The sequence below is a fragment of the Vipera ursinii genome (assembly GCF_947247035.1).
Source record: "Vipera ursinii genome assembly, chromosome: Z".
NCBI lineage: Eukaryota > Metazoa > Chordata > Lepidosauria > Squamata > Viperidae > Vipera > Vipera ursinii.
In genome coordinates this window covers 30,067,651-30,189,834 of record NC_139517.1, presented here as the reverse complement: position 1 = coordinate 30,189,834, position 122,184 = coordinate 30,067,651, and the positions used below count along the sequence as shown (strand labels likewise).

Here is a 122,184-nt window from a genome sequence, read left to right as displayed (position 1 = left end):
TGGAGGCGGAGTTTAATTGAAAGCTGGAAGCAGTTTAGCTGAGAGACTGAAGCAGGAAAAAGACATAAGCGCGGTGTTGCTTTTCTAAGATCCTTGAAGCTTTTGGCTAGGGCAGCCTAGCCTGCCTGCCTGCCTTCTCTACTTCCCAGGAGGCCTGGGTCTGATCTGATGGTATCAGACATTCCTCCAGGCAGCCGGAAAGGATAATGAGCAAACAGATCGGTATGGATGGGGCGGGGAGGAGGAGGAGGAGGAGGGATAACTGGCAGAAGGACGCTGCAAAAACTGCAATTATTGACCGATCCCAGAGGTTTCCCCCCCCCCAGTCCCCGTAATCTAAAGTCTTGATAGGAGAAACACAAGTGGCATGGAAATTTTTGCCAGCTTTCAAGTTCTGCAGGATTATTTGTCATGTGAGATTTTTGCAGAGAAGCAGGATTTGCTTGATTTATCAATTTATTTTCTTCTTCACAGAATCTCAGCGCCACTGTTTTTATATATCATAAACAGATTCAGGCTAGTTTACATCAGTGCTTTTCATCACTTGACGATTGCATCACCATGTGACGATCTTCCCTTGTGGATGATCATCAGATATTGAATATCACAGAGTCTCTGCATAAACACATCATTCAGAGCCAGTTCCCATGTTCAGATACTGTTAAATGCCCAGTAGTTGCAGGTAGAGAATAAATGCCAAGTGTGTGCACAAATTTCCAGATCTGTTGTTCAAATTGTAAGGAGAGGATAAGCATTTGAAATATGCCTTCTCTCCTAACATTCTACTGAATATTTTTTACCAATTCACATTTAATGAATGACCTGGAGCTGCTATTTAATGAAGTCCTCAAGCTATTATCACTTATAATTTCCAAAATGTGTACTGGGAACTTGAGGCCCTCTGTCTGTTGCTAAAATAAACCTTCCAAAATTCCTCACCTTTTTATGGCCAATGTTTTGGAAATTCAGGGACATCTGTAGTGTCATAGTTTCTTCTCCCTATTATAGTTGATACCCACTAGCTTGATAGCCTCTTGATATTCAGTTGATATGCACTAGCTCAGGAAAGCAACCCCATAATAAATCCATGGCCCAGTCTCTACAATGGCCTTCTCCAACTTGGTGCTTCCAGAATTATGAGAACTATATGCTCCAAAATTCCAGGCATCATAACTATTAGGAATTCTAGACATTTCAAAATTAATTCTGGAGGGAATTAGGTTAGGTAATACTACCATAACAACTTTGGACCATAGCAGCCATTATATACTTTTCATATGAGATTAAAGTGGGATTGGCTATATGTTGCAAAATTTATACAATTCCTTCTCATTTCTCATTCTTATAAAAATGGAGCAAAGATCTATTCAGTCTCTCATCCTGGGAAGAGAGGAAGGATTTTAGTTTAATATACAATAGATCATGTTACCAAGTATTAAAAAGTATGTAAGTTTCATTGAAGAAATCATGATTTTATATTCTAAGAGTCTATTGTCATCAGTAAAGCCAACATTTTGATTATTAAGGGTAGTTTTAATTCCAGATGTGTGTAGTCCATGTGTGTCAAATTAGTGGCCTTTAGAAAAGGTACCAAGACCCAGCTTTTTCCTCAGCAATCTGGGTCTAGTTGAGTGGAGTCCCCTTTAATTGTTTAATTATCCTATTTGGGTTACCATTTTATATATAAGGGAAATGTCGTTTTTTAAAATGATGGTGTTCTTTTAGTTGAAGTTGTATGCTGCATTGTATGTTGCATGAGTCATACTATTTAACTGGCTGGGTCTTAGGCAGCATATAAATTTAAAGAACAATGATTGCCATCACTCAATTAAAAAAGGGCACACTGCTTGGATCCACATACTCTCTGCCTTTACACTATGACTCCTATGTTCTTGGGAAGAACTCAGTGTATATAAAGGCCAATGTCAGCTAAAGAATTAGCTGTGATTACACATTTTGTGGAATGATAATAATAAGAATAGAATTTGGGCACCCTTATAAATGTGTGGAATAAATAAATACATCACAAATATACTTCAACTTCTCAGTATAACACTGGTTTGACATGAAAAAAATTGCTCGTTTTGTTTTGCATTAAGTTTGGTTCAACCTCTGTTTGGCATCTCTGAACCATGAGGTATAAATCTAAGCAACTCAGAAATAAAACTGCATACCATACTAATACTCTAGATTAATAGATCTCTTAAAACTCCTTCTCCTTAGGATAATTATTCCCTCAGTTTATCCTCTCCTGGGATGATTTCCTCACATTCCCACCTCAGTCGAAAGAAATAGTGATATAAACTTCTCCTGACTGATGTTTAACCCATCTTTCCAAATCCGTGTTATAAGAATTGGCTCATAGGAATTTTTTAAAAAAGGTTTATTTTGAGGTGACAGCAGGATTTGTTGAAGAGAGCTTGGTGCTGAATGGACAGCTCCAGAAATTTTGTTGTTAACTTGGGTTGAATTTATAAAATAGGATTAAAAAGAGAGAAAGCATTCTTAGATGCTAAGTCTTAAGAATACAGATTAAAGTTTCTCCAATAGGTGGTTGCCCAGCCAATCTGAGTTAATGTATGTAATTTAAAAACAATTCATTATTTTTGTTTAACAGAATTCTCTTTTAATACAGTTGGGTCATAGCTTATGGCATAAACAGTGCAGCTGGGTGATAGAAGTGATGGGGGCAGGAACTACGTAGCCAACATATGTTTTGTTCTTTCCCCCTGGAATGGATGCTTAAAAGCTTGGACCTTTTTGTGTACTTTTACATTTGAGAAGATTAGTTAACCAAAGGCTGCTTTAACATTTACAGATATTGCCTATTTCAGCCCTTATGAACCCTGTTCCCAAAATGAATTGTAGCCCTGATTGCTTTTACAATAGATGCAGACCTCACACCAATAGAAGTTGAACTTCTTAGTAATATATAGCCATTTTATTACATAGTAGAATACAGCTATTTCGTTTTTTAAAAATTGTACGTGAGTGTTAATGGATCAAAAGTATTCATTTTTTAAGTCATACTGTATATCAGTTTTATAGTTTTATGAATTCTACCTCTTAACAAAGATTTTTTTTAATAACACTGAAATATAGAGATAATTAATATTAGAAAGACATTGCACACATTACAGATATGGTCATAACAGGATTCAAATTGGATATCAATAACAGGGTATTTCCTATGTATATTCAAATCTGTATCCACTCCATTGTAACTGGTTATCCAAATAGATAAGATCATTTTATAATGTAATATACCTTCTAGGATATTGCTAATCATCATACAGGGAAGCACTGTTGCTCACAGATAAATAGCTCTAGATAAATAAACAATAGCATTGAAGTAATAAAATCCAACACCTTGCTCATTTAGAAAATCATTTTAAAACACTGCTGATAAATGTCTATCCAAACAGATATGTGTGTATCATAAATCAAGATTTCCCAGCTTTTTTGTGGCAATCTGCATATTTGGAGTTTTGAAGACATGTTGTGATTAATTTCATTAAATAAGTATTTCTCAACCTTGGTAGTTTTAAGATGGGTGGACTTCAGCTTCCAGAATTCCGCTGCCCATATTAAATGGTTGCCACTAAATGGTTGCCATGTTGCATTTGGTCAATTATAAAATACTTTTATGTACTAGAAGGGGAATAAAGCACAGGGCTAAACTTAAGTTTTTAAGATAGCCTGTATGGTCTACTTGAGGCCCAAGGTTATTGTAATTACAGACTATGCTTGAGGCTAATGCTTTGCTGTATAGTAAGTTATCACCTATTCATTTAAGAAATAGCAATCTTTTTTCAGAAATGAATGCTGGCTGGTGAGGACCAGAAGACACATCTTTTCTGCTATAGCACAGGTTCTTCCATTACCTTCCCTCCTAAAGACCTGTGCTATGCGCCCTGGCCGGGGATCCCGAGTATGTGAGGTCTCAGTCAGTTTCTTGATTATGTATAGTTTATAATATCTCATCTGTTATTTGCTTTTCTTTTTTGTGCTGTATTTTAATTGTTTTTGTGATCATTCATCACCCGTAGTCACTTCTTTGATCAACTATATAAATTGAATGAATGAGTGAATATTTAATAAATTTCCCTTTGAATCACACTAAAGATTTTGTTTTAGCAGAAACTCTGGGCTGCCCTGAAGGATTTGAGGATCACGTGGCTTGCAGTATCAAGCTGGGCACCATGATTCTAGTTATTTAAATCAGTTTGATTTTGATGTAATTCTTCCATATCTGTTCAGAACCCATGTTTTTTTCTCAGATGTACCTTTACTTTTAGAGGTGGGTAATTTCCCAAAATAGCTATTGGGATTAGGAGTTGTTTGAGAAGATGGGCTCTCCCTTGATGGAGATCTTTCAACGAGATAGGACATCCTAGCCATTTGTTGGGAATGCAATAACTGTAAATGCCTACTATAATCAGGGAGGCTAGCTCAAATGACCACCCAACTCCTTCCCTAATCGCACAGTAGTGGTTGTAGTCCCCTTATTCCTTTTACCTTAGGTGTGGCTTCCCTTATTGCCAGGAATAGCAGTTAAATTGGAATGTTCCAAAGATGCTTTTTCAAAACGCAACTGGACTTTGATTTTTCCTCGAAGACATTTCGTTCTCACCCAAGAAGCTTCTTCAGTTCTGACTGAAGACATTTAAAATGGAATGGGAAGTTGAATTCTCCTGTTTCTTTGTAACCATGCTTCGGAAAGCATCCATAGTGCATCAATAGCAAAGTTGTTTTAACAGTATTGCATGTAGGCAAATTCTAAATATATGCCTGCAGCTGATCAAACTTTCTGAGAATTGTATTTGTGCAGGGTGTGAAATAAAGAACTTTTTCATTAGCTCCTGGATTTCTCGGGATTAGTTAGCCCATATCTGAAACTCTCATCTTCCTCAGCCAATATGGATGTGCTGTTAGAGAGGATGGGGAGGGTAGTTTACATAGATACTAGATCTATTTATGTACTGATTTTCCACTTCAAGAAAAGGTATTTCAAATTATGTCAAATTTATATCTTTGGAAAAGAAATGCAGAGAGTAGTGGAAACTTGGAACCAACTTTCAATGGAGGTCGTGGGTCAGTTATCAGTAACTGAGTAAAATGTGCTTAGGATAAACACATGCCCATCACCTGACAAATTATAAAATAAGGTAGAACATAAAGATAATAAATACTTTAAAAAGAAAAAAACTCAAAATGGCAGAGTTGATGGACTACTAGGTCTTTTTATGTCAGTTTTCTGTTTCTAAGAAATAGATTCTTCTAGTTTCTCTAGCATGATATAATGGGGGAAAAAGGGGGATTGGCTTACAAGAATTTCATCAGCTGAACCTGTTGAGCTTCAGAAAGGTTCTCCACACTGGAGAGACAAGCCAGTCAGGAATTGTATTTATTAAAAGGGTCCTATATTGTGATTCACTATAAAGCAGGGCTGCTTGTCCCTAATACAAATACTGTAATATCTATTTCTCTATATTGAAAGAAAAAGAAGAGATTGGGGAACTATCATTCTGCAATTGGTTTTTAAAGAAGAGGTTCTGGAAATCCTTTTGAGTTCTGCAGTACCTTACCCCCAATGTCCTAGCTTTCCAAATGTATCAATGAGATGAAATTTGACTGGCAAATGCATTTCTAAAGATCAGGACTCATTAATACAAGATGCATTCTTTCCCCAAACTAATGTAATTAGTTAAGCCACCAAAACTGCACTTTTGAAGTGGGAACACATTCTAAGGTGTTTTATTTTTTAGAATACATGCTTGGATTCAAAGAGGTGGTGCTATTAATTAACCGCCTGGTAGAGCAAGTCTGTGGTACTAAATTACTGAATAAATCACAATTGATTTGACCCTGTAGTATTCCCAATGACTAGTATGACTAAGGGCAAGGAATTATGGGAGCTGTAGTCAAGACTTCAATGGGCATCACACTATTTTAGCAAGTTGCTTGCTTACATACTGTATTATTTATTTACTTTAAGAAGAAATAAGCATGCATCCATACACACACACACACACACACACACATGAATTTATGTAGAATTCTGTGTAGGTCAACAGACTTGTCATCTATTTGTCTTCATATGATGGATCTTCCTTTATTTTTAGCGACTCATCTCCAACAATCATCTAAACAGTTCATTTACAGGTAGTTCTTGATTTGCAGCTGCAATTGGCACCAGAATTTTTGTTACTAAGCAGAGACTGATAAACGAGTTGCATATCATTTTTTTTTGCCATGGCAAATTAAGTGAGTAACACAAACACTAAATGAGTCCAGCTTCTCCCGTTGACTTTGCTTGTTGGAGCTTGTTGTGAAGGTCACAAATGGTGACCATATAACCCCTGGACATTGGAGCCATAGTACATACATGCTTTTTGCCAAAAAACTGAATTTTGAACATATGACTGTGAGGATGCTACAACAATATGTGCAAGGATTGGTTTTAAGTCACTTTTTTCAGTGCTATTTTAACTTCTAAGAGTTGCTAAATGAATGGTTGTAAGACAAGGACTACCTGTATCATTTATCTCAGGAGAATGAATCATATATAGCTGTAGTTTAAATATTATATCACTACAAGAAAAGCTGCAAGTGAATGTTGCAATTTGGCAACAATTCCTGCCAGGTAACCATGTCCATTCCATTCTCACTCATATTTTTTGTAGCCAATGAGCACCTCCCCATCCTTATTGGGCTGTTTCCTCACACCCATCTCATAACATGCTTCTTCTAAAATGACTGGTTTCCTCATCTTGTTTGTCAACCGCCATTTCGCTACACAGTCATCAGCACCAGTACCAGAGTTTGCTATTAGAAGTGCAGATCAATTAGCTTTTATTAATATACACATTAGACTAAGTGCTTCAGGTCTTCCAATATCAAGCCAAACTCTTGTTTTTAATAGTGAATCAGCCAAGTCTTGGAAATATACATTTGCAATATTACTTTAAGGGAGAATACTTGCAGCTCAGGGTTGAAGTGAGGGATCTTTGATGCTCTCTGAGCTTCATCGTTTTCTAGCAGATGTTTCATTACCCAAACTAGGTAATATCAATGCTTGTGACTAGCAAGGAAACAACCAAGCACGGAGAGCACCAAGGACCCCTTGCAATACTATTTTGCATGGCAACAGCCTAAAAACCACATATGGCAAACCACATTTTCACATAGTTTAAAAAACCCAAATTAATTTTTTAAAATTTTTTGGTGTAGTGGTGAAGATACTGGCCTAGAATTCAGGAGATTGTAAGTTCTCATTCTGCTTTAGGCATGAATGACTGGCTCAAGGATGACCTTGGGCCAGTCATTCTCTCAGCCCAACCCACCTCACAGAACTACTTTTGTGGGGGGAAAGAGAAAAAGTATTATATACATTTGCCACTTTGAGTTATTTATAAAGTAATGAAGGCAGGGTAAAAATCTAATACATTTCATGCTTGTTTCCACTTTTTACCTCCAATTTTTATAACCTTGTTCTTTTGTGACTTTCTGATGTAGACTTTTGTTCTATTTGAAGGCATGCTTTCTGAGCCCCAAACATGTTTAATCCCAGTGATGTTGAGTGGCCTCTCCATGAATATATCAAGGCAAAATACAAGATAGTTAAGTGAATCACACAGTTCTACTCTGAATCAAATATACCCTCCCTTTTTTTGAGGACTTCACTTGTTCTTAGATTGTCCTTGTGCACAGGATGGGCAATTTCTGGCCCATAAAATCACATGTAGCCTTGCACCTTATTTGCACTTTTTGACATTTCTGTAGCAAATTGTTGAATTACAATGGAATGTTGCTGGGGTTTTTTCCATTTAAAAAACTAAATAGCCATTTGTGAAATCTGATAGGCTTAAAGAAGCTGCTCTGCTTTAAAAGCAACAACAAACTTACACCCAATTTCCCTACAGGGGGTGAACATTACAATGCCACCTCATTCAGAAACATAGCTGTATCACTGCTGTGTCCCAACAGTGACTCTCAGATGCAAAACAATTTTTAAAGAAAGTGCAACTCTCCTCCCTAAGCTGCTTTCATTTGACTTTTATAACATTAATCTGCCTTGATATTTTCATATCTCATTTCTTCTGCAATCTGAAAGTGAGGTCTATAAAAGGCATTAATGGACTTTAATGGAAGTTATACAATCCCATCTTCAAATCATGTTAATATCTCTCAGTGTATGAATTTCTGGAGCAGTCATCCATTTGTATGCATACATTGCATACATAAAAGTGCATTCCATGCCAGCTTTCTATACTTGGCTATCTTGTTGGGTGATGAATTAAATAGTTTTTGTTCAAGAAACAGAGAGAAGAAAAAAGGCCAACATCACAATGAAAAGAGGATCTTATATTTGAATCCTCATTGATGGGTTACATCCTATCCACCTATCTATACAAAAATTTCCTCTTGCTCTTCTATAAGGATTCTCTTGAAGAACATTTTTAGCTACATCAGCCAAGTGCATTCATGCAAGTTCCTCCCCTGCAATGTTTGAAAAACTGAACAGGGTTGGAAACAAAAACTTGCTATTTATATGACCAGATGGTAGGACAATTGGAATACAAAACCAGAAACAATACGTACGTACGTACATACATACATACATACATACATACATACATATATATATATTATATACATATACATTTATATTTGTGAGATTAAATTTAAGATGTTTTCTTTTAAATCTGATCTGCTTTTCAGAAGATTACAATTCCCTGTTCACCTTTCATCCAGTTAGAACATTTTGTGTATCTTTTATACTATCTTGCTGGATGCAGATCTACTTAATCTGCTGTAATCCAGTATGGAGATGAAGGAGAGTCTTTTCGAGCTATTTCCCATGGTTTTCATTTTGTATGTATGGGAATTCCCATGTTATTAGGAGAAGGGCACAATTTCTCCTGTTGTGGCTATTTCTGCAACTTCTTCCATCTGTATGCATAAAGAGAACATAGTATATGACGTGTTATTTTGAATGACATCATTGAATCATACACATGTAAGTTCCTACCGAACCTGGATCCTTCAAGTATCAGACAAATTATCACCCCAGCAGTTGATGGAAAATGTGCTGTAACAAATATAACACGTAAAGGGGACTGAGGCTGTAAATTGGCTGAACTAGACTTGCAATAAACTTTTGAGCAATTTAAGAGCACTAAAATGCATACTCTCGTTATATGTGCCTGAACATACAGTATGATGCCTTCAGCTTCAAGAGCAATGAGCTTTAGGTTATGTAAATGTGAGAACATTTACAATGTGACCCTTTCTATGTAGAGGACCAAGGAAAGTGCCCTTCCCAAATACTTTAATTCCTCACCTCTAGGATAGTCTTGGATTTTCACTTTTTAATTTTTGATTAATGAATCCAAAATATTTGTCACACTGAAGTTCCTTATTCATAAACCATGGCATGTGGCTAGAATATCAAATTCCAGGTATAAATTAAACTTGGAAAATGACCCACCAAATTGTCACCGTTTGACCAACGTGAGTATATAAATGGATCACGGAAATATGCAAAGTTCCTAATTCTGGGAAGTGATCTTCTTGAATCCTCATATGTGAACAGTTTTCACCCATCAAACCTTTGAACTGCAAATCATGAAGGATAAATGAATGATTTTTATCACAAATAAACTACACACTCATTATGGGATCTGGAAATTTCTAGGTGGGCCCTGGAGAAATAAGTGAAATAAGTTATCATCCTTCAAAATAAACCAACCTCTATAATGCTGACCCTGATATTCAGTCACTATCTAAGTGCTATCTTTTTTCCATAACAGTATTAATCCAAGAACAGCTCTCTCAAATTATAGGAAAGAAATATCCTGGGATCTTCTTCCCCACAATGAAAAAAGTACATGAGCACATGTGGACCAGAACATAACAATTCTAAAGGAAACCATCCAGACTCTTCCTGACAAAATACTATTTTAAAATGATTAATTCCAACCTTTTGAAGTGGCATAGCTCTGTTCTTTTTGACAAAAAAGTTACTTTTCCAGCAACAACTTTACAAAATATACTATTGCTACTTCTCATAGAAGATATTAAATAATTCTGAGTGCACGTTAACAATGCCATTGTAAATACTGTCAAAAGACTTAATATCCCCAGGAGCCTGGTATCATGCAATAGGTGGTGCTATGATTGGATGAAATTGATTTGAACCCCCTTTTTTACATTATATATTTTAAAACAAGAAGATAAAACAATCTAAAACAGTTGTTTCTGTAAGTTTTGCCAACCTGGTATCTTCTGGGTGTGCAGAACTACAATGCTCATCTGCTGGCTTGGAACCATGCGTATTATAACTCCACAGAAGGCGAACACCAGCAAGAGAAGGAACTTCCATTTTTTTCATGAGCTTACTTTATATGCAAAATCTTATATGGGGACTTAATTATTGGTGCATATTTAAAAACTATTAGAATAATACAACATTCAGCTAAAATCAAGCAAAGAATGGGTCTAAATAACTAACAAGAAAAATTCTAAGAAAGTAACAAGGATAGACACATCTGGTTTCTCACATCATGTACACTGTGGTAGGTTTACTGTAATTGATTGACTAAGCTTCAATTGTGCTGGATTTGCACATGGTAAATGTCTAACAAACTATGGCTTGGCATGTTGTGTGAACCAAGACCATTAACAGAGAAAACATTTTTGGAGATCCTTCTTGTGTTTTTGCATGCTATACTTCACAACATATCTTGTTTTTTTCCTTACTCCCTTTTAAGGAGTAATTGGCCATTACTCTCAGTTACATAGATCCTTCACACTAACATTGCGTAGCTTATAAACTGACCATGAAACTGATGGAATGCAGATTTCAAGACTTGTGGCGCTTGTTAGGACTTGCTATTCCACGGAAATGCTCTTTTCTGTGGTGTAATATTTTGATTCTGAATGAATAGCTTTTGGGAATATTGCTTCCTAGCTCATGACTCATAAGCATGCAGGAACATGGAATAACAACTATAGCATTCCGCTTTGCTTCATTATATAGAGGGAACTGGGTAGGAGGCAAAAAATGTCGAAGTCCTGTTGCACCTTGGACACCTTTTGTAAACCACCACCAGCATCTGATGTAGCTCAAAACGTCTGTGGCATAAGATCTCCCAGGTAGCTAAAGTGTTATAGCATTTCAGACCTTTCTGTGGTTACTGTCTACACTAATCGTTTCTTCAGAAAAGAAATGTGTTGGAGTTAAGATACTGACAGGGTAACATGTGCAACACATGACATTGTGTCACTGCCAGGGAGTACAGTATGCCAACAAGAGAGGGGAACTCTAAATCCCAGCACTAAATGGATCTGTGCAGACCTGGGAATGATGTTATGAATGAAAACAAAAGGCAATAACCCTTACCATTAAATTAAAAAGACAAGATTCATTGTACAGTTTGCTTTTGACCACCAGGGCTTTGTTTTCACGTTTTGCTCCTAATTAGTTCCAGATTCCAATTTCCCCAGCAAACCCTGATGCTGACAGTGGTGAGATGGATCCAACACAAACTGGTGGCTTTTGGAGATGCAAATAGAGAATGGCAGTTCCACGTTTTCCTAAAGTTTCTGGCTTCATTTCCTGGCTACAGCTGCCTTGATATATTTGCTCTTAGCAATTAAGCCTGAACCCTCAAGTCCTTTGGGAGAGTCCAGTTTGTTAGTCTCCAGAATGTAGATTCCCAGGAATCTTCCAAAATATGAATAAAATGTAATGAGGAAAAGAAAAACTGGCTGATAATTCTTCCCTGATGTAAAAGTCAATCGTGATGTTTTTTCAGATGCCAGCAGGGATTCCCACAGATGGCCAACGAATGTTGGCTCACTCGTTAGAAAACTGATATAGTTCCCACCCACAAAACATAAGAGAACAATGGATTCCAAGTTGTCCAAACGATGGAAAATTAAAAATCTTTCCATCTCAAAGCTAGACAAGGGTCCCACCCTCCACCCCAACCATGTCGAAAGATTAAGATTCAGGAAGCAAAATGAAAACCGCTGGTCTTATTTGTCACCATCAGAGTTTTTCTATGTTCTAGTTTGTTGCCTGCAAAACTGAAGAGCCAACAAGTCAATGTATAGACATTGGGCATCAGTCCCAATCCATAAAGATTCTCATCAGGCAGATGGGACAGAAGACACAAATCACTGGACACAATGCCCACCTCCCCGCCCTTCATGGTCTGTTTCTCCAGTTGACACAAGACGCACACCGGACATAGAAACTGACAATGATTCATCACCATCAAGAGGAGGGTTGTGTCTCTGCAGTCCATCTAGAATTTCACCACCCCACCTGGTCTTTCACAGCCTCATACTCAACAGACGGCAAGATCATTTACTACTTTTGTTGTAGTAGTTCTTCTGACATGTTGGGCTTTATAGTACTTTCCCTGCAGTAAAATAAAGGGAACGAGGCATAGGATGAGGAAGAATAAAGACTGGGCATGGGTGGAAGAAAATTCTAAAGATGTCCCTTGCGAATAATAGTAATAATAGTTAATAATAAGATGAATTAATTTCTCTGTTGGTTTATATGTTTTTCTGCTCTCTCACTCTTTTTTTAAGTCGTGTTGGAATTTTTCAAAGTCTGCAGCTTCGCCTCCAGTTCAGAGATCTGAAAAACACACAACAGAAAGGGATAAAGAGAAATTCTCCAGGCAGAGTAAGGAGTGTTTGGGATGGGGAAGAGGTAGGAGGACTTAGGAAAGAAATGCAGATAATGTGGCTGGAGACACCAATAGTCTGGCTGGCTCAGAGTCACAGATAACAATAGGAAATGGCTAAAGAAAAGATGGTGAGAAAAAATAATTAAGGACAATGAAGGACAGTAAGGATAATGATAAAATGTATATAAATATAAATTAGGAGACCTCGTTTACTGCAGATTTCAAATGGCTTAGGTCTGTAATCTCTTTTCATATTATTTTCATTCCCTGTTGCACTGCTATACATCAAGTTCTTTATAGTTTGTTGAATTACCTTCCCAGTACTCCTCATTACTAAACATGCTGACTGAGGTTGAAGGCATGAATTAGAAAAAACTGCAGGACTGTACATTATACACATGACATAGATATTTCCAGATGACTCTGTTTCTTATTCAACAATAGAAAGAGAATAAATGAGCCCCTACTAAAATAAAATAAAAATAGACTTACCTCCCATAATAGTGCAATTATGCTTTCAGGTCATTCACTGTTATATGCGAGCGAATGTATGTAAATCCTTGACAATAATAATGGATTACTTGGATATGGGGGCCACACTTGGGGACAGGAATTCTATCTATTAAAAGAAGTGGCTGTATATCCACATCCACAAAAGATCTGTGGCTTGGCCATCTAGCTGATTCAGTGGTAACTGTAGATCTTTAGGCAGTAAAGATGACAATGAACACATTTACACAACTATGCTTTTGGCATTAGAAACAAACTTTCCTGAATTGGTATAATTGTTGTAATTTGGCAACATTTACCAGTGCTTCAATTATATTGTATTTAGATTACTACAATGCAGTAAGACTACTCTGAAGAATATGAAAAACTTCAATTGATAAAAAAATGGCGGTACCTTTATAGGCAATGGGCTCCCTAAGTTAGAGTTGAAAAAAAAAATATTTTTTTTTCTCATCTTAGAAAGAAAGAGGTCCTTTTTTTAAAAAAATACAGAATCTGGTTTAAAGATACTCCTAATTAACAAAGGGAAAAATGCAACCTTGCTGCCAAATATCACAGTCCTGGAGAAAAGCTCTGAAGAGCCTCAAAAATGGGGCTTAGGGTATGCATACATTTCATGAACCATGGTTTGCTTACTTCTGGAATAAATGAATAAACAAATATTTCAATTAAAGCTTAAATAGTAGGGAACCTCTGGATATCTAGATGTTGGACTACGCCTATAATCCTTGATTTTTGGCATGCCAATGAAAGACAACATCACAAAGACCCCACTTCTGTTTTCAATTTTGGACTTGACAATCACAAAGCTATTGTCTTAGAAACATTACTGCAGTGGGTAAATAGATTCAACATGTTTAGAAACTCAATTTTGGCTATCCTTCCTTACTAACACTTGTCCCAAAACTTCTACCATCGTGTCCTTTATTTATTTATAGCTGCCCAATTCCATCAGAACTGTCCATCAAGATACTTGTTTTAGAAACCTTGTGAACAATTAGATGTTGTGCCAAAACAGAGAAGGCAAGAAAAAAACATTGATCAGCAACATACATCGGGAGCAGGTCAAGGAGAAATCAATGTAGCGATGATGATGATGACGATGATGAAAGAACTGCTTGGGAGAAAAGAGAACATCATGGGAGCAATCCACTGGCAAAACAGAGCTAAACCCTTGACTTTGTGGCTTGAATAAAGGTTAAACTCCTTAAAAAGTAATGGAATTATAGTGCAATCTTGTGCTTTTCATAATAATGATCTGTAATGCTTAAATTTGTTAAATAAAGGTTAGACTGTTGAGATTTCAAAAGACCTAACATAACTGAGCATAACTAGTCCTCTGCTCATAAATCTATGATTTATCTAAGCCCTAAGTCTGAATATCGCAGCAGAAAACAGGAACTAAAAAAAGGATCTATCATCTACAATCTAGATTGAAGCAGCTCATTTCTATCATTTCTGTAATCAATCACTACCTCACACAAGTGCACTTCCAGACTAGATCATCATTTTGCGCACCATAAGCTCTCTCTGGGATATACCAGCTTGTATTCTTGCCTGGCCTATCCCAAGGTCATGCTCTTACTTTGTCCAGCCACCATAATCATAGCAAATGTTTCCCAATTCTGTTATTTTTCCATCTGGCAGAACAGGAATAAAAATGTTGCATGAAACTATGTAAAACTGCAGAGGGAGCTAGTGAATAAATAGCCATTAGAGTTTTCAAGATACTCACAAAAAAGGTTTTGACTTTGATTTTGATCCCATATCAGGCATTCCTATTACAGAAACTCAGAGCCAGTCACACACACAAATGTGCATGCATGTGCACCAACATTTAACATATAGAAGCATGAAAACACCCTGACAAACCTGACATGGTCATGCTGCCTGATGCAAGAACCAAGATGTGGCAGCTTCCCTATGGCCCAGTACGAAAATCATATATAGATTTGACCCCAAGATCTGTTGCAGAGTCACTGAGGCCTGGTATGTAATTCCCACTCAGAGCAAATGTATATGAAGAAGAGACAATTCCTAAATTAAGATTGAATCCTAGAGATCTATATGGAATCTGATAGGCTGGGGTAAAATCAGATAGGTTTCTCAGATTGCAGGACCTGGGGAACAACAATAGATTTAATAGCTGATGGAAATGTTCTCTGGTGGAAGCTTCAGAAAGATACAGTTAAAGGATTTCCACTATGCAAATATAGGATTCTGTGTGAAAAGGGCATGAGATACAATTATCAATCAGCTGGAAGGATTCAAGATCTTCCCCTCTCCTCCCAGCTGCAGGATCTATGGTTAACTAATGACTGCTTCAGATGAAATCCTGTAAGATCAAAACATTCATGCCCAGCAATAAAGGAGTTCAGAAAGGTTGGCGTGTCCCCCTCTTCCTCCCCCCCATTTGTCAACCTTTTGACAAGTACTCATATTTACAGCTATGTCCTTCCAACAGCAGCCATTCTCTCATGCGTCTCCATCCCTTTCTTTCTTTCTTTCTTTCTTTCTTTCTTTCTTTCTTTCTTTCTTTCTTTCTTTCTTTCTTTCTTTCTTTCTTTCTTTCTTTCTTTCTTTCTTCTCCTTCCTTTTGGGCTTACAGTAAGCCCACAGCACTGTCCTTGATGCCCACCTTCTCTTGCAGCTTGTCAACTTCCTCCTTGTGAGACAATTCAGACTCCTCTTGGATGCGACGCTGAGCTGTCTCTTTTTTGAGGAACTCAATTTCTCTGCAAGTGGAGAAAGGAGGTGGGGGTTAAAAACCCGTCAGAAATGCAGACAATACCCAATGGTGAAAAAGGAGGCATCATGCTAGCATAGGATCATAACTTCTTTTAGGCAGAAAAATGACATTTGCATTTGCATGACATGTTTTAAACTGAAAGAATGTACAAAAAGGTAAGTAGGCCCAATGGAAAAAGTAAATTTTATTTAGTATACAATTAAATTTTAAATTAATTAAATATTTGTCTCTATTTAAATAATAATTTTCCCTTTTGTTAAGTAAAATGGCAATTTAGTAGCAACTTCAGCAACAATTGTGCAAACTGCGCCCAAATATTTCAAGGAAGTATGTTTGATTCTGGAATCGTCTAGCTTAGAAGAATGTTCTACTTTAAAAGAAATCTAATCGGTATATTCAATATACGCCACAGAACAGACACTTTCATTTTAAATGCTTTCTCTGTGTCAAAAATCTTTACCATAAGTGAAACATGTTTCAAAATTCATATATTGGGCAAAAAACAGTAATATCTTTTTCTCTCTTGAAGTACTATTTGCAAGAAATTAGATAGATAGATAGATAGATGATAGATAGATAGATAGATAGATAGATAGATAGATAGATAGATAGATAGATAGATAGATATAATTCCTTCATACCTATTGAAATGGACCAGCCTTTTCATTCATCTCCAAATTCCATCCCACTTATATAAATCAGACTATAGTTTCTGCCTACAATGCACATATTTTGTCAAAAGCCATTCACTACCAATCCCCAAACTGTGAAATGGTTCATATATAACATATAAGTAAGTAAGTAAGTAAGTAAGTAAGTAAGTAAGAAAGGAAGGAAGGAAGGAAGGAAGGAATATTTTGCTTAGTTACTTTTCCTATCTGCCTCACTAGAGGGTCGTGGTGGCTCAGTGGGTTAGGACGCTGAGCTTGTCGATCAAAAGGTCGGCAGTTTGGCGGGTCGAATCCTGAGTGCCGCGTAACTGAGTGTTACTGTAACTGTTACTCGTCCCAGCTTCTGCCAACCTAGCAGTTTGAAAGCACGTAAAAATGCAAGTAGAAAAATAGGGACCACTCCGGTGGGAAGGTAACAGCGTTCCGTGCGCCTTTGGCGTCATCATGCCGGCCACATGACCACGGAGACGTCCTCGGACAAGTGCTGGCTCTTCGGCTTTGAAATGGAGATGAGCACCAGCCCCTAGAGTTGGAAACGACTAGCACGCATGTGCAGGGGAACCTTTACCTTTACCTTTTATCTGCCTCACATCCTTTATCAGCTTGATTTTTAAAAAAATTATATTACAACTACTAAAGATGTTTTAAGAAAACAATTGGAGTTATGTTTATTTTGATAAGATGGCTAGATCAGGCATGCTACCTATTCTCAGTAATTGTTCCATGTGCCTACCAATCCCACTGAACGATATAATGCTAATCCAAGGACTCTAGCTTTGGGAAATGGCTTTGTAAGCATGATAAAACATGAGCTGAAGAGATGGAGGTTGAGAATTATGAAGTGATTTGGCATTCCAGTTCTTACTTCTGTTGATACTCCTTAATAAGTCGCTTAGCTTTGCTGTATTTCCTTTCCAGAGTCTGGTACTGGGCCTGGGTCTCTTTTAAGTGCTCATCCACAGCCTGGCACAAGTTCTGAGCCTCCATCCAATATCCCTCCAGCTTCTCCATCCGCTCCTTGTTTTCTTCTACACTCTGTTCCAGCTGGGCTTTCTCAATGCGCCAACGAGCTTTCTCCTGTTCAATTGATTGTAGCTGAAGATAGAGAATATTAGAGGAAATAGTTATGTGCTAATGGATAAGTTAATTACACTTGCATTGCATGCATTTCACTTAGTGTTGGATAAAATAAACAACTAAACAAATAATTATCTTAATGAAATCAAGGCCAGACAAACAAAACCAACAAAAACAAAGAACATATCAAACAACTATTCATAAGCACCCATAGCTGCATATCTTTACACTGGAATGAAAGCTTGAGAAATTCATATTGTTTGCAAGGCCAGCAACTGTATCTGAAATCTAAACATTATCTTGATAGGTTAATATAATCCAGAGTGGCATAAATTTACAAATTTACAACCAATAGTAATGTACAGCAGGATAGAATTAGAATCTGATACTCTCCTTTTTTTCTAAATTCTGTCCATCTGCCATCATGGCAAATGGTAGGGGTTTGTAGAAATTGCAATTAAAAAAACCTGAAAAACATTAGGTTGAAATATGTTGTGCTATGCTTACTTTCCTTCATAAGCAACCTCATACAAAAGTTGCAACTTTTCTTTCAGACATGGATGATAATGGATAGGTGTTAATTGGAAAGGGGAAAGTTAGTACTCTAAGCATGACTTGAAATAGCTGTAGACAGTATGTTGCAGGCTGGATTATTCTTGCTTCAGCTCTTTTTAATATCAAACCAGCTGACTTAAGAACCTTACAGCTTAAAACAGTGTGAAGGAAGTTATAACTGGGCAGCTAGCAACTTACACAACAGAACTCTTGTTATGGAAAGAAAAAAATGCATTGATTTATTGCCATTGTAACTATATTTTAGAAACTATTTTTGTGTGTGGAATAGCTCATCTCAAAGATAGTAAGGGCAAAGGAAAAAGCATGTAACATATTCCAATTAAAGTTCTGATGGGCCAGAAGGAATGTTCAAGCAATAAAGTAGGAGATGCCCTCCAACTTTTGACAAAAGATGTAGACATGGGAAACAAGGAAGGGAGGCATAACAAGACAGCTACCCAACTGGTAGCATCCTAACAGTTCAGTTGGAAAGTCAAAACAACAAAGACAATAAAATTATCCATGAAAGAATTGTACTGAATTCAAACAATTGTCATGGTGGCATTTTACATACTTACATCCGAGTCATTCCATTTTAACTTTACAAAAACTCCCATACCCAGTGAGCAAAAGCTAAATATAGATCATGCCCATGTCCTCCCAGTTCACTGCTTTGAAAATTCAAAGAGAAGTCCTTCATTTGTTCTTCTGCCCACCCCATTTCAAATGCTTTGCACAGCACTATTAAAAATAGTCCAGCTATTACAAGGTACATCCATAGAGCCAGTTCTTGCAGCTTTTCTGGAAAACATTCTCAAGAATGGATTTTGGCAAGTCTCCAAGAGAAGCAAAGGATTTTATGGCTGTCCTCACAGCCTTGATTCTTACCTTTCTTTTCAGCTGCTGTATTTCAGCTTCAGTCACAGCATGCTTGATCTGGAGCTGCCAAAGGAAGACATAGGGAGTTTAACTCCTTCCCTGGTTTTCATACATAAAACAAGAAGCCCCACAGCTCATGACCGCATTTCAGTGAGAAAGGGCTTGCTTTAGGATTTATTTTATTAAAACAATAAAAATTAGGCAAAACATTTTCTAAAGATAAATAAAAAAATTAGGTCAACTTTAATTTCATTTGGATATTTCTGATGTGTTGTTAATAAAACTAAGTGCTATGAAAATGACCAGGAAGAGCAGAATTAGTTTGTAAGCATTGCCAGGATGTTTCTCTTCTTAAACATTTTAGTCATGTTCAGGCTGCAATACTTCAACCATCAAATTATGTCCTTTTCCATCTTGATCTACTTATTATTCCTTCTCTGCACAAGATACTTTTTATTTGACTTCTGTCAACATTTTATAGGGACTAAAATTAAATACAATAAAACAATGACTGCCTTCTGCAGAATTTCAGGTGTGTTTTATCCAAGTAACTTGCATCACAGCAATTTTTGCATGCCAAGATATTTTTCAACATAGACACAGGCGTACATGTTTGCATACTTTTATCAAGAATTAGAAGTGCCATCCCTGTGCCCTCTGCTAAAGTCATCAGCACCTCACAGTTAAAAAGAGAAAACTGAGCAAGCAAGATATGCAGTACTGCATTTTCTGGAATAGCCTTTCCTTAGGACAAACAGGTGGGCACCCCAGGGCAGGTGTTTACATGCACTCTCCTGTCTTTCACCATGTCAGTAAATCAACCCTGAACAGCCTTGATTGGATTGCTTAAACAAAAACTTGCTGACACAGATTCACACATTATTGGTGGGCCAGTGAAACATTAAACATTTAATGTTTTCCAACCATTTCCAAATCCTTCTCTTTTTTAATTACCATTCATAGACTGCAGATACTTGGACCTGAGAGTTAACCATCTGCAGCACTTCATAGTACCTTTCTATAGTTGAGGGAAAAGGAGGATAGATATGGATGCGCCAGATCTGCATACCAAAGCTAAGTATTCATAAAAAGGTACACAGCCATTTTGTGCACAAAGAATGCCAGGAAGAACAATGTGAGCTGTGCAAGTGTTGTTATGACTCATTCCCAATTTCTACTGTTTATCATTATCACTTGCAAGATGTATGACTGGAGTCATCTTGAATGGACTAATATAAAGTGCACGGTTCTTGGTCATTGCAGAGATGAAGAAAATATAGTTTTATTAGGACTGTAGCACTAATTCAGATGTCCCAGTACCAACTGTAAAGAATATTGTAGCTCAGAGTTGGACTCCTGGTTGCTCTCTGAACTTAGTTGCTTGCACTAAAGATGTTACAGGTTGGGCAATAAAGCATCTGCAAGAAAACAACCAAGGGCCCCAGATGTCTTGCTCTCTGAAGAGTGGAACTAAGAAAGGAGAAAGTAAAAGCCTTCAGAAGCATTTTATATACTATACTTCAAAACCATTCACTCCCAAAAGGTTACGACTACTACTATGACTCTACCATGTCACTAGTACTTCTGTTCTGACCTCTCCTCTCAGCTATTTGTTTTGCTGCCCCTTTGCATTTTACCAACTAGCAGAAAAAACAAAACTGTCTGCCAATCAGAATACTTCAGCAGAAATGGAGGTTGTCTACCTACAGGATTCTATCCTTCATCAGTAGGCTCTTTCTTTTGTTCTTCTTCTTCTGCCAACTTCTGCCATAATCTGGGTTAGAATTCAAACTGGATTTAACAACAACGGATCAGTCATGAAGAAAGCTGAATCACAAGGTAGCACTTTCTCTTTCTTTATAAAGGTAACAAATTTTCAGCTTCCAAATGCTGTCATGTTCTGTGGAAGCAGCAACAGAGGTGGCTGTTATGCTATTTCAGCATCACACTAAATCATTAGGGATCACAGAGTTAAACGACTAATGGCACTGCTGGTTGAGTTTTCTAGTGTTATTGTACAATTCTGATAGCTGTTTACATGATCCAGTTGCCAATTTCCATCTTTATACACTGGCGATATCTACAGGCCTGATTGTCTCACATAAGCAGATAGGTAATCATGATTGGAAACAATTTGCAGGTTGCAAGAGAAAGTGTGCCAGAGGCATGCAAAAGAAAATCACACACACAATTTCAGCTCTACTGCTCCTGCACAAATCTGAAGGACCAGAGGCACAGTGCTGCTTCCCCCAAGAAAGAAGAGAAGAATGGCAGAAGATGGGTTGATCAGGGTTGAGATATTATTGGGTATGCTGATACCAGCCTGATATGGAGTACAAATGCCTCGCTGATCCTATCCACTATTGATCCTGATATATTCAATGCAATAGGTAGCAAAATACAACAGGTTAAGAAGGAAAAATGCAACCAAATGAACCTGGAATTTTGATCGTGATTCATCGTGGTGTAAATCAAGTCAATGACTTCATTTGATTTTATGACTGTTTTTACAATTTTCATTAAGTGAATCACGTGTTCATAAATCCAGATCCAGCTTATCCAATGGATGTTTTTGCAGGGTTTTTTGTTGGAAAATGGGGGAAAATTGCACATTGCAATCAGGTCTGTTCCCAAGTGCTGAAATGCGATCATAAGATAGCAGAGATGGTGTGGCAGCCGTAAGAGAATGCATTGTAAGTAACTTTTACAAATTCTGTTGTAACTCTGAATGATTGTTAAACAACTGTTCATAATCTGAGTTCTACCTATATAGCTAAGAACAACTTAAGACTGCCCCATTGTGGACTGGAAACCAAATGAACAAAATTATAAGTTGCTGACAGTAATGTTCAGGCTGTGGGTGGGTACAAATGGGAACAGGGCCAAAGAGGAATATATTCCTTGAAATTCAACAAGGGCCAAATTAATTGCATCTTAAGCTAATGTAATAATTTCCTGATGAGCCACTTGATTAGTTATCTTAAAGAAATCCTGAAGAAATGGTAAAGTACTAGAAGATAGGAAAAGGGCAAATACTGTCCTTGTCTTCATAAAAAGGGAAAATAATGACGCAGGGAACTACAGCCAATCTGTCTAATACTGATACCTGGGAAGAGTTTATAGTACATCATAAATAAAGAGGTAGGTGTTTTAAATACAATGTGATGATTAGTAGAAATCAGCACAGATTTGTTAAGAACAGATATCTCATTACTAGTCTTCTCTCCTTTTTAATTGGGCAATTTCCTTAATAGGTTTTGAAAATGCTATAGACATAACCTATTTTAACTTCAGCAGAGACATGCTGATTAAGAAACAGATATAATAAGAAAGTGATATACTGTTGACTTGGAAATTATATTCAATGAAGGTCCTGCACTGAATTGGAGAGAAGTATTAGAGGATAATCCTGAAATTTCTAATACTTTTATTAATGACTTGAATGAAAAGATGGCAGGAATACTGAAAAGATACGATATACATCCAATGAATAAATAAAACATATAATAGGAAAATCCTCCTTTAGCAAAGAATCTCCATATTAGATGTACAAATGACAAAAACTGGGTGAGAAAAAATATACTGTGTAAGAAGAAACACAACTGAAAACAATTACTTAGAGTTTAGAGAAATTGGTTCAAAATAACAGAAATTTAATAGATTCAGATCTTAAGTGCAAGGCATATAAAGAGGGATACCTGGCTTGGTACTTGTGAAAAAGATATTGGAATATAATTGGTTATATAATTGAGTATGAATCTGCAGTGGCTGGAAAAAAATGGCTGAAAAAACCCCAATGCAATTCTAAGATGCAATGGAAATAGATTTTCCAACTCATAAGAAATATTTGGCCCACTATGCTTTGCAATGGTCATATCTGACCTTAAATATTAGTCCTGTTTGGACCATCATAGTTTAGGAAATACTCAGAGAAATCAGAAAACCACAAGGATGATTAGAGGATGAAAAACTACAAAGACAAATTCAACAAGCTAGAAACTTTGAAAAAGATGCTTGAGAGAGATATGCAACAGAATTGCTCAAATACCTGAAAGAATGTCACACATGAAACCATCATGTTATTTTTTGCTTCAGAATATGGAACTTAGAATTATGGAGTTAAGGTACAGAAGGTCAGATTAAGTTATAAAAAGTCAGATTCTGACTAAGTGCTAGCAGAATGTCTTAATAATAAAAACACATTTATGGGTATGCTTCATATGGAAGCAAGGCAGCAGCCTGTCAGAGACAATTTAGGCTCCTGCACTAAATCAGGTTATATGCCATGATTGCCTGAGCAGGGGGTTGGACTAGATGACCTCCAAGGTCCCTTCCAACATCATCATCATCATCATCATCATCATTATTATTATTATTATTATTATTATTATTATTATTATTATTATTATTTAAATTACCCTAATTCTATTAGATCTACTTACTTCTCTTTTCATGTCCCACTATCAACAATATTTACATTGTCTTTTCCTTCTTCACATGTTTGCTTCTGATATTACAGCTTGTTTGCTGTAATATGCTGTCATTCTTTTTGGAGTACTGAGAAATTCAAAACCTTAAGAAAACAACTCTTTCCTTTCCCTTGTGCCCTCCTGAGAATCAGGTAATCCTAACAGAAATATGCAGTTACCGTATTTTCCGGCGTATAAGACGACTGGGCGTATAAGACGACCCCCTACATTTCCTGTTAAATTATAGGGTTTGGGCTATACTCGCGGTATAAGACTACCCCTCTTCCAACGCACACTAAATAAAAATTAAAAAACATCAGATTTGATTTTAATATGGTAATTTTAATTCAAATGCTTATGACATGCAGGTGCTTAGTAGGAAAACTGTCACTTATAAACATAAGGCTGTTTGTCATCAAACATGTAAACATAAAACAGTGCAAGTGGATTAAACTATAATAATAATAATAATAATAATAATAATAATAATAATAATAATAATAATAAGAAGAAGAAGAAGAAGAAGAAGAAGTTGGAGGGGACCTTGGAGGTCATCTAGTCCAACCCCCTGCTAAGGCAGGAAACCCTATAAACCCTGTAAAAAATCACAGACTGCAGCTTCTTCTCCAATTGGTCCTGCTTTCCCTGCGCAGACTAAATGGGAGATCCGCTCCAGGTTTTCCAGCCAGCCCTGTCCCTAAATTTTCAGCACCCGGCGTATAAGACGACCCCTGACTTTTGAGAAGATTTTCATGGGTTAAAAAGTAGTCTTATACGCCAGAAAATACAGTACTTCAGAATCCAAATTTAAGGCTGACTTATAGAAGAAGTGAAAGACATTCAGAGGTTGTTTTTACAGGCTTTCCTAGCCTAGTGCATCCCAGGTGTGTTGGGCATTTATCCCCAACTTCACAATATAGCATTTTGGTGAGCACCAGATTGGAAAAGGTTGATTTATACAATTAGAAATAGCAGCTAAAAAGGCCAATGGTTACATTAGAACTGCTGGGCATAAAGGTTTTTAAGTCCCTTTTCTTAAGTAATGTTGTCTTTAAAAAGCTATTTTTTTTCTTCCATCCAATCCATTTTCCTTTTTTGTTTTGTCTTTCAGGAAGCCAACTTGGGGGCAGAGACTGTTTTATGAATGATACAGGATATCCCTTTATAAAACGAGCAACAATTAAATAATAAATATTAAAGAAAGTGTTTCATCTTTTATGAGGCATTCCTCTTACAGTATAAGAAGCAGTTTACAGAAATACTATAGACACTTATAGGTAAAATTAATTCCCCCTCCCACCAAGTAATAGTTTAACATTTAACTAGGAGGAGTGCCTTAATATAAGACTATGGAACTGTCTTTGTCCCATTACATGGGCCAATCCCACCAGGTCAGGCAGGTATATTGTGGACCCTGCCATTGAAGAATTACAACTGGTAGGTCCAGAAAGAAAGGCTTATCTGCCATTGTGGAATGTTCTCCCCACCCACCCCCAGAGGTGAGGCAGACCCCACTCTCCTGACCACCCAGACAGGGGTAGAAACATGTTCTGTGGCCTTGCTTGGAAAGCAGAGAGGAGCACGCAACTGTGGGCCTGATTAGCACCCTGAAAGCCCTCCCTTCAGCTTTTAATTAATTTTTAACATTGTTTTTATGTTCTGTCTTTTTAACTTTTATATATTGTTTCTGTGTTTTAATATTTTAATGTAGGCCATCCAGAATCCCTCTGTGAAGAAGCTGGGCAGTTCCAAAATATGATAAATAAAAAATAAAAACTTCCCTGAGAATATTATAATAGAGGCTAATTAATCTTAGTCGTAGTCTTGCTTTTAAGTGAATGGGTGATCATTTAAAAGTCAATATTGCTTTTTGGGGGGTAAGTTTTGTACTTACAAAAAAAAAAATTTGGGGAAAAAAAGTATTACTGGCTTAAGTCAAAATGTATTTTAGAGTCAATAAAATACTTTTCTGAACTAATTAACCTAACTGATCTAAGAATGAACAACTGTGGATTACCTTGTTTCTCTAATCATAGCAAGAAGGAAGGAAATGCAACTGGTTTCACTACTGTGTATTACCAAATTGCTGCTAATATTCATTGCAATGAAATCTAAGTCGCCCTCTTGTTTCACATTCAGCTACCCCTCAACGAGTTTTAATTTTAAATCCAGATTTAGTGGTAGTGCTGCTATGCACACATTTAACATAAATTGTAAGTTTCAGCTACCCATCCATCCTCCACTTTAGGAAGCCATATACCTCCTTAAATTTATGCACTAGCTTTTCAGGATCCATCTCCACTGGAGATAGCATGTCTTCATTTTCAGCCAATTCAAAAACCTCAATAGCCATCTCATTGTTGGGGAACATGGGGCTCATCTCTTCATCTTCATCTGTAGCATATTCCCCTGTCTGCAAATAACAAAAACAAGTTTTATCATTAGAGATTCTGATGTTCATCCGGACAGCACACTAAGTACAGAACTAAGACTATTTTAAATAATTCCTTAGAATTCAGGAACTAAGTAGTAAGTTAAAAAAATTACACTTCCTGATTTCAAGCAGGAGAAACTTTATCATTAACATGTTTAAATGTTTTGAATAGCCAGATTCATTGTGAGGTGCAAATATAGTAATAAGCAGCACAGAAAAGGATTCCGAGAAGAGACCAGACTTCCACCAGTTATATAAAAAAAATTGGGAGCTTAAGGAAATTCATGAGTACTCCAAATTTAGCCAAAGCATAGTTTCATTACAGTAGCTAAAATGGTCTTCACAAATGTTTTGTTGGGACGGATTGCAGCAGTGAAAATGAATGTCCTGCCCAAATTTTTATTCTTATTTCAAATGATACCGATTCTTAAGAAAGACTCTAACTTGGAGGAATGGCAGCGTGGTATCAATAAATTTGTGTGGGCAGGGAAAAAGCCACAAGTTAAACTTAAGATTATGCAGGATACTCGTGAGAGAGGTGGCCTTAAAATGCCTAATTTTAAATTATATTATGAAGCTGCTGCACTAGTAGGAATAAGTGATTGGATTAATTTGACACAATCGAGGTTATTAAATCTTGAGGGCCATGATCTGTTGTTTGGCTGGCATGCATATTTGTTGTATGATAAGAAGGTAGATACTGTGTTTAGGATGCATATTTTAAGACAGGCATTGCTGAGAGTTTGGAAGAAGTATAGACATAAGTTAAGCAGCAAGATACCATTGTGGGCAATCCCAAAACACGCAATAGAAAATATACATGCTGGTTTCAAACATGATGAGACTACTTACAAGGAAATTTTAAGTTTGGAAAGGAATATTTGGTGTTTGAAATCATATAGTTTCTTGCGAGAAGAGAAGGTTGTTCAGACTTGGTTTCAATATATTCAGTTACAGGCCAGGTGGAAAGAAGACCAAAAAAATGGATTTGCAACGACTGATGAAAATTTGATAAAGCAAATTAGAAATCAAGGACCAGCACATATTAAACGGATATATCTTGCATTGATAGAGATCGATTCAGAAACAGAGCTTGTTAAGGATTGTATGATAAAATGGGCCCAAAACATTCAGGAAGTTATTACAATGGACACGTGGGAAAAGATCTGGGTGAGGAATGTAAAATTCACTCAAGCTCAAAGTCTAAGAGAGAACTTTTACAAAATGTTTTATAGATGGCATCTAGATCCTAAAAAGCTTGCAAGTATGTATCCGAATTATCAGCCTAAATGTTGGAGGTGTGGTGATGAAGAGGCAACATATTTTCACATATGGTGGACATGTAAAAAGGTCAAGGCTTTTTGGATAAAAGTCTGGTGGAATATGCAGAAGATTTTTAAACGGAGGATAAAGTTTTGTCCGCAATTTTTTTTGTTGGGAATAATTGTTGACGCTACAGTTGTGGACTCTAAGTTGATGTTGAATTTAGTTACGGCAGCAAGACTTTTGATAGGTCAATATTGGAAGAAAGAGGAACTGCCGACTATACAAGAGTGGATTTTAAAGGTTTCCGACTTGGCAGAGATGGCGAAGATTTCGGCCTATTTGAAAGATTACTCGCAAGAACATTATATTATGGAATGGAGAAAATGGATTGAGTTTATCCAGAATAAGTATAGGGTCAAGAAGTTTTATCTAGCATTTGAATAAGTCTTCTTTCGTTTTCTTTTTTCTTTTTTTATTTTGTCTTCTATATATATTTAATAATGCTAAGTTTTGTTTGATCCTATATAAGTTAGAGAGTGATGGATTTTAGAATTTATAGTTGTTAGTATATGGTTGTTTATGATTGCTTTTTTATATATATATACCTTGTATTTAGCTCTGGGAAGTCCGGGGGGGGAGGGGGGGAGGGGGGAGGTGGGGGGGGGAGGAGGGAGGGGGGAGGAGGGAGGGGGGAGGGGGGGGAAGGGGGGAGGTAGGGAGGGGAGGAGGGAGGGGGAAGGGGGTTTTTTAAAGGAAAACTGTATTTTTAAAACTTTTCAACAAATGTTAATAGCGGTTTAGCTTCCCTGAATTTAAGGTTGGAGCTCTACTACTTTCCTCTCTCCCCAAAGGCAAAGAGAAATAGATTGTACTTACTTCTTCATCCTCCTCTGTATATTGGGTATATCTCTGTTCCATCATTTCTCGCTGCCATCGTTCCTGTTCCAGAGTCTGCTGGATCAGTTGCGCCACTTCACTCTGCTCTCCTGGCTTCTCCCTGCCAATAAGGAACCTAAAGGAAATTAAAGTGAATAGAATGAATGCATGGCATTAATATAATAAGGGAAATCTTGATATGGTTGAATATCTGGAGTTGGGTAGTCAGGTTATATCTCTATCTCTATATCTCTATCTACAACAGAGTGAAAAGTATTCTAGCTCTTGAATAAATATGCACAGATCTGTTTATTTCTACTCTTCAACCACAGCAAATGACAAGCAGTAAAGACTAACACACACCAACACTACTTTCTGCTACTAATTCAGGGGAAATTAACTTTTTAGTGACTTGAGTTGTATTTTTTTTCTTTGCAACAAAAGACCATAATAGATATAATCCCAAATGGCCTACAACGGTAGTACAGAACTGATGACCAGTTAAAATATTTCTTTGGAATACAGGAAGCAGTACATTCAAGAAAATTACATTTCCTGTTTTCACACTAAGGTAACGCTGAAACGGTTTACATCAAGAATTGGGCAAGCTAATTTCAGTTTGAAAAAAGTCTCTTTTCAAATATCAACTCATGTGAAAACAGGAAATTCACTGGAATGTGTGGGGTCAGGCTTGGACTTCCCTAACCCACAATCATTCAAGGAGGAGCTTGTTCTAGGTATGTTAAATTTATCTGAAACTTATGACATAAGTGTTCCTTTGCTTCTGGCTGAAAATAGGGCAACTGTGCTACCACGGTTCTGGTGGTTTGCCGTGGAAATTTGGGGGATATGATCACTGGTACTTAGCGAATGCAAACAAAACAAAAATTCTAAGTACAGACTGCTTATTACCAATAGACTACCTACAGTACTAAATGGACACATCAGAGGATTCTCGAGCCAAAATAAATTTTCTTAATGTTCAGGCATATGAGATCAGAATTTTCCTTAAATTCTTAAGGAACAACTACTAAGCTTTCATAATTAGATTAGCACCATATGCTGGATGAGGAATTGCTCATTCTTCTTTACTAGTAAGCCTCCTTAAATAGCCACTACCATTTCTATTAATTTTGGAGAAAAACAGAAATGCCTCTTTTTTCTAACCAACAGGGGAGAGGCAAGGGAGGTAGATTCCAACATAAATATGGTTCAAAGAAAGATTTAATTTGAGTTAGGTTTAGCACAACTATCTTTAATGCTGATTTTTAATATGGGCTGATATAGTTCCCATCTTCAAAAAAAGAAAAAAAATCAAACAGGAAACTGCAAACCTATCAGCCCGTCATCAATACCTGGGAAGATCCTGAAAAAGATAATCAAGCAATGAATCTGTGAACATTTAGAGGCAAAGTCAAAACAAAGCCAATATGGATTTGTCAAAAACAGATAGTGCCAGACAAATCTTGTTGCATTCTTTGACAATGTGACAAAACCAGTGGAGCAGAAAAATGCTGTGAATATAATTTACTTGGACTTCAGTAAGGCATTTGACAAAGTAGACCACAACCCACTTCTTGGTAAGTTAGAAAAATGTGGGTTAGACAGCATCACCACCAAATGGATTAATAACTAGCTGACCAACCACATTCAACGTGTAGTCCTTAATGGAACTACATCTACATGGAGAGAAATAAGCAGTGACATACCCCAAGATTCTGTTTTAGGCCCAGTGCCCTTCAATATATTCATCAATGATTTATCAAACTTATCAAATTTGCAGACAACACCAAGCTGACAGGAATAGCCAACACTCTAGAAGATAGGCTCAAGACCCAGAAGGATCGTGACAGATTTGAACACTGAGCCCTATTTAACAAAATGAAATTTAATGGAAAAAAAAATTAAGCAAAACAAACAAACAAAAAACCAAATGCACAGGTATAGAATAGGTGGTACCTGGCTTAATAGTAGTAACTGCAAGAGGGATCTTGGAGTCCTAGTGGACAATCACTTAAATATGACCCTGCAGTATGCTGCAGCTGCTAAAAAAGCCAACACAGTCCTACGTTGTATTAACAGAGGGATAGAATCAAGATGACATGAAGTGTTAGTACCACTTTATAATTGCTAGGTAAGACCATCCTTGGAATACTGCATCCAGTTTTGGTTGCCAAGGTATAAAAAAGATGTTGAGACTCTAGAAAGAATGCAGAGAAGAGTAACAAAACATATAAAGAACAGTTGTAGGGATTGAATGTTGTTTAATGAAAAGAAAGACTAGTAGTGACATGATAGCAGTGTTCCAATAGTTAAGAGGGGGTCAACGTATTCTCCAAGTACCTGAAGGGAGGGTAAGAATTAATGGGTGGAAACTAATTAAGGAAAAAACAAACTTAGAACTAAGGAGAAATTTTCTGACAATTAATTAGTGGAGTGACTTGCCTCCAGAAGGTGTGGGTGGCCTAACATTGGAGGTTTTAAGACGAAATTGGATAACCATTTGTCTGAAAGGGTATAGGGTTTCCTGCTTGAGCAGGGGGTTGGACTTGAAGACCTTCAAGGTCCCTTCCAACTGTGTTATTCTATTATTCAAGGTTCAGAATTGGGAGAATAAAGTTGAATGCCTCTGAACACATGGATGAAGTTCTGAACAATTCCATAAAGACACCAGCATAGCTGCATCAAGCTTCCAGATTACAGGAAATTACTATCAGATTTATAAAATGTTCCATCTTTCTGCTTTCACAAATTAACCTCTAGGCAGAAATTTCCAATTTTGTGAAACAACATAATTTTTTTAAAAAAACAGAGAAAATCGTGGCTAAATTGCGTCTGTTCAACAATTAAATTGGTCATCAAACACTTTATTGGTTACTAAAATCTCTTGCCTGCAAAGGCAGAATGAGCGCTATGAAATATGGAAGAAACTAGTTGCCTAGCAACACATTCTCATAGTTGAAGTTCCTGTCGCTTGGGAATAGAGCAGCACGTAAGTCTCAGAGTAATGGACTGAGTTCTAGATCTGAGTCGCTATATTGTACAGGTCTTCTGACAGAAAGTGTCTTCTGTAATCACTCATCATCTGTGTCTGCTTGTGCTAGATGGGTTTGGTGACAGACCATTTTCAAGCGGCTCATTCTTTTAAAACCAACATTACAAGGACGCTGGGCTAATGCCAAGCCTTGAATTCTTAATACTGCCAGGAAAAGGCAGGCCAAATGCCTCTGGTGAAATTTTAAAAAGGCCACAGAGGCAGCTGTATGGATAAAGAACAAATAGAAACACAGCTGACAGGAAAATGCAGTGAACCCAAAGCTCAATATCACTTCCCCCCTCCGAGTCCAAAACTTCTTGATTCATTTCTTAGAAAATGAAACGGCCCTGACATGGAACACTTCTCTATGATGCAAAGATACATATTCTGAGATAATGGGTGTTGTGCCTCAGTTTCTATAAAATGGTCCTAATCCTAACAGGGCAACGTTGCCAAGTAAGGGTTCTTGCCAATTTCATTAAACAAAATGTCTGTTTCATAAACCATTTTCTTTAAAAAGATACTTTTAAAAACAAAATCTAAAACTTCCACCTAATTTTCTCTTCCAGTTTTGATCACAATTCTTTGGATCCTTTGCATATCTATACCTATATATCTTATGCAGAGAATGTGTGTGTGTGCACACACACAAACACACAGAGACACAATACAAATCCACAAACTTTATCATCATTAATCTGGTGGGGATGAGATGATTTTTACTCTTTTGCCTATGCTCTAAAATCCAGCAATATCAGCACACTCCCATTTGCTTTTTTGCTTTTTCAAATGGACTGTAGGTTTTGAAGAAGAAAAGGGTAAGTAACCACAGTGGAGTGTGGGCAGAGGAGAATACAGATATTAAAAAGTTGCCATAACTCTGTAATGTTCTCTTATTCAACAAGAGTTATATTTTAAAAAGGACTGTACTTAAGTAATGCTATCAAATTCAAACACCCATTGAGAATTTATTGTAACATGTAATACTGTAATATAATATATGCAATGTAGTACTGTAATATAACTTGATGTATACAATGTTGGCCTTCAACTGGGAGTAACAGGCAGATATTCAGCACTTGATTTCCATGATGGAGAAGGATTCCACTTACTAACCTTCATCTGCATCTTCAGCATTAGTACTTTTGTTACTATTTCAAAGCACTGCAATTAAAATGCTTGTGTCTTTAAAAAGGGTGATACATCACTTAATTTAGTAAGTGAGCTTCTACCACTGCACATCCAATAGTTGAATTTGTGCCTGATAGAAAGTAGCTAAAAATCTTTATGTCCTGTCAGAATGAAAGATATAAACTCTGCCACAAACACATATAATCATCCAACTTCTTTTATCTCTTTTGTCTGATCAGTAAAAATACTGCATCAAAGGGAATCTTTATCCTCATCTGATTCATGCTGTTTGTCATGTGAATTCCTTTTTGTTTCCATTGTTCTTGATTTGCAAATAAAGGTTCTGTTGACAGCAAATGAAAACCAAATGTATTGTTTAAAACCATTAAGACTACAGTCTCTTGGCTGCCCCATGATGTAATAAATTTGCTAAGTCAATATTATCTATCTGCTTGACATATAATCTGAAGAAGCAAAACCACGGCTGGCAGGAAAACCTATCGGTGGCCCTCTTACCCCTACAATGGTTTCACAGGAAACAAAAATAACTGCTTATAGAATTTTTTCCTATGCTGCAGTACAAGTCTCAATAAGATCATATTTTTCCTTTTCTGTATTTTTACACAGATAAACTAGCTACATATTCTGGTCCCACCAGAAAACTAGGCTGCACATTGTTCCCCTACCGGACTCTACCCTTGGTATTCCTCAACACAGAGGCTGCAAAGCTTTGAGTCACGCCCACCAAACTGGTACCATCCACCTCAACGATAAGGTCATTCACCTGGATCCTAAGAAAGGAAAAAAAGAAAGTTAGAAATATTTATGATGGTCATACAATGAACCATCACAGTCATTAAATAAATCACATAGCTAAGTGGATCCATTCTCCCAAATGGGCTTTTTTATGGCTAGAAAATAGCAAAAAAGTGTAGCAAATTGTGATCACGTGACCATGGGATGCTGCAACCATAGTCATAAATGTGAACCAATTGTCAAATGCCCAAAATGTAATCACATGATCATAGAGATTGTGTGGGATAGTGGTATGTGGCAGTTCTAACTGGAAGGATGGGTCGTACCTTTTTCAAGTACATTGTAACTTTGAACAGTCATTAAGTGATCAGTCGTTATGTTGGGATTACCTATATTTAAAGAGTTGAATATTATCTTTAGCTTCATCTGGTTTAGACTGAAATTAGCTTTCTTACTTTCCTCAGGGCTACACAATAAGCTTTATGGATAATTGGGACATGAATTTTGGACTCTTTCATCCAAATTTCATCTACTAAAGTATGCACATATTTCTATACATGTTTTTGACAGTGAAACGGAGTACAACGTTATTTTTATTTGTATCACTCTGGGACCAGGCCAAAGGTAAAAATGCTACTGGAATAATCTTTGATAAATTTTGAAGAAAATTTGTAGCCTTTTTATAAAATTAAAAGGAACATCAGGTAGAGAAGGAAATGCACAAAGGATCTTCGGTGGGTGCAATGTGCAGAGCAATTTCTGAGATTCTACTGAGCTTTCACCCATGAAGGCCTCTGTTTATATTTTGCTGGTGTTCTGGTACTGGGCAAGAAGCCATGTTGGTTGCCATGACAGCATGCAGGAGCCCTGCTGGCATTTAGTACCAGGGCTGCTTTTCTCTCCCTTCGTTCAGTTGCATGAAAATACACAGGCAACAATGAAGCATTCCAGTTCAGCAAAAGATAGCAGTTCCTTCTTTATTTAAATTAATGGTCTGCCAAATCTCAGAGGTCAATTGCTTAGGAGACTAATAGGACCATTACAATATATTGAATCCAGCTTATATTCTACCCCTTCACAATGCTTCACCCTGGGTAAATAAAGTACATGAAGAATAATGGTACAATACTCGTAAAACTGAGGCACCTCAAACAATCCAAAACAATCCTTAAAGGTCAGCTCTAGAGCACCTGAATCATTGCCTCCCAAAGTCAACCTCAATTAGGTTAATATATAGCAACAGTTGCAACTACAGGATACACAAAAGAGTACTAGATGACTTTTTTATCACTGAAAATGTTTATACAATGATCAACTTGACCTTCCTTTAAAAGACTCATGGAAAGAAAAAGATTACTGATAATTTTTTATCATATTCTGCAACATTACATAAAAAACTAACAGTTATTTCTTTATTCCACTGTAACTTTGATGGTAGTGACATAATATTTTAATTCTTCCCCACATTGCACTCTGTGAAAAGGAAAACACAGGAATGGTGCTGGACTACTATATTAGGTTTAACTATCCTTTTTCTTACTGTACTGTACAATTACTTTTATTAGTTCTACTACTTTATATATCTTCATCATTTAACCCATTTTCATCTGCTATATTTTGTAGTACTTTTACTACCAGTTTTTCTCCTACAGTAAACACAGAACATGGAAACTTAAAAATATATTTGTTGTCCATCAGTATTTAGATTAGCTGATGAGCATTTTTTTAAAATATAAAACTTCTCACAAACCTGCAAATACTGAGGTTTGGGGGCTTATAGTCTTGTAAACATTGAATCTTTGATGTTTGTACAAGAATCTTGCATTTAATTGGCATTATTTATGAGATATGTAAGTTCATGACTTTGGGGGGGAAATGGATTGACGATGCCTCCACAAAAAGCAGAGCTGATGACTGCAGTGGAATGAAGAGATAGCAAGTAGATGATTTCTTTGATAATTTTTCTCCTTAACTATTAACTAAAATTAACTATTTTAATTTCAGATAGTCCTGTAGTCTGGAAAATGGCCTACATTCTGAAAAATGTATGTTCCATACTGTCCAGTCCAACCCACCACATGTGCAGAGTTTGTGTCTGTGTTAAAAAACCTGAAGATGGCAGCCAAGCAGCATAATTAAATCCAACTCCTTTTATACATAGATATCAATTAAATCCAACTCCTTTTATACATGGATATCACATCACAGACACACAGAAAAGAGATGAGGTTTCATTTGTGCTGCTGCTGGGATCATCACCCTGCTTTTTTCATCCCTTGCAGTGAATGCCCCTGGCTCACACATGTGTTATGCTCTTGATGTTCCCTAGTTGGGTAATGAAACAAATAAACCAACTCAGAGAATTCAAAGAACGCTATAGTTCAAACTTATACTACAAATATTCTCTTTTATTTTAATTCAAATAATTTACTACTCAGTTATCTATACCTGAAGTTAATACTGGTATTTTCCTTTTTTCCTTAAGCATTTTAGTTTCTATTTAAAATTGCCATCAGATAATAATGTTACATCAGATTATTTTAGATCAGGCATGTCAAACTGCCGGATGCATCACGACGAAACCGCGCCCACCCCATTGCTGGCAATGGGGAAAAAGTCGCGATACATTGTGCGATGTCATGTGACGTTGCGAGTTTGACATGCCTGTTTTAGATGAAAGAGGTCTACAATCTTCTGTTATGAGCTTAAAATATAGCAATTAAATAAAATGAGTACAGCAGTGGATACAAATTCAATAGCAATAGCATTTACTGTAGATTATATACTGTTTCACAGTGCTTTTTACAGCCCTCTCTAAGCGGTTTTACAAAGTCAGCTTATTGCCCCCAATAATTTGGGTCCTTATTTTACTGACCTGAGAAGGATGGAAGGCTGAGTCAACCTGAGTCAATAATTCGTGTAATGAGCATGGCAAGACCAGTTAAATTTCATAATCCAAAAATAGATAGTAGGAATGAATGACTGGTGGTCCTCAAAAAATTGAATTTAAACTTCAATCTCTCACTATTGACTGGTGGGAGTTCCTTTACACCTAGAACATCATAGGGTCCCCACCTGATTTATAGCACTGATAGTTAAGCCTTAGCAAATTAAGTATAAAAACACTCTTTTAACCTTTAGAGAATTAGCAAAATTAGAAATTTAAATTTCCACAAAGAAGTGTTTAATCCTTCTTCTGCCTGCTACTTCTTTGCTGAATATTCCCTTCTCAATTGTTCTTTCCATCCATGGAATTCCAAATGGTTTACGTGATTGGGACTAAAATACTGTAAACAGGAAGCATTTGGACAAGATTTTCAAGGGCAAATCAACTGCCAGGTGAAGGGTTAAAGCGTATTTTTTTTCCTAATGCAAACTGTATCCTCCAAGGACAATTTGAAGTGGAAAATGAGCTTTTGAAGCTACAGATAAGATGTAGCTAGCCTTCTTAATAATTCTTTAGGAACAAAGGCTGCATTTTGTTGCATAACACTGTTTCTATTTAATGTTTCCATTTATAATTTGTTTTTGACATGTTCATGATCTGTTATGAGAATGAAAACACAGATGCTTAAATACAGTTTCTCCTATAAAATATAACAAATAATAAATAAATGAGCTAGATAGTTTTGGAAGGCTACATCTGAAGGTATTTCTATGCAATCTGGGTTTCTAAATAAAATTCTAAGGGCTTCCCCATATGATCCGCATTGATCACATTCAGTTTATTAGTTACTATTATGTGCTTTTGTCCTTGGTAAATGAGAACCACATTTAAAAATGACTACATTTCCCTTGATTTTCCTACCAACGTGTGGAGAGAGATGAGAAACATCTTTTGGTTTGATATATGAAATATGGTCACCTTATAACTAAATTACTTTGATGTTGGAACCTGCCTGCTATTCTAAGTGGCAAATATAACCTTTGATTACATTTCATTGGGATATTTTGCTTCAGCTCTTTAATGCTTCAGCTCTTCTAATGAAGTACAGAGAGGTGAATATCTGCACATTCCAAAGCAGCTTTTCCAGATTTGAACCACAATCCTAATGTTTCATGTTCTGCAGTAATACAGTGCATTCAGAAAGTATTCAGACCCCCTTCACTTTTAAAAAAAAATATTTTATTAATTTTTTAGTTTTACAATTATAAGTACTTAATAAGCAACGTGCGTCTGGGTCTATCAGTAATTCAGTGGTACATATTAACTTTCTTAATCTAGATACAATACTACACCATCCAGTGCTTCCTTTCTTTTACATTTTTCTATACTAGGCAAATACAATTCTTATATACATATACAACTGAATATCAGCATCTTTGTTACATTTTTCTAATATTATATATAATATCAGTACTGTCAGTTTAAAATAACGTTTCTAACCAAAAGATATCCTAATTGCATTTGCACTTAATATCCACTTGTTCAATCAATATCCTGTTTTTCCCAAGGTTTCCGGTTTGCGCGTGCAGCACTTGCGGACATTCAGGAACAGTCCCCTCCCTGCCATTTGATCTTTCTTCCTTGGAGGACCCTGAAAAGGGTCGAAAGTCGCCCTGGAGGGGCGACCACCGCAAGGAGGCCCTCCTTGTGATCGCAGAAGGGCAGCAGCCCTCTGCTTGAATCCGGAGCAGCTCCTTTGGCCTGAAGAAGAGATCAGCCATTAAGATAGCCAATCATTAAGCCGCTCCCTGCTGAAAGCCCAAAGCACTGCCTAGCACTACCTAGCACTAAGAAGCAATCTGGAAGACCTGGGTGAGACTTTACCTTTCTTATTCCCCTAACCACCTTCCTGTAGGACTTTTCTGAAAATTTCCTCCCCCTCCTTTGAAAGAACAGCAATTGTATACTTGGGGAACAAATTTTTAAAGCCTTAAAGCCGTAACAGAAATCAAGTGACTAAGCAAAGAAATCAAGCAATCTTATTTGTACTTATTAAAAAGCTTCTATTTTTGTGGTGATCTACTACCCTATTTTCTGTTTAAGGTGTGAATTAAGGAGAAAAAGAAATGGACTAATTGTACAAAAGCTTTATATTAATTTTGGGGGGGGATTTACATCTTATTCTAGACGCTATTGATGACATCTTCTGGTGAAACATGGTACAACAAGTAAATGTTTTTCTATTGTGAGAGCTGACTGAATAACAGAGCTGTCCTTGACATTATTTTCAAGATAAGAGTGGGAACACCTGGCACTGAAAACAACCCTTAAGAATATTGGAGGTGGATAGTTACTGACCTTTATTAAAATAGCCTCCATGGAAGACTTAGCTGTAAACACCAACAAAATGGATGAATATATCCCTTCACTTGGTTATAAACTGATACTGGACACAATCTTGGCAATAACTGAATAAATTAAAGCCAAACTGCAAGATAAGTCTGGCAACTCAAAGCCACCAAATCAAATTTTGACCTTAAATGATGAACTGACAATCTAAGAACAAACAGAGGAAGTGGAAACTAACATTAAAATAGGAGACTTCAAAGAACAACAAATGCAACTTACAGACAACCTTGAAGTCCAAACTTCAACCTCAACTACAAAACTTACAACTCAAAAAATAATAGCACCCGAAGAAAACTACATTAAGAGTGAAGATATTAAAGGCCTTCAAATATAGTACGTTGAGGATTCAGCTAATCAAATGATAACCATAACACCAGCTACTACTTTCTACCTCAGCCAGATGGAACTTGAAGAAGAAAAAGACGAGAATGAATTAATGACAACTATACTACATCAAACATCAAAAACTGAGCTATTAAAGCAACACTTCAATGATTACAAAGGGGACACTTTCTTTGCAAAACTGATATTTGGATGGTCTCCCTGGATCCAAATAAGGGGTGTAGGAAGAAAGGGAGATGCATTTGAGAATGTAAAGGCACCAATATGGAAGATTGATTGGCACAAAAAGAAGGTGAGAGTTAGATTTAAAAAATTAAATTTGTCTCTTTTTTGGGATTTGTAAGGATAGAGCTTAAAAAACTTCTTTTAATGGATTAAGGGAAATCTCAAAAAAATATAACTTGATTTTAGATTTAGGTTTTAGATCTTTAAGGGGAAACAAAATTAAGCTTTTACAATATAACCCTGAACTGTATTATAGAATCTGGAATGATATGACAAAATATAGTATTTTAATAATTGATCTACTGTTAAGATGACATATAGCATATATTAGTTGTAATGATAATGATAGAAATTCATCTCATATTTAACCCTTAAAGGAAAGTTGGCTATTAGAATTGATGTATATTATAGAATTTGGAAAGGTATAACAAAATATATTTTTCTAATAATTGGTGAATTGTTAAGATGATAAATAGATTTTACTGGTAAAAAATAAAAATGTTTTGAAATGAACAATGTAAGTTTTGTTGACAGGATAATTACTCTTTATTGAAAAAGGGAAATGTGGGTTACCCAAAAATTAAGTTTTCTTTGACGTATCATAGGCTACTGTAGACTATTTTATTGCAATTAGGTAAAACTTAAAAACAGGATATTGATATGTATTAGTGAAAATATATTGAAAACTCTTTTAATTGACTAGGTTACAATTAGAAATGTATTATTTTAATTAATTTGACTATGTTATAACTAAGGGAATCAGAGAGGGAATTCTTGTTGATGCAACCTGAGTTATCTACAAATAACTTGTTATTTGCCATTGTTTATTTTTGATTACCCAACCACCGTGTTGCTTCACAAATATTTGAATGTAAATACTACAAAATTAATAAAACTTGTACAAAAAAAAATATCCTGTTTTTTCTGCTTTTTACAAATTCTGATTTCCCATCAGTATTCAAAGTATCTGTATCGCTTATAATTTTCTCATAATAAATTATATTTGGGCAACCAAATACTTCCCTTTTTCCAAACCCTCTTAGCATTTTCATATTTCCCTACTCATACAAAAATGTAAAATTCTAGTTATAAATTCTATCTTTCTAGTTCTAATAACACTTCTATTTCTAACAATTATCTATTCTTAGCCAGTGTTTTTTTTCTAAAAAAGGTGCCAGAACTCTCATCTTGTTAATCTTTTATTTATATAATTTTATTTATATTTATTTATATAATTAAAAAATTATATATTCAATTCTTAACATAAATTTATCGTATTTAAGGCAAATGTTCATAGTAAATTCCAGTTTTGTCCAATTCTCATCTGGCAAATCTTTGAAATTTGAGCCAAGTTTAATTCATAATTGCTTTTAGTTTTTTCATCTGTTTTTGGCTTAGATGAAGTAATGCATCTTTCAGGCATTCACCAAATAAACTAGAAGTTGTTGTGAGCCTCTCCTTAAATACAAACAGCTCATAAGCTGGATCTACCTATATTAGCAACCACATTATTTATTGCTTGTACATATCATTTTAAAGATATGATCACATTGGTTCAAGTGAATGTAGTATGCCTGGGTTTCCCTCTTGACTCCCTTCCATGATTTCTGCAAACAGCTCCCTGCCCCAATTCACTTACACGTATGACTTTCTTTCAGTGCTTATTCACTGATCTTTATCTGAAAGCAAGGGCAGCATATGAATAAACAAAAAACATTGGGGTGGCTAGTCCAGGGATCAGATAAATGGCCAATCACAAGCAAGGAGGGTAGAGAAGGAGGACACAGAGAACAAGGAAATACAAATATCAACAGCTATGACATTGGATGAGGAACAATAAAAGAAAACAAGATCAGTTAAGGTAGTCAAACCGAAACAAATAGGGAGGAGAAAGATTTAAAAAAGGGACAGTAAGACCGGATTGCAAGGGAAGCGATGTGAGACAGTCTGAACAATCACGATTGGCTAGAGCAAGGTCCATCACGTGGCCAATGAGCAGAGCACGGACCCAAACAGGCTTACCAATGGTTTTTCAATGCTTTCTCTGATGATGCTGGCAGAGGATCAGCAAAAGCTTAGATTAGGTAGATATGCTTTAAACGGTTACTTTTTATTGCTTATTATGATCTTTTAGCAATAAACGACTGTTTTTTATCCATCTCGGTGTTCGAAGATTTTATTTTTATACATATTGATTGCAAATTAATCTTGTAATTTTCTGTTTTCCTCCAAGCAATTAATTCTCTGCTTTTCTTTTCCTAAGGGAATGGGGTGGAAATTCCCCTTCCCTCTCTCCTCAGGTAGGATTCTTTGCTTTGGGAGGTTTTTTCCTGGAAAAAATCTTAGTCGTAAAGAGAGGATAGAGTCTCACCCACTTCCATCCACGTTGCTTGAAAGTTGCTCAGTGCGTTTTTTTTGGTGTCAGCAGCTTCTGACTGGCCACATGAATGTAGCCAGTCTTTCTCCTGCCGGTATGGAGGGCTTCCTTGGATCAAACGGAAGGGCCACCACCCTCCCGCGATCAATGAGGGTCCCCTCCTCCTTCATTGCCTCTCCGGGGCAACCTTTGACCCTTTTTAGGTTCCCCAGTGGGGCAAAATCAAATGCAGAAGATGAAGCCCAAGATGTTAAACTGGAAGTCCCTGACCCCGCCTCCAATTTTGTCAGTTCTGTTATGCTGCAGCCTGATTCTACAGTTGTTGAAATTCATTTTTTTTCTCATTAATCTACACTCAGTATCCCACAATGACAGTGAAAACAGAATTGTGGAAATGTCTGTAAATTTATTAAAAAGAAAAACTGAGATATCATATTGGCATAAGTATTCAGATGCTTCACTCATTACTTTGCTGAAGCACCTTTGGCAACAACTACAGCCTCAAGTCTTTTTGGGTATGATGCGACAAGCTTTGCATACTTGGATTGGGGGATTTTCTGCCAATTTTCCTTGCAATTCCTCTCAAGCTCAGTCAGGTTGGATGGCAACCATCTGTGGACAGCATTTTCAAACAGGGTTCTGGCTGGGCCACTTGTCCCTGTGAGGCCCTCTACAAAAAGGTGTGTGCCTTACCAAATCATGTCCAATTAATTTAATTTACCACAGGTAGACTTAATCAAGATGTAGAAGCATGTCAGCAATGATCAAAAGAACTGAGAGGCAGCTGAGATAAATTTCAAATGTTGTTGTAAACGGTCTGAATATTTATGCTAATGTTATATTTCAGTTTTTTTTCTTTTTAATAAATTTACAGACATTTCTAAAATTCTGTTTTCACTTTGTCATTATGGGGTACTGAGTGTTGATTAATGAGGAAAAACTGAATTCCAACGACTACAGAATCAGGCTGCAGCATGACAAAATTGACAAAAGTGAAGGGGGTCTGAATACTCTCTGAATGCACTGTATTTGCATGTGCATATATGGAGAGAAACAGCTATCACTGATATTTATTAAAAAAAATCAGTCCTATGCCTAATTAATACATTTATTTTTAGAGAAGAACTTGAATGAAATATCAAAAAGGCTGATATAAAACAAACACTGTCTTCATTTTGAGCTAGTTCTCCCACTGCTGTAATGTGCATATACAGATAGGCCTCGACTTACAACAGTTCATTTAATGACCTTTAGAAGTTACAATGGTGTTTAAAAAAATGACTTATGACCATTTTTCACACTTCTGACCACTGTAGCATCTCCATGGTCACATGATCAAAATTCGGACTCTTGGCAACTGGCTCATATTTATGCCAATTATAGCTTGTCCTTGAGTCATGTGATCATACTGTGCAACCTTCTGACACACAAAGTCAATGGGGAAGCCAGATTCATTTAACAACTGTGTTATTAAAATAACAACTGCAGTGATTCAACTTAACAACTTAATAACTAAAAAAGGTCATAAGGTAAAGGTAAAGGTTCCCCCGCACATGCGTGCTAATCGTTTCCAACTCTAGAGGCCGGTGCTCATCTCTGTTTCAAAGCTGGAGAGCCAGCGCTTGTCCGAGGACATCTCCATGGTCATGTGGCCGGCATGACTAGACGCCAAAGGAACACGGAACGCTGTTACCTTCCCACCGTAGTGGTCCCTATTTTTCTACTTGCATTTTTATGTGCTTTCGAACTGCTAGGTTGGCAGAAGCTGGGACGAGTAACAGGCGCTCACTCTGCTACGTGGCACTCGGGATTCGACCCGCCAAACTGCCGACCTTCTGATCGACAAGCTCAGTGTCCTAACCCACTGAGCCACCTCGTCCCTAAGAAAGGTCATAGAATGGAGCAAATAAAATTAACAACAGAAAGTTTGGGTTCCGTTGTGGTTGTAAGTTGAGGACTACTTGTAAAAGTAGAAGAAACTGACTAAAAGCTTTTTCTAATCCTAGAAGCAATTATTGCTTTTTATGCTTTGTATTTCATTAGGAAATATTACACATAAACTAAGATAGCAGTCTTAAACTGGCAATTTATTAAAACATAGAACAGAATTCTATATGCTTACTCAGACATAAGTCTTATTGACTGTTCCTATGCAAATGAGTGGAGAATTAAAGCCTAACTCCTGTCAAACATAATGAACCCTATTTCTGAATAAATCACTCTGTAAAATTCTTAGTGCTTACATTCACATTATAAGAATACGCCCAGCACCTGAAAAGTTTGACTGTGGAGTAGAATAAAAAAAAAGTAGACTCACATAGATATAGTAAAAAGGGAGCTTATTTTTATGTGTTCCCCCTTTCACCAAAATAAATCCTTCCAGCCAAAATAAATCCTGGTTGGAAAAAGAGAGCCTAATGTTCCTTAATCAGGGTTAGTACAATTTTTCACTATCTGTCAAAGAGAAAATTTTGAATTTTTCAGCAAAATTATTTCATTCTGGTATTATGTTAACAGAATGCTACACCGACAATGATGATACAAATATAATATATGGGAGGTGAGTTTTTAAAACTTATGTTGTGACATCTTATGATCCTGAACTTTTAGGAGGAAAAGATTTGTCAATTTTTTTACAGAAAACAAGGAAGAAATCTACAATTTTAACGATCTCTTCTACAGCAGAGTTTGATTATGATCAATAAAGCAAGAGGTCTTGTTTTGCTATATTCTTGTTCCAAGATAAGCTTCGTTCCCAATGTAATATCAGTCCTACTGACCTGCCATCTCGATGAGCTGCTCCTCCTTCTGTCACAGTCTTGACAAATATGCCAAGCTTTTCTAGACCCATATCAGCTCCAGCCCCCATTCCAATAATACTGATCCCAAGACCCTCAGAATCTGCATGAGACAAGGAAGAGGTGAATTGAATTAAAATATGAGGTGTCAAGTCTGAAGGTTACCAGAATCTGATAATATATTCAATGAAACCTGCTACTGCAAATTTCCGCCATCAGCTAGAGGGGAATTCTTCCTGGCTCTTTAAAGAGAAATTGACTGTGATCATTCAACCTGTTTAATCAGGTCAGTTAAAAAATCTAGTAGCTATATACGTACAACATGCTAAGCTTTATTGTAACTCTGATTGATTGATTTGGAGGGGGGGAAGAATGGACTTAGTGTCTTGTGCAATATCAGCTCATTTCTTTTGCTTATGGTTCAGTTCCCCCCCCCCCCCCCACACACACACCATTACTGCTGGGCTGGCTCATTATCATGGGAGGGGAAAGGGTGGAAGAGAAAAGGGGGAAATAGTTTTTAAATAATTAAAAGATAAATAATAAAGTGTATATAAAAAGAGTAGTAAATGAAAAAGTGCAGATAAAGAAAATAGTACAGATAAAGCAAAAGAAAAAAGAATGCTTCTTTTAATCTTCCTTCCCCTTTGGAATTACATTATAGTTGCTTTCTTCCTATATTTATCCCTTCTTAATCAACAAATTGACAAATCATTAGTTCATTTTTGTCCATTTTCACCATAGAATCCATAAACAGAATTTAGAATATATATTTCCAACAGCATCTCCCAGGGCATGTAGGTCACTACACGTGCCCAGCTAAAAAAAAGCAGTCACCTATATCAGAAAGCAGTTATATAGAAAGAAGCTAGAGACAGATGATCATTTCAGTGCAATGGCAAAGATATCGGGTCATACTATGGCAATTGTAAACCATCCCTATATTTTTATCAAGAAAACCACATGAATAAAAAAAAATATAAAATAATATAATGCCATATGATGTGCCACTCAGGTCAGATGACATTCAACACACTACTTAGGAATGGCCAAGGAACTTTCAGAATACTAATGGCCTTTATAATGTGGCTAGATTAAAGCCTTTGGGACATCAAGTTCTTGATTTTGCCATACAGGAAAAGAAAATCAGAAGCTGCAGTCAGAATTACTTTTGCAAACATGGAATATATGAAGCATGAATATTGGAAAGCACAACTCACTGAATATCAGCCCTCCCAGATAAACCAGACAGGAAACATGACCAGATGAGCTAATTCCACTTAATTGTAAGTCTACATTAACAACATCTACTTTATTGTAAGGTTATATCAACAGAATCATGTCTACTTGCAAGCCTGAAAGTAGAAATTTCCGCCACCATTTTTAAGTCCTTGGTCCATTAGGGTGGGTCCTTCCTAAGTTTTTTTCTCTGACCATTAAGTCCCTGGGGAATCCTGCCTCTCTTTTCTAATTGTTTCCTAGGCAGAATCTCTTTCCCTCATTCCCCAAGGTTATTCACACATTCCATTACAATGAAAGATGAAATAAAATTGATACTTTAGGCATCAACGAATAGAGTCTAGGATTGGACATTTTATTATTCAGAACATTAAAATCAAAGTGACATTGTTTTTATAGTTAGGAAAAGTATAGCAAGAACAGTACTTGGCTGCAATGCAATCAATGGCCACATATTATCAATCAGAATTTATGGACAGCCCTTTTAATATGATGACCCTTCAACTTTATGTTCCAAATGTTCATGAAGAACAAGAGGTGGCCAATGAATTTTATGATCAAGTTCAATTTGAAATGGACAGAATATCAAATCAAGAGGTGGAATGCCAAAGTTGGAAATATTAAAGAAAAAGGTATAGTTGGATTATTAGTGGGGCTATGTGGTTTAAGAAATTGAAAAGCACAACACTGACTTATCAATTTCAGATATTCCAATTACTTCTTCATAGCTAATACTGTCTTTAAACATCCAAAACAATTCCTCTGTATACAACCTCTCCAGATGGAGAATAAAAAGGTAAAGGTAAAGGTTCCCCCGCACATGCGTGCTAGTCATTTCCAACTCTAGGGGCCGGTGCTCATCTCCGTTTCAAAGCCGAAGAGCCAGCGCTTGTCCGAGGACGTCTCCGTGGTCATGTGGCCGGCATGACTAGATGCCAGAGGCGCATGGAATGCTGTTACCTTCCCACCGTAGTGGTCCCTATTTTTCTACTTGCATTTTTTACGTGCTTTCGAACTGCTAGGTTGGCAGAAGCTGGGACAAGTAACAGGCGCTCACTCTGTTACGCGGCACTCGGGATTCGACCTGCTAAACTGCCGACCATCTGATCGACAAGCTCAGCGTCCTAACCCACTGAGCCACCGCGTCCCAGATGGAGAATACAGAAGACAAATTGAATATATTATTGCTAAAAGAAGGTGAACAAGCTCACTTATAGCATTAAAGCCATGAACAGGAGCTGACTGTGGAACTGACCACAAAAACGCAAACGTAAGAAAGAAGAAAGCCAACCAGTTTCCACAATATGTGGTAAAAGTACACCAATCATTTTCAAGGAAAACAGTAGGAATTTCTTTTAAGTTCTGAACTTCATTAGAGAACCAAAGAAATGGGAAATGAACTGAAAGAAGAATAAATTTGAAAAGGGACTGCCAAAGATGGAGAAACAGAAGAAAGCAAACTAGATCCCAGAACAAGTTAGCAAGAGGAGAAGAGAAACTAAACCAAGAAAGATAAAAATCTCAGGAAGAAGTTTTACAAAGAGTTTCAAGGAGCTGTCAGAAGAGACAAGAAGCAGTATTACAACAACATCTGTAAAGACCCTAAAGATGAAAAGAAACATGGAAAAATAAGGAAGGTGTTTCTAAATATGTCTAAACCTAGAAAGAGATTCCAATCTCAATGTGGTATTTTAAAGAACGCCAATCGACAATAACAAAGGAGATCAAAGATAGGAGGTATATACTGAAATATTGTACAGCAAAGATGCCAATATCTGTGAGGGAATGTGCACCAGGAAAATTAGTGGACAGAAGTTTTGGCAACACAGAGCTTTTTCAGGGAGAAGACAGTAAATCTCATCAAAGAAAGGTTAAAATTAAGACACTGTGCAGTCCCAAAATGGATGGGGGAGAGGGCAAGAGGTTTAGGTTAGCCACATTCTAGAATATCTAAGAATACATCTAGTAGGTTCAGAAAGATTAGTTCAGAAAGATTCTGTCAAATAAGTGTAAGCAAATAAAGGATTGGACTAGATTGGATTTTGCTATGTCATTTTTTTGTTTGGGCCTTATAACATCCAATATAGCTTAGTAGTTATTTCCCAATTACAAGAAACTCTAGTACTAGAAGATGAAGTGGGAGCAGCACTTCAATCATTACTAAGTTATAAGGCTACAGGAATTGAAAAAATATCTACAGAAAGATGGCAGGCAACAGAAGAGGAATCAGTAAAGGTCCCAAGTAAAAGGTCTTGGAACATTGGAGAATGATATAGTAGTTATGAAATTGGAAGTGGTAAAATCTATATTACAATATGAAAAAGGGGACTTAAAAGAGTGTGCGCACTATTATACAATATTCTTTATTTCACAAGCTAGCAAAATAATGCTTAGAATATCCAACACAAATTAGAGCTCTATATGAAGAAAAAGAGATGCCAGATGTTCAAACTGGCTTTAGAGAAGGAAGAAGAACGTGCAACATTATTGCTGATGTATACTGTGTAATTGAGAAAGCTAAAGAGTATAAAAAAGAAGTCAGTATGTACTTCATTGCTTACAGAAAGGCCTTGATTGTGCCAACCATATCAAGCTGTGGAATATGCTCAGAGAATGGGATTCCCAGAACATTTCACTGTCCTCGTGAAAAACCAATGTACAGGTCAGAAACTCACAGTATGGACAGAACATGATGAAACAGACTGGCTCCAGGTTGGCAAAGAAATGAAACAAGGCTACAGACTCTTCCTTTATTTATTCAGTCAATATGCTGGAAAATACAGGTAGTCCTCAGTTTATGACTGCAACTGAGCCTATTAATTACGTTGGTAGGTTATGATAATCATAAAGCAGGTCACCAGGAGACCAGATCCAATTCTTACAACATTTTTTGCAGTGGTTGTTAAACAAATGTGAGCAAAACAAACATGGTGTACCCGTTGTTCAGAAAGTCTCCCTGTAAATAAAAACACAGCATCTCTTGTCAAATCCATTCTCCAAGGGGAAATGAGATGCAATTGTTGGGAAAGGCCCCAAACAAAATTTTAAGTTTTATTGTTAATAATCAAACAAGGATAACAACAATCAACCTAGATGGATCAAAGATAATGATTGCAATGCTTTCTGGTAAATAAAAAGCCCCTGTAGACTTTATATGAGTTAAATATAATAATAGATTGTTAACAGAGGGCTTTGAAGTTTAACTTTGCTGTTGGTTTACATGTTAATACCTTTCCTTATATATAGTAGATACATGACAGGTTAAATTGGCTGCAAATAGATATGTAGAAGTATATAAATTGTACACCTGCTTTGCAAGAAGCAGAAACTATTATTGCTGCAAAATACATCAGTATTCAACTACGGGGGCATAATAGATGTATATGTGTTTTTATATTTTGTCTTTTCCATTGCTCATTTTTAAGTATCTAATTTTGCTTTCTTTTTGTAAAATTTCTTTTTTTTCTTTTTTGGAACTTGTATTTTAACTTTTTGTATAAAATAAAATAAAATTATTGTGGAAGAAAGCAAACAGGGTGGTTGTTAAATGAATCACTGTTCACTATGTGTCAGCTTTTGCCATAAACCACAATGAAATACTGGTTTCTGGCAAAGATGTCATAAATCACAGTCATGTTGCTGTGGGGTGCTATAAATGCCTAAAATACATTCAAAAGACTGGATGGTGTGGGGAACATCAGAATTTCAAAAGTCCCCCTTTTGCGGGGGAGGGGGTGTCATTATAATTCTGAACAGTCTCTAAGCATCCAGTCATAAGTGTAGGACAACCTATATTAAGAGAAGCAGATTGGAAGAAGATCAGTGAAGTTTTAAAGCTGGAGGGAAAAAAACATCAATCTGTGGTATGCTATCACTACTATGATAGCTGGAAATGCAGTTGAACTGCAAATTCTAGTTATAAAAGTCAAGGAATATAGTGAAAAATGGGACTACAATTAAACATAAAGAAGACCGAGCTAATGGAGAAAAAAACAACCAATCTTAAATTGATAATGATCCTTAATACAAAGAGGAATAGCTTCTCTATCTAGGACTGTTCTGGGGTAATGTTGCAAGGCACATGGTGAGTCAGACGGAACCAAGCACTGGGTGAAACCATAGTCAAGCTTAAGTGGAGACTAGATAAAAATGCATAGTTTGTGATTTATCTTGTTGTGGAAAGCCAGTCTTCTCTTAGCATGGTATATAAACTAGGATTTCATGATATGCAACACTTCTGCTTATTTTTTCTGGGCATAGTATGTTACATGAACACAGAAAGAGAACTTTATTCACTTGGGTTTAGGGTTTAGCATGATTATGATTCAAATCACATTGCATTTTAAACCCAGTGTTTTCTTTATTTTGTTATTCTCTTCTTTTTCTCCTATGCAGCAGGCTGCAGGAAAAGACAGATATGTCTTATCAAAGATCTAAACTGATTTCTTGCTGAACATGTTTTTAAAAATTAGGCCGAGGGCCCTTACAGCCCTGTGAACAAAAGTAGCCTATATCTGCCATAACAGCTTATTTTTTTCTTGTGGCTTTTCCTATGCCATTCCTAAGGGGAAAATAACTGATAGGAGAAGGGCAAGAAGATAAAAGGAAATGATTGGGGGAAAGCAGTTGAAGGTGATGAGCGAAATATGCAGCAAGCTGAAAATAAGGCCCCTTTCAGAGACAAACTAGCTTATAGTGACCTATTCTTAAAATGTGTGTGGAAAATACAAAAGGGCTCATGCTGCAGAAATCTGATCAAAATGCCTTATGTTCTTTCTTGATTCCTCTAAACAGCATCCCATTTCTGCAAGTTCTGAAAAGGAAAATTCATCTCCAGACACATTTTCCTATTACCTTTTTCCAGTTCCACAGGAAAAAGATCCAGCCTTTCCACTCTTTTTTCAAGTTCATACTCTGCTGAGGCAGCCATAGGATCAACATCTTCATTTCGACGGTCATATTCCTCATTGGAATAAGTGCTGAAAACCTGGAAATGAATAATAAAGAAGTGAAAATGTTCTGATTTTGAGTAAATGATTAGTGTGGAATTCATTAAACCTGGCTCATCGGCCATGGAAATTAATGCTTCTGATAATGTTTATTTATATATTCAATCAATTTGTATGGCCGGCCATTTCACATTTGTGATTCTGGATATCTCACACAACTAAAAACAACCAACAAGCAAAATCCAAGAATTAGTAAAAATATAATAATCCTCTTTAACCAAGGTAAGGTAAAGGTAAAGGTTCCCCCACACATGCGTGCTAGTCGCTTCTGACTCTAGGGGCCAGTGCTCATCTCCGTTTCAAAGCCAAAGAGCCAGCGCTTGTCCAAGGACGTCTCCATGGTCATGTGGCTGGCATGACTAGACACCAAAGGCGCACGGAGCACTGTTACCTTCCCACCGTAGTGGTCCCTATTTTTCTACTTGCCTTTTTACATGCTTTCGAACTGCTAGGTTGGCAGAAGCTGGGACGAGTAACAGGCGCTCACTCTGCTACGCGGCACTTGGGATTCGACCCGCCAAACTGCCGACCTTCTGATCGACAAGCTCAGTGTCCTAACCCACCGAGCCACCAAAGGCCCCATTAAAAACCAAATTACAACTGAGAAACAGGAAAAAAAAGGCAAGTGCAAGTCATGGATCAATCAATGTAATCATCTGATAGGCTGTGAGCCATAATTAGATCTCCAAGTAATATGCAGTTTCCATCATTTCCCAAAGAGTACAGATAGTTTTCATTTAGTGACCATAACTAGGACCAGCAATTCGGTGATTAAGTGAAGTGGTCACTCACAAACTAATGTATTAACTGTACAAATGATAAAATTGAAAGAATTCCAGATGATTGGATGTCTAGGAATGAAAATATATGATATTCTTGAATACCGAAGTATTTAATTTCCTTCCTTGCATTTCTGTCCTAAAATGTGTGTCTAAATTACAGAAACGTGTTAACCATAGGGTTAAATTTCAGTGTCTCTCATTTTAGACACCAAACAATGGGAACAAAATTTATTTCAATAAATTTGGATAAGATTAGATAAAACCTCCTAGGGACAGCTAAAACAAAGTGCTTAAAATGTGTTACCAAATATTTTCTAGAATAGATGAGTCACCTTGATATCACATTGATGAGTTAAAATTCATTGTTACAGAAGGACTAAGTGAATATCTAGCTTTACTTTTTGTGCGATCAGTTTCGGTTCTCAGTTCTTACTCCAAATCAGAAGCCATATTTAGATATTTTCTCATGTTTATAGGAGACAGACTTTGTTGCCAGGAGGAATTTATCTGTGAAGTTTAAACTTTCATGCCAGGATCATCCTTTAAATATATTTTTTTCTAATATTTTCTTTCCCCAGTACACTACTTTGTGAGTCTGAAATATTAAAGGGGATGGAATAAATTATGTAATTTACTAAACTATAAAAGACCATCCATTTTTTGAGATGTAAATGGGGACAATCAGTTTTATGGGATAAACAAACAAAGCATTGTAAATTCATCTAGCAAAATGGCTGGTTTAATTTGTATTGGCAAAAATGATTTAAATCAACTCAATTTAAATCATGATTTAAGTCACTAGTAAAAAGGCTTGATTTAAATCAACTCGATTTAAATCATAATTTTTAAAGAGCAACTATCATCTCTGTCCTGCAGCGACTCATCCTCTGACCCGCTGTTGACTCACCGACAGTCCCACTCACTTTAATGGGGCGGCTGGTGATGCCGCAGTGACACAACACGGTGAGGGACATGGTGGGCAGCAGGTGAGTGGATGGCCCCTAACAGGCACTGCCATGATGGGTCTGAAATGACAGGTGCTCTTTAAATGTAAAGACTCATTCTTGCTGGTAGTTAGAATTTTTAATATTATTATTTGGAAACAAATTGAAGGTTTCCCTATTTAAAATAATAAGCTGTCAGGTTAGTAAAACAGCGATATCAGAACCGATTTTATGTTAATAGGTTAATCATACAGTTGGGAGAACTACTCAAATTCTTTTATTTAATTAAAATACTTAGAGCCTGGTACAGATGCATTTCTCTTCGAAAAATCATACAATTTGTTGTGTACATAGATTTGTAAAACAATGGGATAAAGGAATATTCCTGAACTTTGTTTTATGGTTACTGTGAAATTGTGTGAATGCATCAATGCAGTGCATATTATCTCAGCTTGCAGAGCTTGGATTCATTGAACAAGTTTACCAAAAATGTAAATATTGCAGAATATACAGCCTCATGCTACATTACTAAGCTCCATTTCATGCTGAATAAACTAAATTATTAATGTATCTTAAATAGAAAACTATATTTAGATAGATATTTACTCCAAAAGCATTTTATTAAAATAAATTTGATAAAAATAACAAAAATCCAATTTAAATAAAAAAATCCAATTTTATTTTATTTTTTTTAAAAAAATCTATTATTTCCACCCTGATAAATATACATAAATACACACACACACATATATATATATATATATTTGCCTTACATTAAAGGAGAGGCAAAGCTAAAATTCCTTCCTGTATTTCTATAACATTTTTAGTGAACAGCCCACATTTGGGCAGCATCAAAATAAATACATGATTAATCTGGTCAAAGACTTAGCAGTTGCAACTACCTAGAATGCTAAGCTTGATTTTTTTAAAAAAAAAAACAACAACACCAATTTTGTGTTGAGTGAGTCCAACCTCTTTGATTGAATTGAATTGAATCAAATATGTTATTTGGCCAAGTGTGATTAGACACATAAGGAATTTGCTATGATGCAGAAGCTCCCAATATACATGCAAAGCACAGTGAATAATGATAATCCATCATCATCATCATCATACCAATAAAAGGTGGGAGCAAAAAAGATAATAAGGGTAAATAATACTACAGCCATATTACAGTACATGGATAAATACACAGAAACATGAGGCAGCATTGTGAGAATTACTGTAGGTGTTTAGCATAGTGATGGAATGAAGGAAAAACTGTCCATGTGTCTAGTTGTTTTGGCATGCAATGCCCTGCGGCACCTTCCCGATAAGAACAAATATAGAAGAACAAATGACAGATTCAATACAGCTAATCCTTAAGTAACAAATGTAATGGTGCTTGCCAATTACATTCGTAACCCAAGGATTCGTAAGAGTAAATCACATAACTTGAATGTGATCACTCCCTACTTTCGCCTACTCCACTAATCGAATGTGGGGGTCATTGAATACACGAGCTATCTCAGGATGGGGAAGGCCATAGGGGAGCATAGTGCTTCCGACCACCCACGGCCTCCCCCGATCCACTGAGATACTTCATGTTTCCTCCTCCCCTTTCCATCCTGCCTGGCCAAGTCACTTATCTTACCTAGATCTCGATGATCAAGGGAGCTTTCCAGCCTCTCGCCTTCAGCAAAGATTTGCCAAGGCCTACAGGGTGGCTCAGTGGGTTAGGACGCTGAGCCTGTTGATCAGAAGGTCAGCAGTTTGGCGGGTCGAATCCCGAGTGCCGCGTAACAGAGTGAGCGCCTGTTACTCGTCCCAGCTTCTGCCAACCTAGCAGTTCGAAAGCACGTAAAAATGCAAGTAGAAAAATAGGGACCACTATGGTGGGAAGGTAACAGCGTTCCGTGCGCCTATGGTGTCTAGTCATGCCGGCCACATGACCACGGAGATGTCCTCGGACAAGCGCTGGCTCTTCGGCTTTGAAACGGAGATGAGCACCGGCCCCTAGAGTCGGAAATGACTAGCACGCATGTGCGGGGGAACCTTTACCTTTACCTTTACTTTACAGGGATGAGAGATTATGGCCCTATAGGCTCTGGTCATCTTTGCAAAAAGCCTTTGCTGCCAAGAACAGAAGTCCCTCCGGGGCTCTGTTCTCAGTGGCAAAGTCCTTGAGGAAATCCACAGATCTCATCCAGGCCTTTGTTTGCAGAGAACAGAAACCTAAAGTACTGTGAGATCTTGTGAGATCTCGTGTTACTAATATCACATGAACTTGCAGTACTTTAGGCCTTCGTTCTCTGTGAATGCACCAAAGGCCTGAAGCAGTGAAGCAGGTTAAGAAATCAAAGGCTGGCTAGATCTTTGCAAGGTGAGTATTCACAGGCCCAGTCCCTGTGGAGATCCGGCAGGGGTGGGGGAAAACAGGCAGGGAGAATGTTGTAGTGCCTCTGCTGTCGTTCATAAGGATGAATGACTGTTGTGCTGCAACATTTGTAACTTCGGGACTGTGTCATAAGTATTGTAGAGGTTATGCCATAACTTGAACAGTCCCTAAGTGAACTGTTGTAATTTAAGGATTACCTGTAATTCCTCTATAAAACTGTATCAATAGCTCAGGAAGTTTGACCTTCCTGAGTTGATGCAGGAAGAACATTCTTTGTTGTGCCTTTTTAATGATGGTTCTAATATTAAGTGTCCATTTCAAGAGAATTAGAGACTACTGGTGTATTGCAAAACCTCAGAAAATGAATCAATTCTAATAGGTCCTTGATGCTGTTTGCACATGGTAAAATGTTTAAGGTGCTAGATGAGAATGATAAGGACTTGGGTTTAAAACTACTTTTAGCAATTAAACAACTATTGAAGACAGATTTGGGCCTCTGAGACCAATCTATCTCAAGGTTGTTGTCAAGAATAATTGGAGGTGGTAAAAGATACTACCATCTTGAACATCTAATAAAAAAAACAATTGATGTACAGATAAGCACTTGATAGTATTTTTCTATATGACTGTAATCCTCAGTAGGATTAGACATACTGTACATCCTTTGGCAAACCAGTTTCTAGATTCATATAAGAAAAAGCTAGCATACAAATGATAAGAAGGAGTCCATCTCCAAAACTCTGAGTATCGATCAATGGTTTCTTTTTTTGCCATTGGAACAGACAGTTTTATATACCCTGAAAGCCTTGTGTCACCTGAATAAATGCTAAGACATTTTTTTCTGTCTTCGCCAGTAGCCCCCTACCCATAAATATAAAGCTGAAATTAACAGTACTTCACTATTTTCTCCATGGCACTTTGTCATCAGCTGCCAACATTGCCTAATGCTATAAGGAAAGTTGTAAAGTTGTAATGTTGCAAAGAAGGGCACGAAACAATTGGGCAAGATTATCCATGTTTTTCCCTACTATGTGGTTTCCCAGTGCTTGGTTAGATGATTTTATATTTAAAAGCAAATGGGATTCTTCCCAGATTTATACTTAAAGCTAATTATTGAAATTAATGGACTTGTTCAAAGGATCTGTTTACAGTTTGTAAATCTCTTTGATTTAAACAAGTCTATGTATAACTAAAAAGGGATGCGGTGGCTCAGTGGGTTAGGACGCTGAGCTTGTCGATCAGAAGGTCAGCAGTTTGGCGGGTCGAATCCCAAGTGCCGCATAACAGAGTGAGCGCCTGTTACTCGTCCCAGCTTCTGCCAACCTAGCAGTTCGAAAGCACGTAAAAATGCAAGTAGAAAAATAGGGACCACTCCGGTGGGAAGGTAACAGCGTTCCGTGCGCCTTTGACGTCTAGTCATGCCGGCCCCATGACCACAGAGACGTCCTCGGACAAGCGCTGGCTCTTCGGCTTTGAAACGGAGATGAGCACCGGCCCCTAGAGTTGGAAACGACTAGCACGCATGTGCGGGGGAACCTTTACCTTTACCTTTATGTATAACTAAATCTAGGACCAATGACCTCTCCAACATAGTATGGGAGAAGATTCTATGTAGATAATATTTAATATTGTAAGCCATCTAGAGTTACCCTGAGGTAAGATGGAGGGGGAGTCAATAAATTTAATAAAAAATAATAATAAAAAATAAATTTCTGCTGATTTGTATTCCCCCATTCTGCAATATGCAACAAGAAATATGTGATGGATAAGCATATAAAACACATACATACCTGCACAAAAACATATACACAGACCCTAGGAGAATTCATAGAGAAGCCTGTCCCACCTCAAAAGCAGTTCCCGAATTACTCCAAATACAGTGTGCCTAAAGCCCTTTGCTGCTTTTCTTTCTCTTCTTCTTCTCTGCTTTGTACTTTCTTGTTCCAGGAGACCAGTAATGACCCAGACTTGGTATCCACCTGCATATCCACACCTCTCTTATTTATCGATACAAGATATTCTTCCTTTTTGCTTTTCTCTTTCCTTCCTAAATAAAAAGGAAAATATTCCTTTCCCTGTCCGTTCTTGCTCTGATTCTTTATTCTTGCTTTTACTCTTCCCATTCTAAGCCAGGAGTGGGCAACTTGCCACTCTTAAAGAGTTGCTTGTAGTCTTTGGCCCAATTTCAGCTGTCTTTTGTAAGCCATTAGTTTGGACCTTTAGCAAGAGCAACATGTTCCTATTACAACACTCCCTAGCAAAGAAGAAGAAAGAGGGAGGACAGGAGAAAGAGAAAAAGTCAGAGAGAATGAGATGGCAGAAAAAGGAAAGAAAGAGGGGTTATCTCTAGCTTCATCCATTCATGTTTTCAACTCCACCCATTACTGGCATGTATTGTTGAAGACACATGTATTGTTTTTGTTTTTTTTTTAAATTTTTTTTACTAAATTTATTATTTAAAAACATTGGACACAGTACCAGCGAGCTGACAAACCTTTTTGTCTACAATGTTTAAATATATATATATATACATGTATATATGTACATCAAAAATACACTTAAATACACTTAGATTACAAATCGGTGAAATACCACAATATTTAAAACAGTGAGCTAGTCTGTAAAACCTAATAGAGACCTTTCTTTTTATCCATCCAAAGATACAATTTGTTCCAAATTCTATAATAGTCTGATTGATCTTTATTCTTTAATTCCAAAGTTAATCTGTCCATTTCAGCGCAATCCCAAATTTTCCTAATAACCTCTTTTTGTCCTGGGATCTCATTCTTTTTCCATTTTTGCGCAAATGATATTCTAGCTGCTGTGATAATATGGATCGTTAAGTATAGCACATCTTTAGGATATTTCTCTTTCGTGATTCCCAACAAGAAAAGTTCTGGACTAAACTCCAGATCTTGTTTCAATATTTCTTTCAGCCAAATCCAAATCATTCTCCAAAATTTTTTATGTCCTAAATTGTTAGCCCAGATCAACATGGGGTCTTTCACTTGCTCTTCAAACAGCTTATATCCCAAAAGTAATTTATAAAAATTCCTTATTTGTTTAGAGTCCGGTCCCAATAATATTTTGTCCAATGCTGTTTCAGAGGTATATATCCCCCATTCATTTTTATCCTTCCTAAATCTCGATTGGATTTGTAAGTAGGCCCACCAATCGAGTTTTATACCTTGTAATTCTAGTTCATTCCTAAGTTTCAATTCCCCCTCCTCATTCAGAATATCCTTGTATGAGATTATGTTACCCAAATCAAACAGATTTGGGTAAACTATCGCTTCAAGGGTGGATAGCCAGACCGGTATTTTGGTGTAATTGTGAGATCTAATTTTTTTCCAAGTATTGAGTAGCGCTTGCCTGATCCGGTGTCTTTGAAAATGCGAGAAAAGACCTTGTTTCTCCGTCCATAGGAAAGCATGCCAGCCATATTGCAAATCGTGACCCTCTAAAGTTAATAGTCTTCTATTTCTCAAGATTACCCATTCTCTAATCCAGCTCAGGGCCGCGGCGTGGTAATATAATTCCCAGTCTGGCAATCCAAAACCCCCATTTTCCTTCGTGTCTTGTAAATATTTCAATTTAATTCTTGGTTTTTTCCCCTGCCAAATAAAATTTAGTGATAATTTATCCAAATTTCGAAAAAATTTAGAGTCGAGTTGAATTGGGATATTCTGAAACAGAAACAGGATTTTAGGCAGAATATTCATCTTAATGACAGCGATTCTTCCCAATAATGAGAGTTTTAGGTTTCCCCATCTTTCCAGGTCACCTTTTATTTGATTCACTACACTATCATAATTATCCTTTTTGAGTGAAGTGCATCTAGCCGTAATGTTAATCCCTAAATATTTTATTTTCTTGACTATTTCTATATCCGTGATTTCGGCCAGATTACCTTTTTGTTTATTGGTCATATTTTTAACAATCATCTTGGTCTTATTTCTATTTATTCGCAGTCCGGCAACCTCACCATATTTAGATAATTCTTCCAATAGCTTTGGTCCCGTCTGACATGGATCCTCCATAATAAAAACTAGATCGTCCGCGAAAGCTTGCAATTTAAAGGTTTCCTTTTTAATGGTTAATCCTTTTATCTTTGGGTCGTTTCTTATAGTTCTCGTTAATACTTCAAGAGTCAATATAAACAGCAACGGTGATAAGGGGCAGCCTTGCCGTGTTCCCTTTTGAATTTGAAACTTGCTAGATGCTTCCCCATTAATAATTATTTTTGCTTCCTGATTGTCATAAATTGCCCTAATTATATTTATAAATTTTTCACCCATATTCATAAAGCTAAGCTGTTGGCACAAAAAAGACCATTTAACATTGTCAAATGCCTTTTGGGCGTCTAAGAAAAGTAATGCCATCTGTTGTTCGCTATGTAATTCATAGTACTCCAATGTATCTAATATTATTCTAATGTTGTGCTTAGTGTGTCTCTTAGCGAGAAAACCATTTTGATCTGCGTGTATGAAATCATTCAGAAATCGTTTCAATCGTTCCGCTATAATTGATGTAAATATCTTGTAGTCCGAGTTAAGAAGTGATATGGGTCTGTAATTTTGGATTAATGTATGGTCTGTGTTATCTTTCGGAATAAGGGTTATGTTTGCCTCTAGCCAAGATTTAGGCGTCCTTGCGCCTTCTAATACTGCGTTAAATACCTCCACTAGGGGTTGAGCTAGGATATTTTGTAATTCTTTATAAATCTCTGATGGAAGACCGTTGGGTCCCGATGCTTTATTATTCTTTTGTGCATTAATAGCTTTTATCACCTCAGATAGTCGAATTTCCTCGTTTAACATATTTCTGGTATCTTCTGTGACCTTAGGTAGTTTGGCTCTTTGAAAATATTCCTCCATTTTCTCCACACTTGCCTGGCTATCTTCTTTATATAAACGTTCATAAAATTCCTGGGCTATAATTTTTTTTTTTTTTCCTCCTGGTGGAATATTCTCCCTTCCTCATCTCGTAGTTCGTGAATCCAGTTTTTCCCCTTTTGTTTTCCCAATTTGTATGCGAGCCACCGGCCCGGTTTATTTGCATTTTCAAAAAAATTTTGTTTCGTGTTTCTCAATTGTTGTGCCAATTTCTCTTTGTCTAGAATGTTAAGTTTGTGTTTAATCAGATCCATAGATTGCTTGATATTCTCTTTTTGTGGATCTTGTTGGAGTGTAACTTCTAAGCTCTTATATTCCTCTTCTAATCTTTCCCGTTGTTGTCTTTTCCCCTTATTTTTATATACCATATATGCCCTCGCTACCCCTCTCATCACAGCCTTAGCTGTATCCCAATTGTTTTGTACTGAGGTGTCTATAGCTTTATTTTCCTTAAAGAAAAAACTTAGTTCTCTCTCCATCTTAGATTTGAATTCGTCTTCTTTTAAAATTGCTCTTTGAAGCGTCCATCTGGATATTTTTTTGGAACCTTTCCAGATAAGTTTAATAGGATTGTGATCTGCCCAAGTACCTGTCGCTATATGTACCTCATCTATTTCTGAACTAATTTCTTTCGTCATCCACACCATGTCTATTCTAGACCATGAGTTATGTCGGTTGGAGTAATATGTATATTGTCTAGCCTTACGATTTCTTTCCCTCCAGACATCTTGGATATTTAGTTCCTCAGCCAAGTTAAGAAAAGATCTCGGTAGAGTTCTTCTCTTCTTTTTCCTAAGCGTCTTTCCCATATAATCCAAATTTATATCTAGGATAGCATTAAAATCTCCTATTAAACAAATCTCCTCATAATCAATGCTACATATCTTATTGTGAAGTGTTTTGAAAAATTGTTCTTGGTTATGGTTTGGGGCATATATCTCTACCATCATGACCTTCCTGTGATTTATTATAACCTCGACTATCAGTATTCTACCCTCTTTATCGTTATAAATTAGTTTTGCAGTCAATTTTGGGTTTACATATAGTGCCACTCCTCTCTTTTTCTTGTGTCGGTCTAAGGAAACGAATAGGTTCCCTATTCTTGGTTGTACTAACAAATATTTTTGTTGTTCCTTTATATGGACTTCTTGTATTGCCACGATATCCAATTGTTGGTGAATAAGCCTATTAAAAAATTTCCGCCTTTTCACTGGCGAATTCAATCCATTAATATTCACAGACATAATACTACACTCACCTCCCTTCATCTTACTTATTTCTGGTTTTTGTGGATCTCGTGATTCGGGGCTCTCTCTCTTCCTTGTCTCTAGTTCCATGTTTCTCTGTTAACTCACCGGATTTGTTCCTTCTATCCTCTGTAGCTAAGATCTTCCCATCCATTGCCACACGTATTGTATCTCTTTCTCTTACCTCCCTTCCATCTTGATCTTCTAAATCTACTTCCTCTTGGCTATGGAAGTGGCGTTTGTAAAAATCTTCTGCCTTCTCTATCGTGTCCAGTCTATGCCTTCTATCCTGCCACGTAACAAGAATACCCTCTGGAGTTAGCCATCTAAAGTTTACATTTTCTCTTATTAGTTTGGATGTTAAGAATTGATAGCCGCGTCTCAGATCCCTCATCCTTTTAGGTATCTGTTTAAGGATGGTGATTGGTTGGCCCCGAAATTCTAATGGTTCCTCTCTAGATCTATGCAGAAGCTCATCCCGAATTGATTTTTTAACTAACCTTACATGTACTTCTTTTGGGAGGTTGTGCCTTCTCGCATAATTAGTTTGGACCCTGTATGTTTCATCAATTTCCGCCAGCATTTCCTCCTTCCCTACACCGAGTGCCTTTGCCATCAGTTCTGCCATCATGACCAACAGATCTTCCCCTCTTTTTTCTTGAACGTTCTGGAAGCGTAGATAATGAGCAGCCTTTTCTGCTTCCAGAAAAATGACTGTTGTTTCTAATTCCTTATTAGCCTGAAGGAGTGTTTCATTTAAATCATCTACTCTCTTTTCCTCTTTTTCCATTCTAGCTTCCATATCTTGAAGTCTTTGTTCATTTTTGACTAATTGCTGTTGAATCCCTTCAAATTTATCATCTATCGCTTGGATTTTCCCCTTTAATTCACCAGTGTCGTTTCTTATTTGGCCTATTTCTCTCTTCATCTCCTCGTGGTTTTTGGCCATTGCCTCGTGTAGGTTTTGCAAAAGGGCATGTAAATCTTTAAAGGAATTCGAGTTAGATCTTTCCCTTTGCAGCATATCCTCTATAGATTTCTGATTGGAGGGACTTGAGGACATCCCCTGTCCCTGTGCTGCTGCCTTTTTGCCAGCGCTAGGCTTAGTTGCTCCCGAGATACTTGTCATGTTTCCCCAATTTTAACAGCGTTTTATCAATGTATAATACCCTGAGTCTTATATAAACCTTTTAACTCTATGACAAAAGATATATAAAACAGTTACCACCAGATACTTATTACCAACTAAGCAATTTATATAATAAAATTCTATAGTATGAATATAATCAAAGTCACGTTCTTCTTCTTTTCCCCCCCCCCCCGTTTCCGGCGCAGAAATTGGCACCTTTTCCGTCTTCCTCTGCTGTCAAAGACCAGTAGGTGTCCCACTAAACAAACCTCCAGTTACTAAATTGCTATATCAAATGGCCGCCCGTGACAAGTAGAGTAGAATTTCAAAAGTTTCAAAAGTTCACAAATTCAAAATTTACCAGGATAGACCAGACTAGACCAAGCTGATCGCTTTCCACGCCCGACAATCCAGAGTTCAGTCTCTAAGGCTCCAAAGCTCAGACTTTGACCTGTTGTAGCTTTTCTCCAGCTAGAATACAGTCATATAGTCTTCGGCTTTCTTTCCCTTGCTGTTTTTGCCAAACGCCTCCCTCAAGACTTCTATCGCCGCTTATTCCCTCTCCGTGAGGCTCCCACTTCGAACCAGTACCTCTTTCACAAGCGCTTCCTATTTAATATTCGGATACACTCTCCGTCAGCTCCGCTCTACCGTTGTCCCGCTGCTTACGTGCTGGCTCCGTCCCTCTGTCAGATCTTCATGTCGGCCATTACTGGCCTCCTTCTCCCCGGTTCGCTCGCATCAGACTTTCTCCGGATCTTCAACACGAACTGCCGCTCATGAAGGTTCTCCGGGCTGCCTGCAACTTCGGATGTCCCTACAGGACCTCCTGAAGCTCCGAAAAGCCCCCGCGAACACTGGGTGAGAGGTTGTGCGAGGAGAGAGCTCCGTTCACACAGCCGCCCGCTCTGACAGTTGGCTCCGCCCCCGACACATGTATTGTTGAAGACACATCTTCAGACTATCAGTTCTCTGCTTATGTTTCAGATATAATGCACTTCTCTTGCCCCACTTCCAATTCTTCACAAAACCTTGACTTAACTGATTCCCCTATTTTATTTTTTCCTGCTGGAGAGAACCATTCCTAGCTCTTTCCACAGGCATTTACAGCAACAGGTTCAATTCTCTGACGCCCCCATCCTCAATCTCTCATGCTTTGCTCTATCCTGTAATTGAGCCACACAGGCTGTCACAGCTAGTGAAGAAAAGCAAGAGAACAGCACCCCCCCTCCTCCAAACTGCTACAGCATTAATTAAGTTGCCAGGGTAGCCACCTGCTTGCCTTCACCCTGCCTTTCCAATGCAACTTTGCACCACCTCCAAGGCCCTGACTTCTGTGTGGGAAGACACAGAAGTTTGGGGAAATGTTCATCTCTCCACCACAGCCACCCTAGAATAACAAAACCTTTTTCACATCTCTTGAATGCAAAAATACTATACCAAGTGGACCTGCCAAGAGAAAAGTCATCTGTGCTGAGAGAGAAATAATAAGAAAGGTCTTAGCAGCAGGGAGATAAATATATTTAGGTATGATTTCCACAATTCTTTTCTTTTCTTTTCTTTTCTTTTCTGTTGAAAATTATTATTTCTTAATTATTTCTTATTATTATTATTATTATTATTATTATTATTATTATTATTATTATTTATTGCTAAGCTTGTAAGCTGCCCTGAGTCTTCGGAGAAGGGCGGGATATAAATGGAATTAAAATTTAAAAAAAATATTATTGGCCTAACATGTGTGACCCTGACCAATGCGATTTGGCAGGTATTGAGAACCTGGAATCAGGAAGCCTCATGTAGACTCTGCCTGCTTTTCTACAGATACCCAAATTCAGGAATTCTATAAATTCTCATTTGATTTAATCTACTGATGTTGGCTGAGCAAAAGAAAATATTGTTTCCATATAACCCAGACAAGTCCTGAGAAGCCAACAGCAAAATTCCCTCTAAATGGAGTTCTTCTTATGTTGATAATCTTCTGGGGAATGTATCAAGCACCAGCAGCATGAGGACTTTTCATTGTGTTCTGACCAGCCTGAAGCCACCATTTAAATCATTCCCTGGAACCAAAAGCATTTAAAATAGCAATTTCCCAAAGCGACCTGCAGCAATGCTACACTGGGGCATTTTGAAGAATATTTAAGAGGTCACAAATGTGCAGTGATGCAGATGAGAGGAAGACCAGGCCGGGATTTAGTTGTAGCTGTGGACTCTGGCAATTGGTAACTGCTAAATGATGACATGTGGTAATGTCAGCTCCTTCTCTTTTCAACCATTAGAATGAATCCATATGACACCTAGACTGGTTTGCAAATAGTTGGGACCTCTCTTTTTTATATATTACTCATTAAATATATATATTTTACGTGCATTAATGATTTCATTGCAGACAACAAATATAAATGGAGCCTATTCAATATCAGTTCTTCTCTAAACAACATATGCTTCCTTGCTCTGTAATATTGCATAACGTGGCCTTCATCACACATTAAATTCCCTTTTACCTATAATTGTACACAATTCATATAAAAGAGATCCCAGATGTGAACACACTAAAGGAACAGAGGTACAGGCACAGAGGATAAACTGAATGACAGAGCAACAGGTCATTAAAGTTAAATAAATCCTCTAAGCCTGAGATAGGTGGATCTCAGCAGCCCAGAGGCTGAACAGAGAAATGGGCCAGATTTGGCTTGGTTGTGGAGAAAAAAAATCTCAACGCATTTCAACTTTCAGATGGGAATAGGAAGGAATGCAGAATGTCCAAGAACGAATAAGAACCATGTACTGAAGATAGTGAGAAACAATTATCAATAATAATAATAATAATAATAATAATAATAATAATAATAATAATAATAATAATAATAATCAACTGTGGTGATCCAAGAACCCATTGTTTTATTTTACTTCCTACCCTACTTAATGGACTACTTGTTCTGTATTTGATGGAATCTTGTTTGTCTTCATTTGCTCTGCCAGACTTGCTATCATGGTATTCTTCACAGATAATGACAGAATAATCTCAGTTCGAATCCAAGGTAAACCATTCAATATCACAGTAGTCCAAGTCGATGCCCCAACCACCAGTGCTGAAGAGGATGAAATTGACCACTTCTATGAAGCCGTACAGCACCTTATAAAACTAACACCAAAAATGATGTCCTTATCATCATGGGGGATTGGAATGCTAAAGTAGGAAGCCAAAAGATAACCGGAATAACAGGCAAGTTTGGCCTTGGAATACAAAATGAAGCAGGGCACAGGTTGATAGAATTTTGTCAAGAGAATACGATGCTCATAGCAAACACTCTTTTCCAACAACCCAAGAGACGGCTCTACACATGGACATCAAAAGACGGTCAACACAGAAATCAGATTGACTATGTGCCCTGCAGCCAAAGATGGAGAAGCTCTATACAGTCAGTAAAAACAAGACCAGGAGCTGACTGTGGCTCAGACCATGAGCTTCTCATTGCAAAGTTTAGGCTTAAACTGAAGAAAATAGGAAAAAGCACTAGGCCACTCAGGTATGAATTAAATCATATCCCTGTTGAACACACAGTAGAGGTGACAAATAGATTTAAGGAATTTGATCTGATAGACAGAGTGCCTGAAGAACTATGGACAGAGGTTCGCAACACTGTACAAGAGGTACCAACTAAAACCATACCAAAGAAAAAGAAATGCAAGAAAGCAAAATGGCTGTCTGAGGAAGCTTTGCAAATAGCTGAGGAAAGGAGGGAAACGAAAGGCAAGGGAGAAAAAGAAAGATACACCCAATTGAATGCAGAATTCCAGAGAATAGCTAGAAGAGATAAGAATGCTTTCTTAAATGAACAGTGCAAAGAAATAGAAGAAAACAATAGAATAGGGAGGACCAGAGATCTTTTCAAGAAAATTGGAGAGATGAAGGGAACGTTTAATGCAAAAATAGGCATGATAAAGGACCAAAATGGCAGGGACCTAACAGAGACAGAAGAGATTAAGAAGAGGTGGCAAAATTACACAGAAGAACTATACAAGAATGAGCTTAACGTCCCTGATAATCACAATGAGGTGGTCACTGACCTTGAGCCAGACATCCTAGAATGTGAAGTGAAGTGGGCCTTAGAAAATCTGAGCAACAACAAAGCTAGTGGAGATGACAGTATTCCAGCCGAGCTATTCAAAATCTTAAAAGACGATGCAGTAAAAGTGCTACACTCAATTTGCCAGCAAATTTGGAAAACTCAACAGTGGCCACAGGATTGGAAAAGATCAGTTTACATTCCAATTCCAAAGAAAGGCAGTGCCAAAGAATGTTCAAACTATCGCACCATTGCACTCATTTCTCATTCTAGTAAAGTTATGCTTAAAATCCTACAAGCTAGACTCCAGCAGTATGTGGATCGAGAACTACCAGAAGTACAGGCAGGATTTCGAAGAGGCAGAGAAACTAGAGATCAAATTGCCAACATACACTGGATCATGGAGAAAGCTACAGAGTTCCAGAAAAACATCTACTTCTGCTTCATTGACTATGCTAAAGCTTTTGATTGTGTGGATCACAACAAACCGTGGCAAGTTCTTAAAGAGATGGGAGTACCAGACCATCTTATTTGTCTCTTGAGAAATATATATGTGGGACAAGAAGCAACAGTGAGAACTGGACACGGAACCAATGATTGGTTCAAAATTGGGAAAGGAGTCTGGCAAGGCTGTATACTGTAGCCCTGCCTATTTAACTTATATGCAGAGCACATCATGAGAAAAGCAGGGCTAGATGAATCAAAAGTTGAATTAAGATTGCCGGGAGAAATATCAACAACCTAAGATATGCAGATGATACCACTCTAATGGCAGAAAGTGAAGAAGAACTAAAGAGCCTCTTGTTGTGGGTGAAGAAGGAGAGTGCAAAACTTGGGTTGAAACTTAACATTCAGAAAACCAAGATCATGGCATCCGGCCCTCTCAATTCCTGGCAAATAGATGGGGAAGAAATGGAGGTAGTAACAGATTTTATTTTCCTGGGCTCCAAGATCACTGCAGATGGGGACTGTAGCCAAGAAATTAAAAGACGCTTGCTCCTCAGGAGGAAACCCATGGCAAATCTAGACAGCACACTAAAAAGCAGAGACATCACCCTGTCAACAAAAGTGCGTATAGTCAAGGCTATGGTCTTTCCAGTTGCAACGTATGGTAGTGAAAGTTGGACCATAAGAAAGGCTGAGTGACAAAGAATTGAGGCCTTTGAACTATGGTATTGGAGAAGACTCCTGCGAATCCCTTGGACTGCAAGGTGATCAAACCGGTCAGTCCTAGAGGAAATCAACCCTGACTGCTCTTTAGAAAGCCAGATCCTGAAGCTAAAACTCAAATACTTTGGCCACCTAATGAGAAGGAAGGACTCACTGGAGAAGAGCCTAATGCTGGGAAAGATTGAGGGCAAGAGAAGAACGGGACGACAGAGAATGAGGTGGATGGATGGAGTCACTGAAGCAGTAGGTGTGAGCTTAAATGGACTCCAGAAGATGGTAGAGGATAGGAAGGCCTGGAGGAACATTGTCCATAGGGTCGCGATGGGTCGGACACGACTTTACAGCTAACAACAACATTCTTCACAGATAGGGTTTGATGCAGTGAACAAGGCACCGGCCTAGACACTGGGGGCACAGGAGTTCTAGTTCTGCTTTAGGCACAAGCTTGGCCAAGTCACTCACTTAGCCCTAGGAAAAACCGATAAGAGCAAACCATTTCTGAAATCTTGTCAAGAAATCTGCAGAGATTGATCAAGAGAGGGAGAGGAGGGAGAGAGAGAGAGAAGAGAGAGACAGAAGAGAAAGAGAGAGAAAAGAAAGAGAGGAGAGAGAAAGAGAGAGAACCATCACTACTCCTAGGGGACAAGCCATGCTCTCTGCATGCTTTCCCTTCTTTAATTTTTCTAACCTTGTCATGAGACTGTATTTTCTGGTATGTGTTTCTTTACCCATATACTAACCATGTTCAACTCTGTTTAGATTTTTGTGATATCAGCTCATATTTTAAACCTATCCTTCCCAACGTGGTGTCCAGTCTCTACAAGTGTTGGGACTATAATGGGAAATCTCAGAGCTAAACTTCCAACACACCTGGAAAGTTCCCCCCACTACTGAAGGAAGCCGGGCTATTTTTTCATGCAAATTAAATACTTAACTAGGATTTAGACTTAGTAGGTAATTAAGGAGATTTGCCAAAATGTAGGGATTTTAGCCAGAATAACGGGTTGCTTTGGGTGGATCCGGCCACTGTGGTTGAAAAATGTGATCCACTGAATCCAGCCAACATAGCTTGTTGAGAAAGATTAAACAAACTAGGGTTCTTATGCAATATATAAACTGATGTGATGTATAAACTTGATTAAATTTTTTAACAGCTAGATAAAACACTCTCTTAATTGGTGAAATCACATATTCTTTAAAAATTCCTTCCACATTTTACCTCCACCCCATTAATATATATGCACTAGCAACAGAGAAAAGCGGATAACTGTAGTGTTATAGCAGCCTTCTCCAACCAAGTGATCTCCAAATGGGCTCCAACACCCTCTAATCCCTAAACAGCCTGGCCACTAACTGTATTGCTCTAAAGATTATAGAGCTCAGAATCCAGCATTATCTACTTGGGACAGGACTGCCTACAATAAAAATACAGCCCCTTTTACTTCAATTCAGGTTGAAGCCAGGAATTTAAAGCACAAATTCCACCTCATCCTATTAAAAAATCTTAGAAATAATTTGGCGTTCCAGTGGAACTTGTCTAAGTAGTAGTTTCCAAAGCCCTGGAGTTAAAGACTTGAGATTCAGATGCATTTGGTCCAAATACTTGAGCCATCTGGTTGATGCTCAACCTTTACCTTCTGTCTTCCACCTCCACCCCAACAGTAGATTTATGTTGATTTACACAGATAAAGATAAGAATCAATCCAAGCTGTACCAAAAAAATAAATTCTGCCTACATACAAGCTGCCAAGTTCTACCAATGAACGTATCAACCTACTAAGCAGTATATGACTCAACTGGCATGCATATGGTAGAAGTCACGCATGCAAGCTAGCCAAGGCCAGGATATCTGTCATAATTCAATAGGATTTCCGTTACACATATGGGGCAAACAGTGTTCGGAGGAAATAACTACCACCTAGAAAGCATCCATCTCCTATAGTATGCTTTTCTAGAATGACTACTGGATTCAGGAACCAAAATCCAGAATACTTGGAGGAAAACTTGAGTCCTTCAATCTTTTCCAGTACAATACAGTACTGGGTTATCATCTGTGAAATAAGAAGAGAAAGATTTCCTTCACTACAGAATAATTACAACAAAGTTCTGTATCTTGTACAAACAACATTCCTATACTCCTTGGTGATCTCTGAGCTTGGTTGTTTTCTTGCAGATGTTTCATTATCCAAACTAGATAACATCATGAGTACTAGTGATTACTAGCACTGATGACGTTATGTAGTTTGGCTAATAAAATGTCTGCAAGTAAAACAACCAAGCTAAGAGACCACCAAAGACCCATCATTTCAACCCTGAGCTACAAATATTCTCCTTTATTCCTGCAGATCTGAGCTTTGCTAAAGTTTTTTCTTTGACTAATAATGTGCTGCTTGACAAATTCAGGAGTTCTAGTTTCCATTTCATTTGAAGAGGCACCAGGTTGGGAAAGTCTGGATTAATCTTTTACTTAAGAAACCTTACCTTTAGTTAATATTACTAGGAAACTGAGTTTTACTGCCACCTTAGACACAAAGCAACCTGGCCAACCTTGGCTCCAGGAAGAAGGCAACAGCAAATCACTTCCAAAAAATACAGGTACTTATCAGAACTGATTCAAAGAAAAAAAATAGTTCTTACATATAGCCTTGTACGACAAAGTATTCCTTTTTATCTCTCTTGAATTTACTACCAATCAAGTTCACATCTATGTATTATGGGAGAGGGATAAAGAATATTTTTTTCTATCTCATCTTTATTGCTATAATACATGGTTTCATCTTTAAGGTTCACATGTTTTTTCTTACTAACCATTTAGTTCACATTCACGCACTATATTTTGAAACATAGTTTTGGGCTTTCCATTTGTAAATGCTTTCTTTCCTTATTTATGCAGGAAATAAGATTTATTTATTTGTTTGCTTATTATTAATATATTGCCCCAACCTTGCTTTCCAGATGTGTTAGATTACAAATCCCATGAGCCCAATCATCACGTAAGCTAGGAGTGATAACACTGTGGTTTAGCACATCTGGAAGACTTCCAGGTGGGAGAAAGTGGGTTATTATATTGTTTTATCCTTTTGCCCTATATGTAGAATAAGTGACTCTTAGTTCAATCATAAACCCAAAATACTCTTCCCTGAAGAAAAGGCACGTTTCATATTCAAATCACAATGAAAAATTAAAGTGAAACTCTAAGCATGGTTACTTGGAACTTATTTCCATTAAAATCAATAATTTACTTGCATTTATAGTGGAGCTATTATAGTGAAATATGTCCTATCTTCTGCCATAAATCTCACAGATGGAATATTGCTCACCCCCTATACAAAATTATATGTTATGAAATAGACTAAGGAAAAGACAAAGTACTAAATGGTATCCAAAATGAAACCATATATTCCCTCTTGATCTCACTTTCCTTCAACAGCAAATATGAGAACTTACCTGAAATACATACAAGTGTAGAATTGGTGGTTTGAGCTTATTCATGTTTGTATTGAGAAATCTGGATTATTTATTTATTTATTTATTTAATGGCACTTATATGCCACCCTATCTCCCGAAGGACTCAGGGCGGCTAACAACAGTAAAATACAAGTAAAAATACAAATATTAAAAATTAAACTATATCTATAGCCCCAACTACAACCAATAAAACCATATTAAAAACCCCTTATCATCAGTCCAGGTCGGCCTGTTGGAAAAGAAATGTCTTAAGGTCACAATGAAAGGACCGGAGGTCTGGGGTCATCCGGAGCTCCAGGGGAAGCTGATTCCACAGGGAAGGTGCCCCCACAGAGAAGGCCCTCCCCCGGGGGTTGCCAGCCGACATTATGTTAAAACAATCATACATATACACAGGCACACATCAGTAACTTTTAAATGTGCTTGATGTTTAAATTTTAAACAAAAACCAGGTGCACTATTGTGCATCTCTAAAAGCAGCAATTGCAATTTGGAAAGTTACAGCTGTTGTGATGAGCTGTACAAAAAAGGGCTCTAATTCAGATCCTGTGTTAAATTTGGATGACAGGCCACAAAACTGATAAAAATATGGAACGTATCAGTTAGGGCACGTTCTTGGTTTTTTTCCCAGTGAAAGAGGCATATTTTGCTTTTGAATGTTTAGTTACTTAATAATTTCAGAATTCCTCTTTTTATGTTCAAGTGATTAAAATGTTTTTTGTACTATTCTTACACGTTCTGCATTGTGGTACATGAAAGTGTTCTAAATCTCACTAGATACATGCAATTGCCCATTATCTAATGCAGGGGTCCCCAACCTCCAGTCCATGGACCAGTACTGGACCGTGGCATGCCAGCAACTGGTCCACACAAATAAGCAAAGCCCCATCCTCAGGATGCAGGCAGCACACAGGACCACACACCCTCTGGTCTGTAGAAAAACCTCTCTCCATGGAACCGGTCCCTGGTGCCCAAAAGATTGGGGACCTCTGATCTAATGCACCATTTTATCTATTTGATAATTTCACTTAAATCTTATATATCAAAAATGGTGAACTTGTAACCCTCCATAAATTAGCTAAACTACTACTTTTTCATGTCTCACAGCTACATTTTGGTTGGGCTGCTGGAAATTGTAATTCAGTAATTATCAGATAGCAATAATTTATACATGCTTATATGTTAATATGTTTTACTTACCTTAACATAGGTTACTTTTTCAATAGACATGCATGGCCAACTGAGTAAATACCTGAAATAGTTCTACTAATTACCAGAACTATTAGCCTTGTCTATGCAGAATATCAAGTGACAAGATTTAACCACATAAAAAAATAAAAACAAACCCTTATACTGAATCTGATTTTTTTTAAAAAAAATAATTTGCTCAGCTTTAATAAGGAATTGCTTTTTCAAACTTCATCATCATTTTCCTGACAGAGAAGACTTCTGAAATGCTGCACAAAAACAAGATGGAAGGACACAAGAGCAGAACTTCGGCTGAACTGAAATTAGGAGCAGGATAGTAGCTACCGGTAGATCATCTTTTCTCCATTTGCTGCTTGATCAAAGAATATACCTAGCTCTGGTACAAATGCCAAGAGTTGCCTCTCCTCCATTTTGTTGTAACTTTCCCTCATCTTTTGAGATTATTTATTTTGAATGACAAACTTGAATGTATTCTGCTTTAAGTTTTTTTTTTAATTCCATTTATATCCCGCCCTTCTCCGAAGACTCAGGGCGGCTTACAATCTAAAGCACAATGTGCTTAGCAATAGGCTTCATTCTATGTATATACCTGCTTATTAGGGCTTTCGCCCCCCACCCCCCAGCAGCATTATTACAAAGTCATCTTATTGCCCCCAACAATCTGGGTCCTCATTTTACCTACCTCGGAAGGATGGAAGGCTGAGTCAACCTTGAGCCTGGTGGGATGCGAACCTGCACTAATTGCAGGCAGCTGGTGTTACTTAAGGAGGCATTAGCCCACTGCTCCACCAAGGCTCACTTGTTTTTTCCTATACAACAAAAAAGAATAGCTAGCTTAAAGTTACCAAGTGAGCTTTATAATCAACTGGAGATTTGAGCTTGAATCTGTCAAATCCAGTATATTATACTGACTGTTAGACAGATTATTGTACGCAGATGGCCTTGAAATATATATTCCAAAACAGTTACATTTACAAAAAGAACAGAAGCATTCCACAAATCTTGGTAAGTCTCCTGATCTGATCTATCTTATGGGACTGACAATTATGGATGCAGAAACATATTCTCCTTGAACTTTATACTACCTGGAAACTTTTCTAGGTTTCCAAGAGGTTTTCTAAAATTGGAATTATACACATCTGGAGGCATCCTAAGATCCTTAAGTGAAAGCAAGTCAGAGTTTTATTGATAAAAGAGAAAGAAAATTCCAAAGTTGGGGAAAAACATCCCAAACTGCTTCTGCAGACAGCCTCAGTGTTTGGACTATAAGCAGTTGGATGGGATGTTTGGAAGCAGGAAGTTCCCAGCCTATCTGCATCTACCGGTTATTTTTCAAGATAAGTTGTTAGTGGGAGTTGTCACATTTTGAACCAAGAGGTGCATACAAATTTTTCATCAATGATTTAGCATTTTGGGCAAGTGATTTAATTTGGGAAAATTACAAATAAAGGAATGGGTTTTAGAAACAGGCATTTGTGTGCATTGTTTTTCTAATTAGAATTTCCAATGGTTGCACGAAAAGCCAAAATATTAAGTACCGCAATCACGTTTTCCCACAAAACATGCAAGTTGGCTTGAAGTGTGAATGAAAGATTACAATCTGACTACACAGAAACACACATAGAAACACATATTTTGCAAAATTCTTCACTGCATCTGTTTTAGTTTTCCACAGCAGAGGTGCACATTTTCAGGCTCTGGGCAGCCTGTGTTCCATTTTTGTGGCTGCCAAGGTCCCCCTGATTATATTGTAGGAATTTGGTGGCATAATTTTAAGAGATAGGTTTGGGAGGGACATCTACATATAAATAAAACAGATTCTGTATGCTGAGCAACTTCGATTATAAAGATATAAAGACCATGAACCAATATTTCCATGAGTACAAACTTAATAATACGATAAAAGCACAAAGGTGCACATTGTATTATTTGGAACAGCTATTGGTTAGCTCAATCATGTATGGAAAAAACCCTGATAATTTCTGATTCTTCCATAATAGCTATATTCCTGCTGTTTACATTCAGATAGTATCACCACTATGTTACCTTGAGCAGTACTACTCACATCATCTTCAATTTAGTGCCTTTGAGATTCTGACTTCAAGCCCAATCAATCTAGCAAGTAGGGCTCATGTTCAAGGATATTGGAGTTATAGTACAAAGCAGCCAAATGCAGCACTTTCTGTATAGCTGATCTGTGCTGACTGGCAGTAGCTTCCTGAATTTTAAACAGTTCTTTTCCATCTATGCCTGAGAATGCCAGGAATTGAACTTGTGATTTTCTGCCTTGAAAGCATGAAATATTTCAAAGAGAAATATTGTGTACTAAACTAAGTCTCTATGAGACCTTCAAACCATACCTACCCAACAACAAAGCCTCACATTTGGCCTTCCCTCTTCCATGTGTTTGTGCTTGTTATGTGATGCCAACAATCCTATGGGTTTTCCCCCAGCAACTTGCAACACTGAGGTGCAACACCTTGATGGTCACCTGCTGAACAGCAAGAGGAAGATGATGCACCTTGCAAATTGTAGTTCATTTTTATCAAGAATCAATGAAGTACTAAAAAGAAGCAGCAGCCATCCTGCCTGCACAGCCTATGTCAATAGGATGACAGCTGGCCTTACGCTTTGATACTTCAAATATTCCATGTGTGTGACCTTTAGATGGCCTTCCTCATCCCCCCCCCCATTTTTTTCCTGTATACTTGCTTTTGTTCTTGAGCAGAGGCTTTCCCAACTGCACCAGCTGAGCTAGGACTGGATATATGTTATTACTGATAAAGTAAGATGGGGCTGCAGGGTTTTGTATTTGATAGATACACTGCACACAATCCAAACAAAAGGCTGAAAGAGGAGGGGGGTATTGATTTAATCCAGCTGTTAATGGGCATATGCTCCAATAATAGAACTATTCCACCCCATTTCCTTTATCACTGACACAAAACGCTGTAGGACCATCCTGCCTGAATATTACACCTACCTGTATGTTTTGTCAGTTCATGTAAATAACAATAGATTTGGGGGGGGGAAAAACCCAAAACAAACCACAACAAAACAGACATTAAATTCACTAGAGGATTTCCCCTTGCAATTGCTTTTCTACAGAAATTTTTTTACCCTTGTAGAATTGCCCAGAATATTCTAACACATGTGAGGACAGATTGTACAGAATATTTTTAAGGATGTTAATTAAGACTTCATTTGAATCAGAGATTCAGCTTTGGGATAAGGCCTGGTTTGGTGCACTATATATGTTTACTGAGAGATAGCGGAAGCCACTATCATGAATTATTCTTGTGTAATTCCTTTAATTGCTTTGAATAAATCAGTACAATCCTATGGTTCAGTGCTTCCTAAACTTTATTTGTTCCTCATAGTGACCCATTCTCACAATTAAAAATTATGGAGGACCCCACAAGAGGTTTTTTTTTGTATGAGTGATATCTATAGATATTTATTATATTAAAAATAAAATTCATTGTTGCTATTTTTCATAAATGTTTTATGGGATTTTAACATTGTGTTAATTTTTCAGCATGGGCTGGCAAATAATTTTCATTTCATGGACCTTTGAGAAAGTCTTGTGTTGGGGCAGGGTTCCTAGGATCACACTTTAAGAAACACTGCCTTAGATAGTCATAGACTTCTGTTATGAGGAAGAGCCTTTTTGAAAAAAAAAACTGTTTGGGGGGCTTTTTTGGTGGTGGTTGAGACCCAGGGCATATTGATTTGGAAATTCCATTTGTTTTGTTTTGTTTTAAAAAAAGAGGTTTGGAGGTTGTATCTTAACTTTCACTGGCATGATCTTCAGGTGCTCTAGGGATTGAAAACTTAGGCTGAGGAACTATGCAAAGTTAGAAGTAGTGGACAAGGTGAGGATACTGCACTCTAGCATATCTCTACAAAATAATTAGTCTCTTAATTGGACGCAGAAGCTGTTCTAAAATATGAAGTGGAAATCATGATCAAGAATACTTTTGGGAATGGGCAGATTTCCTACCCTCCTTTCTCCAGCTCTGTGTTCTACTCGGGGATTAAATGGAGATAATAATAATAATAAAGTTGGAAGGGACCTTGGAGGTCATCTAGTCCAACCCCCTGCTCAGGCAGGAAAACTTATACCATTTCAGGCAAATGGCTGTCCAGTCTCTTCTTAAAAACCTCCAGTGTTGGAGCATTCACCACCTCTGGAGGCAGGTCGTTCCACTGGTTAATTGTTCTAACTGTCAGGAAGTTTCTCCTTAGTTCTAGGTTGCTTCTCTCCTTGACTAGTTTCCATCCGTTGCTTCTTGTCCTGCTTTCAGGTGCTTTGGAGAATAGCTTGGCTCCCTCTCTTTGTGGCAGCCCCTGAGATATTGGAACACTGCTATCATGTCACCCCTCACCCTTCTCTTCATTAAACTACATGTACCCAATTATCTACATAGGTTGCAATTTCCATGGGTGTAGACTAAAGCTACAAAAAGGGGCTTGCAAACAATTCTTTGTGTGCCCCTCAGAGTTTCCTTCTTCAGACTTGGTGAAGTCTTTCCTTCTTCAGACTTTGGAGAGCACTGCAACGAGTAAAACAGATGACTTAAGCCTTACAAAAGCTGAATTCCTTTAAAAAACACTGATCTACCTGAAAAGTGGGCAACATGACGTTGTGGGGAACAGTTCTAAACATGCCACAGGAGCCACATAAAGCCCGCAAAACTAATCCTGCTAATGTAAACAAAGCCCTAGCTGTTTCTTTTAAATACACATATAAGCTGTCTTTTATGTAATTGCATATATGGTTCCAGGTGAACAGTAAGAAACAAACAAACGCATTTTACCTTAAGCATCTACTTGTGCCTGTAACAAAACCATAGCACATAGTGATAGATAGCTACTTCATCTCATAAAAGAAAATTCTTCTTTCCCCTTGGCCTGACTCCCACTTTCTTCCTTCCCCTTTTCTTCTTCCTTATTTTTCTTTCTTGAATATTTAAGTTGTCACAATTTTTCTTTGGACCAGTTTCAGCAGATGACCTTCACCATCTTATTCAGGCCCAGTACCAACTCCTTCCCCTCTTTTAATAAAAAAAGAAAGAAATGAGTTTAAACATGCTGAAAGCTTCTCAGTTCTTTTACCTCTGCAAATACAGGGGTAACCTCAACTTATGATCACAATTGAACGCAAAATTTTTGTTGGTAAATGAGAATTTGTTAAGTGAGCTTTGCCCCGTTTTATGACCATACTTGCCACAGTTGTTAAGTGAATCACTGCCGGTGTTAAGTTAGTAATCAGGTTGTTAAGTGAATCTGGCTTCCACATTGACTTTGCTTGTCAGGTCACAAAAGGTGACCCTGGGACCCAGCAACAGTCATAAATATGAACCAGCTGCCAAGCATCTGAATTCTGATCACGTGATCATGGGGATGATTCAAAAGTCATAACTGTGAAAAACAGTCATAAGTCACTTTTTTAGTGCCGTTGTAACTTTGAACGGTCACTAAATGAATTGTCGTAAGTTGAGGACTATCTATATTCATTTATCTTGAACAAATTCCTCCATGGAGGTGGCTCTAGTACAATGACGGCAAAACCTTTGGGCCTGACATGTCAAAAATTCAGAACATGCCTAATTTGGTTCTGTTGGTGTGTCTCATTTATTTATTTATTTATTTATTGATGGGATTTATATCCCGCCCTATCTCCTGAAGGACTCAGGGCGGCTCACAATAAAACATATAATAAGTACATAAATCAAGATAAAATGAAATTGAGAACATCAGTGCAATAAAAAATTAGAGAATTTAAAAATGAATTAAAAATACTAAATATAAATTAATTAAAATGCCTGTCAGTCTAGGTCAGCTTGGTGGAACAGGTGTGTTTTGAGGCCGCGGCGAAAGGATTGGAGGTTTTGGGCTATCCGAAGCTCAGGGGGGAGCTGATTCCATAGGGTTGGTGCTCCCACAGAGAAGGCCCTCCCCCTGGGGGTCGCCAGCCGACATTGCCTAGCTGACGGTACCCTGAGGAGGCCTTCTCTGTGTGAGCGTACTGGACGATGGGAATTTGTTCCCGGCAGCAGATGGTCCTGCAAGTATCCCGGACCTAAGCCATGTAGGGCTTTAAAGGTAAGTACCAGCACCTTAAATCTCACCCGGAGGGCAACTGGTAGCCAATGCAGCCCACGCAGGAGGGGTGTAATATGGGAGTATCGGGAAGCTCCCATCACAACCCGTGCAGCTGCATTCTGCACCAGCTGAAGCCTCCGGGTGGTCTTCAAGGGCAGCCCCATGTAGAGAGCATTACAGTAATCAATACGGGAGGTAACGAGTGCGTGGGTGACTGTACGTAGGGCATCTCGGTCCAAAAAGGGGCGCAATTGGTATATAAGACGAATCTGGGCAAATGCCTCCCTAGCCACGGTTCCAATGTGATCTTCAAAACTGAGTCGTGAATCTAGGAGGACGCCCAGATTGCGTGCTTTATCAATCGGAGGTAACATCTCTCCTCCTAAAGTCAGAGATGGAACCTCTTGGACTAAACGAGATGAGGGTATGTACAGCCACTCAGTCTTGGCCGGGTTGAGTCGAAGCCTGTTTTCTCCCATCCAAATCTGTACCGCTTCCAGACAACGGGACATCACATCAAGGGCATCACTGGGTTGGTTCGGGGTGGAGATGAATAGCTGGGTATCATCAGCATATTGATGATATTTCACCCCGAAGCTACGGATGATCTCTCCCAGCGGCTTCATATAGATGTTGAACAGGAGGGGCGAGAGCACCGAACCCTGAGGCACTCCACAATTAAGAGGCCTAGGGCTTGACCTCTGCCCTCCTGCCAACACCGTCTGCGAACGGTCCGAGAGGTAGGAGGAGAACCAACGCAGAACGGTGCCTCCCACTCCCAGCCCCTCAAGACGACGCAGTAAGATACCATGGTCGATGGTATCAAAAGCCGCTGATAGATCTAATAGGACCAGGACAGAAGAATAACCTCTATCTCGGGCCCGCCAGAGATCATTCACCAGCACGACCAATGCCGTCTCCGTGCTGTGCCCTGGTCTGAAACCCGATTGGTACGGATCTAGATATTCAGCTTCCTCCAGGTTCAAAGGGAGCTGTCGTGCCACCACGCTCTCAACGACCTTCGCAAGGAAGCGAAGGTTGGAGACAGGACGGAAGTTGTTTAAAACAGCTGGGTCCAGTGCCGGTTTCTTGAGGAGGGGCCTTACCACCGCCTCTTTCAAGGCAGCAGGGAAGTACCCTTCACTCAGTGAGGCATTGATAACTGCTAGGAGCCAGCCTCGTGTAACCTCCCGAGAAGCATAGACTAGCCAGGAGGGACACGGGTCCAACAAACATGTGGCGGCACTTAGTTTCCCCATGATCTTGTCCACTTCATCCGGAGTCACAGGATCGAACTCTTCCCAAATGTACTTGGCCAACTTCATCGTTTTCCTCTCGTTAGATACTGCCCAGTCAGAGTCCAGACCAGCCCGAATCTGAGCAATTTTGTCCACCAGATATTTACTAAATTCCTCAGCCCGTCCATGTAGGGGGTCCTCTCCCGTCTCTTGACTTAAAAGGGAGCGGACCACTCTAAATAGGGCGGCCGGGCGATTATCTGCGGACGCAATGAGGGTGGTGAAGTAGGCGCGCTTTGCCACCCTCATTGCCACAAGATAGGATCTAGAAAAGGATCTTAACTGTGTTCGGTCAGACTCAGACCGACTGGCTCTCCAAACGCTCTCTAGGCCCCTTCTCTGGCGCTTCATCTCCTGCAGGTCCTTGGAGAACCAAGGAGCGAGTCGGGACTTGCGCCGGGTCAGAGGCCGCAAAGGGACAACGCGGTCGAGCGCCTCCGAAGCAGCCTGTTGCCAGGCATTAACTAAGGACTCGACCGGGTTGTGGGAGAGGGAGGTGGGAATCGGTCCAAGCGCCATCTGGAATTTATCTGGGTCCATCAGGCGCCTGGGGCGGAACCACCTGGTCGGTTCCGCCTCCTGACATCGGGGGGTGACGTGACGGAGGCCCAACCGCAGGAGGTAGTGGTCTGTCCATGAAAGGGGTTGTGATGTTGGAGTAACCCCACCCAGCCCAATTAGCCACTGCCCAGAGACAAAAATTAGATCCGGCATGTTTCCTCCCTCGTGAGTTGGGTCCTGAGTAATTTGAGTAAGGTCCATGGCCGTCATGGAGGCCATGAACTCTCGGGCCACTTCTGATGCACTGCCCAGGGAAGGTAGATTAAAGTCTCCCAGTACCATAAGCTTTGGAAATTCGACCGCCAATCCTGAGATGGCGTCAGGTAGCTTGGGTAGAACCGTTGCTGTGCAGCTTGGAGAGAGGTATACCAGAAGTAGGCCCAACTGACCACCAGGACCCCACCTTAAGAGGAGGGATTCACATCCGTCTATCTGAGGGGCAGTGGCCTCCCGCGGATGGAGGGTCTCTCTGATAACGATCGCCACGCCACCTCCCCTACCCTGAGCTCGAGGTTGATGTAGCACACGGAAACCTGGAGGGGATAAATCAGTCAGAGGGACCCCTCCCTCTGGGCCCAGCCAGGTTTCCGTGATGCATGCCAGGTCTGCGCCTTCCTCCTCGATCAAGTCATGGATGAGGGGAGCTTTATTCACAACAGACCTGGCATTAAAATAGATCAGCCTGAGCTCAGGAGTCAGACCTCCCTCTTCCCCAGGGCAGCAAGCGGGAGCCAGAGGGTCAGAGCGCGCCACAGCAAGAAGATAGTGTGGGCGTGATCTCAGAATACGATATGACCCTCTGCTCCTCCATCTGCTGCCATTCCCAATTACTGTGGGGATCGGTATCCCTGTCCCATCCCCCTGGTTTACAAGACTCTCCTTGGCCCTCATATTGCCGCGACCATTGGCCAACTTAGGCTGAGACAGGTCCGGTGGGATCTTCCCCTCGATTTGCTGGGCCTGACCCTCCCCCCTCCCTAACCCTTCAAAAAATTTTAAAAGAAAACCCAAGAGCCTCTTCTTGGCGCCATGCCACCTCTCGGGGTCCCAGGACCCGTCATTAAGGAAACGGCGGCGTAGGTCTGATGGCCATCTCTGAGAGAGTGGGGAAGCTCTCAGGGCAAGTAGCTCACTTCTGGTGTAAGCCATCAGAGGTGGAAATAGGAGTAAAGGATGAGCTGGTAGGAACAACTGCATATCAAGACCACAGAGCTGAAGTAGTGGCTCCTGAGAACATGGTCACCCTCTCACAGTGATCAGGATCTCAGGGGGTCACCATCCAGCTCCGGGTAGGTCGCAGGAGGAGAGAGAGTCCGGTGAATGCTAGCATAGTCTGTTGGTGGATAACTTCGTAGCTCCGGTGATGAGCGGTGGTAGTTCATCTATCTCCATGCCTAAGATGTCATCGCGACCGAGGGGCTGTAGTCAGTCTCCGGTGAAAAAATGAAGGAGGGATTATCTGGACTTAAAGTATGAACCCGAGCGGATAACTGCTATCTCGGGGGCCTTTCGGCACATCCCACCTCCAAATAAAGCTTCAGGTGGTCCCTGGTGAATTCCGCCCTCCAGACCAGATATAGGAGGGTTTTAAATGGCGCTCTAGCCTACAGACGGTGGCCATCATCCCACAGACCTCTGTTGTGGGGGGGGAGCGCGATGATCTTATAGATGGGCAGATGGGGGGCAGCAGCCACCAATTCTGGAGCCTCGCCGTCCGGGCTACCTTTGTAGGCAGCCCCAGGTCGTTACAGCTCCTCCGCAGGTGGCTGCAGGGCCGGACCGTTTGTCTATCGAAGGGAGATCGATCAGGTCGTTGTATGTCCATTGCAGGCTTCCACATGCCGCGCATCCAAGCAGGCCGCTTAACAGCTGATTTGGAGGCCGCCGCAAGATCCCACCGGCAGCTGCCGGCTAGTATATGCTCTCTGCCGGTCTGAACGAGCCAGAAAAGGCTGCAAACTGCGCGTTGCAGCCCGCCCATCATCGGCCGCTTTACAGGCTGCCGCGGGGTGCCGCCGGTTACTCACATCCAAGCTGGCCGCTTAACAGCTGATTTGGGGGCCGCCGCAAGATCCCATCGGCAGCTGCCGGCTGGTATATGCTCTTTGCTGGTTTGAGCGAGCCAGAAAAGGCTGCAAACTGCACGTTGCAGCCCGACCATCCTCGGACGCTTTACAGGTTGCCGTAGGGTGCCGCCGGTTGCTTTCGGCTGTTGTAATTCGACCGTCAGCCTCATACACATACTTAATAAAGAACAAACAATTCTCGATCTTCCCCCTATCTAGTCAAGGGGCACTTGGCAGCAGCGCTGAGTCTGAGCCTAAAGCAGAGGCAAGGACCTCTTTTCAGCCCTATCTATCTATCTATCTATCTATCTATCTATCTATCTATCTCTATCTATCTATCTCTATCTATCTATCTATCTATCTATCTATCTATCTATCTATCTATCTATCTATCTCTATCTATCTATCTATCTATCTATCTATCTATCTATCTATCTATCTATCTATCTATTTATTTATGGGACTTATATCCCGCCCTATCTCCCGAGGGACTCAGGGCGGCTAACAACAACAAAAATTGAAGGTCTCTGTACAGTAAATTAAAATTTAAAATTGAAATAGATTAAAGATTAGAGTTAAAATTGTAAACATAATTAAAATCCCTGTCAGTCCAGGTCAGCCAGGTGGAAAAGGAGTGTTTTGAGGCCGCGGCGAAAGGACTGGAGATCTTGGGTCATCCGAAGCTCATGGGGGAGCCGGTTCCACAGGGCTGGCGCTCCCACAGAGAAGGCTCTTCCCCTGGGGGTCGCAAGCCGACATTGTCTAACCGACGGTACCCTGAGGAGGCCTTCTCTGTGTGAGCGTATATACAGAGATTATACAGGGATGCGAGCCTTGGAGAACAATGCAATTGACCCAGTGGTCCACAGAAACTTGTGTGAGAACAGGGCACTGCTTTCTAGAACAGTTGTTGTTGGATGTTGCTGAATGCTGGTGTGTCACCCCAAACATTGTGGTATGTCACCTTTGACACCCATGTCATAGGCTCACCATCACTGTTCTAGAAAGTAATGTGAATAACTTAAGTCTTAGAGCGTCATTGCAGGTTTTTTTTCTGGGTTATCCTATTTCTTTTATTTCTTTGAAACAAACTGTTCCACTGTTGGAAATCAGGGAGAAGGAAATGAGGCTGAAAGCTCAGCTGGCAAATTCATGACAAAGGTGAAATCAGAACCTTCACTATCAGATTCATAGATCAGTCTCACAATTGATATGTTATACCAGCTTTTTAAAATTACTTCTATAGTCCACAAATTTAAAGGTAGTAACATAGTAATGTTTACAAAATGAAGCATCACAGCAGCTTGAAACTTGGGAACTATCAGAAACAGAGGCACATTTGTAATAAATGACACACAGCAACAACCCTCTAACTGAATTTTTAATCCTGCTCTGTTCTCTAGAGTTATACAAAATAAGATATTTTGTGGAAAATAAAAATGAAGATTCCCCCACTGACTGCCATTATTAAACTTCCAGCACATCAGAGTGCCAGGTTTTTTTTTAAGAAAAACTCATCAAAGATTGTAAGAAATTAGACTGATATAAGGCCTGGGTTCATAAAACCCACTAACTAGATAAAAGTACTGTTGGGTAATTAGTGGTTGCTGAAAACCAGTTATTATCTCAGCATCTTGTGTGAACCAGGTGACTGTCACTTAAAGCCATTATGTAGTTTACTGTTTGCTAATCGAAGAAAAATTGATGCCTTTGAACTGTGGTGCTGGTATAAATTACTTATGTACCATGGAAAGCTAGAGTAACTAACAGAAAGGTGTTAAATCGTACAAAACCAGACACGTCACTGGAAACTAAAATCGTAAGACTACATCTGATTTACTTTGGCAAGTTATAGATGCAAATTCATCAGAGAAGGCAATGATGCTAGGAATGGTTAGTGGACAAAGAAGGAGGAGTAAGCAAAGAACGCACTGGCTGGATAACATCAAATCTGATGCAAAATTGAACATAGAACAATTAAGAAAAGCTGGGCTTGACAGGGAAGCATGGAGGGTGCTTGCCTATAAAGTCACCAAGAATCCGACAAGACTAAATAATTAAAAACAAAAACAAGAGTTTACTGCTTGGGCACAACAATTTATGTGAGCACAGCAACTGTGTTATGAACACCCAAGTTTCAGGTTAATCATCAATCAAAGAGATGAAATATCAATCATAGAACTCTGCAATCTCTTTTAATAGAGCTATGAGAATGTGAATTATGATTCAGCTTTGTGCTTTCAACTTGAATATCAAAACTACAATGAAATGGTGGGTTACAGTTACTGCATCAAAAGAAAGAAAGAAAGAGTTAACCCAGAATTTCATTATTCGAAAGGCAGAAAACTTAGAGATTTTAATGTTAGGATAAGAAGGGTGGATGACAGAATAAAATGGGGAAAAGAAATAACTTGTTTTTTATAAAAAAAAACAAGAGAAAAACATAGCCTCTTTTGATAATCATTTTATAATTAAACACGCAGGAAGAGTTTCTAAGTATTCTAAGCAAAAACAATTTATATCCTACATGAACATACACAATTATAATTAAATAACATTTTTATTGTTCAAAGTCAACTGGTCCTTTCAGTAACCATCCGACAAACCTATAATACAAAACCAGCAACCAACAAGAGAAGTTCACCATAAAAACTCTTACATTTATCATTTTGAGATGGGGACACTGAGATTTTTTAAAGTATATTTGTTTCCAAAATAAAGACAACCAGTTTGGTCTAGTGGTTAAGATATCAATCTAGAAACTAACTAGAAATATGATACCAGAACCAAACCCCAGGAGATTCTGACTTCTTTCTTAGCTAAAAACCAACTGTGTGACCTGAAGCCACTCACTTTTTCTCAGCACTGCAAAAGAGGTAAGGGCAAACCTGTTCTGAAAAATGCTGCCAAGAAAACTATAGGGGTTAATCACCCGAAGTCAAAACTGATTTCAAGGCATAATTTTTTAAAGATCCCCAAAATAAAGTTGAAATAAATTATGATACTGTTGACCAAATAAATCTATATTGGCTACACTTTCTACTTTGTTTTAATTTAGACCTGCATGGGCTCTTCCTATTTCACATACCCAAATCCACTTGCGTAACAAAAAACATTACAAAAATGCCCCTGAACCTGAGAAAAGTTTATTATTGATATATAAGCACTAGTAAATAAATAAAGCATCCTACACATACTTAGCCTTCTCTTCCCAAATGGTACTTATAGCAAACATAAAACGAGGGATGGAATAGCTGTGTTTTTATATTGAACAGAATGGAGATATTTTCAAATTATACTACAGCTCTTAATATTGCATTTGTATTCACTCTTCCACTGTTGAATATATAATTCAGTCAAGCTCAGAAACTCCCTTCTGTTTAATATACGGAATGGGATAAAATATGAGTAATTGGCAATTATTTGTAATTAGCTATCCTTTGGTATATACCTGGAACCTACTTAGACATTTCTATGTTAGCAAACGTAGTTCACATCACTGATGGCATTCTTCTGGTCTAACTGTGGAAAACCATTTGAGTTTAGATACAACTGTAGGGAATCCCAAATATGAGGGGGCTAAGCTAATTCAGTATTGCTTAGTTACAAGCTGAAGTGAATGACTGCTAGTGGACTCAAAACAGCCATATTTCTATGTCTTAATAAGGTAGAAGGTCAGCATTATAGACATACACATTTCACTCTTTCTGTATAAGAGTATTGGAAATACAAATACCGTGTTCTCATTTTGGTAAACAAAATTTCTTAATATGGCAAATAATGTTACTTGTTTGGAAATAGTGAAAAAAATGTATGACTTTTTTCTTTGGTATGAGCTAAACTGGTAAATATATTTTCAACTACAATTTAACATTTCTAGTGCTGATAACTGTAATTTATCAGTTTTGATAAAAGGGAACCTTTGTATTGTTTTATTATCTGATCATACAAACTGGGGGAATCATTGAGTATTCTAGAGAATGGTAAAAAGCCCTGAAGGCAATGAATTGCTGATTAATCTACCTGATAAAATCTTGGTCATTCTTGGGAAGAAGCATGTCCACAAACAATTAAGGCAAGTTACACTTAACCACACAATAATTAGCTGCTATTTTTTTAGAAAGTAAAGTGCTACTTTAAAAAAGCAAACAACCAAAAAGGCAGCTTAATTGGGTAGTTCTCTAGGTCAGAGTTCCCCAACCTTTTGGGCACCAGGGACCAGTTACGTGGAGAGAGGTTTTTCTGGGGACCGGAGGGGGCATGCTTTTGTGTGCTGCCTGCATCCTGCAGATGGGGCTTTCCTTGTTTCTGCGGACCAGTTGCTGGCATACCGTGGCCCGGTACTGGTCCACAGATTGGGGGTTGGGAACCCCTGCTCTAGGTGTCAGTCAAAAGCTAATTTCCAAGATATTCTTAATGGTCATTCATTAAGACCATTGGGCAAGGCATGATCTTGAGCAGCTACTGTTACCAGTGCCAAGCTTTTACTTTTTATATTCCAACAACAGCTAGTATTATTATGAGTATATAATACTTTGCCTTGCCATAACTCTTTTCTATTCTTCACTTGCTCTTTTTCTAGATCAGTTTGATCTCTCCAATACTCAGTAAGCCTTCATGGTGTACTAGTCTCAGTGCATTTTCTTCATTGTCTTTTAGATATTCTCCTAATGTCCTTTCTTCTTCAACTGTCTGGTGTACTTGCAACAATCCACACCCACCTATTTTCTTTCGTAAGTAGAGCCTGTGAACATTATTGCATGGAAGAAGGGCGTGATTCATTATCACTATTTTTCTGGTCTCTCTATCCAGGAATTTTAATTCTGCCTGAGTCCAGTCCATTATTTCAGCTGTAATGACTGGAATTGCCCATGTGTTGTCTTGATGGTATTTCCTCCACTGAGTTTGGCCTTTAAGATCTTCTTCACTTTCATGATGTCTTTACTTCTAACCTTCTAATTTCAGTGTGCTTAATTTGTCAGCCGAAAGATGCCTATGTATTTGTAGTGATTGTCTTCATCCAGACTCTTGCTCTTATTTTTATGGGGCTTCATAATTCCTTAGTTTTTCACTATTTTTCCCCTTCTGATGCAAGGATGACACATTTTAGTCCAAACTTTATTGAAATATATTGTTTTTATATATATACCAAGAGTGCTAAGCAGCAATTCTATTTTAGATGGTGTTTTTTCATACAGCCTCAGATTGTCCATGTGAAGGAGATGGGATAGCATGGCAGATGTTTTTGATGTTTGATAGGCATGGCCTGATTTGTTCAGTATTGTTGAGAGAACAATAAGTACAATGACAAACAGTAGTCCTGATAGTGAGCCTCCTTGAAAGATTTGTCTCGATATCAGCTTCTCCCAACCTATCACCATTGATAAGCAACCATGTCTTCCATTGTGCCGTTGATCTTTAGACAAAGCTTCTGATGTTTTTACTAACTCCTGTTATTTCTAAGGACTTAATTATCCAATCACGTGGCAGGGAGTCAAATGCCTTCTTGCAATCAATCCAAACTACATTCAAGTTGGTCGTCCTCCTCTTGCAGTTTTCCAAAATGATCTTGTCAATTAAAAGCTGAGCTTTTGTTCCTGTGCTATTTGGATAGATTCCTTTCCGCTCAGGTGGAAAGAGCTTGTTTTCAACTAAATACTGCTGGACTGCATCAGCTACCACACCAGTTAACAAACTGAAAGTTATTATTGCCAGAATTATGATTAATAACAGAATTAAAGTACTGGTTAAACCAGGCGGAACATTAGCTCACATGGGAGAGTCATACAAGAGAATCATATCAAAGCACATTTCAAATTGCAACTGGGGTTGATTCATTATTGTTTGAGCTTGCAAAATAAGGTCTGAAAAGAAAGACAAAAATGGGATTTTTCCCAAAATAGAAAGACTTTTGGCATAAAAAATTAAGGGCACTTGTATATGAAAAATAGCTGGCAGTAAAGAATTAAGCATTCTTAACTCACTTCTCTCCCCTTATTTAGAATTCTCAGGTGAATATGCCAATGAAGATATGTACTGGAATTATATTGATTTAATTTGTTATCAAGATATTAACAAGTGAACATAATGTTAATTGAATATAAGCTCACAGTTCTCCTTATCTGTAACCAACATTAGGCAGGACAGCTCTTCAAATAAATGTAGTCTTATAAATACAGAAATATTTTAAACAAATCTATCCTACCCAGAAATGTGAGCTTTAGATGCTGATATCTTCCTGTGTTTCTGAGCTGTGGAGCCTCTGCAGAACAGCTACAATCATAACTGATCAAATGAAAAAAAACAACAGTGGGGAGGGGAATTGCAGAGGAAAAGAAGCAGAAAGATTAATTCTACAAACATCTGCTGTTTCAAGCATTCAAACCCTTCTTTGCCTCTGAACCAGATACAGTTCTTAGTATCATTAACAACTTTCCATCTTCACCCTCTGCTATCTTGAGAGCTGGAGAAAATGCATAAAATAACAAAAGCAGTAATAAAATCTTTCTTCCTTGGTCAGAAATAAGCAACTCACATCCTTCCAACCTCAATATATTGGATTATAAGTCAAGTTGCCATAGCCACTAGATACACTAAGTAGGGATGCTGGGAATTTTAGAAGCTGCAGGAAGAGAATATTGAGAAGGAGTTGTTCTTTATCTCTGTAATGGCTAGAAAGTCTGCCATTTCTGTCAGCAGATCTGGGTTAGGAAGGATGCTAAATATCTTCTAAACCATTGGGATATGAACCAAAATCCTTTCCCCCCCCCCAAAATCTCTCTTGAGACAAGCTTGATTTCAAAGCCAGATGAGAACGCAGTAAAGTGATAGCATTGAATTCCCCTCTTAAATGCTAAGAAACTATTTTCACACTTTTCTGAATACGATGAGAGCTGCTTTGCATGTGCTAAAGGAACTGATCCTAAAATATAAATCAAAATATAGCAAGCAGATCTTTTTGTTTAGGCTTATTTCTATGGTCATAATGGTAGAGTCTTGTATAAACTATGGACCATGGAAGTTGTAATTTAAATTGACAAGTGAATTCTGAGATTAGTAGGCCAAACATAAGTGGAAAGCATAGGGTTAAGATGTCTTTAATACTTATAAAAATGATGTGTGTAGAGAGTAGGCAGAAAAGGCTCCCCACCACCACTTTTCCATAATACTTAAGCTTCAATCCCAATAACAGTCATTAGCAGATGATTTCAGTTAGACAATCCGTGGCATTTGCTTGCTGTGGGATGCAATAACAGCCACTAGGTCAAATATTTTTGAAAAGTAATTAGATTCATCAGACTGCCAGTGGCAATTAGATGTAGTGGCTATATGCAATCCCTGGATTATGGGGGAAAGCAAGTGGAGTCAGATTGTGTTCACGCTAACTTTGAAGGCTACCTGGATGCAAATTTTTAGTCACTATGGGAAGGAAAATGGTTTTTGGTCTAAGCAGCAGAACTGTCATCAGAAGTAGCATTTACTTTTTCTCAGGACCTGCTTGCTAATACACATTGTGCTAGAATTCAACATCCTATTTCCAAAACAATAGGGCCTGTAAGCATTAACGCTGGAAATGATGGGCATTTAGTCCATGTGGAGGGCATGAGGGTAGGGAACAATTCTTTGATAGACTGTTTTGCAGAGGGCACCAGGAGTAAGATATTACATACCTATATATCATTAACACCAACACATTTCAAAGACTGGTTTTTAATTTTGTTTTGCTATACAATAGCAAATCATGCTATGCCAATTGAAATATCAGGCTAAAACCATTCAGGTTATCCTCTATGATGATTTTTCTCAATCTTGGCATCTTTAAGATTTGTGGACTCCAATTCCCAGAATTCCCCAGCCAGCATTGTTGTCTGGTGTGGTGTGACATCTGTATTGATTTGACTTTAGTTATTATGAAAAGAGACTCATACAACAGCTCACAAAATTAGTGAAACTTGCCTATGAATACAAATGTCTTTAAGAAACAAACAAAATAACAAAAAATGTTATTCAGCTACCTACTGGCTAACATACTCTGGAGTTCAACCCGTATCCCTATCACATATCAAATATCCTTACTGTTACTTTACTTTCGGCTGTACAAATAGTAGAGAAGCTTGACAAAACTCAAAAGATGGCATTCTACATTTTAATTTTTTTAAAGGGATGGTCTCATATTTGTTTCCCTTTCTCCGATGTACATCTCATGTTCAGGAACAAAACTGAACAGATGGCTTCTCAGCCAGCAAATAGAGGCTACTAACCAAGGGGATAAAGCAGCCTATCTCTTGAGGAGGGGGTAGGAAAGGATTATAACAGCAGGAGTTAAAGACAGAAGAAAACAACATCATTCAAAAGACCCTATGGCTCAAAGATTAAGTTCCAATATACCTGTTGCTCCAGACACTACAGAGGCAAGGCAAATTTCTTCCCTAAAATTATTACCTGGATTCTCTTTTGTAAAACCTGTAGATGAATATCCTCTAGCTATTTTTTAAATAGACAAATTGTATTTGATATCCCAATTTATTTGTTTTTGCAGGTTTTATTTATTTAGAAAATATATTGCTGCCTACTCCCACATGGTGATTTAAGGCAGCTTACAAGACGCCTTGCCATCATCAGTTGATATCTCTGACTGGCACTGATAATTAAAATGAAGGAATATTTTGAGTATTTCACTCTTATCAATCTTACCAATAATTGATATGTAGGTAGCTTTTTTAAATGTTCTATTTCGAGGGATGCTTTCAAGTTTGGCTCTTTGGTCAAGGAACTCCTGCAACCTATTAGACAGCTGTTAGCATATAGTATATTTGGGCACTTGATAGAATCCTAGAGTTATAGATCCCATGATCTATAAGCCATTTAACATTTCTTTAAAAGGCTTCAAATGTTTATTTCTCAAAATGTTCCAAACACACATTTACAAATGTGAGGAAATTTTAAAGCAGGGGTCTTCAAACTTGGCCCTTTTATGACTTGTGGACTTCAACTCCCAGAATTCCTCAGCCAGTATGCCTGGCTGAGGAATTTTGGGAGTTGAAGTCCACAAATCATAAAAGGGCCAAGTTTGAAGACCCCTGTTTTAAAGTGAGGTTTTGAACTGCTTCAATAATAGAAGCCCTGTGTCTGGATGGCTCATTAGGTAGTACTCTCCAAAATTCTTTTCCCAAATTGAGGCTGTTCCTGCACATTAAAGACTCATTGTTTTAAAATCCACCGTATCTGTGACTCATTGCAAGCTAAACACAGGCAGTCCGGACATGTCATACTATAGAGAAGTGTTTTTTTTTTTCAGTTTAGAAAAGCTAATCTGCCATTTCTGTTGTCTCTTTTGGTGGGGGAAAAAATCCTAAAATAGCCAGGCTTCCAGAGGTAGGCAGGTGAAAACTACTGATAACATATTTTGCTGTTTAAGATTGTTAGTGAGAACAAGATTTCATACTCAATGGAATTTGACTGTTTGTGCATTTTAAGATCAAATAACATATGATACTATTATACAACAGTAATAAGAAATTGACAGGATTTAATACAAAGATGGCAAATCTGTGATTCTCCCCATGCAGTTAAACTTAATTTGGCTGCATTTTCCACCATTGGAAATTTGACTGCTGGAAACAAAAAGTGTAAAAATAAGCCATTCGTCTTAAAATACAAGATATTTTTTTACCATAAAACCTTCCGTTGAACATTTCCAGACTTCAGCAAGTTTGGAAAACTGGAGTATATTTATTTTATCTCTGAATGTGACGTTTTCTAATGGTATCCGGACAGATCAAAAGGAAGCTAATTTCTAAGAAGATAAGGGGCATGTTAAAGCATAGTCTTTACCTCTTGAGAAAGCCCTGGTTTTGATTTCTATTGAAGGTGCAATGGTAGCTTATGGCTTCACAGTCCTGAAATTTTGTGCAGGCTTAAGGGCACCTTTTTTGTGCGTATTAGTCTTAAGTCTGCCTAAAGCTATCTGGATCAGACAGATGCACATTAAGGATTATTGTACTGGGAAATCCACTCTAAACAGGGATGGCCAAAGAGATTGGCCTTGCATAGAAAATCCTCAACTGCATTAATTTCAAGTGGGTTCCTATTTATCAACATTATCACCATTGGGAAATCACAACTTCATGTAATCTTAGAAATGAAGCCAGGTCAACAGAAAATCAGACAGAAAAATGAATAACATTAGCTTGTTACTTTTTTGTGTACTACTTTCATATGATTTGGATGAAAGGTCCTTCTCTAAGCTAAATTTAGAGAGATATTATAGCACTGATTGTAGAATATATTTTTCTGCAGGATATTATTTTTCCAAACCCAATTTTCAAACAGAGAAGGAAAACCCAGATCCTAGATAACCTGGATCAGGGTCAATTATGATGGGTTAGACTCAACCAGTGGCCAGATTCAGCATTAGGCCACTTTCCACGTTCTTAAGCTTAAGAGTTTCAACCTAGAAATAAGGAGAAATTTTCTGACAGTGAGAACAATCTATCAGTGGAACAGGCTGTCTTCAGAAGTTGAGGGAGCTTCATCACTGGAAGCTTTCAAGAGACTGGATTGCCATCTGTCAGAAATGCGTAGGATCTCCTGCTTGGGTGGGGGATTGGACTAAAATGACTTACAAGGTCCCTTCCATCTCTGTTATTCTATTCTATTCTATTCTATTCTATTCTATTCTATTCTATTCTATTCTATTCTATTCTATTCTATTCTATTCTACTCTACTCTATCTACTCTACTCTACTCTACTCTACTCTACTCTACTCTACTCCACTCCACTCCACTCCACTCCACTCCACTCCACTCCACTCCACTCCATTTGCTTCTATTCTATTCTATTTTGGGAATCAGCTTTATGGGTTCATTCACCTCATCTGTGGCAAGTAGCAAAAGGCAACAAGAAACCAAACATATGAAGAAAGTAGTCATGATATATGCAAGGACACTTATGTGAAGGAAACCTTTCTTTCATAGCACTATTTTCACTATTTTCAATTTTCAATATTGCTTTGTTTAGAAAACTAACACAGATAAACACCTGAGTTTTAAAAAGTAACGTAAGTCCAGAGTTACAACTACAAAAGCATCAGCCTCCTGGTAAATACAAACCAAACTGAACAAAATCTCACAAGATATCTCATGACCATATTACTGCATCATACTGTACTATCAAACTGGCAGATACTGTGGCTGGAACAAACTAAGGTAGTCCTCAACTTACACCTACCGTATTTGTTTAACAACTGTTTCACGTTATGATGGTGTTGAAAAAAGTGACTTATGATTGGTCCCCACACTTACAACTGTCACAGTGCTTCATGGTCACATGATCAAAATTTGATTGTTTGGCACTTGATATTTATTTACAATGGATCACACGATCCCCATTTACAAATTTCCCAAAGAACTTACAACAAATATAATTAATGGGAGATTAATTACAACTAACATCGTAAAATCGAGTGTGACTCACAACGACCACATAACTTATTAATGGAACTTCCAGTATCAGTTCAGAAACTTATGCTGAGAACTATCTGTTATTGAATTTTGTTCAGATTATACTTGAAGGCAGAAATTCTCATTTTTCTTTTTTCTTTTTTTTTTGCTTGTGGGCTCCTGAACTTCATTTACTTTTTGACCCCGGTCATGATCACTGCTAGATAGAAAAATGGTACTTAATCATCAAAAATGCTTATTAATCCAATTATTAGTTGGATAATTATTAAGCATATAAAGACCATGCCACACTACAAAAATGCCATGGTCCCTGAAGTGGGGAGACATATGGTCCATGTTAAGAATCACTGTTCTCAAATATGGATGGCCAATTTGCAACCAGTTAGCTCCAGGCAGCTATTACACTTTTTTTAATGAGACTTTCAAAAGCATCCTGAAACTAATGATTCTAATTTCTGCCTTTATTTTTTTTAACAGTCTACTATGTAGGAGAGACAGACAAACAGACAGGGAGAGGGGGGGCAGAGGGAGGGGGAGAGATTGAAAGAGAGAGAAGAGGTTCAGAGAGAAAAACAGGATAACTGGAAAAGAGAATTAATGCCCTCATCTACTTCTGGCTCTGGTCCTCTTGTGTGTCCTTCAGTCCCGTCAACCATTGGAATGCATTCCCTGATTGTCCCTGGGCTAGGATGGCAGAAACTGTTTGGGCTCTACTAATAGAATTTTTTTTAAAAAAAATTTAATTCCATTTATATCCCGCCCTTCTCCGAAGACTCAGGGCGGCTTTACAAACTTAGCAGTAGCTTTCATTCTATGTATATGCCTGCTTATTAGGGCTTTCACACACACCCCAAGCGGCATTATTACAAAGTCAGCTTAATTGCCCCCAACAATCTGGGTCCTCATTTTACCTACCTCGGAAGGATGGAAGGCTGAGTCAACCTTGAGCCTGGTGGGATGCGAACCTGCACTAATTGCAGGCAGCTGGTGTTACTTAAGGAGGCATTAGCCCACTGCTCCACCAAGGCTCTTGATGTACAATTCTGCAAAAGGGTTTAATGCAGACTTTTCCTACTGCCATATTATTATCCTGGCAGATGAGGCCATCCCAGCATAATACATAGTGGGTTCTGTTATAAAGTATTATTTCAGTTCTTCTGAGAGAAAACCTTTTAAGCTTTTTTGAGGTGGGGTGGTTCGGAGCTGGAGGAGTAGAGGTCAATGTAACTGCTTTTAATTTTTTTATGAGAGTAAATGATAAAGTCCTTTGGTGTATGAAAAAGTAACTAAGGGGACATATGCTAGTCACAGGTATTTAATTTAATTTAATTTAATTTATTAATATTTCTATACCGCCCTTCTCCCGGAGGACTCAGGGCGGTGTACAGGGCAAGAATAAAACACAGAAATTTACAAAAACTAAAAGATGATTAAATACATGCCCGATTAAAATACAATTGATACATAGTAAAAACCCCAATACAAATGATAAAAAACCCCACCAATCCCCCCTCAGGCCAGGCCGGCTTGCTCGAACAAGTATGTTTTCAGATCGCGGCGAAAGGAGCGCAGATCGGGCGCCGTCCGGAGCTCAACCGGTAACTGGTTCCATAACTCCGGGGCACCCACAGAGAAGGATCTCCCCCTGGGGGCCACCAGTCGGCATTCTCTGAGGCACCCTGAGGAGGCCCTCTCTGTGGGAACGCATAGGGCGCAGGGAGCTTGATGCCGGCAGCAGATGTTCCCTGAGGTACTCCGGCCCCATGCCATGGAGGGCTTTGAACACCATTACTAGCACCTTGAATCTCACCCGGAAGACAACTGGCAACCAATGCAGCTCACGGAGCAGAGGTGTCACATGGGAGTATCGGGAGACTCCCAACACAACTCTCGCGGCTGCATTCTTTACCAGTTGGAGCCTCCGGGTGGTCCTCAAGGGAAGCCCCATGTAGAGAGCGTTGCAGTAGTCTAGACGAGAGGTCACGAGCGTGTGAGTGACCGTGCATAAATCATCCCGGCTTAGATAAGGCCGCAACTGGCGCACCAGGCGAACCTGGGCGAAAGCCCCCCTAGTCACAGCCACCATGTGATCTTCCAAGGTAAGCCGCGAATCTAGGAGGACTCCCAAGTTGCGAGCCCTATCTACGGGGGGTAATAATTCACTCCCCATAGAAAGAGATGGAATATCCGAATAGACCCGGGATGAAGGTATGCAAAGCCACTCGGTCTTGTCGGGGTTGAGTTGAAGTCTGTTCCTCCCCATCCAGACCTGAAGTAGTGTAAACACTGAAGTAGTGTAAACAGAAAAACAACTTGGAGGTGAAAACCTCAAATCACGTGTAGAAAGGACCAAGTAGCACATATTTCTTAACAGCTTGTTACCATTCTCCCATTAAGAATGTGGTTCAGAAATCTACGCTAGTGTATTATAATAGTAAAAGGGCATATCCTGGGATACGCTAGACAATGCTACCTGAAAAGAATAAAAAATGGTCTTATCCCACAAAAAAGATTTGTGGTATACATTTTCATACTTACCTAAGGGCCAAAAATACCCATGGGTCTGTTAGCTTTCCACTATACTACAAGGTATTTTGCTTTTCTTGGAAAACATTAAAACAGCCAACACTCATGTATAAAATCTGGCTAGTTCAAAATTTCTCCTGTGTGTGTGTGTGTGTGTGTGTGTGTGATGTGTGTTTGTGTCCCCAATCATACCATTTCAAGCAACAAGCTCTGAAAGAATTCTCTGTTGTATTCATATATAATAGTATGCCATTCTCTTGCAATGAGCTCTCGTTAAGAGTTTAAATACTCTGGTGCCTTACTTTTACTTGTTTTTAGCAGAGTCAAGTAGATTCTTCTTCTGACCATTGATTGAGATATGGCTCGATATCTTTCAAACTAGTTAGAATACCCTGCAACATTGATATCTGGACTCCAATCAACAATATACTGGGATGGGCTACTCCACTTTCTACTCTGTATGGCAAATCACATTGTTCAAACATTCCTCTAGGTCAGGGGTAGGAAACCTTGGCTCTTTTATGACTTGTGGATTTCAACACCCAGAATTCCTGAACCAGCCATGTTGACTCAGGAATTCTGGGATTTGAAGTTCACAAGTCATAAAAGAACCAAGGTTGCCTACCCCTGTTCTAGGTTATAGAGAAAAAAATCCACTTTCAATAATATATCTAAGGTTTAGCATCTTATGTAGTACTCTAAATATCAGTGTTTCCAGGATTTCAGTAATCTTGGTATTTTGCAAAATGTTTTGTGGAATGCCAATATCTTGCAAAATTCAGCAGTTTTGTAAAATATCACTTATGTAAAAAGATTTAATTTTAAATCAAAGTTGTAGACTTATACATGGCATTTACTAAAACACCAGACATCTTATCTATCACCTGAAGGCATTGTGTTCCGATCTGTTATATAATGTAGATCAGGGGTAGGCAACCTTGGCTCTTTTATGACTCATGGACTTCAACTCCCAAAATTCCTGAGCCAGCCTGGGAGTTGAAGTCCATGAGTCATAAAAGAGCCGAGGTTGCCTACCCCTGATCTAGATAGATCCTTTCTCCTTTAAGTACTATATTATAATAAGTGGTTTTTCTTTTTTAAAATAATTCAAAAACTGCATCTGCTTATATTTAATTTGAAGTGATACCATAAACAATATCATGTCAAAAATTTGCTATTTCTTTCTGCTTCATGTTTGGCTCAAGTCTTCAAATGATGAAGAAAATTGTAGAAACTGAAGTATCCATTATCTTGCAGTTTGCTCAATAGCACTATAACTACCCGTATTTTATTATCCATAAGAGCAGAACAAGGAAGATGCTTATTCTTATATAGTGAGGTGGTTGGACAGTACAGTACAAGCTAAGCATACCTACTCAGAAGCAGATTGTATAGAATCCTTTTCAGACCCCCTTTTCTTTTTGTTCACAGCACTCCCACCCAAACTATTCATTTCACAAACACTTTCCCCATCCTGGAGAACAGACATAATTTTTTTGCCAGAGAACTGACGTGATTTCTTACAGAGGGCTTTAGAAATTAGGCCAATGATTCCAGATTGCTCACTCTTGACTTAAATAATTAGCCAGTGTGATGCAGTGATTGAGTTTTGATAGAGTTAGTCTACTGTAACATGAAATTCCTTGCAGGCCTTAGGCAAGAACAAGAGCTCACCTGCCCAGCATTTTCTTACCATGGTGTCCAACCTAATTACCAATACTCTATGACACTTTAGAAGCAGAGCATGAATGAATAACTATGTTCTCACTAAAATATCCCAGTAACTGGTATCCAAAGGCATACTGGAAGACAGTATATATGTGTATGTGTACATCAACTGGTCCTCTTTTAAAGCCCTGTTTCTGCAGTCAATTTTTGATATTTATGGCAGTCTGTAATCATAAAAAAGATTGTTTGACTGATTACAATAACAAATTTCACAATTAAAAAGGTATCATAACAGGTATTGGTCTGTCCATCCAAAAAAAAATAATAATCAAATTCCACAGTCAGATAATACTTTTATTAGGAGCACCCAAAGTGACATAGAAGAATGTAGTGTAGAGGTAGCCTTTGCTTACCAACTTCCTTGTTTAGTGATCATTTGAGTCTACAATATTAAAAAAAATAGCTTTGCAACCAATCTTCGTATTTGTGACTATCACAAATCACATAGTGACATGATAGCTATTTGGGCGCTTTGCAATTGTTGCTCATTTATAATTGTCACAACATCCTGTGACCATATGATTGCCATTTGTATGTTTTGTCAATGATTTGCAACAGATTTAACAGAAAATAAAATTGTAAGTTGCAGTCATGTAATGTTTCTGTTAGCAACCACAATGATTTGCTTAGCAACCAAAAGGGAAATGATGTTAAAACTCTATTGCAGTCATGTGATTTTCTGCTTAGCAATTGCACACTGAGCAACAAAGGTGCCAGTCCCAATTGTGGTTGTTAAGCAAGGACTACCTAGGTTAGGATTCAAGGCTATAAATGCCTTGGTAAGGCCACACCTGGAATACTGCATCCAGTTTTGGTTACCACGATGTAAAAAAGATGTCGAGACTCTAGAAAGAGTACAGAGAAGAGCAACAAAGATGATTGGGGGACTGGAGGCTAAAACATATAGGGAACGGTTGCTGGAATTGGGTATGTGTAGTTTAACGAAGAGAAGGGTGAGGGGTGACATGATAGCAGTGTTCCAATATCTCAGGGGCTGCCACAAAGAAGAGGGAGCCAAGCTATTCTCCAAAGCACCTGAAAGCAGGACAAGAAGCAACGGATGGAAACTAGTCAAGGAGAGAAGCAACCTAGAACTAAGGAGAAACTTCCTGACAGTTAGAACAACTAACCAGTGGAACAACCTGCCTCCAGAGGTGGTGAATTCTCCAACACTGGAGGTTTTTAAGAAGAGACTGGACAGCCATTTGTCTGAAATGGTATAGGGTTTCCTGCCTTAGCAGGGGGTTGGACTAGATGACCTCCAAGGTCCCTTCCAACTTCTTCTTCTTCTTCTTCTTCTTCTTGTTGTTATTATTATTATTAAATGTTTCCATCAGTTAAACATTGGAAAAAGTTAGAAACGGGAGGAAAAACAAGGACACCCAAAAGGAGGCCCAGTCTAAAGCTATGAGAGCTACAAATTTAACCTTGATAGGAGTTGTGAACAGCGTGTTTCTTTGTGACATGTGAACACAATATGAAATTCCACCTAGAATTCAGAAAAAATAATAGTGACTCTTCCTATCCCAGGAGTGAAATCATAAAAGTCGTAAGTGTCCATTCAATCCAGGGTTCCATCCTACCTTCACTAAATGTCCCACGTAGGTCTAGAAGTATTATATTTTCTGTATATTGTGCATCCATTTATGTTTATGCATCAAATCACTCTCTTCCTTGCCTTTTTCTATTACTTCTTGGAGGAATTCTTTCAGCTTCTTGTCATTACCATTACATTTCAACCCAAATTTTAATCAGAAATGAAAATCCATGCATTCAGCACATCTCAAATGATCACTAGGTTGACTATAATGCTACAAGGATAAAAGCATCCTAGCAGCAATTTTCTTCTGTCAAATGTTACTTTTAGTTGAGCCCAGAATTTCCATTATTAAGCAAAATAGTTAAGTGAGCTCTGCCCCATTTTATGACCTTTCTTGCCATAGTTGTTAAGTGCATTACTGCAGTTATTAAGTTAGTAAAATGGTTGTTAAGTGAATCTGGCTTCCCTGTGCAAAAGATGATCACATGATCTCTGGACACTGCAACCTATCATAAATTCGTGTCACTTGCCATGTGTCCAAATTTTAATCACTTGTGCCCATGGGGATGCTGCAATGGTCGTAAATGTGAAAAATAGTCATGTTACTTTTTTCAGTGGCATTGTAATTTCAGACAGTCAGCAAACGAATGATTGTAAGTCAAGGACTGCCTGTATGGTAAGCAGCAAGATTCTCTTTTGGTGTTGAATTACTGCTAGCCTATGATTTTAACAGGGCTTTAAATTGTTTTAACTTATAAACCAGTTCTGACAGCAGTGGGGGTACTGATATAAAAGAATTAAGTAATCCCATCTTTAACAGAACAAGATGTTGCATTAGGAGTAGAGAGTTATCAGTTCAAATCCACCCTCAGCTTTAGGCCATCCATTAGCCGCATTCACGCAACATGTTTAACTAGGTTCATTAAGACCTAGTAGTGCACCCATATAATATGCTCTTTTTTGTGTGTGTGACTCAGCTCAGCATATTGTATAACTGTAGTCAATTGGATTAAGTTTGAATGGCTGAATTGACCAAGATAAGCATGTTTCTTAAATTCTCTCTCTCTGCCACACCTATCCCATAGGAGAGTTGTAAGGGAAAATAGAGAAAGGGTCGCTATGTATACCACTTTGAGCTCCTAGAGAAAGATGGATATAAATTTAATAAAAATGAATAAATAGGAAGAGCTGCTCCCTTTCAAATTCTAACTTTGTTTATATAACTCCTACTTTGTTTTAAAATAGTTTATATTATTCCCTCCATCCATAATGCACTATCCACGTTCCCCCATCCTAAGTGGGAATTTGTTTGGTTCAATACTAATTGCTAGGACCGCATTTCCTTGAAATACATCCTTTCATTCCTTGTTGATACCTGGGAGGGTAACAGATAGGTAATGGCATTGTAGTATTTTTTATATATTAGTTCAGGATTGCTTGTGGTCCCAATATCAATGATGGTTGCAGCATTTGGACTGCAGCACTTAAATCAAGCCACCTATGTCCAGTACAGAGTTCATGCACAATTGTGTACTTGTACTCCAGAAATCCAGCAGACTACCAGTTTGAATTTAAAAGTTTCTCTCAGTCAGGTATAATCTTTCCATTTGTCATAATAAACAATAGCTTTAAGTCTCCCATATAACTAGGATTATTTCCCCTTTTGGGCAGATATATTTATAGAATTCAGTGCCAAAAATGACATAAGGATGTGCAGCATCTTAGTTGGCTTTAAAAGGCATGTAAGAAATTTGTAACTAGAATCATCATATACAGCAGCAATATAGACATATACATTTGGATGATGGAGCCATGTAACAGTACAAATAGACCTTCATTAATGACCATAACTGGGACTAGAATTTCTGTGCTAAGAAAGTTGGTCATTAGGTGAGTCATGCCCAATTTTATGACCTTTTTGCCACCATTTGTTAAGAGAATCATTGCAGTTGTTAAGTGAATCATTTAGTCATTAAGCAAATCTGGCTTCCTTCACTAACCTGGCTTATTGGAAGCTGGTTGAGAAGTCACAAATGGCAATCACAAACCCCAGGTCGCTATATCATAAATGCATGCTAGTTGCCAAGCAGCCAAATTTTGACCACATGATTGTGAGAATGCTGCAAATGTTATAAATGTGAGGACTGATCATAAATCATTTTTTTCTGTGCCGTTGTAACTTCGAATGGTTGCTAAAAGAGGACCTGTATTACCTTTATGCTTTATTTCATAGTGGCCTCTAGATTGTCACTATTGTAAACAAGGTGCTACGCATGATTTGTTCTGAATCAATAGCACTTTTTTATATTCTTGTATTGCACTCTAAATTTCAGGGCTCCTATCCCAGATTGTCCGAGCTAAGCTATATCTTGGGAGATATGACATAGTTCTCACGCCTAACCTTGCAGGGTTTCAGCATTCATAGATGAGAATTCACGTGAAATTACAAAAACATTCCAGAATTTGGTGATTTCTGCAAGATTTGAAAGATTTTTCTCTTTAAGTATTATACTGCACCATATTACATTGCGTTGTTTGAAATGAGGACATTTAAGATCATAGCTGATTCTGGGGGCGACAGGCACCTTGGCAACTATACACTATATGCTGACCTGTGATCTAAAGTAGATGGCAAGTAAAAAAAGGTGAAGGGAGCAATAGTCAGTGAGTCCTCTTCCCCTAAGGTCTGTCCTTGTAACCTAGAATTGATGCTAAATGTTAGACAGTAGCTGGCAAATTGAGCATGAAAGGCTGCCACTCTTATAAGGCCACATATCCCGATTTGGGTCATATGTAATGGAGATTGGCAAGTATCCCTGACCGCTTTACCCAGAATGAAAAGAAAAAAAGAGTGGGATGGAACAGTGTTTTCCAATATACCTGAAGGAAGCATGCTTGAACACTGCTTTCTGCTCTAATACCTTGCTACCCACCTACAACAATCTGTCAGTTGAGATGGTTGCATCACCCTCTCCAGTGCTATTGAAACAAATAGAAAGGCAGGATATACACTGACTGAATATGTGAAAGCTAGGACAACTGCTAACCTTGTCCTCAAATCACTCCCACCCTCTTATGTCCAAATTTAGCTGCATGGCAGAAACATCATCAAGTGATTGGATGAGCACAGAGCATAACAAAGAATATGTTAGCATTCTAAGAATTTGGGATCATATATTTTACTTCTGAGATAGACTTCTCTATGTAGCAAAGTCCATCCACAAATAGACCAACCTACATATATACAGCAACAGTGGACCAAGGACCAGCGTATTTGACCAATCTAAGATAAGTCTCATCTAAAAGAAATGCTCATGGAACTATGAATTCTAACAATTGAAGTTAATGCAAGAATGTACTAAATTGGTGGCCATCCAGTTCTTGCTTAAGAACCTCCAATGGGCAATGGCAGGAAACCATCATTATTCAAGGTAGGCTGTTTCACTGCTTTAACAGCTTTAAACATTAGGAAATTCTTCTGAACTCTTTTAATTTCAGACTGTTTCAGTCTCTATTCTATTCTCAGTTTCAACAGAGAATTGGGCCATCCCCACCTGGATGTGACTGTCTTTCAAATATTTATAGACTGCTACAAACTAGTATTTGGCAAAGGTGTGATGATACAAAACAAAACAAATATAACTTCTAATATAGGGTCTCTTAATATAATTTGGCAAAATTCTTTCTAACTTCCCATATCTCACATGCTTAACAACCTTCCAGAATCACTCCAAAAAGATCACACATCATCAAGCAACCTGGTGATGGCAGTCTGCGGTTTTCTACAGCAAGGGTCCCTAAAGTTTTGTGCTGCTAGGAACACTTGTCCATTCACAAAATGGCTGCAATGGAAGAACATAACCAATTATAAAGCATTGATTTACAGGCATGTTATGTACCATCGCTCTCTATCTGCCACCTCATGCAAAATGCTACCACCTATTCCTGATTTCATTTTTTGTGTACAAGAAGATATATATCTACCCTAAGCAATTAATTACATACAACCCTTATTTTATTTCCTAAGAAATAAAATCTAGATATTTTTTTGAAATTAAGATGATACTGATGTTGGATACTTTCTTTCTTGTGCACCATGCCAACTTTCCATTTTTTTTAAAAAAAAATCTTACTTTAAAAATTACATGTAATTTAATGTAAGTTATTTTAGCTGTGAATGGGTGCCAAGAAAGATGTATTCTGATACTAAAGATCACAGTGGCCAGCTTTTAATGTCCAAGCACATTGGACTACAACTGCTCAACTTTCTAACTACCAGGCTCACTATGAATTTACTGTATTTTTGTTGTTCTGGATCCCATGGAAACTTGAATGGATTTATTGTTCACAAAAGCTTGCCTGTCAGGTAAGTCCCTTCTTCCATGACACCAAAAAATAAACAATAATTAAACTATCTCCCAAAGATTTAATATTTATACACCTCTAATTGAAAGACATTGACTTTTTCAGGATACATCTAAACTTATATTGATAGGAGCCAAGTTACCTTTGGCAGTGAAGTACTTATCCATGCCCATTTCTAACTTGCAGAAACTTAACTCACAATTCCTACATTCTTATCTATAGCTTAAATATATATTGTTCAAACTGCGCTAAACCATGATATGTTTTAATAATGTCATAGTGCCCTAGTTCACATAATTTCTGGATTAACAAATTACATTTTGATTTGTTAATTACTAAAGTTACTAAATGGGCTAGGTTCACACAATATGCTAGACTAGGCCAATATGATAATGGATAACTGGTATTTCAGGATGTTTTAGGAATCCAAACATTATCACAATATATGAGTTAGTCTATCCACAGTGAGCCAGCATGGTTTATTTGGGCACTATATGTTGTACACTTGTATTGCATTAATCTGGGTTTAAGGATTAACATGAGTACACCCAGTCTGGTATAAATCCTACTATAATAAAATTGAACCATGATTTGCAAATTTCATCACTCATTTCATCATACTGAGTTGAAACAAAACAAACCTTGTTATAGCCTCCCATCATGTATAAACCTGGCAATCTCACCTTAGATTCCATCAAAAGTTGTATTCCTGCATGTACTTTTTTTCCTGGATGGGAGTCCATTTTTCTCTCAATTCAATTGCCTTTCCTATGGAAAAGCAGAAACCCACCCATCTCTGATCTACCTTGGCAAAATGGTCTTATAGTGTCAAATAAAACCCAGTTAAAGCTGGGAAATTATGCCTGATATGCCTTTTATTCTTCCAATTGGCATGGAGTGGGAATGTAGCTAATCAAAGAGTCCAAAGGGAAAGGAGAGAAGGGGAAACAGATTGCAATGATCATATTCCTTAATTTGTCAGTGACTTAATCCCACCATCACACACACACACACACACACACACACAGAGAGAGAGAGAGAGAGAGAGAGAGAGAGAGAGAGAGAGAGAGAGAGAGAGAGAAATGTATAGCCCCAACTCAGAGAATGAAATGTGAGAAACTGAGCTTTCACATCAAATGTGTTATTCTTCCTACTACCAGCAGCCTGCTGCAAACGGGTCCATTTATATACCCTCCCTACCTCAGTGTTTCATGAAAGCCATGCTTTGCAAAAAAAGAGGATGAAGAACAGCGTTTCTCTTCCCATCCTCGTTTGTAAAATCAAGTCTCTTCAGCATATCTCAGTCTGTTGGATTGTCAAACAAGAAAATGCTGTTTTGAATCTCTTCCCTGCTTCTCCTATTCCTGGTTTTTGCACATAAAACAGAGGGGGGGAAAACATGGTGAGATCCATGATGGCACTTTCAATCATGACACTGGTACAATTCTTCTAAAATCACTTTTGTTGATATATAACCTGCAAAGGCAATTCACTAATTCAGTTCTTAACTCAAGTGAAAGGCTAATCCTATCAAAAGTATCCCTGTTCCATTATCTCTAGGATAGAAGAGTTTTGCTACATTCTCCCTTCAATATTTAAATGCACAAACAAAAGCCAACATAAATCTCTGCCTAACAGATTTTAATGAATTAAGGGGACATTTGCCTTAAGCGTTGAAAAATCAAGGCCTTACAACAGTAGGCATCAGTGAGAATCAGGTGAAAAGGTCCTCTTTGCCTAAGATATGTAGGCCTTCCCAAAATTAAGAGGTAAACCTGTAAGTTGGAAGCTATTTCGATGGAAGATGGAGATTTGCACATCTGAAGGATCCTCCCTGCAAAGCTTCCTTGCACACACTTCCCCATCAAGAGAAGAGAGGTGCACTAGGGAGAACATGTGGTTTAAAATATCTTCTGGATAGGCTAGTTCCTTTTATGCAGAGAATTGTATTTAATGAATGAACAGCAATTCTTTATGAAAAAGAAATCTTCCTTATCCTTACTTGGAGATCCTGAATAGGTTTACAGTAGTCAGAACATAGGATTTTAGTCTCAGTTGCTATTTTGCGAAAACTAGGCCCCAGAGCAGATCCTTGGAATTGTCATTCATGTTGATAATAACAACCATGTCCAAGGACCACCAGACTTCCCAGAATCCAGGTGTCTTTTACAGTCACTATAAATACTAGATTCAAAGGCCTACCTGTATTGGGGCTGTGCTGAAGTGGATCTTGCGATTAGGGACAGCCTCATCCTCTTCTGACAGCCCAGCGATCTCGACACAGCTAGATTCTGGTGCATACAGTCCATCACCATCCTCATCTTCATCCAGCCCACTCCCTCCCGAATCCTCCCCCAGTCCACTGTAGGCACTAATGTCCACCAGGTCAGCCTCAGAGAAGTCCTCCTTCTTAGACTCATCACCCAGGTCATTCTCCTCTGGTCCCTCAGCCTTGGCCACTTCCTCACAGTAAGTGTCTGCCAATGGGCCTGGAGTTTCTAAGTATCTTTCACCACCCAGCTGGCCATTTTCCAAGGCCGCATGCACTGTGACCTCAGCCTGAATCACCTCTGCCCTGAGAGGGTCAGGTGCCTTAGAGGATTTGCTGTTCTCATCTGCCACTGCTGCTGCTGCCACCGCCACCTCAGCTGCCTCAAATTCCTGTTCAGAGTCTCCACTCTCTTCCACTTCCACAGGCTTGATCTTGCGCACTTCTTGGACCTTCTGAGGACGTAGCCCCATGTTGGAGTCCTTATCCCCTGCCTTTGCTGCTACTGACCCACCAGGCACCACCTTGTTTTGGGCTTTGTCAGTCTCAGGTAACCTTGCTCTTACTTGGAGTGCAGGCCCATCACTATTCCTGGTTTCCACCTTGGGCCCTCCTTCTGGAGTCTGGAGGAAAACCCTGGACCTTTTGCTAACAATTTTGGAGTTGAGAGGCCCAACTTTGCCAGGGGCTTTATGAAGGTTATTCCTCAGGTCAGCCTTCTCAAAGACAGCACTGAGTTGACTTACAGTGGGAGAAACAGCCTCTGTGTCTAGCTTGTCTAGGGATTCTGTGCTGCCGTTGAACCTCACCACCACATCCAACTTCCGGTCTTGGAAGCCAGCTCTCTCCTTCCTCAGAAGCAGTTTGTTGGTGGTCTCCTTTTCCTGGAGACTCCTCTCGAAGATCTTCCTTGTCTCCTGGAGCTTGGACAATGGCTTATCTGTTTTGGAGTCAAACCGGCTCACCCTCTCGGATACGCTGGTGCCCAGTTTCAACAACGCACTATGGTCTACATTCTCATTCAGACTGCTGGCCCGGGGCAAGGACAACCGGACCGGCTTCTCCTTCATCTTGGCCAGATCAACTGCTCCCTCCCCTGGTGGCGGTGCAGTGCCCATTTGCAGGAACATATTTTTGATCCGATGGACATTAGATCCATACTTCTTGTTCCTGGCTTTCTTGGCCTCTTCACTGTCAGCTTGGCCCAGGGCATCTTTGGAGGCTTTCAGAGCTTGGATGCCAGCTTCATAGGCGTTCCGGTGAGGTGAGGCACTCCTCAGGCCACCTCCAGCCCCATTGCCACTGGTGGTACTGCCCCCACTGCTGCTGGTGCCACTGCCCCCAGGATTATTATGGGACTCAGTCTTCATCATGGTTCACCAAATCTTCTGGTGTCGCTGACACCACATAGCCTCAGGCTTCCTCCACCCACGGGCCACCCTGCCTCCTCTTTCTCCTTCACCTCTAGCAGCCGCAATACAATCACATCGCGAGAACCCGAAAGGGGCAAGGCGGCACCGCTTCTTCTCTACCAGGCAGCGCTCATTGTGTGTCAAGGAAAAATGTGGTCAACCGGCGACGAGGGCGGCGAGGAGAGAACCGAATCCAAGGAGCTTCTGATCCACGGCGGTGGCAGCGGGAAGGCAGATCCTTCGAAGGGTCTGGATTAGATGAGGCCCATTGCAGCCGGCTCGTCGGATGTGTTACACCTCCCCTTCATCCCCCCTCCTCCTCTTCCTCTCCTTCCTTGTCGCTTTCGCTCGCTCGCTTTTGCAGCGCGATGACGGAGACCAAACCCTTCTGCAAACGCCACAGCCTGTCGCTGCTTAAAAAAAAAGTGGAGGGGGGAAGAGCAGAAGGGGGAAAATGAAGAGAAAGAGAGGGGGGGAAACCGCTGGGTCTTAAAGTGATCACACTCCTTGCACCTCCCTCGTTTTCTGCTATGGCAGGAAAGGAAGCAAAAAAAAAAAGGGCAGCGACGCGTTCTTCCTCTCTTTTTCTCCGCCTCCCCAACCCCCCGTTGCTTTCTCTTTACCGAATAAGCGAAAATGAGTCCCATCAATCCAATTGTAAGAGGAAGGAAGAGATGCGGTTGGGAGGGAACCTCGGCTACGCCAGCTTTTGGATTTACCTCGCCGATGAATTATTAAAAAAAATAATCATGACAATGTAATCCAATCCCTTCCGCGTGTCGTCTGTTTCACGCCTTATTGGTATTGAGGGGGGGGGAGGCGCGGTTTAAGGATTCGTGTCTACCCACACATATGCCCCCATCTCACGTGTCCTTGCTCGAAAATTGGATTAACTGTGGACGCCCCTTCCCAGGAATTTGCCCACCCTGATATTTTCCACTTCTTTGGGGACAGTGTCACCTCCGAATCGCGGGCAGTGCCACTTATGCTGTGGGGATTCATCTCCATTTTAAGGCTGAGTTGTGTTATTGAATCTAGTAGGGGAAGCACTTTTTCTGACCCTTCCACGGGGAGTGGCTAACCCTTGGCCCATGGGCCTCATGCACCCTTGGACAGCTAATAATCTGGTCCCACAAGACCATAAACTTCTAATATTATTATATGATTTTGTATACATTAACTATGTTATATATTGGGCATAAGACAATTCTTCTTCACTCAGTGTGGCCAAAAGATTGAACACCCAAAAGGTCCACAAAGATTGTTTATATTCATACAGTTCTTTTAATCTGGATGGGCATGAATAATCCATTTGCTGGGTCCCACAATACACTTACGTTTTGCAAAACAGCTGCCAACATGTTAACTGAACATAGCCAAAACCTGTGCCCAACGCAATGAATTTATTTGGGCCTACAAAAAAACAATAAACCAAGATACCACTATTATTTTCTAGTAAAATCTTTTTTGACTCAGAGACATTGCCACCATGGCTGTTTATTTTACTGGCATCTTTTTCTCAGACAAATGTAATAGTTTATGCTCTTTTTACACTATTACAAAGTGTGCTTTGATAAATACAGTGCTTTTAAGCATTCTAAATGAGCTTTCCTAATTATGTAAGTGACAAATGGAATAAGTTGGGGCCGGGGGAACAAGTGTTTTGTAAATATGGCTACAGAAAAAAAATCCAGCTAGTATATTTAATTCCAAGTAGAAGGTTCTAACTTTAAAAAACATGCAAGGTCTGAAAATGGATGCTGCTGTGCATATGGGCACATAGAATAAATTTATGACTTACCTCAAGAATATTCCCTCCATTAAGACTAGAGAAAATAAATTACAAATCTTTTCCCCCATGCCATGCTAGTGTATATGCACAAACTTGCATTTGCTCATTCCTTCATTCGATAAAGGAAAATGTTCCAAAGTACAGTAAGATGATCTGATAATCCTTAATAGTTATTCAAAATATTATTGTTAATGAAGCTATAAATTAGAATTATCCATCTTAACACATGAAGCGAAAGCATTCAGTACAGTTTGCTGTGCTTCCAGAAATAGTTTAGTTTAGTTTTTTAGTTTTTATTAAATTTTTATACCGCCCTTCTCCCTAGGGACTCAGGGCGGTGAACAGGGCAGATAATAAAAATACAAAACTACAAAAGTTAAAATAGAATTAAATTAATGCCCAAGATAAAACAGTAAAATATACAAATATTTAAAAACCCAAATTAACTCCCCATCAGGCCAGGCCAGCTTGTTCAAACAGGTGGGTCTTTAACCCGCGCCGGAAGGAGCGGAGATCCGGTGCCATCCGGAGCTCCACCGGCAGTTCATTCCATAAGGCCGGGGCGCCCACAGAGAAGGCCCTCCCCCTGGGGGCCACCAGCCGGCATTCTCTGACTGGAGGCACCCTGAGGAGGCCCTCTCTGTGGGAACGCACAGGGCGGAGGGGGGTTGACGCCGGCAGCAGGTGGTCCCCGAGGTATTCCGGACCCATGCCATGTAGGGACTTAAAAACCGTCACTAAGACCTTGAACCTCACCCGGAAGACAACTGGTAACCAATGTAGCTCGCGGAGCAAAGGTGTAACATGGGAGTACCGGGAAACTCCCAAGACAACTCTCGCGGCCGCATTCTGTACCAGTTGGAGCTTCCGAGTGGTCTTCAAGGGAAGCCCCATGTAGAGAGCATTACAGTAGTCAAGGCGAGAGGTCACGAGCGCATGAGTGACCGTACACAGGGCATCCCGGTCCAGATAGGGCCGCAACTGGCGCACCAGGCGAACCTGGGCGAAAGCCCCCCTAGTCACAGCTGCTACATGATCTTCCAAGGTAAGTCGTGAATCTAGGAGGACTCCCAAGTTGCGAGCCCTATCCACGGGGGGTAACAGCTCACCCCCCATAGAAAGGGATGGAACAATTTGAATGTCCCGGGATGCCGGAATGTACAGCCACTCAGTCTTGTCCGGGTTGAGTTGAAGTCTGTTCCTCCCCATCCAGACCCGAACCGCCTCCAGGCAACGGGACATCACAGCGAGGGCATCACTGGGGTGGTTTGGGGTAGAAATAAAAAGTTGGGTATCATCAGCATATTGATGATACCCAACTCCAAAACCACGAATGATCTCACCCAGCGGTTTCATGTAGATGTTGAACAGGAGAGGCGAGAGAATTATGATTGATAGTGAAATGAACAGGAATAAAGACAGAATCAGTCCAATAGATTATCTAGGCTCAAACCTGCCAAGAGTGACTGGCAATGGAACTCCTAAAATGTTTTTTTTTCAACTAGAGGTGCTAATTTTGTCATAAGCAGGGCTTTTTTTCTCATAGAACGCTCAGAACGGAGTTCCGGCACCTTTTTTGGATGGAACCTTGTAGAGTAGGCAAGGCGGGTTGTATGACATGTGTGAGTTCCGGCACCTTTTTCTTTTACAAAAAAAGCACTGGTCATAAGTAGTGCATAACTGACATGATGCATCCACCCAAGTTTAACCTTGTATTCAGGGCTTTTTTTTCTCATAGAATGCTCAGAATGGCATTCCGGCACCTTTTTTTTGCAAAAGAAAATGCTTTTGTACAAGCTGTGCTGCTATTGGCTTAAGCCTATTGCAGGCTTTGCTCTTTTACGACTCATGGACTTCAACTCCCTGAGTCAGCTATGCTATTGGCTTTTGGAAGCCAATAGGAATTGCTGCTGAGCTTGCCAAAAGACCCAGCAGGCAAATGGCACTCTTCCCTGCTCCCCAACTACACCATCTCAACTAGGTAAGTAAGATATTATTTGCAAATAGGATATCCAAGTATGACTCAAGGAAATTTTCCCTGCATGGAGGGAGTAGTGATTTGTTTCACTTTGTTTTACTTTTTAATTGCTGTAGGGAAGAAATAATGATTAGAAAAAGGCAGGAAGTTATTTTTATTAGGAAGAATTCATTTATCCCATGCTAGATCTTTGGGAGCTTAGTACCACCAGCACAGAACATTTGCTTTTCTGAAACTTCATTCAAATTCAATTGCTGATAGGGGCATTTAAAAAAAAAGTTATTTATTAAATTTATATGCTGACTATCTCACCAGGATGACTCTGTAGTCAAGGAGAGGGCTTGCAACTTCTGTCTGTAGTTATCCACGGTTCTGCACACTGAGATAATCAGCCATTGTACAAATACAAAGCCTATCATGCTTTTATATTTATATGGAACAGATACATTACCTGAAATTTTGAAATGTGTAAAAAATTTGAACCAGCCCAGAAACTCATTTCCCATTGTTTGTGTATATAGAAAGTAAATCCTGAAATAGTTTTGGAAAGAGCAAGGACTTTGATTAAATGGAAATGTTGCTAAGCATAGAACTGTTGAGTTAATTTGCAGCTGTTTCTGCTGTTTTCTTTTTATGTGCTTATGATTTTACATCACATTTTAAAATCAGCCAAATTGAATAGGAATAAGATTGTGACTGAAAGAATACTAATTCTGAAATATAGTAAATATCTTTAACAAGTAACCTTAAATTTAGCTTTAGTGTAATTTGCTTGTTTACTGTAGCTAAAACTGGAAATTATATTTCTAAAGCATTAGTTTGGATCATTGGAAAGAAAAAAAGATTTAATATTTATGATTCAAAAATATAAATATATGAGAAAAATGTTTTTAAAGACCTTTGCAACTTGTTTTCATACTGTATATACCCTGCCACAAAGGAATAACTAAAATTATGAAATTTAGAATCTACCAAGCTTCCCTCCCATGGACAGAAGACAATCCATGGGAAATGTGAATCTGTAATGCATAGCTTTAGCAGCAATAATAAATCTAATTATGCTATGCATATTTAAGTTAGCCAAACCCTGGAGCAGTGGTAGCAATCTTCTATCACAATGGCAAAGCCCTTTAAGATTATATATTGTTAATCATATAAGTGAAGAAATGAGGAAAACTGTGGTTAAAGAAATTGTTTGATCCAATAATAAAATTTCATTGATAATTGATGAATCAACCACAATAAGCAAAAAAACTACCCTCATAGTATTTGTTCGATGCTGTATCGAAGGTATGGGAATGAATTCACCAGTAAATTTGTTTTTGGACTTGGTAGAACTTGAAAAAGTAACAGCAGAAGAAATATTTGATTCCTTACTTCAATGTCTTTACTCTTATGGGATGACAGAAGATTATTTGAAAAAATATTTGATTTCTCTGGCATGCGATGGCGCCGCTGTGATGATGGGATGTAAAAGTGGAGCGAAAAAATTGCTGACAGAACGTTTTCCTTCTATTATAGTTTGGCATTGTGCTAATCACAGACTAGAATTATCAGTAGGTGATGCTGCCAAGGAAACTTCAGGAATAAATAGATTCCAATCATTTATTGATAAACTGTATGTCATATACCATGCTTCACCAAAGAATAGCCGAGAGTTGTATTCATGTGCAGAATTACTGCGGACTGAGCTGCTGAAAATTGGAAGAATTTTAAGTACCTGATGGGTGTCATCTAGTTTGCATACGGCGGAGCCAAGATGGTGGAGAGGCAGCAAAGGCTGTAAAGAGCTCCTCCAAAAGTAAAGGTTTTATTTTATTTTATTTTATTTTTATTTTAACTTTTTAACCTCTTTTAATATTGTATTTAACCTACCTCTTTTAAACTTTTTAAACCCATTTTTAACCCATTTCAACTTTTTAAACCATAGTTTTAAACTTATTTTTAAACCTGTTTTAACAAACCTGAATGGGGAAAAGAAGGAAGAGACAGCACTCTGCAGCAGAAAGTATATCCAAGCCTTTGAAGCAGCAGAAAATGGAGGATTATATTGCAAACAGACAGTCTGCTCCAGTAAGTAACTCATTCGCAGGCACCTTATCAGATAAAGTTAATTTATGTGACTCATTGGAATGGGACTTACAGGCCGAAGTGGAGAGCAGACGGCGTGTGGAGTTGTCTTCCTCCCTCCTGGAGAATGGCTCCCCTCCTTGGAATCTGGCAATAGCCTCTTTTACACAGGAGGGAGATGTAGCAAATTTTAAGGGGGAAAATGTGACAGACTTCCTCTCTAGACAATGTTTGCTTACAGCCCAAACTGTAAACTCAATATATAATCTCTTGTCAATTGTCATGGATAAGGTTGATTGTCTGAAAGAGTCTTTTGCAGAGTTTGTTAGGAGCCACCCAAATACTGTAGAAGGACTTGGGAGGATAACCATGGACAGACATGGGATGGCTAACTCAGAAGGTGAAAGTAGAGAAGGACCTTGTTCTCCTCCCAAAAATTTGAACACCTACAGAGAAAACACTCAATCAGGCAAAGGTCTAAGAGATGACCAATATAACTACAGTCTGCAAACTAACCAGGTTACTTTGCAAATTTATGACAAGAGAGTAAATAGAGGGCGTTGGAGCAATAGAAAAGCTATTAGGCTGTCCCTGAGCCAGCTGCTCCGCTGTGAATCCACTCTGATAGATCTACTACATGTAGAGTGGCTGCCAGCAAGAACACAATGTATGAGAATTCTCCTATCATTCAAGCAGCCCACAATTCCCTCCATGCTCTTCAGAATGAAGCCCTTTCTGAGCTTTTTCTCTATATTTCCAATAAGGGTCTTTTGCTCAGAAAAAGTGTGCCCACTCCTGAAACAGCGTCACCAAGAGGGAACTGTCGCTTTAAATCTAGGCTGCAACAGCCCTCACACTACTAAGCCTGAGGCTGCTGCAACTGAACTGACCCTGAGAAAGCAAAGAAGCAATATACGAACTGTGTTACCCACAGCTGCAGGAACTGCTGAGGATGTGCCAGAGGAAATGTTGATTGACCTATTCAGTGCATTGCCAGAACCTGAGCAAGTTAACATCATTCAAAGATTGGACGACCTAAAAGAGGCACTGACAACAACCCAATCTACAGCAAAGCCTCTATTTAATTTGGATCCACTAAACACGCAACCTTGTGACAAGATATTTAATCAACAATCTGCCTTTACCTCAACAGTAAAAAAAGGTGTTGTCACACAGGCTGAGAGTGGAGTAACTGCACTGACTGACCCAGCCTCTGAGAAACAACTGAAAGACAAAGGGCTTCATCACACAGTGCCCCCTAAGCTGACAAACACTAAGGACATAATCCAGCTTCCATCCTCATTTGATTTAGAAGTTCCCACAACATCTCTCCACAAGATGAACCCTCAGCCATGCCCCTCCAAAAATGGACATAAATCTACATTTATTGACTTAAGCCAGAGTACCTGCTCTTTGGAAAAAAAATCATTCTTGGAGCAAGAGCAGAGGCACACTGGCAACCGAGATATAGAGGAGCAACAACAAGTTCTGCAACCCACGAGGAGAAATATCGAACCTCACAACAACTGTGTTTATATGGGAAGCTTAGATGATATTGACCCAGCTCCATTGTCAAGTTGACATCTGGCATTTCCACCATCTAGCCAATCAACCAAGTCAGACCACGTTGCTTCTGAGAACCCCATACAGTTGATGACCTGGAACATAGCTGGCTGGAAAAGGATGGTTGATAGTGGACTAATGAGCTTTCTTTCTAGATTTGACGTAATAGCCTTTCAAGAAACCTGGCTAACCGAAGTGGATGAACCAGTACAATTGCCAGGCTTTCAGGGATGGGCCTCCCCAGCCCTAAAAACAAAGAACAAAGGGAGACCCTCTGGTGGGCTATGCATTCTTATAAAGGAAGAGTTGCAATGGCAAGGAGAGAAATTATATAATGAAGATAAGTATCTGTACTTTCTAGCTGTCAAATTTGAATATGACCAGTTTGAGTTAATATTGGTAAATGTGTACATTCCTCCAAGCACATCCCAGCACTATAATTTTGAATATTGGATGGGCTTGGAAGTTATCTTAGAAGATTTATCTATATTGTACCCTCAGTCCATAGTGATATTATTAGGAGATCTGAACGCTAGACTGGGTCCCTCTCTGTATGAGCTTGCCCAGAAGAAGGGAATCCCAGGGGAGTTCTTTGATAACCATCCTCAGTGGCTCTCAAGAGACTGTAAAAGTAATGCCGCTGGCCTGCTCCTAGTCTCCTTAATTTTTAAGGGTAATCTCCAAATTTTGGGAGGTAAGGACAAGAATTATACATACCCTTATACATACCACTCAGCCAATTCAAGTAGTGTGCTGGATCTCTTTTGTGTGTCTAGAGATAAGGCTGACCTCTTCTCAGAGGTCACAGTACACCTTAGCGACAATAGCGACCATCAGCCTGTAAGTGTGACATTGCGAGGCCGCTCAGATTTAAGACCATATAACATGGCTGACAGATGGCTCACCAAAAAGGTAGAGGTGACCCAAAATAAAAGGTTAATTTGGGCCAAAGTTGATACTAAGGCAATATTAGAATGCCTTAAAACAGAGAATGCTACTAAGTGGGCTAGAACAATACAGTCATCTACTACTGACTGGATGTCAGCCTTCAATGCATTCTCCAATCTGTGTAACATACTGAAGAAACACCTAACAGCTAAACCTACTACAAAAAGAGCCCAAGTGGGTAGACCTCGCTGGTTTGATCCTGATTGCCAGCGACAGAAAAAGAAATTGAAGGCAGCCATGAGGCTTGCCCAGAGGAATCCTACTGCCCATATACAAGCTAAGATGCTGCACACAAGAAGGGAATATAAAAAAACTATAACATTAAAGAAAAAACGTTTTGCCATTTCAATCTGGTCAGAACTTGAGTTGGCTGCCAGAAGTCATAATTCAGTATTATTTTGGCACTCAGTAGCAGGTATTCTGAAGGAACGGAGATTTGCATTTGACATACCAATTTCTGCTGCGGACTGGGAGAATTATTATCAGTGCTTGTTTGCCCCCACCGAACCGGTAAAGAAATTATTTTTAAACAGTGATTTGGTAAATCCGAGAACCCTCCCCCCTTGGCCACCAGTTTCAGAAAAGGAGATACAGTCCATCATTAAAAGCTTAAAGAGCAATAAAGCCCCAGGTGAGGATTTTTTACCAGCAGAATTATTTAAGAAATTTCCCAACTGGTGGGGCCCTGTATTAGCAGGTCTTTTTACACACATAAATAACACCTGCCATATACCAGACGGGTGGAAGATGGCAATAGTTGTCCCTATATATAAAAAAGGGAATAAAAAGGATCCTAGTAATTATAGGCCCATCAGCCTGATTGACATTGTAGCAAAGATATATGCTAGGTACCTTTTGAACAGAATTGAAATCTGGGTAGAGGAAAACAACATCCTCACAGAAGAACAAGCAGGTTTTAGACAGAACAGATCTACTATTGATAACTGCTTTGTTTTGAACCATCTAATTGCCAAATATGCCTATAAGAGGAGACCCCTGTTTGCTGCTTTTATAGACCTTACAGCAGCATTTGATATGGTAAATAGAGACGTACTATGGAGTAAATTGACATCTCTTAAAATAGAACCCAGACTTCTGGCTTTGATTAAAGCCCTTTACACAAGTACCTGTTTGAGGGTGCGGTATGGGGTTAATGGGGCCCTGACTAATAGGATTCACACAAATAAAGGGATAAGGCAAGGGTGTATCCTGCCCCCATTATTATTTAATTTATACATCAATGATTTGCCAGGGTTAATGAAGGATACCATGGTACACATGCCGATGATCCTAAATACTTACTGTAACAGCTTGCTTTATGCTGATGATATGATTTTATTATCATACTCACAAGTAGGATTACGTAGGCTATTAAGAAGATTCAGCTCTTATTGCCAGGATAACTCCCTAATTATTAGCAAATCCAAATCGAAAATAATGGTGTTTGGAAGAAACCATCAGAGACATAAGTGGCAATTAGACGGTGAACCAATTGAACAGGTTAATACCTTTGTATATTTGGGAGTAACTTTTTCCAAGACTGGATCTTGGGCCTGCCATCATCAACGAAGTACATTTAGAGCAAAAGCCCGTTTGAATTTATTGCTCAAACTAAAGAATCATAGTTACCCAGGGTCCCTAGCTCCACTACTCAAAGTTTATAAGGCTAAGGTTACGACAATGCTCTTGTATGGAGCAGAAATTTGGGGTCTTTATTCAACCACAGCTTTAGAACAAACACAGTCCCAGCATCTGAGATGCATTTTGGGTGTAGATCCAAGAACATCTGCTGCAGCAGTTAGAGCTGAATTGGGAATTCATACAATTCAGGCATTATCTAAAATTAGAGCTTATAACTACTGGTGCAAAGTTAATGAAATGGAGACTGATAGACTCCCCAAATTATGCCTACTAGAGCAAATAAAACTACAATCACAAATCTCCTGGATCACCAAACTAACAAATTTTGTAAGAAGCTGTGGCCTTCCTGTTTCTTGCGTAACAGGAGAACAATCTAAAAAAAGAGTTGCCCAAAGAATTAAGGATATAGAAGCACAAACTGATATAGCTATCCTTAGTAAGGTGGGTAACTTGAAATGGCTGAGTAAATACAAATGCACTTTTCAAGTGGACAGTTATTTGAAGTCACAACTCCCAAAACATCTTAGGGAGATATTTACGAGAGCAAGATTTGAACAGCTTGACACAATGGTCAGATATGGGAGATTTCATGCTATACCGTACAATGAGCGTCTCTGCATTTGCGGAGCGGCAGAGGTAGAGGACCTGGCTCACATCCTATTTGACTGTTGTCTGTATAAGAGGGTGAGAGACAGGTATCTTGGTCTATATACCAAACGAATGACCCATTGGGATCCCCATATCAAAATAACTTACCTTATGTCCGGCCAGAATTTGAAAATAACATCCAATGTAGCACAGTATTTGAACAAAATGATCCAGTTAAGATCTGCATATGTGGGACTGATTGGGGTATATTGTAAGGGCGACTCCGAAATATAATGTTTCCATATTTTATCTATATCTTAAATTTGCATTTTATTACTATTTTAACTTAAATTGTATTTTAATTCCATTTTAAATTGTATTTTATCAAATTCCATTTCGGATTGCTTTTATCTAGTTTTGGTGACGGTTTGTTGCTGGAACTTTGTACTTTGATGTGGCCCAAGGGCTAATCAATAAAAGTTGTTGTTGTAGTTTGCATACAGTTTTGGCTGTATGGAATAATTTTGAATCCCTTGTGTATCATTTTGAACAAGCAATGCATGATCCCACAAGAGATAAAAATGATAAATGCACTTACGATGGCTTGAAAAGAAAAATAACATCTACAGAATTTTTATTGGACCTAGGACTGATGTGTGACACTCTCCAAGAATTGTCAGATTTAAGTTTGGATCTACAGGACCGCAACATCGACTTGTATAAGGCAAATAAGAAAATAAAAATACTGGTACAAGTTTTTGAAGAAAGAAGACAGAACTTTGGGCCCTATTATAAATGTGCTATTGCTGCTGTAAGTGATCTTCGCTTTCGTGGAGTTTTACTTCACAAAAGAGATTCAAAAAAGGATCCTCCCATTGACCCAAGTATATTTTATACAAAATTGAAAGAGTCAATTGAAAAGATTACTTGATAGCAAAGACGATGAGTTGGCATATTGGTCTCGCGTACTTGATCAGAAACATTGGCCTGAAGTTAATACTCGACTGACATTTAGAGAAGTGGAAATTAGAAACTTATCAATCAGACTGCAACTAAATGAAAGAGAAATGATTCATGGATTCTGTGAATACATTCTCGAAAAGACAAACTGCTGCATTTGATACGGACTCTGACTACCATTCCTATTTCTTCAAGTGAATGTGAATGTGGGTTTTCATAGATGAATCTAATTGCCACCCCAACAAGAGCTTCGTTAAAGACTAAGACAATTTCAGCACTTTTGTTCATCAAACTTGTCGGACCACCTCTGAGACTTTTCGATCCTTCAAAGTACGTTGATCTGTGGTTACTCAGAGGACGACATTTGGCCATAGATACTAAGAGCAAGGGAAGGAGTCAATAAGATTTGCCAGATGAGAATTGGACAAATTTTGGAATTTTCTATGAACATTTGCCTTAAATACAATAAATTAAATGTATGTTAAGAATTGAATATATAATTGTTTAATTATATAAATATATAAATAAAATTATATAAATAAAAGATTAACAAGATGAGAGTTCCAGCACCTTTTTTTAAGGAAAAAAGCCCTGCTTGTACTGATTTAACCTTAATGTAAAGTGGGGCAGGGTGAGGCATATGTGAGTGAGTGTTTAGAACAATACATTTAGCCAGCTGTCACATGTCTGACCTACACGTTACTGATGTGGAAAAGTGAATATGGTGAAGCAAGGTGTGTATCCTGAATGAACCTATTCAGTTCAAACTCATCTCTTCATGTGTGACCTACTAGTCAGGGTAAACATAGGTCTAGCTAGCACACTTCTGAAAGAGTGTTAAACTCAAATGCAAAAATAGTGTAAGAAGTAACACAGAAGTGGGACCCCGAATGAAGCAGGAAGCAATGATAATCAACAAGCTATGTACTCAACTAGTGTTGCTGGCATTGAGTAACCAGAGTTCAGTTCTGATTTCATTTGCTAGCAGCATCCAGAAAAAAAAAAACATTAGATGGCCATGTGGTACACAGAATAGTGACTGACTTGCATGTAATTACAAGAGTTATCACTATGGCATCTAGCCCCGCTAAAAACCAAATGGATAAAGCAAAATATATCCCTAAAATAATAAAAACAGTATAGTTGTGTACAATTTCTCTTTGGCAAAAACAGTGGAAAATTGAAATTGATCCAATGGTAACAAAATGAACAACACATAACTGGCAGAATATGGCTTTTTCCTAGTTTAAACCAACTTATACAAAAGGGGTGTCAAACTCGCAACATCATGTGACATGTCACAATGTATTGTGACTTTTTTTTGCCATTGCTGGCAATAGGGTGGGCCCGGTTTTGCTATGATGCATCCAGCCCGTGGCCCAGCAGTTTGACATCCCTGTTATACAGGTTGAGACTAGCATACTTGAAAAAGACCAGTAAACCTATATTTATAAGAGCCAAACTCTTAGGAAAGTGGTAGATAAGTACTGTCCATTCTCTTTTATAATCCAAGACAATCTGGTCATGGAAGGAATTTCTCAGAGACTAGGTGGGAAGGGGCATATCTGAAGCAGCCTAAAGTAATCAGTGGAGCCAGACAGATCTTAACCTCATTACTGAAGTGTCAGAACATATCCATGACAAAAACTGTATTGGGAAAAGAGGAAAATACTTTAAATCTGGAACAGCTAAACATGACTCTGCCTGGAGAGATCAGTACAGCTGATGGTGAGGATAAGATGAAGATAATATCCTGATGATAGGGCATTAAAAATAGATACCAAGATACCATGTCTCTGCCATAGTTAGGAGAAAATGAAGAAGAGCCCAAACCTATGAGAAAAATATAGCTATTCTCAGTATGTTGTACAAATATAATCACTAAGTTTTGATTAAGCTTATCATTTGAACACTGAGAAATACTGATATTGCATTATCTATAAACTTTTGAATTCCACTTTAATTGCTTTCCAACATTTTGATTATTGATTCATTCATTAATTCATTGATTCATTCATTAAGTCTCATCAACAACCTATAAGATGGCAACAAAGAGGAATACTGCTGGACCATCATCAATTTTTATGATGAACTGATACCATCATTTGAATATGCAAAGCAGAGACTGCTTGCAAAAGTTATTTTGTGATGCCTCTTTCTCATGATTCATTAAAGAAAATTACTATAGGGATGTGATTTGCATTTGGAGAACATGGCTCATTTTATGAAAGTTCCTCTATTTTACTCCTAAAGGCTACATCCAATGACCATTTTAAAATTATTCATTGCATAGTACAGAGACTGCAAAATAGGATGCTTTCAAGGGTGTTCATATGGCAATGGGTATTTACAAAATCAATCTTAGCAAATACTCATAGAAAATGTCCTTTTTAAATGTAATATTGTTTTATTAAGAGTGTATTTAAGATTACATTGAAGCATGCATAGCATGCTTTGGAAGAGCTACTGTTCTTTCGATTATGATGTGTAGCAGAGTTTTTCAATCTCAGGAACTCTAAGATATGTGGACTTCAATTCACAGAATTCCACACCAGGAAATTGTGAGAGTTGAAGTTCACACTTCTGAAAGTTGCCAACTTGGAAAAGCACTGATCACTGTCCTGATTTTTTTTTTTACTGTGAATTTAGGCCATGTAAACTAGTGATATGGTGCTCATTTTTGGCTTGTTATAAGTATAGCTGGATTATGTCTATTTTTACACTTTACTGGGAATATTACTATATTACAGAAGTTACATATAAGATCTAAATTAGTCCTCCTGCAACCATTTCAAAGAACCCAAAGCTGCTTTGTTCAGCTGAAATGTGTCATCTGTGAACAATGATACGAAATGAGGGAAAGACAACTTTTGAACTAATACAATATAAATAAAATTGCCTTACATAAACACAGGTTTCTAGTAGTTTGCCTTAGTCAATGGCTTCTTTCAGGATAGCTTTTCAACTTCCTAGTCTAATCTACTAAGTTTTGCACCCTTTCCACTTCATTGCCCTTTCACATATTACCCAGTAGCGAATTTAGTTTGCCAATTTCCTGATCCATAAAGGGGCCTTTTGCTCAGTGTGATAAATGAACCTTTCCACAATGGCTAAGCATTCTATTTTGAGCCAAGCCATTATAAGTTGTTGTACAATAAAAAGGTGAACAATGTGAACTTAATATGAACCCAGCTTTATTGGGCTTGCTGTACCTCCATCACAAATACATTAACAAATGCACATTGGTTACACTGACAAAGTGCTTGGTTTTCTCAAAAGTTTTCATGTTATGCTCTTTTGGGGAGTTCCTGCCTAACCACAAATGTTTCTTATCTGCCAGTCCTCCTGTAGTTCACACCTATTTATCATCATGCATGTGGAGAATCAAATCCATGGACAGAAACAAGTAACTGGCCATATCAGACAAAGGGGGAACATCCTAGTTGCAAAAGAGTTTGCTTTAGAAGGGGAGGAGGGAAGGCATTAATGCATTACTCTGAGGGATCACTTGTAGGTTAATCTTCTTGGTTAGGCACACCCTCTTCACAAACTGAAGAGCTTATGTTTTGTTGTCTCTTTCTGCTTGACGCATGGCTATGGCCTTTGGG

General features: G+C 38.6%; 1 protein-coding gene across 1 annotated transcript; it reads right to left on the bottom strand.

The window, feature by feature from the left end:
* Positions 1 to 12,043: 12,043 nt before the first annotated feature.
* Positions 12,044 to 107,350, bottom strand: PPP1R9B (protein phosphatase 1 regulatory subunit 9B). The gene is made up of 10 exons (XM_083376924.1): positions 105,558 to 107,350; positions 50,252 to 50,384; positions 44,141 to 44,261; positions 33,051 to 33,155; positions 28,197 to 28,332; positions 25,881 to 26,033; positions 19,161 to 19,214; positions 17,506 to 17,735; positions 15,859 to 15,955; positions 12,044 to 12,658 (listed from the first exon to the last, which is right to left on the bottom strand). The coding sequence occupies exons 1-10, from the start codon at positions 106,995 to 106,997 to the stop codon at positions 12,605 to 12,607; spliced, it is 2,523 nt and encodes an 840-aa protein (XP_083233050.1). The 5' UTR covers positions 106,998 to 107,350; the 3' UTR covers positions 12,044 to 12,604.
* Positions 107,351 to 122,184: the final 14,834 nt, after the last annotated feature.

Bases quoted from the DNA above. Each gene is read 5' to 3' on its own strand.
- PPP1R9B (XM_083376924.1), bottom strand. From the start codon at position 106,997: ATGATGAAGACTGAGTCCCATAATAATCCTGGGGGCAGTGGCACCAGC. The intron at 50,385-105,557 runs GTAGGCCTTTGA...ATTCATTTCCAG, and splicing joins TCAGCACAGCCCCAATACAG to GTTTTCAGCACTTATTCCAA. The intron at 19,215-25,880 runs GTATATGGCTTC...TTCCTTTGGCAG, and splicing joins TAGTGCATAAATTTAAGGAG to CTCCAGATCAAGCATGCTGT.